Source organism: Pinus tabuliformis, chromosome 7, assembly GCF_031772625.1.
Source record: "Pinus tabuliformis cultivar Carrire ecotype Pingquan chromosome 7, CPIR1, whole genome shotgun sequence".
In the NCBI taxonomy this organism is placed as follows: Eukaryota; Viridiplantae; Streptophyta; class Pinopsida; order Pinales; family Pinaceae; genus Pinus; species Pinus tabuliformis.
In genome coordinates this window covers 1,910,559,176-1,910,703,217 of record NC_142293.1, presented here as the reverse complement: position 1 = coordinate 1,910,703,217, position 144,042 = coordinate 1,910,559,176, and the positions used below count along the sequence as shown (strand labels likewise).

The following is a 144,042-nucleotide window of genomic DNA, read 5'->3' as shown; positions in this document are numbered from 1 at the left end:
ATACTCAATCGTAATTTCAATCATTCTGAACACCTGTCCCTAATGGTCAGAAATCCTCAAGCTTGTGGAGGTAATTTGAATGCAATATATCTCTACATGAATAACACATAAAACCACATGTAACCAACTACGCCGCAAGGACAGTCACAACATAATCCAAATACCATGATTATTCTTAAAGCTCAAACAAATTATATATCATTAGACCACTTTTTGTAGTTTTGACCAATCACGATCAACTCCAGTACCACTCCATTTTATTCTTCAAAAGAATTACCCAATCCTAATATAAAAAGACAACTAAATAATAAAAACACTCCTCTTAACAAAAAACTGCAATGTCAATCGTACCTGTAGCAGTACAGTATAGAAGACTCAACATCGTGGACAAAATAGCATTACAGTAAAAAAATAGTTTCATTGCAAACAGCAAATTACAAATAATGCATGACATGTCAAATTCGCAAATAGTGGAAGAATGTCTCTCCCAACTCTAAAGTCAACATTTGTCTTGACCCACTGTCAGAAAGTTTGGTCTTCAAATTTCAATCTAATTTTAGATGGCACTGTTACCCCTTCTTCTATCGGGGGTACACCTATAGCAAATCTTTTGCACTTTCATTTGATGAACAAACATGGACATGAACAGCTCAGAATTTCGACAAGAAGATCATATAGCAGAACTAGAGCTTGATTTGAAAATCACAGAAGGTCAACACCCTAGATAAATAAAAAGATCTTTCTTGGCAGAAAGAATGTGTATGGCAGCTTTTAGAACAAACAGTGAAGACACAGAAGCTCCACAGGATGAGTCCGATGAGTGTCCAAGAATAATTTATTATTTTCCTACTCCCTGTTATATTCCTGAATACCAGATCTAATTTAAATCCCAAGCAGTTTTTATAGCCAGAAAAGTTATTTACACCAGTAAATTGTATTCTGAATTGCTAAATAGAAATACACTGGTATTTAACAATAAAAATTTGCAACCTAAGCACAAGTAGAAAATCAATCACACAGCTAAAATTATAGAACCCTCCAATTTATCCTTCACCTTATTTCTCAGAATAAATAAGAACTCCATTATGGAAAATAGCCCACACATAATTTTATAGAGCAATGGAACCTGAAAATCACGGCCCACTGAAGAATCCCAACCTGCAAACTTGGTTTTCTTCTCTCCTAGCTGCCGCTCATATAGCCCAAGTGCTGAACAACTCAATTGAACCAAGCCAAGCCGTAAATGGTACAGCCTCCCTGCACAAGCCCTCAATTCATGCAAGCAAGATTTCAGCATTTTGCAAACTTGGTGCTCAATAACTCCGCCTCCACAACCTTCCTTCTCTGGAATTTCCTGCTACAACACTTCTTTCTCCTTAGCCTTGAGTCTCTCACTCTTCACTTGAAAAATGCACTCTATCAATGATAATGATGTGTCTTCCTCCTCTCCTTAGGCTTTCTTTTATAATTTTTCATTGAGTGATGGATAACTAGGATTAAATCGATTAAATACTAACCCACTTAAGATCAATAGTAGAAACTAAATCTAATTCACTTTCTGTTAGAAAAGCTTATAGCCCAATAGACAACATTAATTAATTAATTAATCAATGTGATTTTTGTAAGTCAGACTTAGGAAAGAATCATAAAAGTCACTTAATAAATAGAGCAAGTACATAGAAAGGTTTGGACGACTCCTGCATGCTTGACACTTAACCTATGTAGAAGTACTTGTCCACTACTATAATCAACACTCCCTCGTTGGGAGGAAGGCACTCTACACCACTCCCAACTTATCTCTGTATAAAAGAAACTTTCCCTGAAATAGAGGTTTGGTGAGAATATCTGCAACCTGGTCATATGTGGAGATGTACTAAGGCTTCACAAACCCCCTTTCGACCATGTATCTAATGAAGTGATATCTGAGTTGTATGTGCTTGGACTTGTCATGAAACACTGGATTTTTCAAGAGTTTGATACAACTCTGATCATCACAACATATCACGATGGAATCCAACTCAAGACCAAGTAATACTGTGAGCATCTTGTGAAGCCAAATGGCCTCACAACTTGCCAAACTCGCTATGATATACTCTGCCTCTGTTGAACTAAGTGCCACAGAAACCTATTTCCTGCTGAACTGAAAAATCACTATTGATCCCAAGCTAAAGCAACACCCTGAGGTGCTTTTCTTATCCACTACACTCTTAGCCCAATCTGAGTCTATATAGGCTTGCAACTACACTCCACCACTCCTAACTTATCTCATCCCATACTTCGTTGTTCATTGCAAGTACCTGAGTACATGCTTCACCACAACCCAATTTACCCTCCTTCGCTCCACCTTAAACTAGCTCAAGGTATTCACAGCAAAGCATATATCTAGCCTAGTGTTGACCAGATACATTAAAGAACCAATTATGTGTATGTGCAAGGTGGGATCCACCAACTTTGACTCTGAAGCATTTCACTTTTTCCAATTGACAATCATGGGTGTAGGCATGGGCCTACAATCCACCATCTCAAATCTCCTCTAGATATCAATTGCATATTTTCCATGTCACAAGAAAATTTCACCTATCTGCAACAATACCTCCAATCCCATAAAGTAAGGCATCATGCTAATGCCCTTCATCTCGAACTCCAAAGCGAAATCTCACTTGCACAACTTGATAAGGTTCTTTGACCCCATCAGAAATAGGATATTCACATGAAGTACCAATATGCGTCAATCATAGCCAACTAGCATCGGTGTTTCACGACTCATACTCATATACGACTTGTCTGGCTATTGACTCAGTGACTCGTATAAGAATCGGGAGCAACCCATATAAAACTTGTATAAGACGGCAAAATACATTTTCCCTTTCCCTCCACCTGATCTCAAACAAAAATTGAAATTTGCTACCAAGGACAAGTCTTATATGAGTTCGTACAAGTTTTATACGAGTCGTATGTGAGTCAACGGGTCAACGCAAGTCTTATGCAAGTCAGCACAGGAAAGGGTCTTATGCGCAGGTTCTATGAGAGTGACTCATTTCGGCATATGATCATCAAGACCTGCGAGTCTAGAAGGGTCTTAATAAGGGTCGTGCCTCACTAAGTAGCATAAAGTACAAGTTGGTATCCAGTTCACTCTTGGTGAAGCCCATTATTAAATAATACCCATTACTCCTCAACTAGCATGCCATCAATGCTTGCTTGAGCCCATATAATGCTTTCTTCAATCTACACAAATGAGAATCTCACCCACGCAGCTCAAAGCTCGCAAGCTACTCAATGTACATCTCCTCAATACCTTTGTCGACAAAGGTTGTCTTCACATCCATCTGATGTATCCTCCACTCCATATTTGAAGCAATAGATATCATGTCACTGATAGAAGTACACCTAGCAATTGGAGCAAATGTCTCCTCATAGCCCAAAACCTCCTTTTAGGAGAACCCTATCGCAACAAACCTCGCCTCATACTTTTCAATACTGCCATCTGCAACATGTTTGATCTTAAAGATCCATCTGGAGCTCACCAATGGTTTCCCCTCTAGCCTCAGCACAATGTCCCAGAGATCATTCTTTGTGATGGAAGCATACTCTTCCATCATGGCATCCCTCCAAATATATTGGCTTATTTCTGCCTTAAAACATTTAGGCATGAAATCCTAATGTCGCTCAATAGCACCATATAACTAGGAAACTTCCTCGTTGGTTTTCTCTCCTTGAAAGTATTGCTAGGAGCCTCCACATGCTCCTGAGCATCTCTCAATATCTACTCTAACCATCTCAACCTCCTGCTAACAGAACTAGAAGGAGCCTCTAACTTCTCTTGAGAGAAAGGTGAAGTCCCTATTGTTGGTGGTGTTGGTCTCTCCTCAACCTTTGAAGCCTCCTGGTCCTTATCCTCTACCACTGCTAGAAGGGGTTCATGTGACTTCCTAACGACTTGGCTCTCCTCAATTCTGACATCCAACTCACCATAGACTTCCCCTACAAGGAAATGTACACCATGTACGCCTTTAATGCCTCACTATACCCCACAAAGATGCCCTAGATGTTGAGAGCTCCAAATTCGTCCTCTTCTCTAAAGGTACATGAATATATATTGGACACTAAACGATGTGAAAATGACCAACCTCCAATTCCACCCTGTAAATGCCACCTTCAGAATCTTGTCCTCCAAGACCTTAAGAGGACTTATCCTAATCATGAATCATTACCTTGGCAACTCCAACGATGGTCCTATTCTTCCCCTCTACAACCCCATTTTTCCATGGGTTGTATGGTACCGTCAAGTACTCCTTAATTCATGCCTCCTTGCAAAAATTCTTGAAGTCATTGGAGGTACTTTCACCCCCACTGTCTAACCTCAAAACTTTGACCTTCCACCCTATATATTTATCCATGAGAATGTTAAACTCTCAAAACCCACTAAAGACCTCATCCTTGGTCTTCATGAAGTAAATCCCCGTTGTCCTAGAGAAATTATTAATGAAGGTCACACAGTAACTATAAAGACTCAATGATGCCACTAACATAGGACCACACACGTTTGAATGCACCAATTCCAATATCCCCTTAGACCTACTATAACTACTAAGAAAGGTAGTCTTGGCATATTTGGCAAGTGCACATCCCTTACACACACCCTGCTACTCTATATTGTACTCTAGAACAGTGACAATCTCCCTCAATATCAATGAAGCTCTGTAATGCAAGTGGTGTGTCCTCCTCTACCATAACTCACACAAGTTGCCATAGTCATGATCCAATACATGTACAGGTTGAGCCTTCAACATGTACAAGTTAACCTTCCTGCTCCCAATTACTTGTCCTGAGCTTGGATTGGAAGCTCCTAACCTGTCTAGCACCTATACGTCCCAAAATAAAACCCATACACTTTCTCCCCCATGGCTGAGACTACGAGTAGGTTCTTGATTAGCACTAGAACATATAACACATATATCACCTCCAAAGGACCTCCAGGCTCAAATTGAAAATCAATAGGCCCAACACCCTCTACAACACACCTTGCGTCGTTACCAACATCCACACGTAGTTATGAGTTTCCCTCTAAAATATTGGTGAATCACTGAATAACTATCATGATATGTGACAAGAAGCACCACTATCCACGAACAATGCACCCTTCGCTATAGTCCCAGAAAGACAGGACATCAACGATAACTATTTCTTGAACTTGGTGGTAAACTCACTAACCTTTATGTCTACTAATATTGCTACCTATTGTGCCTTTCCCTTGCCTTTCTTATTGTATGAACAATAACATGCATGGCCAATCTTGTGGCACACAAAGCATTTCACTTTGCTCATGTCTTTCTTCTTTTCATTTTGAGAGTCGGCCTCCACAATAGTATTCTTCTTGGTCCTCCCCTTGCCTTTCTTGGCCTCCATCGAGAGATTCCTCTCAAGTCTCCCCTTGGATAAAATCATCCCACAATCTCTCTGAGTCAGGAAGTTTTTCTCATGCCACAATGCCTTTGACAAAGGGATCCCATGACTTAATGAATCCATTCAGTGTTGTCCTCACCAATACTTGATATTTCACAACCTTCCCAACTACAACCAACTCATCACAAACTTGTCAAATCTCGGAGAGATAAAATGCTCGAATATCTGATCTGGTCATATTGGTGCCCCTGTGTTTCTCCTTTAGCACCATCTTATTGTTTTGGTTATAGCTTTGTTATAGTTTCGTTGGAGCCTTCGACATCTCTATAGTAGTATTCTCTTTGTATATATGAGGGATCACATAACCATTCACCACATCCAAAATAATACCCCTCTTAGCTTTCACATCCTTTCAATTATGGATGGCCAATTGCGCAATATCGATAAGAGGGACGACTCTATGTTCAACAAACTCCCAAATGTCATTCTCCATCAATACCAATGCTATCCTCTCCTTCTAAGGGGTACAGTTGGATGCACCCTCCAACCTGTTTTCAAATCTCAACTCACTTGCACCCATCCTCCCAAATAAAATACTCAACCAAGGAAAAAAAGTTGTTGTTAGACATTTAATTGTTTTACACCTGCCATAGATCGATTTCCCACTCCTTTAGAGTTTATTACTCTTGGTATCATGTTAAATTCCTAGATACTAGATCTAATTTCCAAGCAATTCTTATACCCAAAGTAAATTAATTTCTGAGATGTTGAATAAAAATACGCTAGTATTTAATGATATAACCTTGTAGCATAAGCACAAATAGAAAATCTATCATACAGCTAAAATTATATAACCCTCAAGTTTATCCTTCACTTTATTTCTCAAAATAAATAAGGGCTCCCTTGTAGGGAAAATGGCCCACAAAGAATTACAAAATTTTATACAACAATAGAACTTGATATCTTACCCCACTAAAGAGTCCCAATCTGTGAACTCATCTTTCTCCTCTCCTAGCCGCCCCACATACAACCCGCCCAGCAGACAACTCATTCGAGCCAAGCCAAGACGTAAATTGTATGGCCTCCCTGCACAAGCCCTCAAACCATGCGAGCTAGATCTCAACCCTCTACAAACTCAATGCTCAGTAACTCGGCCTCCACAAGTTTCTTTCTCCATAATTTCCTATTGCAACACTTCTTTCTCCTTAGCCCCCATTGTCTCACTCTACACTTGAGAAAACCACTCTCTCAATGATTATGAGGTGTCTTCACCCTCTCCTTAGGCCTTCTTTTATAATTTTGCATTAAACTAAATCGCTAACCCTAATCTCCAAAGTGATGGATAGCTAGGATTAAATCCTAACCCACTTGAGATCAACGGTATAGATCAAACCTAATTCATTCAAGTGAATAATTCATTATTTTTAGAAAGACTTAGCCCAATAGTCAACATTAATTAATTAATCAATGACATTTAACTCATTTACTTCATATATTAGGCAAGTATCTAGAGAAGTTTTGGATGACCCAAGCATGCTTGACACTTAGCCTATGCATAAATACTTGCATGCTACTACAACCATCAACAATCTTGCAATGAAAATGAACTGATTAAGGACCAGGAGAGTCTAAGGTTTTCAAAGACTTTGAATCACTGTGAAGATAATGCCAATGCTTCTTCAAGAGAAACACTTGATGTTAGATGTGAAGGCTCAAATTTATATTCTCTTTTAACAGAGTTTAAACATTGGGATAATTTGTAAATTGGAAGGAAACAAGGCCTCAACTCCAACATAACAACAAAGAAGTATATGAACAACATTGTGCCATCCCAGTGCTAACAAAGGTCTTTCGTCGTAGGTGTTGATAGTCTCAGCTCCATATCAACAAAACAAATCCTTTATGTTCTAGATGACTAACAAACCTCAAAAGCAAATGGCATTACTTTCAAGATCAATAACTATGCCAACATGTTTGGTCCTGGAAATTCCAATCTAATAAGAAACATGTATGATGATGTTCTCATAGATTCAAATGATGGCTTTGAAGAAAGAAGGAATAGGTTTTTATAGTTGCGTTTTTATGACTATCTTACGATAAGCCCTTGTAATAATTGTGTTAGATATGAGGACACCTTTGTTTTGCAAGGAAGTAAAATGCAAATTAACGAATAAATTCCCTTGGTTGCCAATAGTTTACGCCCCGGCTTTATAGGTGAACCTAGTAGTTTGCACCTGGATAATGAAACTGTTGAAATTCAAACAAAGTAATTGTCCACTTCCAAGAATCGTAGGAGTGATAGAATTCTCGAGTACAGTTTTGATGGTTCCTTCATGTTCAAAGTTGAAAGTCACATTAATGGTGATGAAGAAAGGTTACGCTATAATATAAGATAAAATAAATGTATTAATGTCCAGCAAATAACCACAAAAGTAAGTCGATGGAACTATGTTAAGTAAAATGATGTCGTTACAAAGCAAAAGCACTAAAGTGGCTCCTATATAAGGTGGAAATCGGGAAGTAAAAGAGCATACTAATCTAAAACCCTAGATGGCCAACTCCAAAGAATGAAGAGGCAATCCAAGAGAAGGATGTAAAGATGAGTGGTTCATTGGCCTATGGTACCAGCCATAAGAGGTGATCCTGGATCACTAAAACTCTCTTCCCTAACATTTGAAGCCAAATGGAGAAAAATCAACATAGGTGTTTGTCCGAGAGAATAAAGGAGTGAGGGGGCTCAAAGGAATATTGTGCAACTATCTACAAGGAAGGGCGTGTCTCTAGGGTGTAGAATATCTCAACAAGCAACTATATTATATGTTGGAATGAGGTATGGTCTAAAGGATGACTCTGGGATCTCACTAAGACGGAAATAGAGCCTTGTGTCTTCACTAATCTAGAATCATTTATGTACATCCATTGCTTAGTTCCCTAAATTAAGAGTAGTATAAAAAGGGAATTAGTTTGTCGAGTAGAGGTTGCTCTCTGGAGTGGATATGGCTAAAGGATGAAAGCATAGAGACAAAAAGCCTTCTGCATATATAGGGCCAAGCATCTCCAGTCGAGATACCTAAGAATCAACCAAGTGTCTATATCCAACAAAATAGATAGTGTTATCATCCTCGAATCTCATAATAATTTGGACAAGAGAAAATGAAGTGCTCCTTAGCCTCTACCTCCTAGAGATGGCATAATTAGCAGATCCTATCCAAGTGGCTAATATAGTGTCAAGTCTCAATCCATAATTAACGAGACCCAACTCAAAATTGGGCCTAGGTTATCCGAAGAGCATGCATCTAGTTGTGAGATGTATAAGGAGGTCGAATAATAAGTCCAACATAGAATACCACATTTGGGCGTAACCCCACAATGTGGCCCTCACAAACTGCTTGTACATGTCCTTTATCATGATCATGTGCAGCTCTTGTCATATAGGTATATTGTGGCTAGGTCTATCTAAGGGGTGCCCAAAACTGGGGAGGCAATCAATCATAATGCCAACTGGTGCTAGGAGATCTAAGACACCAACATAGTTGCATCAAGAATGATGCCAAAGAACTTATGGAATCGGTCATGTCCCTTTGCTACTTGAGTTAAACTCCAACTATGATGCAAGAGAGACAAGGCCAAACATTGTCTCACGCTAAAAGGGATAAGCTCCAAACTCTACAAGTGTGATGGAGTAAGGAACTAATTACTTGCACATCATGATGCAATGAAGAAAGGTGATTTGTACTCTCAATTGAAGACCAATCTAACTCTAGTAACCCAGTACCCCACACCTCAAAACCATATAGGACAACGGGCCAATCAATAACATTCAAGAGTGAAAGAGAACCATATATTTCCTTGACTCCTGACTGGAGTGCATGGTATAGCCTGAAACAAGGGCCTATGAAGTCTAACCCCCAAGTAGGTATATGTACAAGTGATCCCAATCTCCTCTCCTATGAAATAGAACAACGGATCAAAGAGTGTCTTCTTCGATCCGTTGGAGATCATGACCTTGGTTTTATCCAGTTTGACAGTTAGTTGTAAAAGTCACAAAAGAGGGTCAGGGCATTCAACCAACTCATAAACCCCCCAAGCGACGAGGCATAAGGAACACATCATCAATAAAAAAGATAGATATCAATATTGTAACTCTAGTTAAGGGTTGAAGGACTCAAACATAACCACTACTAAGATATCGAGTTATGTTATAGATGGGCTACTAGGAGGAAAAGGGGTTCCATTCTATTCAAGTGCATTTTGTTCCACAGATGAGTACTGTAGCAAAGAGTATATAGAGAGAGAGAGCAAACAAACAGGGTTTGTGTATTGTAAGCAGCCCATAGGCCACACAGGTCACAATACATTGTACTTGCACGAATTTCCATTCAGGGAAAGAGAGAGCAAAGTTGTATCACCTGCCAATTGGTTTTTCTCCCATAAGGGTTTCCCAAATCATATATTGTGTTCATTGTGGTTTGTGGGCTTTATTTCATGGATATCTAGTTTTCATATTTTATCTATTGCATGCATAAGTATGACACAGTAATTACAAATCTAGAAATCTAAGGAAAAATTAATTCCTTGGTGTAGATTGTGAATTTTCAATATATTTTGGTAGATATGTTGTGACGAACTGTCCAGTGGAATATCTACAACAATTTATAGATCAGTGTCCATCTCCCTCCTGAATGTGTTCATGCAAAAAGGACTCTAGCTCATCTATGTAGATCACAGATTCACAAACAATGTCGGAACAAGGTACATCCCTATTTAACCCCAATGGTACTCCTAATAAAATCTAATAATCCATAAATTGTGCAAAGACGACCCAAAACTAATATAGAAAGGTGCATAATAGTTATCAACAAGGAATCATGTATGCCAATATCTCTAAGTCTCTAGATCTAAGCATCACAAAGGAGTCGGGACAAAGTCAAAAGCATTTTGAAAGTCAACAAAGCAGCAATAGACTTCTGAAGAGCAATGTTGTGCCTCCTCAATAATGGCTCGAAGTGTAAGGATGTGGCCAATTGTCTAGTACTTAGGTCAAAATCCAACATGTGCTCTAGCTCTAAGATGCTTGCTCTCAAGCTCTCATAGAATCATCATGTGGAGGGTCATAGCATAAATTTTAGAGAACGTGTAACCTACCATGATTATCTTGTAGTCGTTGGCATCCATAGTGCAGCACAATTGTGAATCAAGTGGATAATGACCAAGAATGTGGAAAACTCCCACAAACTACATGGTTGAAGAAGTCAGCTAAGTGACTATCCATGGCACAAAGTCCCTATTTGAAAAGATTTACTTAGAATCCTTCTTCATCAATTTCACTTGTATTCAACATCCAAACAACCTCTCAAATACCCTAGTAAGAGAATAAATGGCAAGAAGGTTGAGGGGAGATACACTGGACGATGGGTTGTCCAAGAACATCATACAGGAAAGTTGAAACAATAACGCTTAGTAATTGACAGAAGACATAATTTTATTAATACTTCAATGAATGAATGAATAATGTCTACAATTGTAGGAAGCCCTGGCTTAAATACAGCCTAGGGTGCCTCTTTGCCTAATTACTTACTAATTACACACTTGTTTAACTTAAAATGACATTGCCTTCCTCTTTAAAAGATGTATTGTCCTCAAAGCATACGTAGCGACGAGTGTTGTTGACAAAACACGTTTGTCTCCCAAGAAGCTTCTTCTTCTGGAAAGTCCTTCCACTTCATCAAATATTCTTTGATTACTCGTGATCGCAACTTTTTTCTTTGATGGAGATAATACCTTTTGTTTCTAGAATGACCCTTCCTTCATCATCTAAAGTTGAAGGTGTTGTTTGTGCTAATCGATGTTCGCCAAATGCCTTTTTAAGGCAAGATACATGGAAAATGTTGTGAATATGACTTTTATCAAGAAGGCTTAAACTGTATGCTACTTGGTTGATCTTCTTGTTGATCTCATATGGCCCATAAAATTTTGGTGCCAATTTATTTTTTCCCTTCTTTTTAAAGGACAACTGCTTGTAAGGCTGAAGTTTAACAAATACCCATTCTCCAACTTCAAATTCTCTCTCTATTATGTTTCGGTCAACTTGTTGCTTCATACAATTCCTTGCATTATTTAGATTTTCTTTTAGAGTTTGGACGAATTTTTGGGTTTCTTCTAGCTGGTCTTTAACAGCTAGAAATTTCATCTCGGTGATAGCAAAGTCCTTCCATTTCGGAGGTTCGTAATTGTACAACGCTTTAAATGGAATCATTTTTGCTGACGTGTGGTAAGTAGAATTGTACCACCATTCAACAAGATGTTACCACTGAGCCCACTTATTTTGTTTGTATGTGGCATATCAAAGTACGTAGAGTTCTAAACATTTATTGACAACCTCTGTTTGATCATCTGTTTGAGGAAGGTCGGTTGAACTCATGTTGAGGTAGGTTCCTATATGTTCGAAAAATTTCTTCCAAAAAATACCCTTGAATTTTGCATCTCTCACTCACAATGGCATGTTAAAATCCAAGTAATTTCTAAACATTTTTGCAACATAGCTCAACGATTTATTTTGTTGAGTCTGATTTGCTCATTCCAATGAAGTGAGCATATTTGGTGAGTTTGTCGACTACTACAAGAATTTTATCCTTACCATCAGACACAAGAAACCTTCGGTAAAGTTCGTTGATATTTCCTCCCATTTCTGATTTGGGATATTTAAAGGATGAAGTAGTCTAGGAGTCATCATATTTTCATTTTTATTCCTTTGGCATTTATCGCATTCTGCTACATATTTTTGAATATCACTATACATTCCCTTCCAAAAGAATGACTCGCATGCATTCTAGTAGGTTTTAAAGAAACCTCCATGTCCGGCTGACAATGAATCATGCAACTCTTTGAGAATCTTGGCTTTTATTCGGAATTTCAACTCAGGTAAATTTTTCCCTTGTACCATAAAATATCGTTTTTCCATTCAAATTTTGAATCCTAAAGAAGGTTATTGATCATAGCACTTGTTTCTAGATCTTTTGCATATTCACTTTGAATCTCATTAAGCCATTCGAGAACAACAACTGAAAGTAATGATGGTTCTTCGTCTTTCCAAGACAAATCATCAGCTACTACATTATCTTTTCCTTTCTTATGTAATATATCCATGTCGAAGGCAATAATTTTTTCGATCCATTTTTGTTGTTTTGTAGATAGCGTTTTCTGTTGGAGGAAATGTTGAAGACTATTATGATATGCTCGTATTAAGAACTTACTTCCCAAGAGATATTGTCTCCATTTGGCTAATGCATGCATAATAGCAAAAGCATTTCCTATGTTCTTGCTTATTCAGCTTCCTGCTTTAAAACGCGATTCGGAGACCATCCTGCATTAGTACTGCTCCTATACCAAAACGTGAGGCACTACACTCAATTACAAATGGCTTTGAGAAGTCTGGAGTTGCTAATACAGGGACATTAGACATAACTTCCTTCAAATCTTCAAAACACTTTTACCCTTTCAACATTCCATCGAAATGAGTTCTTCTTTAGAAGGTTCATTAGGGGAGCAGTTATATGGGCTAAGTTTTCTATAAATCTTCGATAATACCCAATCAATCTTAAGAATCCTCTTAGCTTGGAGATATTAACTGGTTTGGTCCATTCCCTTATAGCCTTGATCTTATTAGGAACTAAGTTTACCCCTTCCTTGGATATTATATGTCTGAGATACTCTACTTCTTCTTTCCCAAAAGTGTATTTGGACTTCTTGGCAAAGAACTTATGCTCTTCTAATACAGTAAGAACTTGCTCCAAATGTTGTAGGTGCTCCTTCCATGTTTTACTATAAATTAGAATGTCATCAAAGAATAGCTCATTCATAGTAGCTTGGAATGTTGTCGATCCACTGGTTAAACCAAAAGGCATTACTTTAAACTCATAATGACCTTCATGTGTTCGGAACACAATTTTTGCTATGTCTTCCAACCTAATTCAGATTTGGTAATACCCCAACCTTAAGTCCAATTTTGAGAAGTATTTAGTTCCATGTAGTTCATCCAACATTTCATCGATAAAAGGGATTGGAAACTTGCTTTTAATTGTTATTTTTTTTAGTCCTCAATAATCGACACATAATCTGAACAATCCATCTTTCTTTTGAACTAATACAACTAGGGCAGCGTACGGACTTCTACTTTTTGTCATAATGCCACATTTAAAAAATATTGGACTAATCTTTCAATTTCGATTTTTTGATGATGCGGATATCGATACGGTTTGATGTTGATGGGATTTGATCCTGATTTGACTTCAATTGTATGCTCGATTTCTCTTTGAGGAGGCAACTTCACTCGAAGACCTTGGAGTACTTTTTCGTGCTTTTGAATTAGCTTTTGGACTTCTGATGCTTCTTCTTTGACCAAATTTGAAGTTAACATTTCTAACTGATGACATTGTACTAAATAAGTTGGTGCTCCCTTCTGAATCAATTTCATCATATGGGATGATGATACAATTTGATTCTCAAGGGGTTGGAACCCATATAACTTGTATTTATGCCCTTCCCATTTAAATTTTATAAATTGCTTATGATAGTTGGCAAAGTAAGTACCTAGAGTTTGAAGCCATTGGATACCTAGGACCACATACACTCCCAATGACACATAGTAGAACGAATATTTTAGATTATAGTCTTGAATCTGTAATCTTAGTTTATGGCATTTCCCTAATTTTTCACTTTTCTTACCATAAGCTACCATAACCTTCACCATAGTTGAGTCCAAAAAGTTGTGGGTGCTACAGGTATCGATCAGAACCATTACATTGCTCTTCTTGATATGTCCTTTTAATTTTAATGTCTGGGCTGCTATATACATGTCACGGTCGATAATGACACTTTCGGAATATTCTCGTTACCTTGTTCTGTCGAAAATTCTGGACAATCTTCGATTTCTTCTACGTCTAATTCTTCACTGTTTTAATCATTAGTTGCTTCACATTTATACAGATTCTTGGTCTCTTTTCCTTTAACACACCCATGTTTAGGGTCCCAATTTTCACCACAACGTTTGCACTTGCCCTCTTTCATTCTTTGCATGTCCAAGTTAGTTTTTTCTCCTTCACAAAATGTGGTGGAACATATGTTCGCAACTTGGGAAATCTTCGTCTCAAATATACTCTTTAAACTTTTGGCTGCTGCATCTTTTCGTGCATCTTTTTAGCAGCTTTTGCCTTCTGTCTTGCTACTTCTATAGAAGTGATGTCATGAAGCTCAAGCTCAGCCTGCATATGGGGTTTAAGCCCCCTGATATATGATTGAATGAGACGAGTTTCTGATAATCCAAGTACTCGTATAGCTAAAGTTTCCCATTCTCGAGTGTATTCGTCCACATCGCCTTTTTGTTGCAGTCTGGTGAGTGTCGAGAAAAACTCTTCTTCCTTGAAGCCTTTGAACCTTTTAAAGAATGCATTTTTGAATTTCCTCCAACTAGTAGCAAGTGTCGTATTTTTCACCACATATACCAATTATATGCTTTGCCTTCCATTTGCATTGATGCATGTCTGATATTTTCATCATCATTGTCAATACCGTTAATCTCGAAATATTCTTCTGCTTTATTGAACCATGCAACATTACACTTCTCGCTACCGTCAAATTTGGAGAGTTCATGTTTTGCTCTTCATTGATATGTCGCGATTGTTGGAGTAAAGAGAGGGTATTGATTCGAAAGCTTCATATTTGAGAATTGATTCCAGAGCTACATATTTTGAAAATTTGTGTTCAGAGGACGACGCTTTTTGGAGACTCGGGTTTCTCATGTGAATCTGACGAGTTTGACAAATCCGGAGAATTGAGATGTTGAGTAGCATCATTATTTTGAGGTATATGATTGGGTGTAATCTTCAACTTGTCACAAATACAGGTCAACATCACCATTGCCTGACTATGAATTAAATCCACCTTATTTGAAAGGATTGCATGATCATTTTTAAATTCGTTATGGTTGTGCTTGAGTTGACTTTCTATTCTCTTTTGATGTATTCTGGAGCTCCTCAATTTTCCTATCATGTCTAGTGACCTTAGTTTCAAGGTCTATTAACTTTTTATTAAAATAAATTGTCGTCATGGATGAAGACATTGATCGGGTATGAGGTGGAGTATACTTATCCAGTGTAACATTTTTTTTCTTAGCTTGACCCTAATTTTTTTTAAACTAAATTTTTTGTTTTTTTTTGAACTAATATATTTATTTTTATTTTTTTAATTAAATATAATATTTTTCCTATTTATAATAATTTGACTATATAATAATCTATTATAACTTTATAATAAATTTTGTGTAATTGTATAACAAAGAAACTATGGAACCATACGACTATATAAATATAGGTGAACGGTTTAGGTTATGAGCGGACAAGATAGAGATGTGGTCGGGAATAACGAGGAATGTGGTCGAGTCAGCGGAAGGGGAAATGGTGAACAGAGAGCGTATGTTTCACCGAAAAACTTATTGAAAAGACGAGGAATCGACACTGCTTGACAGCAGAAGGGAAAACAGTGAACAGATATGGTGGACAAAATTGGTGACAGCGAGGGGCAATGGAACGACAAGGGATTGCAGGTTGAGAGGTAGCATAACAGCGAGCGACAACGGAACAACAATGGATTGCAGGTCGAAGGTAGCGGAACAGCGAGGGGTAGCAAAACAACGAGGGATTGCAGGTCGAGGGGTAGTAGAACAACAAGGGGCAATGGAACAGCGAGGAATTGAAGGTCGAGGGTGGTAGGCTCTCATACCACCTAGAGCAAACAAGCTCAGTAATTGGCAGAAGACATAAATTTATTAATACTTGAATGAATGAATGATGTTTACAAGTGTAGGAGGCCCTGGCTTAAATATAGCCTAAGGTGCCTCTTGGTGAATGGGCATTTTGCCTAATTACTTACTAATTACACACTTGTTTAATTTAATATAACAAAAGTATTATGGGTAAACATGGATTGAGGGTCAAGAAGGAAAGGGAGTGGTGAGGGAAGAAGGTACGCCAAAAGCTTTTTGACGAACGAATAAGCCCAACCCTCAACTCACACCTTCGTTGGGAGATGATGATGCGTTTCTTATGTCTAAACAGACGAATGTAGGAAAATTTGAGATGAGGTTAGGATGGGTGGTTATGGGAAAAGGCAAAACGAAGTTGGCTATAAAGGAGTTTGCAATCATTGGCATACTATTTGTTTATAGGAAAAGATCTAGTTTTCCAGGGGCGAGTTGGATTCGTTGTGATGTGGATAACAATGAACAGAAGCTTCCTAAATGATGAACGAAAGACAGGGGTACCTAGCATCAACTGAATCAAGGTGTGAGAAAGTGGATTTAAGTGGGAGCTTCTATTGGATCAGAGAAGCAAAGATGTCCCGTTGGGCCAATGGAGGGTGAGGTTCCAGGGAGGATGTCAACATGAAGGGAGAAGGATAAAAGAGCATTGTCGGAGATGGCGGATGGAATTGGTGACGGCGAGGGACAACAAAACAACTTGGGATTGCAAGTCGAGGGGTAGCATAATAGCGAGGGGCAGCGAAACAGAGATGGGTTGCAAGTCGAAGGTAGCGGAAAAGCAAGAAGTAGCAGAACAATGAGGGATCGCAGGTAGAGGTGCAACAGAAAAACGAGGGGCAGTGGAACAGCGAGGGATTGTAGATCAAGGGTCGTATGCTCTCATACCACCTAGAGCAAACATGCTCAGTAATTGACAGAAGACATTAATTTTATTAATACTTAATGAATGAAGGAAAGATGTTTACAATTGTGGGAGGCCCTTGCTTAAATACAACCTAGGGTGCCGCTTGGTGAATGGGCTTGATCTTTGATCATGCCCTTTACCTAATTACTTACTAATTACATACTTGTTTAATTTAATATAACAATAGTAGTATGAGTAAACATGTATCGAGGGTCAAGAGGGAAAGGAGAGTTGTGAGGGAAGAAGGTACGCCAAAAGCTTTTTGGCGAGCAAATAAGTGCAGCCCTCAACTCACACCTCCGCTGGGAGATGATGAGGATAGGGAAAATTGTGAGCAGAGGGGTGATGCGAAGGGGAGGAGGGGAGGGAGAAGTAGAGGGAGGAGTAGAAGATGAGAAAGAGGCAATGGAAGATGGGAGGGTCATGGATAAGGCAGGACCTTCCAAGCATTGGCGCAAGCAACTTAGACAGTGAACCACTGAGGTTTCAAACAGTGTGATGGCACGACAATAGCAACAGAGATGGTAATAGCTTCAAGCAAGAGACGCGAGCCAACACAAGTCTTGTGGATAGGGAGGCAACAACTTACACACAGAAGTGTGGGTAGCAGCATCAATAGAACTAGGCAACATAGAGCTAGTAAAAGCGCCCTTCCTCTCCTTGTGTATAAAGGATGGACAAAAGGGCTCACGACCAAGAGGGCTCGTGGGATCGACGATGAACAAGACTCACGATTTCATGGATGGACGTAAAGATACGAGGAGCTAACTCTTGAAATGGAATGGGAGTAAAGTAAAATTGTACTGGACTGGTTCAATGAAGCCGCAAACGAAGGCTGAATGGTAAGCAAACGAGTCGTCGGAAAAAATGCATAGGAAAAGCCCTACCCAATCGCTCAAGTGGTCAACGGGGGACAAAGGAGCCACGAACGAGAGAGCTCGTGGGCTTGATGATGAATAAGAGCATTCATGTGCTCAACCACAAACAAGAGGGAGATCCTCATATCGTATCATGGCACTTTTGAGAGGTGGTTGTCATGACCCTAAGCCTCTTGACAATGCAAATGAAGGATATGACAAAAAGAATATAGCTTTGAAGGCCACATATTTTCAATTATAAAACTTCACCAAGCCAGAGAAAATTGCATAATGATGTGAGTAGTGCATATTATGTTGCACCAAAATTTTTGAACCATCAGCCTTGGCCCAAGTCTAATGTCTGGAGTATAGGTGTCATGACTTATATCTTTCTATGTGGGAAGCGTCCATTCTAGAACAAGATAGAGGATGGAATCTTTAGAGAGCACATGTCATATCACACCAACGGGTTAAAGGAGAAGAAATCCTCCTTTGAGAGGTCGCTCAAATTTGTAACCCTATTGCATCCCCAAGCTCGTGATCGAGCTCTAACTCAACACAATGCACAATGTCCTTCACAGCGAGTGCTCTCATCAATGTTAGAGGTCGAGTGATGGAGGCCCAATTCAAGCCTGCTTAAATCCCTTTTTTAGAAAACCCACAGTGCGCAAACCTCTATCAAAATAGTCACTTCCTTCAACCCAGTTCACAATCAGCTTATGGGGTATAAAATCCCTTTTATATCCCTTTTATAAATAATATAGAGGGAGGAGCCATACGGATTGCCCAAAACCACCAGATTCAAGATCATGTTCACACAACCTTCGAAGCCTAAATTGTATAATATCTACCAAGCCAAAATTGTATGAACATATATAGTGCACGAACATAGAATTTTAATTAAGAACCATCGGGGCTTCGTCCTTCTAATAAAACAAGTGCACAGGAGGAATTCCACTTTAAATCCCCTTTCCTTTATGAGCAACTCCTTCCAATAGCCACCATGCAATTGCAACATATGACTAAACCCTAGATTTCGCAGCCTTTATTAACATGCGCAATTTCTAATCACCTGGGACACCTCATCATTTACTCGACACATGCCATGGCCCACTCTCTGGGCTTTGATTGGTTGTTGGTCCCCACCTTTACACGTAATCCTGTAATTTTGGTATTTCCTTTCAGTGTGCTCATAGTTTCCTCCATGAATTCTATTCCGGGATGACATAAACGAATCTGCAAACCCCGACTCTGCTTGCTTTGCCATTATCGCCGCACTTATGCACTCGAATGGCCCACTCACCAAGTTTTCCCACTCTATAGAATGCCTAACTCCTTTTCTTTATTGAAGTTAAATGGTTCGTCCAACTAGAACCCTTCCGGGTTGTCCCACACATGCTCCATTTCCGCTACTTATCCCCTTTTATGTATTGATACGTTCTCAGCCCCACTACGACTTGGAGTCCATTGTTTATTGTGCTTGGTTCATTCGAGCTCGACCCTTTCCAAAACACAATTCCAAATGCATTCGAGCTTATAGTCTTCCAGGTAGTGCCCACAGTGCCACGAGATCCCGGCCTTCTTTTGGATTGGTTGGTCTTGCACATCAATCAGTCCCAGTCATCCCCTTTATTCTCATTAAGTGCTCCTCTTATCTTTTTGGGCTAAAGCATTCGACCCGACACCCGTCGGTTATTGTTTTCAGTCCTTTACCAAATGTGCACAAACCTTATAAAGCCTTCAGAATGAACTCAACATGTCCTTGTGGTCCCACTTACACTCCACACAATCCCTGCTCTTTTGATTGGTTGGCTTCCTTTATATGTAAGCCTGGTGTCCATTCATCCTAACTGCTCGTTATGGCCTCCTCTTTTGTATTTTAAGAGAGAGACTACGTCCACACTATTGAATAAGAACTTCATCACATTCTTTGCGCTCTCGTGAAGGGGGCATTCTTTCATTTTACTCTGTCTCACAGTTTAGCATTATTGTCAGATTTGGAATTTGTCAAGGAAGTATCCCTCTGTCTGGTTGGTAATCAGCATCTCACTGAGACAAGAGTACGTGAAGGTATAAAACTTTCTAATCAGTTGATAGTTGAGTGACATAAGGAGGTTGATCATTTAGAGAGACAATGTATCTAGTTGTCACAGCCAAGGCTGAGAACACATGACTTCAATATGATCAAGTGACACCAAATATGGTCATAGAACAATGAAATTAATCTGGTAATAACAATGATTTCTTCACTTTTCATTTTCATTTCTCAATTGGATTTCTTCATATTTTATTCATGATATAGGAAAATGTCTCAACAAGAGGCATGACAACATTTTTCATGAACCACACCACCTAAACGGTAGTCACAACCCTTAACTGCTAAAGACAAAGTTGCACTAGAGAATGTAAATAATGTTGCACAAGACCTTGTCCCCACTTCTAGGAGATCAGCGCCTGATTATTTTTGCCCCTAAGGAATTAGGGACTGCAAGGGAGTCCTAATTAGAAAGGGGACGACCTAAGTTTCAATTTTGTCCCCAATTCTTCAAAAAAGGTACTCTAAAACATAGACATAAACTTGGTTTCTCAAGTGGATATTGCTGCTCTGGTGACCACAAAACTTTACCTAGACATTTCCCACCAAAAACAGGGACATCTAGTAGATGTCCATCGAAGGTTTTGAGGATGATATATAGATGCCCTCTATGTGAACACTTCCCCATGTGGGTCTAGTTGTCCAAGAAAAATACTCACTCAATAGCATTAAGACCATGACAAATATTATATGTGCAGCAAAATTTGGAATACTAAGAAATGTGTTTTTTGTAAAAGGCAGTGTTCCACGGGGTCACATCCCCCTGCCTAAGGGTCGAGTTTCCGAGCTCCCCCGCACTCCGGGGACTTGGCGACGACAGGGGGTCGTTTCCTGAAAAAGGGGGACGAATCCACAAATCAGGGTCGTACGGGGATGGTTAGGGTCATTACCACTCCAAAAAATCAACTTTTTAATTAAATCATAAATCATAAAATTAAAATATTAGTTATCTCAATATGATTTGGGTTCCGTCGTCCAGTTTTGGTTTATATTAACAATGTTTCATTATTGTTGGACGTCAAACCATTGAGCTGTTGTATTTACCATCGTTGTTGGGCGTCAAACCATTGAGCCACTGTCCGTATAACATCGAACGAATCGCTTAGTTCAGTGACCAGTCACACTTGGAAGTTCCATTCAGTTCAGTGATATGTGAAGTTTGTTGTTCCATTGTGCCTGCACCGTGCCGCCATCTCTGTTGGAGTTCGAAGCACGCACCTTGCCGATGTTCATAACTTCATTCCAGAATCCACCCATCGCAACTCGGATCTCTGGAGTGGGGGTCCGCCCCCTAACCAGTCACCAGAATCACCACAGTGAGTGCGGCTAACAACCTCAGTGTATTTTATTTTATTTTATTTTATTTTTATTTGTAAATTTAAAAGAAATTATCACCTGTTATAGCTCAGGCTGTAGGCTGTCAACTGAGTCTGCCACAGTATTTTTAATTTTTTTTATTTAAAAAAAAAATTGCAAAACAATGAAACAGTAAATGTTAAAATTTTATTATTTTCATTTTATTTTTTAATTTTCGAATGTCAGTGTTGTTGACACTGTAAAATGCTAAAATCATTTTAGTATTATACACAGTCAACAACACTGAAAGTCTGAAATTCGAAAATTAAAAAAATTAGCATTTATTGTTTTACAAACAAGAAAAATACAGTGACATTGGACAGCCTTTTAAGTTTACTGGTTTTTGTAAATTTATGCAGTCAATAGTAAATTAAAAATTTGTATTTTAATTTTTTTCATTGTGTATCAATATGCATATGCAATAATTTTATTAAAAATAAAATTTAAATTTAAACAATAAATCGGAACCCTTGTTGCAGGCTGCAGCCTAAAAGTTACATTGAACTTACAGCCATGAGTTATTCTGGGAACAGTGAGGACACCGATAGTGACAAAATCTACAATGGTAGTGAGTCACATGATGCCCAAAAAGAAATAGAAATTGAAAGCAGTCACAGGAGGGCAGGAACTCGAAATCAGAATAGGCCTTTGCAGGGTGTAGATTCTGGAGGCCCACCAAGAGATCTGGAAAAATTTGCAAAAGGGGTATTTAATCCTCTAAAACCACTGCTAATCTATGTAACCAGATTGTCGAAAAAAATTCAAAAGTTGGTGGTGGCTTACATGATTGGGTCTACAATATTTGTGGGCATCACTTTGTTGGAACCTATACCAGGGTGAAGCAACACATTTTAGCTATTACAGAACCTGAATTTAGCTCAAAGAGAGCAACTTTGGAGGCTAGAAAGGGAAGCCACTGGAAAATGATTGTTTTCTAGCCGACATGTTGATCCATCCACAAATATTCCACCATCCAGTGCTTCATAAAAAAAGACAAAGGTTTCTACTGGTGCATCTCGTTCTTATGCAATGGGTGCTACAGTGTCTGGAATGTACAATGTTCTAAATCGAGATGACACAGATGATGCAATTGGCAAATTTCTTTTTGCCAATGGAATTCCCTTCCATGTTGTTCGTTCTCCTTATTACAAGGAAATGGTCCAAGCAATTGCAAGAATAGGGCCTTCATATGTACCACCCAGAGAACATAAGCTACGAACAACAATTTTAGATAGACAAGTGTCCAAAATTAATGTGCAAAAAGAGAGAATGGGACAAACATGGTTGAGGTTTGGTTGCTCTATTGTTATGGATGAATGCACTGACATCCAAAAACGCCCACTAATCAACATCATAGTGACATCTTCAGAAGGTCCATTCTTTCTTAAAGTTGTTGACTATTCTGGAAAGTGCAAGGATGCATCTTTCCAATTGGAGCTTCTTCGAGAAGCTATAAAGGATGTTGAGCCTGATAGTGTGGTGTTGGTTGTGATAGATGCAGGAGCAATTTGTAGATCAGCAGGGTTATTGATTCAAAGCAGGTATCAACATATTTTTTGAACTCCTTGTTGTGTGCATGCACTCAATAATGCACTGAAGGACATTGGCAAGATTCAATGGACATCAAACTTGGTGACAGTTGCAAGAGATGTGCAGATGTTTATCTGCAACCACCACACCTCCTTGGCCATGTACAGGGCTCACACGAGGAAGGAGTTCCTCAAGCCCATTGATACTATATATTCTAGCTCTTTTCTCTTATTAGAGACGATGCTAGAGGTGCAACCACCTCTACAATCCTTGGTTGTGAGTTAAGACTAGAGAAGGTGGTCAGGATCAAAGACAGACACAGGGAAGAATGACAGGCTTCAGTTGTTGGACAATGATTGGTGGGCAAATTGTTCTTATTTGGTGTCATTCTTGGGCCCTATTGTGGAAGTCATTCGTTACACTGATTCAGATGCTCCTAGTCTTAGAGAAATCTATGAGACCTTTAATAGCATGTTGGGACATGTGAAGGCAGCCATTCAGCAGAGGGAGCCCTCATTAGAGTTCTATACACCCCAGATTCGACCCATCATTCAACGTAGGTGGAATCGCATGAACACACCTTTGCACATGGCAGCGTATGCATTAAACCCAAAATGGTATGTTGAAATCTCTGGGAGGGTGCCTCCTATTGATGATCTTGAGGTAAAGAATGGCTTCCTAGATGCAATTGCAAAGATGTACAATGAGGCAGAGAGGGAAAGATTTCGAAGACAAATTGTTCAGTTTGCATTTCTTAGTGGCCCCTTCAACACATGTTGTTCTCGGGCAGATCGCATAGATCTAGCCCAAGATGACCCAATTGGTTGGTGGAGGATGCATGGGGATGGTGCTCCAGAGCTCAAACATCTAGCTATGTGTTTGTTGTCTCAAATTGCTAGTTCCTCTGCAGCAAAGAGGAATTGGTCCACATATAGCTTCATCCACTCTATCAAGAGGAACAAGCTTACCTGTAAAAGAGCTGGGAAGTTAGTTGTTGTGCACAATGCCCTACGTCTTTAGCATACGAAGACACCTGAGTATTTGAAGGGACCAGCGACACGATAGGATGTTGATCCAAAGCATTGTTTTAAAAAACGGTCGTTTCGATACCGAAACGGCCAAGTTGATCCGAGCTGATACCCTCAGCCATGACTCGGCCTTTGAAACGGTACGTTTGGCCGAGTCATGGCTGACTCGGCCAACTTGGCCGTTTCTGTTATGACTCGGCCGAGTCACAAAAAGTCGGCCCAGAACACGTTAAACAGCAATTTAATATTTTTTAATGGATTTTTAAGGTGATTTCTGATTGGTTTGGACTCCAATGTGTTATATGAATTTGCTAAATGTCATTTGGGGTCCATTCCCCCTCCCAAACCCCTATTTAACACACTCAAATGCTCTCTACTATTGATACGCTATTCAAATTTCATGGTAATGTTAAATTCTTAAAGCAAAAGTGACATTCTCCTTAATCTTCATTTTCATCCTTTTACTTAAATTTTTAACATTACCATGAAATGACTCAGGATGTTTGAGAGTGGTTTCGGCCTCATTGGATTTCATATGGAAAAAGTAGAATTTTAGATTTCATTCAAAATCCAGCAAACTTATCAGTTTTTCAGGATTTCAGGATTGGAGGATTGCAATGTTTCCATTGAATTTTGTCATGTATTAGGGTATGGAACTCTTATTTAATCAAGAGCACCAATCCCTCTATGTACCTTGATGTTAGTGACATTGGTTGTCGAACTCCTCTAGGATTCGCTCCCAAACCAGGAGCTTCTGAAAATGTCGCTCCCACTCCCATTTTCGCTCTTGCTCCCAAGTAACACAAAGAAGAGAAACCGTTTGGATCCAAAACGGTTAAATGATCTAGTTTATGTCCAATACAACCTCCGGCTCAGACGAAACCATTTGCTGAACAAAAGACCTGATTCAGATCCCATTGTGTTGGAAGACATTGATCCAACATGAGATTGGGTAGTGGAAAGTCGTCCAGCAGAGTTTGATCTTGATGAGGATCTTGATTTAGATTTAGATATCGAGACATCAATTGAACTTGAACATGCTGATCAGTTGAATGCAGATCCCAATCCACCATCCTCAGTCTCACAACCAGCAAGGACTCCAGTTGTAGGTGTGTTTGGAAACATGAATGAAAATCTCTAAAATTATGTTTAAAATCTTTAAAATTATGTTTTTTTATAAAAAAAATAAATATTTAATGTAATTTTTACAACGACCGAGTCATTGAAATCGAGCCGGCCGAGTCATTACCGTTTCGGAGTCGGAGTTGGAGTCGATCCTCGGCCGAGTCGGAGTCGGAGTCGGAGTCTTAAAACATTGATCCAAAGGATGATGCACAGGTAGATATGGAGGAGTGACTTGATGAGAGACAGATGGGGTTGGTTGGTGTGTCACTTAGCATGTTTGAGAATGCAAGTGATTCAGATTCAGATGGTGATATGGTTGATCTTGATTTATTCATGTAGCAACTGGATGTGGAGATTAGCAGGGCATTACCTCGAGGCTTGAGCAAAATTATGCTTGTTTATCTTTCGATATGTTGATGTTCTTATGTTATTCTGACTCTATAAAATTTAGACTCTTGATGTATCAGACTTGACTTTTATAATTTTATGTCAATATTCAGTATTCAATGTTCATAGTAGGAAGTGAAACATCAATATGGTTTAATAAATTAACCATAATGTATGATGTATGATTATAAATTACAATTTTAAATTTAAATGATAATGATATTCATATCAATGATCATGCTTTGCAGCGTTTAAGTTTTCCTTTAAATTTGTTTCAGTTATATGACTCATCGATTTATACATTATATTTTATATTTATAAGTTTTTAAGACCTTGACGTCCCCCCACATTTCCAAAAAATTGGTGGGGAGCTTTTGCATAGGCCGCTCCCGCGTCTCCTCCCTCCCTTGCCTCCTCGCCTCAGACCCTTGGTGGAACATTGGTTAAAGGGGGTTAATCACAAAACTAGCTTTGACACTCATTATTGTTAGGCACATTAATGTGAAAATAAGATAAAATTTCAACATAGAAACAATGAACACCTGTTCAAATCATGATTGTCATTTGATACGAATACCACAAGCATCATGTCCAATAGCCATCAAGTGAAGGACGGGACAGTCAAACATGTGTAGAGGGATTAAGTATCTCAGTTTTTGAATTCCAAAACCAATAATATTAAGGGACAACACGGGGTTGTGAACCTACATGGTTAAATAATATTAAAATAATCCTTACTCGAAATCCAAATCAAATTTAAAAGGCTGACTTATAAAGTGCATTCCGTACACATTTACGTTCCCAAAAGTTGCCAAATCAATTTAACAAGAAGAAGAAATTGCCAAGCCATTAAAACATTCTGTTTGAACGCAGCTTTTAGAAAATAGAATGAAGCTCAAAGATGAAATGGAAATGAAGACTTCCTAACACTTGTCAAAAACTTGGGATTGTCCTATTAAAACTCGAAGAGACTAATAAAAAAAAATTATATCAGCATCGCTAATTGTCCAAGTGATAAGGACAATTTACAGTAGTCCCTGATCCATGTGAAAGCAAAAAAAATAGGTGTAAGGGACAAAAAAACAAACAACGTGAAATAAACAATCTAACTTTGAGAATTTATGATTATAGTTTCATACCCGAACTCAATGTTACATCTATGTCTAATAATTATACTGGCATAAATCAAGGTCCGCCCTTGATGAAAAAGTTGGGAACCTTCATCTTAAACAGGACGGGAAATTTTTAACAATCTCCTATATGATGAAAAAGGTAACTTTGCAAGACTTTAAAGTGAAATCTTCCTCAGAAGCTCACTTATCAGAAGACTTAAAGAAAGAATCAGATGTGGTCCTTCACAAAAATCAGAAGCTGTTATGAAAGATGCAGAAAAAACTTGACAAGATTGTAGCTAATAAAGATGAAGAAAATTCTCATCTCAAAGAACATAGTCAACACTCAATCGCATAAAATAAGAGGTTAAAAAATGAAAAGAAGTAGAAGAACTTACCAGCAAGGAGGTGACCAATCCAATTGAATTAAAGAAGTTGTTAGATGTAAAAATCAAAACCATGGAGAAAAAATCCAATTCAAATCAGAAAGATTTTTATATTAAGATGTTATCAATCAACAAATCACGAAAAGTATGTCGAAAATGATAGCGAGAAAGGGTTCCTTGATTTGTGCCTTAATCAAAGGGACCTCAAAGAGTTCTTCCTTGGCATGCTCGAATTTCTACGAGTTAGGAATCAATTCCTATAAGTTAGGAGCTAATTCCTAAGAATTAGGATGAATTCCTAAGGATTAGGATAAATCTCTACAAAGTAGGATGAGTTCCTATAATTTAGGATGAGTTCCTAAGAGTTAGGACGAGTTATGAAGCAGTTAACTAATGTGCAAAAGTGGAAGCCTGAGTTCATTGTCTTCTAGTGCGAGTTAAACTAGGAAAAGGACGAATGATTGAATCTCAAGTTCTAGAATTGAGATGAGACGAGTTGCATAAGTTAGTTATCTCAGTTAACTCATCAATTCCTAAAATATAATTTTCCAGATTTAATCATTTGAATTGCTTATAAGGAAGAGTGAAGGAACAATTGTATTCATTCTTCTTGAGAACAAGTATTGTGTGTGAGCTTGTGATAGAGAGGAACAAGAAGGAGCTTGTATGAGAGTTCATAGAGAGCAATTTTCCTTTGGAATTGCGCTAGGAAATAGGAGGAAATTCCTATTAAATAGGAGCAGCCTATATGCTAGGATTTAGGAGGATTGGAGCTAGGAAATAGGCCTCCAGGATCGCACAAAGGAGGAGGAAAGGAGATCAGGATCTTGCAGGCATTTCAGCTTAGTACTAGCAGAGGAAATCGGATTGGTTTCCATTGAAACAAAGTTGTATTGTAAGAGATCTATTGCTCAGTATTCTATCAACTAAATTCTCATACAAGCAGAGGGTTTTCCCAGTTGGGTTCCCTAGAAAAATTATGTTGTTGAATCATGTGATTGTGTATTTAGTTCTGTTCCTATTCCACTGCAAAATTAGTAGAGAATTTGTGTGTCTATATGAAAAGACATTACCAGTTGCAAAATTTCGTGAAAATTCTACGAAGTATTAAGTGAAAAATATTGATGAATGTTCAAAAGCAAGGCCCAAAATACAAGGATGCCTTATCAACATCCTAATCATAAGAGATGAAACTTGAACCATTCAATGTATCACCATCACTCTGGACAAAGGCAAAATTTGAACTATATTCTGAAGACGATCAATTTCAGTGACATTTGGTCTCAAAATAGCAAACATTTTTGGAATCACAATACAAAAAATACACACAGAGTTCCATGGAAGAACAATGAACCAGGGTGCACTAAACTTCGAAAATGCAACAATTCTATTCAATACTTGAAAAGAGTGTACTTCCTCATTTCTTTGACTATGACAAAATCAAGAACAGAGTATCAAATGAAAGCATGGCAAGAAAGAACAAAAACAGCCCCTTTATACTTCAAGAACAAACCATCATTGAAGAGGAAGGCAAAATAATAAATATAGAGCACATATTATAATAAGAATAAAAGTAATTAATAAACTGACACAACCCTTCACCTTTGCGACTGGTTGATACATATAAGAATACTGTCAAATGGCTCACCATATCATCTCGTTCATTCATTATAAATAATATAATTATTTATCCTATATGTATTTCAATTGTTTGTCCTCCTTGTGTTGAAATTTTTTCCGTATATGAACTATTGTTCATTACAATGTCCCAATTAACCCAAATTCAGTTAACTTCAATGTGCATAATTTCTTTGCAATGAGAACACAGAGAAATAAAAGGTCTGCCTCACAAATTTGCAAATATTTCCAACCAAAAAAGTTGTACTTTCATTCATGCTGCTGAAGCATGACAGCAACATGTCATTGTAAGAACGAAAAAACATTGACAATGATTTTAAGCAACCGAAGATCTATCACATATACCTCACAACTATCAAGAATTAGAGTGTTGAGCATTGGGCAGCCTCCCCCCTCACTGAAGACTTTGCAAATTGAATTGGTCAATGACTCGCACTCTGTTAGGTCAACTTCACGAAGTCGAAGACACTGCAGAGCCATTGTTGTCAAGCTTGGCTGCTTCTGAAGTACCAACTTCTGAAATAAGCATCAACACAAGAATTCATTGATTGTTAGCATATCATATCTCTGTAAGTACATGTATTATAGCTACAGAAGGCAACACAAACTGCAACTTCAGGCATTGAACACTAAAAAAATGGAAGAAGCTCATTCATGACCTGTAGTGCATTTGAAGTAATATCAATCCTGTTAAGTATAGCACAGTTTGAGACATTAATTGAAGACAGAACTGGACAACGCAAGTTTAACTCCACAAATCTGCAGAACAATAATATATTTTGATATCAATAGCCCACAGCTAAACTTTTAACATCCTACTTTTGTTATTTCTTCAATGTGTACATATAAAAACACAAAAGCATACTTTTTGCAATGGACAAGACTTATATTTTGGAGGCGGGGCAGCTCCAAATTAACCGATGTCAGGAGCCAGCAACAATCAAGCTGTAGTGCCTGCAAAAAATTCAAGCCATCTTTAGCTATTACAATCCACATGCTTCTTGGCAATAACTTTACAATGGATTCAATATGCCGTAATACTTGAAAGCTAACCAGATTTTACCTCAAGCATATAACAGTGCGACAAGGCAGCCATTGATGAAGCATTGATCCCCTCACAGCTATGGAGTTTCATATCCGTCAACATAGGCATTCGAACAGCCTTAAAATGCACACCATGCTTCTTTAATTAGAAACTAATTATGTACTCAAGGGATAACAAAGGAAAGTCTGGATATTATACAGTACATCATGTTAGAACACATCAAGGATAAGAAATACAAAATTAAATAAAATCAGGACAGCACCATTAATAATCAAGCAAGATTGCCATGCACAAGTCAAAAGCTAGAACCATGGAGAAATGTCTCTTCGTTGAATGTTGGCATGCCTCGTTAAAACTTAAAAACCCACCCAAAAGGAAAACCCAAATTAGAGAAGTCTTCGATAACCCCATGTCATTCCATGAAATCTCAAGTCATCGATTACAAGGAACGTAGATGGAGGATAGTGTGTCTAGTAGATAAGATATGATAATATTATTGATGTCCAACAAATGTCCAAAAGTAGGTCAATCGGACTATTCAGTAAATAACTGACAATACATAGTGGGAGTGCAAAGGACACTCCTATAAAAGAAAAGTGCAAAGCTCGTCTATGAAACCTATACTCTAAAGCACTAAAGCCAAGAGATAAAGAAAAATACAATGCTCTCTGAAAAAGGGTACAAGTTAGAGAGACTCAGGGCTTCATGTGCCTGTCACCAGGGAAACGGAAGGGGAGACTATACTCCTTTGAAGCCGAATATACTACCCTCCTACCATCTGAGGCCAAAGAAAATTCTCTTGGAAGTAAAAATATCTCTGGATAGATGACTCACTAAAAGAGTTGAATCTTGGTAGAGGTATGTCTCTCCATCTAGACGAGTAGACCCGCCCTAGGGAACTGGAGAGGCAATCCTTCTAGCTCTTCTGGCCTAAATTGTCCCCAGATCTAAGTAAACAACTCCCCAGGAGTCTAGCATCCAAGGGCCAAGCCACGTCCTCAGTAATGTCCCCTTCAAATTAAACATTAAGAAGGGACAAAATAGACTATATAAAGGGGTAAAAACCCATTTTCTCCCAATTTGGGGCAAAAGTTGGGTCGGATGGGGCAAAAGTATCGGCAATCAATCGCGAGTACTCACAATTCCAAATCGGCTCGACAGCGAAAAGATCCGCTCAGAGTCTCACAAGTCAAATTCCCGTTGACTAAGTTTGACTCGTGGTCAACGCGAGCTTGACTCGTGAGTCAAGATTTAGGAGATTTATAGTCGGCTCGACAATCACTTAGAAAAGTTAGGTTGCGACTTTTTTAAACCTTCTTGTCGTCGGCTTATTGTCGAGGAAGGCATGCTGCATAACCTGCAAGCTCAGTAAAAACAAAAAACCTGCTCAGTCACTTAGTGCTTCGACCGTCAATGATTGTTTACACACTCAATCACCCAGTGCACCAACATCAGGAAGAAACACTGGAGTTGGAGCTCGGCTTGTTGCTGATTCGTCATACCTGTTACGATTATCGCTGCCTGCATAGTAAGTGAATATTCAATAAATTATTATTGTGGCACCTATTAGTGTGTTACTTGTTTATGTTTATTCATTATTGCCCGCCTAGTAATTGAAGAGAATCGGGAACCACGAATATTGTTGTTAGTCTTGCACCTGCACCAGTGCCAACAGTTCCAGGGAAGCATGTCACTGTTGCGAGTTCTGGCTAAAAGGAAATGCCCATATTCACACCCAACAAAGAAACATAGATACTAAGAGCCCAATTTTGCTTTAATGGGATATCTGATAAACACAGTGTAGGATTAATTAGAGGTTGTATTACAGCCTTATTTTATAGTAGCACAGGGATCTTCAATCATATATATATTATAAAGTTATGATGCTTATATCACATCCAAAATTAATGAAAAGTTATAAATAAGGGCACTGAGAGAACTTAATGTGGAAACCATTTGGAAGGGAGCCACAAATTAATCACAAGACCAAACAGCGATAATGTCGAGGGAGAAGGAATTTTCTAGGGCTTATTGTGAGAAGATTCTCGCAAAATCAAGGCTCCTTTGTAAATTTTGCACAGCGAAATGTAGTGGAGGCATTTATAGATTCAAGTACCACCTTGCAAGATACTCGGCCATGATATAGGTCTCAGAGAGAATGTTGACAAAAATGTCAAACACCAAGCAATCTTGGCCCTTAATATGTTGAGTCAACATAATGCCAAGAGAGCAAAGCAAAATAAGGAAATAGGGACTCTTGGAGCTGACCGTTCTTCTTTCAATACCCCCTTGTCATCTCCCTCTATTGAATCCTCAATGTCGTTCCCAAGTTTCCCACACATGCCTCCAAGTCCAAGTCAAATTCAAGGCCAAATGAATCCTCCTACATTCAACACTGGAGGTGGAAACATAAACATGTTTTTTTCTCCCCGCACAAAAACCTGTTCCCAGCCTACCTTGGATGGCACTGGATGGAAAAAAAATATCCATAGCCAAGCAAGGAAGGCCATTGCTAACTTTTGGTACTACTGACATACTTTTCCACTGTGTCAAAAGTCCTTATTGGCAAACTATGATTGATGCAATTGTTGTTGCAGGTCCAGGGTTCAAAGCCCCTTCATCAAAGAGCCTTAGGACAGATTTGTTGTTAGAGAGTGTTGAAGGCGTCATGCTTGTGCTATCTGAGTTTCATTCATCATGGGTAGAAACAAGGTGCACCATACGGTGTGATGGATGGATGGACAGATCAAAGGAATAGAACTTCAATAAATTTCTTTGTATCTTGTCCAGCAAGCACAATGTTTCTCAAATCAGTGGATGCCTCAGACAAGGTTAAGACTACCCAACTTATTCGTGAAATGGAGGAAGTCGTTCAAGAAGTGGGAGAAGAACATGTTGTACAAATTGTCACCGACAATGCAGCTAATTATATGGTTGTTGGTAGAGTTTTTGAGATTAGGCACCCCAATATTTTTTGGACCTCTTGTGCTACCCATTGCATAGATTTAATGTAAATTTCCTTGTATCTTGTCCAGCAGGCACAATGTTTCTCAAATCAGTGGATGCCTCAAACAAGGTTAAGACTGCCCAACTTATTTGTGAAATGGAGGAAGTCATTCAAGAAGTGGGAGAAGACCATGTTGTTCAAATTGTCACCGACAATGCAGCTAATTCTGTGGTTGTTGGCAGACTTTTCGAGATTAAGCACCCCACTATTTTTTGGACCTCTTGTGCTGCCCATTTCATAGCATAGATTTAATGCTTGAAGGCATCGGTAAGATTCTGGAGAAGGCAAAATCCATAACCAAATACCCGTACAACCACAGTATTGTCCTAAACACCATGAGAAAATACACTAAAGGTAAAGCAATTGTTCGACCTGTAGTGACTAGATTTGCAACAAATTTCATATCTTTGCAATATCTGATTGAGCAAAAGATAAATCTGAAGAGGATGTTCGTGGGACCTGAGTGGATGGCATCTAAACATTTCAAGGCCCTTGAAGGCATTGAAATTGTTGCACTTGTGTTTAATGACGGTGTCTAGAAAGATGCAGAAGAGATTATTATTGTGACAGAGTCCCTTGTGAGAGTTCCCACGTACTTCACGTCTTTTAACTTTTTCATTTTTAAAATTTCATTTGAAGCTTCTTTTTATTTTCAAAGTTTCATGTTTCATTAAATTTGAGAGCTTGAAGTTTCAAGATGGCTGATGGTGACAAACCCGCTCTAGGTTACATTTATGAGGCGATGGATCTCACAAAGGAGGCCATCAAAAGAAGATATGGGGATGAGGAGGCAAAGTATCTGCCTCTTTGTTGGGATAGGCAATTGCATTCCCCTTCCATGTTGTTGGGTACTTCTTAAACCCACAATATTTTTATGATAAGAGCAAATTTAATGAGCATGGGGAGGTTGGTAGAGGACTTATGACATGCATTGAAAAGTGCTTCCCTGATCTAGAATTTCAAAGTCGCGTCTTTTCCCAACTACAATATTATAGGATGTAATCTAGATTATTTCCTATACCAATGCTATACAAGAAAGGACTAAGATGTTGTCAGGTGCCCTTTGAGCCTTCAAGGCTTCATCAATTCATTAAATTTGTTTAAACTTGATTTTGTAAGTTCAATGTTTTATTAAATTTTGGTCTTCTTTTTAAGTTTCAACTATTTAATATTTAGTACTTACTACTCACAAACACTTGCCACTTGCTAGGTCTTTGGTGGCAAAACTTTGGTAGTGATACACCAGATTTGAAGAGATTTGCAATTCAAATCTTAAACCAATCATGCAGTGCTTCAAGTTGTGAGTGCAACTGGAGCATGTTTGAGAAAATACATTCTAAGAAGCACAATCGATTGACACAAAAGCGCTTAAATGGCCTTGTATTTGTCCATTACAATCTACGACTTCGCAACAAGTAAATACCAAGTGAGAGCCTAAAATACAAGGAGATTTGTCGACTTGCTAAATCACAAATGCCAATAGAGCCCTTGATCTCTTTGTGGCTTGTATACATTCTTATACTTGCATCTGCAAGTCTAAACTTTCTTTGATGATATTCTTTTGTGGTTCTAGTGCATCAGGGTTTTGGAACCCTAGACTCTACAACAAATATCAATAACCAGAAGTGTAACGGGAACAACACGAATGCCACCAACTGTAACCAGAAAACAAAAACCAAATCAATTGAAGTTCTGCCACATTCTGCAACAAACCAAATGAGTCATTAGCAGAATCACACCTTTGCTCCGCTATGATCAAACGCCTCAATTTCTCGGAATTGAATTAGAACCAAGTCATAATTTGTTGTCCTTCTAGTGTGCTTGTATTTATATGCATATAACAACCTACGCTCATGGAGCAACGACCAGAACAACAGAGTCACAACAGAGGTGGCAGCTAAGAGTGCAACCATAGAACCGACTTTCCCCATGAACATGACTTGTGCAAGTTACCACTCTTAGATCAACTTGACTTCTACAACATATTGACTGCAATTCAAGGACACACGAGGCTTACGGGTTAACTTACTTCACAATTAATTACTCATTTACGCTAGATCTCAATCGATCATTAAAAGGAATGTGACTATATCATATTGGAACCACGCAATCATCATACACCAGCACTTGCTACAAATTCATCACATCACCTGTACAAGTCCTCCGAACAAGATTCTAACAATTTGCCTCCAAGAATTTCAAATTAAAAACAAATGATATCGAATTGATGTTATATGAGAGCATACACACTAACAATCTTGCACTGGAGCGCGCAAGACAAAGAATTACTTCAGATCAATCCACATTTGTGCCGCACCAGATTAGATTATATAAAAAGAAACGCCCACAATCATTCATTTGTGCCAAATTGCATCAGATTGGGTAATAAACCTGTACCAAAACAAAAAGAAAAGAAAAAAAGCGTTGTTATGCCCGCAGCTTTAGATCGCGTGTTGTGTCTCTAAGTAATCAAATCATGTCACAAATGGACAGAAAACTGTCACTTTTTATAGCCATTCAAATGGTACAAGGGAGCAAGCTGACTTTATTTGAATTTTAATTTCCACTGAAATACCCCCAAAAAATGAGGGTGGCCTAAACATTCAAAAAATAATTTGACTTTTTAAAACATTCACAAACATTCAACTTCCTCTTCTTTGAGGGTTGACTTGATCAACAATCAGAACTGTCAAGATCCATAAACTTTATCCAAAACCCATCATATTTTCATCAAATTTTTATGCCAAAACCTTGGACCAACATATCATCTATTTCGAGCACTATGACCAGACTTCAAGACTTTATCTTTGTTGTGAATAACACTGAGAGGGGGGGTGAATCAGTATTATCAGATCAATAATTTAATTTCCAAAACAGATTTATATACGCTACTTCAGCTAAGTGAACTAGCATGTACACGCGACTGTACTTAAAGCAACCAGCGTATATGCAAAGAACTTTTGATTTAGACAATTTATTATGTATTGAACTTTAACCAGTATATCAGAGATTTATTGGACAGTGCAGTAAAAGCAGAATAAAGCATCACACATAAGCAACACACATGAACACCAAGATATAAGGTGGAAACCCAATGTGGGTAAAAACCACCTACCGTTGTCGTCTCTGTCTTCTTTTAATAATAAGAAAATCTATTTACAATCCTGTACTGGTGCATACTCATACCAGTACGCAAGCACCCACCTGTAGAAGGCTACAACCTTCTCTCGTTCTCCAGCGACTACTGGAAGGGAGCTACAACCCCCTAGCTCTTGTACTAGCCAATATGTTTATTAGTACGTAGGTGCCAGCCTACAGAAAACTCCACTCTTCTACCAAGGACCACGTTTCATGAATTTTCAGAGTGGATACTCCTGGAACACAACACCACAATCTAAAGGCCACGTTTCATTCAATTTTCATACTGGACCTATCAACAACATCATAACTGCAATACAATCATCAAGTACATCTGCATCAACCAATCACTGAAACTCAATCACCATAACCTAAATCTGATCATTCAAAACACAGTCACCAGAACCCAAAGCAGAACCCGGAACTCTGCAACAGCAAACAAAAACAATTGAAACATACTTCATAAGGTACGCTACTTCCATGTGTCAAACCAACGTGTATACGCGCTTTTATCAAAGCCAACCAACATACACCTCTGTAAATATTAATTCATAATTTTGCAGCTATTCCAGATTTCAGTTATACCCAAATCATAAGATTTACAGAATAACACATGCATCAGTATTCAAATCAAGATTATACATGATCAAACCATATAATGATAATTCATTTCAAGCCTTAAGATCCCGATCCATCATTACATCTTATCCCTCATCAACCGCTAAACATTCATCTTTGGTTCAGATCAAGCAATGCACCATAAGCCAATAACCTGCATACTAGATCTCACACTTCATCAGATATTCGATACTTGCACAACTTGGCCTAATGATCTTCTCCTCTTTATATAGTTTTAAGCCTTTCTCAATACCATGGATCAAAACCAATTAGGACCAATACCTTGGACCAAATACCTAGGGTCAATACCTCGGACCAATACCATGGATCAAAATACTTTGGACCAAATACCTCAGACCAAAAACTTAGTTTTCCAACATATATGCGCTTTTACCTCTATGAAAGTGCGTCTGTACATATACGCTACTTGTGTTCAGTGAACCTAGGCCTTTCTCAATACCATGGATCAAAACCACTTAGGACCAATACCTTGAACCAAATACCTAGGGTCAATACCTCGGACCAATACCATGGATCAAAATACCTTGGACCAAATACCTCGAACCAAAAACATAGTTTTCCAACATATATGCGCTTTTCCTTTCGTGAAAGTGTGTATGTACGTATACGCTACTTGTGTTCAGTGAACCTATGTGTATCCGCAGTTTGGTCAAGGTGAACCTGCGTATACCTCTCTTTCTTCATTCTCTGTAGTCTGACCTGTAATTCTTTGTTGTTGACATGTTGCACCGTGATCTTTCATCTGAGTGAGTTGCCATCAAGGACAACACCTGTATCATAATACCAACAATCTTCATCTGAGGGAACCCTTGTGGCGTACAACCTACTAATGGAAATGGCGTGACAAACTCTATCATCTAATGATGGACTCACTTCCAATTTCTTTGATCTTCTTATTCAACCTCTTCATCAAAAGCAAGGCATCTTGACCACACCACAAGAGCTTCTCATCCTTCCAGGGCTTCTTAACCATTAGAGCTTCCAATCAACGCAATCCATAGACGAATATTAAGAGCATTCAAAGATTGACGTTGACATCAATAGCAACACCATTCAACAATATGTTCCTTTAAAACGTGGCTTGCAGACTCCAAAAAGGTGATATGTTTCTGATGTATGAGTTTGGACAATAGTATTGAGTTGAGATTATAGCCAACTTGGGGTGTGTGCCCTGATGGTATGGGTTCGGACAACAATCTTGAGTTGACATTCTCCAACTTGCATATTAATGAATATGTGCTAGAGCCAACTACTTTTCATGATGGTGATCCTCTTGAGGGTCATCCTCCACACCAACAAATGCACTGGTTGGATTGGATATAGAGGAGGAGAGGGAGGATGGAGGAGAGAGCAGTGGAAATGATGTTGGTCTTGATGATTCTAAGATGAAGGGCCACTGACAATCATAAGCTATAATATTCTTCCATCTACAGTTCTAGTGTCTGGCCTATCTTGAATTTGCCATCATCATTCCCAACTATAGTAGCAATGACTCAGTATCAATATAAATACATTTTGATTTTGATGACTTAATGAGAAAACCGCAGTTAATGGTTGTGTGTTTTCCATTTGATGATCATTGTTGTAGTATTAGTGAGTGTTAAGCACTAACTAGTTATATGATCGAATTTGAGTCATCATCATGTAAATGTTCTAGTTTTTAAATTCTAACAAAATTTGAATCTGTCTATATTTCTTTTTTGTGTGTGTAATTTGTTATTTTTTAATATATATTTATATGTGTGTGTGTATTTCTCAGTGTTATCAGAACCGGACCGAAACAAGTGAAACCAGTTTGGGGGCCAAATCGATCCGGTTCGAGGTTTGGAACGAGAAATGGTTTATTAGGTGTCGAACCGGCATTTTTACACCGAACCGGCTAGTTCCATACAATTCCACCAAAGATGTTCCAAACGCAATTATTTTAAGAAAAAATAAGAATTTTTTAGTTGGGCAACCTAATATTCAAACCTATGGCCTTGGTATTGTTATGCAATTCACAGTAATGTTAAATTCTTAAAGTAAAAGTAACATTCTCCTTTATCTTTCATTTAATTTTCTAACATAACCATGAAATGACTCAGAATCTTTGAGAGTGGTTCCGACCTCATTGGATTTTGTTAATTTTAGACAACAATGGTATGTTCTATGCTTTACAGCGATTTTACTTCAATTTCTTTATTAGCCCAGTATCAATATTCAAATTAGCAATCACATCAACATGACAGTGAAATTCAGATAGAACATAAACATAATCAATAGAAGACAAGTCAAGACAAGAGGACACAAGATGTGGCACCAGCCAGGGACAAACCCCAATGTGGGGAAACCCTTGATCAAATCTTCTTTTAGTCTTCAATAATTCAAGAGAGAGAGTACAATTTACAAATCTGATAATTTATAACAGCAGCAAAAGACTAACCAAAAAAGTCAACGATAGTCAACAAGGCAGATTTGACCCTCAACAAATCGGTCAACTTTGGCCTCCAAACAGCAAGATAAAACAGGCAACTTTAGCCCAATCAAAGTCTGGTCAAATAGCCCACCTGCAGTCATCCCGAGATGCAGTCAACATTTAGCGTCGATTTATGTACCCAGAAATGTGACCTGCCCAAACAGAGATAGCTCTCACAAAAACACAACCAAAGGAGGTCAACACATGCTAGTCAATGCTTGGTCAAACTGTCCAGAAATTCAGTCTCCTGAAATTTCGACCTCCTGAAATTTCAGCCTCCTTAAATTTCGAACGTGTGGAGAGAGAGAGCGCCAGAAATCCGTACCCAATAAATTAGGGGAGAGAGAGAGAAGTGTGAAGATGAGTGTGTCCAAATGAGGCTGAGTCACCTTCTATTTATGTGTGTGTGTTTGGCCGACCTTAACAATTTGAACATAATCAAAATAAAATCATAACTTTATTCATACATGTCAGCGTCGGATGATCTTTAGATCAATCCTACACCTCTCGAAGAGAGGAATCCAAGAAAAATATCAGTTGTCATAAATAAGATGACCCATGTGAATTTTGGCCCTAGTTGCCAATTTTAACACTCCCTCTCAACTAGGGAGAACTCCATCTGCCAATATGTACTATCACTGCCATCAATTCACCTCTTTGCTCTGCTCTGTTGAACTATGAAGAAGAAGAAGTGATTGAGAATGTATCATACCATTCTCTACTGACCCGAAGTCCATCATGTTGCAACCATCACCATGTTGCATCCTTGTTAGCTGACTAATCTTCAACATAATAATATTAACCCATGAGAGTAGCTCTTGTTCATCTTATAGGCAATCCTGAGAATAGCCTTGTTGTTGGCTATGGCATGTGGCCTAACCTAGCAACAAGATAGGCCTCCAATACTTTATCAACTAGCATCCAAGCATCATAAGAACTTGACTACGCTGTCAGCCCTTTCAAACACCCAATTGTTTACATAAGCTGATCTAGAGCAGATGCATTCCTTCACTATGTAACAATGACTTATCACTATGTTGTCACCTACAACAATCCGAGATTATATGTGTCCTTTCAAACCTCCTCATACGGTGAATAAGTGCCATCTTATGTTGCAGATAAGTAGTCTATTTCCTTGATGTATAAGGTTTCTTTGTTGCTAAATGAGGGTTGCACTAACAGCAACAGGGCATCATTCTTAACTGTGTCAAAGGCCTTTCCTTGACAGCGTTAAGAGGGAACTTCTTTAGGCAGTGAATTGGTCCTCCTTGACTCTGATTTAGTCTCCTATAGGATTGCGGATTAGGGCACTTCAGAAATGTATAGATCAGGTCTCCTTTACTAACGTTTAGACCTCTTTTATGCAGCACATAGGAGTCTCCTTCAGCTGTGGGATAGAGCTGCATCTAGACCTTCTTTTTGCTGAGGAGTAAGACCAGTAGTTAAGGCACAAGGGTCTGCGTATTAGGATCTTTCTTTCAGTTGTGAAGAGACCTCATTTACTATGGCTAGATTTGCCTCTTAGGACAGCATATAGGGGCTTCTTAAAGTTGCATATAAGTCTCCTCTTTTCTGCGTGTAGATCTCCTCATAAGCCTGCAGCTAGGGCATATTATGATAGCAAGTTTAGGGCCTCATAGATCTGTGTCATAGGGTCTCTTGTAGACCAATGTTTATCCTCTCCTTGTTGTAATTCCAAGACTGAATTAAAATCTTTATAACAGCGTTAAGGATTCTCCATCATGATGGTGATTAGAACCTATTTCATTGACTGTAAATTGGGGCAGCGTAGGATCTTCAAGAAGACCCTTTTTCTTTCACATCTAGGGCACTTCATGGCAGCGTTAAGGCATCATTAGGTTCTTCCCTTTACTGCAGATTAGGGCATCATTAGGCCAGCGTATCTCCTGGGGCACTCCCTCTAGATCTCTTCTTCATCAAACCCAAAACAAAATGAAGAGAGATCACAAGAGTGTGTGAGTGTCTCAAATGACTTCAAGCCCTCTTCTATTTATACTAAAACGTTGAGGTTGAATAGACATGACTGTTGGGCTTCTGAGCCTACATAAGTTTGTTGGCCGACCTTGATAATTTGTCCATAATCAAAATAAATTCATATCTTCATAAATACTTATTGAAATCGGATGATCTTTAGATCAATCCTACACCTCTCGACGAGAGGAATCTAGAAAAAATATCAACAACCATAAATAAGGTGACCCACATGGAGTTTGACCCTAGTTGACAATTTTAACACTCCCTCTCAACTAGGGAAAACATCTGTTGATCCATATGTCCGACTGTACTGTCTCTGCCATCAATGCCCTGCACTGCTCTACTCTGCTCTGTTCTCCTAAACCATAAAGAAGAAGAATTGATCGAGAATGCCTCATATCATTCTCTACTGACCCGAAGTCAGTTTCATCTGAAGAGAGTATGTCACATCACTCTTATTGACCCGAAGTCAGTTTCATTTATCCCAAATCAATGGAGGTCATCCTAGCATAAGGAGTACGGTAAATACAACGAAGCATCTATCGATAGAACTATTATGGTCCCTATCCTCATTTCCCTGCACACTAATCAAATGAGAGGTACTTCCCATGAGTCCCAGACTGCATGGGTAGGATGCCTCGACAAGAGAATGAATCATCCTGGCCCACAGGAGAACGAATCATCCTGTTCCACAGTCGCCACGGAGAATAAATCATCCTGGCCCACGGGAGAACGAATCATCATGTTCCACAGTCGCCACGGAGAATGACAAATCATCCTATTCCACAGTTGCCACGGAGAACGAATCATCCTGGCCCACGGGAGAACGAATCATCATGTTCCACAGTCGCCATGGAGAATGAATCATCATGGCCCACAGGAGAACGAATCATCCTATTCCACAGTCACCGCGGAGAACGAAACATCCTGGTCATAGCGCACCACCAGAGAAGGGTGAGTCGCCCTCTGCTCGTATGTTGCTCTCGTAAGTACCCCAAGCCCCCCCCCCCAAGAGTTCCCAAAACTCAATGCATGCAACATGCAGGACCCTTATAAGAAGGTCTCTCAACGACTCCAAGTCGTTCGGGAAAGTCACAGATTTGCCCTTTCCCCGGCGCTTTGACAAAATGTCAGCGACATGTACATCAGTCTCAATGCGATGGAACCTTCTTGCTCATCGACTTACCATATCCCAGATAAGGCAGTATCTAATGTCTATCTGCTAGAGCAATTATCGAATACGGGATTCCTCAATAATCAAGTCTTGTCTCTGGTTGTCACAGAGAATCACAGTGGTATTCATCACGTGTACAAACAGCTCACTTAAGAGCTTTTACAACCATGCAGCTTCACACGAGATCATATTTGTAGCTGTGTATTCTGTCTCGGCGGTGCTTATAGCAACCGACTTCTGCTTCCTGCTCATCCATGATATCGAAGCAAAATCCAAAGAGAACCAGCAGTGAGAAGTGCTCTAGTGATCCTCCACACTGTCTGCCCTCTCAGCATTCGAATAATCATGCAGTTTCATATTTCCGGCAGTGTATCTCAATCCATGAGAGATTGTGCCCTGAAGATATCTCAGAAGATTCTTGTCACCAATCCAGTGAGGCTCAACCAAATATGAGCTCACCATGCTAACTGCAAAACATATGTCCAGACAGAAGTTCATCAAGAACATCAACGTGAATGAGTTTATGAAACTTAAGAGGCATTTCCCAAATCTGGTCCGACATCACTACCATATAACTTCTGAAAGTTAAGATCCTCAAGGTAGTCACAAGCTTGCAGTTTATCATTCCACATTCGAAATCCAATTCCCTCTTTCTTGTACAAATGAGAGGGTCTGCACCTGTCAAAAATAGGTCGTCCTCATAAGGTGTCGGTATGAGAGGTCTATTATCCACAACCTTCAGGTAATGGTTTGGATCGGTTTCACTCCTAGTGAATCTCAGCTTCATCTCGCAGCTATCAATCATCTCATACTACGCCCGAGGAGTTTTGCTTCAAGCCATAGAGGACTTGCTTCCACCTGCATACATGGGATTCCTGATCCTCAATCTCAAATCCCTCGGGTTGTTCCAAACCTGTGGACCTGCTACATGAGGGGAATGGTCCCCTTGTAAGATTTTCCTTCAGTACATCTCAGACATGTACTTTCATGCTCTTTTTGAATTCAAGCATTCCTGTCACCGTCTAACTCACAGACATTCGGTGTTGTGTGTCAATGGACATGGTCCCCAGTGAACTTCCTGTAACTTGATACAACCCTGAACTCAAAAACATCTTTGAAAATTCTATTTTCAAACACGTAGCTTTCCATCGATGAGTGCCACCCATCTATCTGATGAAGTGCTTTGAAGCACTACAATCAATAAGCTAAATTCCCAAAGAATCTGAAGGAGAGGGCCAATAAAAGATCATGCTTCTTTATCTTATATCATAAACAACATTTGATCTTCATACATGGGGTTCCTTGCTTTCTTTGAAGAGTCGACCATTTCCTTGATGACGTACATTACCTGTCATTCCTTTAATAATTGAAGATGTCCTAGGAATGATTGTTATCTTCATCAAGAGATGTGTCTCTGCCATTCGGACACTCCTTCACATAATGGCCGAACTTATTGCAACCAAGGCATCCGTCTTTCCTTCCACCTTTAGATCCGAACTTCCCAATGAAGTGATCTTTAGGTAGGCCATCAGAAACTTTTGCTACGCCATTCTGATAATATTCTCTGCTTCGACTTCACCCTCGATGAATTTGAAGAGGGATGAGGAACCCATTGATCCTACTCTTGCTTGGGCTTTGTCTTCACCTCAACTCTGATACCATGTTAATTTTAGGTATGTTCTATGCTAAGAGCAATTTATTTCAATTTTCACAGTTAGCTCAATATTTTTTCCAAATTAGCAATCACATCAGCATTAAAGTAAACTGCAGATAGAACATAAACATAAATCGTAGAAGACAAGACACAAGATGTGGCGCTAGCCAGGGACAAACCCCAAAGTGGGGAAACCCTTGATCACTTCTTCTTTTATGTTCTTCAATAGTTCAGCAAAGAAAGAGAGAGATAGTACATTTAGAGCAGAATTCAACACTTTGACTTTCTATATTTACATGAGATTAGTTGAAGACATGTTGCTTCAACTGATTCTCCAAGGTGACTCCTTCACCTATCATAGTGTTGCATCTCGTCCACTTGCTGCACCTCACCATGCTAAAAATCATCACAGTGTTGGATCTTAATGACCATGTTATGCACTTCATGTTGCTGTTGTTGTTACTGTGTTGCTTCAATAATTGAGCTGCTCTTATCACGGATCTGCACCCAATGTTGTACTCATCGTTGATCCATCATCACTTTGTTGCACCCATCATGCTGCAACCATCACCATGTTGCATCCTTGTTAGCTGACTAATCCTCAACATAATAATATTAACCCATGACAGTAGCTCTTGTTCATCTGATAGGCAATCCAGAGAATAGCCTTGTTGTTGGCTATGGCCTATGGCCTAGCCTAGCAACAAGATAGGCCTCCAATACTTTATCAACTAGCATCCAAGCATCATAAGAACTTGATTGTGTTGTCAGAGCTTTCAAACACCCAGTTGTTTACATAAGTTGATCTAGAGCAGATGCATTCCTTCACTATGTAACAATGACTTATCACTATGCTCTCACCTAGAGCAATCTGAGTTTATTAGCAGGGCATCATTCTTAACTGTGTCAAAGGCCTTTCCTTGACAACTTTAAGAGGGAACTTCTTCAAGCAGCGAATTGGTCCTCCTTGACTGTGATTTAGTCTCCTATAGGATTGCGGATTAGGGCACTTCAATAGTGTATACATCAGGTCTCCTTTACTAACACTTGGACCTCTTTTATGCAGCACATAGGAGCCTCCTTCAGCTATGGGATAGAGCTGCATCTAGACCTTATTTTTGCTGAGGAGTAAGACTAGTAGTTAGGGCACAAGGGTCTGCGTATTAGGATCTTTCTTTCAGCTGTGAAGAGACCTCATTTACTGTGGCTAGATCTCCCTCTTAGGACAGCGTATAGGGGCTTCTTATAGCTGCATATAAGTCTCCTCTTTTCTGAATGTAGATCTCCTCATAACCCTGTGGCTAAGGCATATTATGACAGCAAGTTTAGGGCCTCACAAATCTGTGTCATAGGGTCTCTTCTAGACCAACGTTTATCCTCTCCTTGCTGCAATTCCAAGACTGCATTAAAGTCTTTATAACAGCATTAAGGATTCTCCATCATGACAGTGATTAGAGCTTATTTCATTGATTGTATATTAGGGCAACATAGGATCTTCAAGAAGACCTTTTTCTTTCACATCTAGGGCACTTCATGGCAGCGTTAGGGCATCATTAGGTTCTTCCCTTTACTGCGGATTAGGGCATCATTAGGCCAGCGTATCTCCTAGGGCACTCCCTCTAGATCTCTTCTTCATCAATCCCAAAATAGAATGAAGAGAGATCACAAGAGTGTGTGAGTGTCTCAAATGACTACAAGTCCTCTTCTATTTATACTAAAACGTTGAGGTTGAATAGACATGACTGTTGGGCTTCTGAGCCTACATAAGTTTGTTGGTTGACCTTGACAATTTGTCCATAATCAAAATAAATTCATATCTTCATAAATACTTATCGAAATCGGATGATATTTAGATCAATCCTACACCTCTCAACAAGAGGAACCTAGGAAAAATATCAGCAGCCATAAATAAGGTGACCCACATGGAGTTTGGCCCTAGTTGCCAATTTTAATAAAATTTCACCTGGCTTTTGCTAGACCTCCAACCCTAGGAAATAGTGCATCGGTCCTAGGTCCTTCATCTCAAATTCAGAAGACAACTCCCTCTTACATTTGTGAATTCATGCTCCATGCTTGATTTTGTAGAACCACTTAGAGGTGACAACCGATTTGTCTTGGGGTCTAGGGACCACATCCCAGACATCATTCTTCATAATTGACTGGTTTTTTTCATTCATAGCATCCTTCCATACTTGATGCTTCACGGCTTCTTTGACTGATGAAGGCTCATTTTGAATGATAGATCTCATGGCAGTCAAATATTCTTAATGCATGTTCAGCTTCTTGCTTTCACGGAAAGTCCCCCTCAGTGCATTGTGTCTCTCGGCATCTTCGAGAGTCTCCCTAAGCCATGAGGGTCTCCTTTTGGAGGAGGAGGATCAATAAGATCCATAGGTTTATCAACATCAGGCATCGTTTCGTCTTCTTTTGCACCCTGATTTCTAGTGTAAGCTTTTTTGTCCTTCCTTGGGATAGAAAAGTTGTTGATCTTCCTGAGGACCATATCTTCGTCGAAGGTGACATCATGACTTATCTCAACTTCCTTTTGACCAGCCACATAAATTCTATATCCCTTAGAATTTTCACTATAGCCCAGAAAGATTCCTTTCTTCCCAAAGGCACCCAATTTGCTTATTTTCTCTTTCAACACATGAAAATATACGGGACTTCCAAAAATTCTAAAATGAGAGACAACGGGTTTCTTACCAATGAACATTTCTTTAGGAATCTTGGAGTACAGTGCTTGATGAGGGCATCAGTTTTGAACATACACTGTGATATTTGCAGCTTTAGCCCATAGGAACTTCGGAAGGCCTTGATCATGAAGCATGGCACAAACTGCTTCTACAATAGAGTGATTCTTCCTTTCACCCATACCATTCTGCTCAAGAGTGTATGGCGTTGTAGTCCCCCTCTTAATGCCAGCTTCTCTGCAATAATCTTGGAATTCATTGGATTTGTACTTGGTCCCATTATCAGTCCTCAATATCTTGATTTTCTTCTCGAATTGGTTTTCTATCAAGGCTTTGAAGTGTTGTAACCAATTGAGCACTTCATCCTTCTTCCTCAAGAAGTAGATCCAGGTCTTGTGAGAATAACCATTCGTAAAGGTGAGATAATATAAGTATCCTCCCAAAGAGTTTATGGGCATCATACCAAATATGTCGGAGTGGATCAATTGCAATATATAGGTGGTCTTGCTATTACTTGAGGGGAATGGTCCCCTTGTAAGTTTTCCTTCGGCACATCCCGGACATGCACCTTCATGCTCTACTTTGAACTCAGGCATACCTCTCATCATCTGTCTCACATTGAGTAAGGCCTTATAATGAAGATGGGCAAACCTTTGGTGCCATAGTTCAGATTGTAGAGATGTGTTGCAAAACATGGCTCCCAATGGACTTCCTCCAACTTGATACGAAGTGTCAACCCTGAAACCAAGAGTAAAAGCATCTTTAAAATTTCTTTTCCAAACACATACCTTTCCATCGATGAATGCCACCTTGAACGCTTTGTCCTCCATGGCTAAAATGGGCACCAGGTTCTTCTTGATATCATGTACATATAGTACTTCTTGCAAATGAATAGTGTTAACTTGATTCAATTGCAGGCTAACACAGGATAGGTGGCATCGTCTCCAAGGATGATCTCCAGGTTTGTCTCCCTTTCTATCAAATTAGAGAGGGCTTCCTTATATCTGGTAAAGTGCCTTGAGACACCACTATCAAGTAGCCAATTTCCCAGTTTCCGGAGGAGAGGCAGTGGAGAGGGCCGATATAAGATAGTACTCTTTTTGCTTACTGTTAACAACATTTGATTCTTCATACCTGGAGTTTCTTGATTTCTTGGAGGGTCGACCATTTTCTTGATGTCCCCCGCATTCCTTTTTCCTTTTCCATTGGACTTGCCATTCCTTTGATCGTTATTGTTGAAATTGCCCCTGGAATGATTGTCATCATCATCATGCAATGTGTCCCTTCTATTTGGACACTCCCTTGCATAGTGGCCAAACTTATTGCAAACAAAGCACCTGCCCTTTCCTTCATCCCTTAGATCTACGCTTTCCATGGAAATGACCTTTAGACCCTGCATTATTTCTCCTTTTGGCATGAGCGGAGAATGCAGTGGGGTTGCTTCTATTAGAAGGCATTTCTTGCTCCATCATTCTTGTTTCTTAAATGCATCTCAACATCAATTCTTCAAATCCTAGAATTCGATCATTCTTGAGGACGATGGTTCTAAATACATACCACTCAAGTGGGAGTCCTCCAATGTTGGTGAGAATAAGTTCCCTGTCAGGAATGACTTCTCCAATCGAGAGTAGATCATTCTTGATCTCAGTAATCCTCAAGAAATAGGATTGAATATCCTCGTCGTTGCCATTCTTAATATCTTTCAACTTATTCTTGAGAAATAGAATTTGATTAGAATAACTAACCTTGAACATGCCAACCAACCTGACGTAGATCTCCTTGGAGGTCTTCAATTCGGAGATGTAGGCTACCATATGCTTGTCAATGGAATCCCTAATAATCTTCTTTGCTTTGACTTCAGCCCTATTGTAGTTAGTCTTCGCAACAGCCGATGCATTTGAAGGAGGTTTAGGAATTTTACCCTGCACATAGTCCATCAATTTTTTTTCTTCCAAGGTCAAATCAAGAGACATCTTCCATCCATGATAGTTAGATTTATCATGGAAGTCAGATTTATCATGGAGCTTGTCTTCAGCCGTGAAGCAAGATGAGGAACCCATTAAACCTTTGTTCCTTGTCCAATTGCCTTTGGTGATTGCGCTTTCCCTCTTGCTTGGGCTTTGTCTTCACCTCAACACTGATACCATGTTAATTTTAGACAACAATGGTATGTTCTATGCTTTAGAGCAATTTTACTTCAATTTCTATATGAGCCCAGCATCAATATTCAGATTAGCAATCACATAAACATGATAGTAAAATGGAGATAGAACATAAACATAAATAGTAGAAGACAAGCCAAAACAAGAGGACACAAGATGTGGCACCAGCGAGGGACAAACCCCAAGTGGGGAAACCCTTATCAAATCTTCTTTTAGTCTTCAATAGTTCAACAAAGAGAGATAGTACAATTTACAAATTTGATAATTTATAACAGTAGCAAAAAGAGCCCTAACCAGAAAAGTCAACATTGCTCAACAAGGCAGATTTGACCCTCAGCAAATCGGTCAACTTCAGCCTCCAAACAACAAGACAAAACAACCCTCAAAACAATCAAATCTAACCCAGTCAAAGTCTGGTCAAACAACCCTAGGTGTAATCAACTTTTAGCCTTCGATTTTTGTGCCCATAAATGCGGCCTGCCCAAACAGAGATAGCCCTCACAAAAATGCAGTCAAAGGAGGTCAATGCTTGGTCAAACTACCCTGAAATTCGATCTCCTGAAATTTTGGCCTCCTGAAATTTCGGCCTCCTTAAATTTCGACCTCTTGAAATTTTGCTCTCTTGAAATTTCAAACGTGTGGAGAGAGAGGCCTAGAAAATCCATACCCAATCAATGAGAGAGAGAGAGAAGTGTGAAGATGAGTGTCCAAATGAAGGTAAGTCAACTTCTATAGATTTGTAACAACAGCAAAAGAGCCCTAACCAGAAAAGTAAACGTTGGTAAACAGGGCAGATTTGACCCTCAGCAAATCGGCCAACTTTGGCCTCCAAACAACAAGATAAAACAACCCTCAAAACAATGAAATTCATCGCAGTCAAAATCTGCTCAAGCAGCACACCTACAGTCAGCCCTAGCTGTAGTCAATGCTAGTCAACAGTCAACGTTTAGCCTCGATTTTTGTGCCCATAAATGCATCCTACCAAACAGAGATAGCCCTCCCAAAAACACAGTCAAAGTCAGTCAACACATGCTGGTCAATGCTTGGTCAAATTGTCCAAAAATTTGGTCTCCTGAAATTTTGGCCTCCCTGAAATTTCGCTCTCCTGAAATTTTGGACGTGTGGAAAAAGAGAGTCCCAGAAATCCATAACCAATCAATGAGGAGAGAGAGAGAAGTGTGAAGATGAGTGTGTCCAAATGAGGCTAAGTCACCTTCTATTTACATGCAACGTTGAGGATGAATAGATTTCACTGTTCGGCTTCTGAGACTACATAAGTTTGTTGGCCGACCTTGACAATTTGACCATAATCAAAATAAATTCATAACTTCATTTGTACATGTCAGAATCAGATGATCCTTAGATCAATCCTACACTTCTCGAAGAGAGGAGTCTAAGAAAAATATCAGTTGTCATAAATAAGATGACCCATGTGGAGTTTGGCCCTAGTTGCCAATTTTAATAGATTTCATATGAAAAATCCAGAAGACTAAACAATTTTCAAGATTTCAAGGTTGAGGGGATTGCAATGTTTCCATCAGATTCTGTCATGTATGACAATATGGAACTAGTATTTAATCAAGAGTACCAAACCCTCTATGTAACTTGATGTTGGTGGCATTGGTTGTTGAACAACTTTATCATGGCCCTACTAAAAATGTACCCATCAGTGAAACAAAATCTTGAATTCGCATGCTACGTTTTTTCTATCTTATTTAAATGCTTAGAGGGAGATATTAATGACGAAGATACCAATATAGGCAATGATTTTTATGATAGGTAGGTATTTGTTGTAGCATGATTTGTTTTGGATACTAGAGACCATTTAGAGCCTGTTTGTCACTGTATTTTCAATTCAGAGATGGATTGTAATTGATCTTATTTTGGTTATATGTACCCTTACATGCTCTATAAATGAAAATTTTTGCATATTTATGCATAAATGGTTTGGATTCATATGGATGCACATGAATATATATGTTCTTTAATTTTGAATATTTTATGTGTTTCTGGTTGACCAGTTCCAGTCTGGTTCTGACTGGTTCCCGGTTCAAAGGGTTTTCTAGTTCGATCACCAGTTTAGTTCTGATAACAATGGTGGGTAAACCATGTCCTGTTTCTGAGGTCGTGTCTCATGTCAAATACACGTATTTATGTGTCCTCCTTATCCCATGTCATCATGTGACATGCGTATGTAAAATGTACAACTCCATAAACCAAGTCGTAAGATCGTTGTATGACAGAGTTCCCTTATTCAATAAACCAGTGGGTATCATATGTCAATATCTGGCCTTTTTCCTAAGCTGTGACATTAAATTAGATCAATAGCCATAATAGAAGTAGGCACCGTACTGATTTATTTGAGATGCTTCACAGCAGGTTGTTACTATGCACCACTTCTTTCACCAGTGGTTTCACCAAAAATAGAATTATGCACCGACAGTCAACTAGACTTACCTTCGATTCTTATCTGTTATATCCTCAAATTAATTTGCCATCCCTCTCAACCTAGCACGTTCCACCAATGAATTTTTCAAACTTGCATTTTTCTTTCCAAAGTCAGTGGAAACAGGTCACCAGCAGGTTTGACATTGTGACTGTGCCCTGCTTCAAATAGTCAAATGTTAATCCAGGTAGTCAAATATTCCGATGTTTTCCTATTCATTTTTATGTCCGGTATTGTTCTAACTTCTACTTGGTGTGAATTTGTTGATGCTGATTATTTCCTTTCACATTCAAGACCATCATACATTTGTTATTTCCTTTCACATTCAAGACCATCATACATTTGAAATCACCAATTCATTATTTTTTCCACGGCAATACCTTCTAGCAGTAGATTTTATTTTACACTTTTTCTTTGAAGTAACGCTCAAGGTAGCTTCCAGCAGCATTTGATGGTAGCCGTACTTGTATGAGATGAGGAGATTTTTTAAATTGTGATTTCCTTAATTGTTTCTCTTCTTTTTGTTCTCTCTTTTCTTATTTGTAATTTGGAAAACATCCTGTTAATGTTATAATTTGCCACCAGAAAAATAAATTGGCCACAGGCCAGTGGGAACAAAACCTAATCTGATACCAATTGTTATGAACCAACCCGTTCATAAAGAAGGTAAGCATCACAAAAGAGTACAAAAACCCATAAATATATGTCAAAAGGCAGACTAATTATAAAATGATTAATGAATGTTATGTTACATCTGAACAATGTGATTCCTTATATTAAATATAGAGTGAACGACAGGTCAGGACAAATAGTTTTGACCTTTAGGGCTTTAACATATTTTATATTAGATAAATAACAAATACTAACCAAAGAAATGACAACCACAAATATCCTGGAGAAGAATGTTTATGCGGAGTATGTAAACAAAGCTTAGTCCAAAACCAATTCACATATATTATTATAATTCTCCTTTTATAATTTCAGAGCATATGTTGATCCAATACTCTTATTCTAAGTTTCACAAGCCCACAAAAAAAAAATGCAAGGAAGAGAGATAACAACCTCCAGAGAGATATTTGGGCAGAAAGATGCATCAAGAAGACGAAGATTTGGACAAGCAGCAGCAATTTCCCGAAGTGTTTCGTCACTAACATAAGAGCAATTGGACATGTCCAAAGATGTTAATAATGGGCATGAAGTTGCCACAACACGAACGCCTGCATCTGAAAGCTTGTGGCAAGATGCCACATCAAGTTCATGGAGTTGAGGGCATTGCAAAGTGGCAGAAGCCATGCATGAGCGTCTAAGGGACAAAGTTTCCAGCTGTGGACACCTGCACATTATTTTTAGATTTGTAAAATAATTGGTAAAATACAGGTATCATATTTGCTCTCAGCTAGCTAACAAAATTGTTTCAATATTCAGGATATCTCAAAAGAATTACAGATATAGGTTTGATGCTCATCATACCTGACAGAGATCCGAATTACACGACAGCGTGTAATCTGGAGGTGGCGCAACGAATCATGTTTGACCTGAATCTCTTGCGAGCCACTTCCTAGAGATGCTTCAGCAATGCTTAAACGATCTAGTACAGGGAAATCTACTAATCCGTTGAAAAAACTTTCACTTAAAGGCCCTCGGCCTAAGATCAACACCTCAAGATTCCTGGATACCAGGGAAAACTCAAGATTATAGAAACAAACATAAACATGTTACACAGTACACTATACAAGCGAACGTGGAATGTAGCAAACTATGCATAGACAACACAATTCTTACCTGAGAGAGTGCACTGCTTCACGTACAAGTTCATCCCCACGGGGAGTACCACGAACATTTAACTCCACAGCCTTTGGATATTTCCGACACAGTTGAGCAACTGTCCAAAGTTCAAACAGTTGATTCATGAATTATCAAGTTTGTTTCATTTTATTTCTATGATTTAAAGTAATAAAGTATATACCTTGTTGCCGGGTAATTTTGCGATTCTCAAAATTTAAAGATTTCCAAAAGTCTTCATGGGCACTAGCAGCCCGCCACTGTCTACAAACCATGGCTGCTCGACACAAATCTGAATGGTCTAGGAAGGAAAATACCTGCAAGCATACAACCAAATAATAGAAATTCATATGAGGGAACCTCCAAGCTAACTCTCACCTATCGAAATATGAACAATAACAAGTGCAAGCATACCATATGCAGTAAGTCATCTGTGAGGTCCATTTTAACTTCATGATCTTCCTTGTTTTCCAAGTTACCTTCATCTCCATCTTCATCATCATCATCATCATCATCACCACTGCTAGAGTCATTAGTTTCTCCACCATTATTGTCACCAGCTGATGAATTTGAAGGTGTCATTTGACTGTTTCCTCTGTTTGAAAATTTTTGACATGAAAGTGGCTCTGTACCAGAAGTAGAACTAGAACCAGCAGTATCTGAAGGAGCAGTTGCAGCAACATGACCTGACCTGTATATAATGTTTGATCATCAATGCACCATCAACTCAACTTCAAAAAGTAGAAATAGAACATCTACAGATTGTGCTCACTGTAAGAAAAGTAATTGACAAACAAATACATGAATAAATATAGAAACAACTGCTTCAAAACCTAAATTACAGAAAGAACCAGAACCTCATGAAATCCACTCTTTTTACGTTGACCTTCAAGCTGAGGAGGAATCACTTGGATTCATCTATCAAAACCATAGTTTGAAAACTCGGACTGTTTTGACTCAGAACCCATCAAACCAGCCAAGTTGATAGGCTACCGAGTCAACTTGGTCTTCAAATTGGCTTGGGGGTCAGTTTGGTAACAAACTGGCCCAGATGATCCGAGTTGATCCAAATCAAAGTCCAAGTCAAAGTCTTAAAACTATGATCAAAACATCACCAAAAACAACATACTACTGCACAAGGTTCTTACATAGGTAATAAAAATAAAATAAATTATGATTTGTGTTCACTATAAAATACTAACAGATTAACATTTACATACATAAGGGATAGCATAAAAACATATCCATCACAAACTGTTACATGATATCAATTAACAAAAAAAACCAGAACCTCATAGTGATAAAAGCCACTGTAGCAAAGTTGATCTTGAGCAGATTTCTGCCACGTGTTTGAGCAGACAAGGATTCACAAAGGTTCATCCAGCAAAACATCAACAAAAACAACATAAAAAGTATTGCACAAGGCTCATACATACGAAATTCCTTTAAATTTATGCATGCCCTAAAATGGCATTTAGCCAACATGCTGCAAAAGAAGTCTACACATAACAAATTCCTTTAGATTTATGCATGCACTAAAATGGCATTTAGCCAACATGCTGCAAAAGAAGTCTACACCTTAAAATTTAAGCACCAGAAGCAATATTCTTGGAAATAAGAGGAATGTGTTTGCAAATCCTTTAACCTATGACAACATTCCTTTATGAGGTCACTGCGGAATAAGTGATAAACTGAAAGGAGCACCATGTTTGTAGGCTTAAAAAGGCCTTATATTGACTCGAGCAGGCACCGAGAGCATGGTATTCCAGGATAAATAGATATTTGCACAGCGAAAATCTTACACAATAGTTGCAAAATAGTAAATAGCAGAAGCATAAATTAATACACACATGCACAGATGATTTCTCCTCCTAAATCAGCCTTTCGTTCCTTAACCAAAGCTTACAAGTAAAACTCCAGAGACTGCTTAAAACTAGCAATTGTATGGCCTGGTCAACTATCCCAAGAACTGAACTATATGGCTTTCATAGAGGTTACAGCCTGCATAGAAAGCAAGGAACTGTAGCTGTACAACCTGTACTGGCTGATGTATGATACTGTACAGATCAGCTAAACAACCATTCTTGCTTGGCTGCCGATCGATCCTCTGCTGTTTGGTGATTGTACCTACAAAGAAGCTCTCGAGTACAAAGAAACACTTGATTTGTATTGTTTTGCAATTGGCATTGAAATAAATACTCCAAAAAAATTCCTCTCTAAACAAAGTGCACCAAGGTCAAGAGGAGGCAATTTACAACTTTTTTTTCATACTCTATAATACATTTCAACACTAGCCTAAAGCAACTACGTTTTATGTTAAAACCCAACAATTATGGCTTCCAAGATTGTATTTGGTTATATCAAAAAAAATGTGATACGTGAAGGCTATAGAGTGGAGACACAAGGAGATTTTCAAAGAGTATGCCTTAACAAAACAAGGTTGTTGTAGTAAATAAAATGGCAAAATGATGGGTGTGAGAAGCAAAGATGAAAGTGGAAAACCCTAAGACCAAGAGCCTAATCACACCTTGCGAAAATGGAGTAAAGAATTGTTAAATTATGCCATGGAGAATATACAAGAGAAAAGCGCAAGAGGTGTATTATAATTGTTCATCAATTACTTTTAGGCACTCCTCACCTAATTTCATAGTTACATTTAACATAAATGTCACTTATTACATTTGCCTTATTCCCACTTTACCATATTACATTATTATTTTCATACATTTATTACTAATGAAATAAGCATTACAATATGTAACAAGAACCACCGATCAGAGAGGGTGAATGCATGAAGATGCAAGGCAATAAAGGCTTCCATGGATGCCACAAATCCGCCTTAACTTTTCAAGTCTATTGCAGAAAATTGTCCTCAGAAAATTTAGATGTGCTATTCAAAATGTTGCTATGAAGGTGATGCCATATTCTGCTAGCAGCAACTAGGTTTATTAGGTGTTACCTAGATATAACAACAACAATATTAAATCCTCACATTACATTACTGAAATGAAATATGGTTCATTACAAAGCCTTCACATCAAAAATACAAGGGTTTCCTAAAATAGGGATCAACATATGAAAACATTACAATCATAAAGCCTCACAATAAAAGATGTTATAATTGCAATCTTCCAAGTGAAGTCCAAGGGGAGAGATCCTCAATCCCCAATGTTCAAACAACCATTAAAATCGAAAGAAATCTCCTCTCTGTAGAGTGACGTTTTTATCTCATACAAGAATTATTATCTACTAGCAAAACTCCACGATAAGTCAAAGAAATAATATAAAAAAATGGAGTAAGATCCCTCCACAATCCATGGTTGACCATGTTACAATATGTGGACATGACCCTTTCAAGAAGAACTCGCCCTCATCCAAAAGTAGGAAAGAGATTACATCAAAAGTCTCCAAGAAAGGGCATACAACTAAAAACAGGCATGATAACTCGAAGAATGGATATATACAAAATTTAATTAAATAATATTGAACCTAGGTAAGATTGGCTCAAGGATCCACCTAGGAAAGCACACAAAGTGCACCCTCCAAGATGCATGAGAGAAAACAATAATATAGTCCTTTTAGGAGAATGCTACAAAACCAACCTCAAAAAACAGCAAGTGGTCCACAAGATGCATGTAATCAATCGACATAAGTGAATCCCATGGCAACCAACTCCATGGATGAATGTGAAAGGTGCCAAGTATATGGAGTGCTCCATAGGAAAGGGCGTGGTCAAACCCCAAAAAAACAAGTGGACCGTCTCCACAGCACATCCTCCAAAATAATGTTCCAAGAATAAAAATAAGCCTGGCATGAGCATGCAATGTGTGATGTGTAGCCCTCTAAGTATGCCACATGCCTCTCAATAAAATCCTCCATCAATTGCGTGTATCTTGTGTAGTTGGGAGGAATGATAGTTATCCTCTCCACTTAGGTTCAATTCCCTTAAGTGACATTATGAGCTTTGTTGCAATGGTTTCAAGTCACCTTGATGAGTTCAGTGTTATCGAAACCAGTGGGACTAGTCAATCCAATCATTTTGCTACCTAACCAGTTCAACCAGCGGCACAGAAAAGGAAAAGTTTGCGTGGTACAAAACCGCCTTTTTTCACTAAACTTAGTTCTTGTAAGAAACCGACCACTTCAATTTTCACTGAACAGGTTGAATTTGTACAAAGCAACCAAGGATTCTGTGTATCGAACCTACATTTTTTCAATGAACTCAGTTCTTGTACAAAGCCCTCTAGTTTGGTTTTCACCAAATCGATTGGTTATGTACGATGTAACCAAGGACCCTCCAATGGCAATTAAAGAAAAACCAAAAATTTATAATAGGGCAACCTAATATTCAACCCTAACGCCCTAATAATGCATTGTAAATGCATTCTTAAAGTAAAAGAACAAAAAGGAAATATTTTACTTAAATTTTTAGCGTTACCATTAATTGTTTCAAGATGTTTGAAAGTGGTTCCAACCTCATTGGATTTCCTATAAGAAATTTTAGATTCCACACAAAATCCAACATACTTGACAATTTTCAGGATTTCAAAATTGGCAGGATTGCAGTGTTTTTAATGGATTTTGTCAAGTACAAGGGTTTGAAGCTAGCATTTAATCAAGAGCACCAACCCTTCTATGCACCTTGATGTTAGTGGCATTGTTTGTTGAACTCCTCTATCATGACCCTAATAAGAATGTACCCATCACTCAAACAAAGTCTTGATTTGATATGTTAAGCTTCTTCTATCTTATTTTATTGCTTAAAAAGTGATATTGATGATGAGGATCCCAATATAGGATGATTTTGATGATATGTAGGTATTTGTTGTAGCATAATTTTTTTTCTGATGATAGAGGTTATCTAGAGCCTCTTTGTTGATGTATTTTTAGTTTAGAGATGTATTGTAGTAAGTATTATTTTGATCATGTGCACTCTTGCTATATAAATGAGAACTTTTGAAAATGTGTATAAATGGTTTGGATTCATATGGATGCATATGGCAATATATGTTTTATTTAGAGTTTGAATATTTTATGTATTTTTTGGTCGACTAGTTTTTTGTTTGGTTTTTACTAAATCCGCACTTGTTCCCAGTTCAGGGGGGTCAACCGGTTTGATAACAGGTTCAGTTCTAATAAACATTGGTCAAGTCTGAGTCATCCTTTGAGGACATGGCTGCTTGGGAGCGGGAGCAGGAGAAAGGAAAGACATTTTAAAAGCTCCCAGGTCTTGAGCAATTTTGGGAGGGAATTTTATATAACATATAGTTTTATATTTTGATGCATATATGTCAACAAAAGCATGTAGAATGATGAATTAATGATTAAAAAAACATAAAAACATGGATTAAACGATATAACAACATTCATCTAGTAGTTATAATCTTCATCAACCACAGATCCACAAATTACAAGTTCTCATTTATATAGCATGTAAGGGTGCACATAACCAAAATAGCATCGAGTGCAATCCATCTCTGAACCGAAAATACTTCAACAAATAAGCTCTAGATGGCCTCTAGCATCCAAAAAAAATCATAATACAACAAATACCTACATATCATCAAAATCATTGCCTATATTGGGATCTTTTCCATTAATATCACTCTCTAAGCATTAACATAAGATAGAAAAAGCATAGCATGTCAAGTCGAGATTTTGTTTGAGTGATGGGTACATTTTTAGTAGGGTCATGATAGGAGTTCGACAACCAATGCCACTAACATCAATGTACATAGAGGGTTTGGTGCTCTTGATTAAATACGAGTTCTATACCCTAGTACACGACAAAATCCAATGGAAACATTGCAATCCCTCCAATCCTGAAATCTTGAAAAATTGATAAGTTTGTTGGATTATGAGTGAGAACTAAAATTTTACTTTCTCCATAAGAAATCCAACGAGGTCAGAACCACTCTCAAACATCCTAAGTCATTTCATGGTAATGTTAAAAATTCGAGTAAAATGATGAAAAAGAAATATAAAGGAGAATGTCACTTTTACTTTAAGAATTTCACATTACCATGAATTGCATATCAATATTAAGGCCATATGCTTGAATATTAGCTTGCCCCACTCAAAAACTCTTGTTTGTTTGAAAAAAAATGTTTGGAATATCTTTACAGACAATTAAAAAAAATGTGAAGCCAAGGAGTGATTTCTTTTTTGCGAGAGTGCACTTCCACTCAAAGCATGCTTCGGGAGCGCGGATTCAATTGGGGAGGGGGGAGCCCCTCCCTCGACCCTATTTGAGGATCAAAACCTATATATTTTTCACATAAAGATATTTCTCATGAAAGAAAAAAGAAATCCATCAAAATCTCCTTAAATAAAATAATATATTTGACAAGTCAAAGAGGTGAGGGCACTCTCCAATGAAACTTGAAAGATGACAATTATAAATAAAATATGCACTAAAGAGTATGCCTTAGAAAACTATGCCATGTAACTAACTTAACCACCTTAAAATAATAAAATATCTCCATGTGAATTATATCCTAGAAAAGAGTGCCAATGCGGTAAAAAATACCTCATCAATGTTCATGCCAAGACCATGTATTTTTTCCCCATACCAAAATTGATCCTTGAAACCATGTTCACAAGCAATACATAACACTAGTGAAGTGTGCCAACCTCTCTATTCATAAAATAATAACCATGTAAATCTTGAAAATTATGCCCATAGGAGGAGCCTTCCATAATAAATCCTCAAATAACCTCCAAATAACTCCTCCATTTGTGAACCACTGCCAAGTGAAGTAGGGATCTCAAGCAATTAACTTCCACAGTAATCAAGTCGATCAATTCAACCACTAAATATTTAAATCAACATCAACATGTGTGCACAAAGATTAATGCTCAAATGAATTAATTTAACCACTTGATAGTTAAATCAACCTCAACATATATGCCCAAAAGTTAATGCTCAAATAAAACTATAGTCCCACCACCCACAAGTCACCAACTAATTGAATCAATGTCAACATGTGTTTCAATGAAGGGGGTTGTGCTCCAAAAGGTGTTGTACCACAAGAACATGTTATATCACCTATCAAAGACCATCACGCTAACAACACAAACAAAATAGAAGATTCAACCAAGTTTGAACCTAAGGCACACCACAAAAGGACTATAATATGATAAAACCTCATCGAACCGTAGAAAAGGTTTGATTTTCAAAGAGGTATGGCATACCCTCACACCCACACTTGAACTCAAACTTGGGAAAAAGTAGATTCATGAAGGTACTAACATCGTCAACACATTCCATCTAATGTTATCCAACAAACGTTACAATGACGAGTCATATCACCTAAAGAAATCCACCAATGCAAAGTGCAAAACCACACCACGTCCCACAACCCCGTCGACATCATAAGAGAGGGAAGCAATAGAAATGTTAACCCATCCAATCATGAAATATGTGCCTACCACACATCAACACAAAAAGACCATTTAAAACACCCTGCGTAATGCCACTGTTAAAATTGGCAACTAGGGCCAAATTTCACTTTGGGACAGTTCATTTGATGGAGATGATGATTGCATTGGATTCCTCTTTTCGAGAGCTCCAAGATTGATATAAAGATCATCCCATTCGGACAAGCAGAAGTGTGATTTTGAATTTATGACCACACATGTGCAAATTGTTCAGGTCAACCTCAGCTTAATGTAGGCTCAAGAAGCCCAATGGATGTGTCTCTTCACCCACAACGAAGCGTATAAATAGAAGAGGCCTCTCACCTCATTTGAAAACATTCACTCACACATTCTTCTCTCTTTATCAAATTGGTTCATACAGCTTGGGGCTGCTTCTCTCTTTCTCACACGTGTGGCAAGGAGGATGATTTTCTGGGCAGAAAATTACAGGCCGAAATTTTAGACTTCGGGACCAGCATTGACCAAGGTTGTTTTGATCAAATTTGACTGCAGTTTTGAGGGCAGAATTTCAATTTCTCTAGGCCGCATTGACTGACACAAAAATCGAGGATTTTGGAGTTCATTGACATGCGTTGATCGCAGGCCTATTTGACCACAAAGTTGACCACAACTTGACCGAGTTTGACCAAAGTTTTTGTGGTTGTTTTGGGTTGACTTTGTCCACCGCTGGAGACCAAACTGGACCTTTGACCGAGCTTCAAAATAGGTGTTTTACTGTTGTTTTGACTAAAGTTGACTTTTGCTTGGGGCTGAAGTTTGACTGTAGTTGACTACAAAACTTGACAGGGATGATTTGACTTTGTATTGACTTTTGTACTCTCTCTCTGTGTGTTGAACTATTGAATAATAATAAAAAGATTTGATCAAAGGGTTTTCCCCACATTGGGGTTTTTCCCTCGCATCTACAAAATCTAGTGTCCTCTTGTCTTGGCTTGTCTTCTACATTTGTTTTATGTTCTATCTACATTTACTGTCAATGTGATTAATGGTTAATGTGATTGCTACTAGAAATTATTGGAAATTGTTATTGGGATGCTAAAGGAACATTGAAGTAAATTGTGCTAAAAGCATAGAACATATCACTGCTATCTAAAATTAACAGCCACAAATAATACAATATCATCATATATAGTCACTAGGAAGCTTCAACAACATCATGAAAAATCTAACTCCTAACACCAACATCTAACCCCTTAGGGGGGGCTAAAACCATCATCAAAGAACAAGATGCCACATATCAAAGATACACCAATATACCAAAACCACACCATATGAGATAGCATGCTCCATAACCATCGAATGCGTAACCAAGAGGTGACCACAAATGCAAGCACAAGGGAGAATGTTCAGATTATAGCTTGGAAGGTGATTCTGCATGGATCAAGTGCCATGACATGCAGCAAGTCACCTTAATTATCTCCTATGTCAATTTATTAATGAATTTCCTAAGTCAAAGCTTTAGACAACAATTTAATTTAATTGTTGGGTTCCTTTTTATAAAAGAGAAAATAAGTCAACAACAGATTAAGTCGTAGTCATTGATCTCAGTAAAGAGAGATCTAATCTCAATCGTTGAGATTAGGGATTTCACTTGAGATTAGGATTTGATCTTTTTAATAGGAGGTTTGAGCCAAAAGAGACGCACATTTTGATTTAGCACATGTTGGGATTCAGTGGAGCGCAAAATTTGGCAGTGAGAGCAAGAAAAAGATAAATCGAGCTAGCTAGAGCAAGCTCGGGACAAAGCGAGATTAGCAGAGAGGCCCAGTTTTCCTTTTGGCCAAGAGGTCGAGTTTCTTTGTACACAGAAGTTTTTGGTTGGGTCGTGCATGTGGGTCGTACAATAACCAAGTGAGAGAAAGAGGGTTGAGATCTTTTGTTGGGTATATGCCGAAGCAAATTCTTGTGTAACTATTGTAAGAGAATATTTCACCTGAAGCTGAATAAGAAGCCCTAAGTTTGCTAGTTTTCCCCACACTAGGGTTTCTAAGGTATATCTCTGTTATTTTTTGTTGCATGTGATTGTGTGTGCTTAGTTTCGAGTATTTTTGCTTACGTTGCTTATTTGGTTAAAAACCTAGAATATTTATTATTACAAATCAGATTAGAAGGCTTTATTTACTTCAAATCTGTGATTATTTGTTGAGATCTATGTTGAAGGAAACAACCCCCAAGGTGGTATCCTTGTACCTAAAGCCTCGTCGAAACGTGATCTAAATACAGTTGAGACATCTAGGTGGCATTTCTTGATTTGGAAACGCAGCGAAAATGTTTCTATGGTGTTTCAGCCCAATTCTCCCCCGTTTCCGGCCAATTTTGACCCATTTCGATAACTCTTTTGCTTCTGCGGGCTCACTCAAACACCCAAGAAGGTTGTGGGGCCCTTTTATAGCCAAAGTATATTAAATATAACACTAAATTTTATGTCTAATCACTCCACAAACTAATTTATCTCTAATCAATCCACGCTCTAGTTCTGCTAAAAAACAACTTGTTCTATTTTTGTTAATGAAGATGAAGATTAGAATTATAAGATATGTAATTGTACTTGTCATTAGCGTATGTTATGTTTCATTTTCAACACATATAGCCATGTATAAAGGTTGATTTTGGATGTAAAGCCTCATGTATAAAGGTTGATTTTCGAATCTTGGATGTACAACCTCATTTATAAATGATAATTTTGGATTTTGAATCATTTAATCATCTATGAGAGTTAACATAGACTGGGTTTTCCTTCTAAAATGTCATTTATGTGTCTCATTCTTTTTTTTCTTGCAAGATGCGTTATTAACTTATTTATAAGAAAAATTACATACATATATAAACATATACATATTATCTATGACGTCTCAACCAACGTTTCCATTTTTGGGAGGTCGTGCTTCCAGCCATACCCGTTTTTGAAACTTCCAAACGTTTCAGTGTTTCGTGCAACTTAGGTTAAGACAGTAAATTTGAAACTAGGTTTCAAGAAATTAATGTTGAGAAACAAAGTGTAATGAAGTCTAACACCTAATTTCTCTTTCCTGATAATTACTTGTGAATATTAGATGTCTTCTTATTACTTCTTATGTCTTCTTCATTAAGCAATTATACAAATGTTCAATCTTTTAAAATATATAGAGATCACAAAGGGACACCAAAGTTAGGTTGTTATCCAAGGGGAAACCCCAACAATCCTTCCCTTATAGAATCATATCAAAATGAAAGATATTCAAGACCAAGACCAAAAGGCCAAACTGCCACCAAGATACCAAGTCCAGTCCTCCTCCAAATCACCTCCAAAGTAAAAGTCAACATTGGTCAAACCTACTCCAATCTGGTTGAACTTCAAGATTTTTGGACTTGAAACTAGGGCCAAATTTCGACTTGCAACCACTTCACAAAAATCAGCCTCTTTCACAAAAATTTCAATCCACACATGCAAGTTGTTGCATGGTCAATTATAGTCAATTAGGAGTATCCTTCTTGTCTTGATCTTTGTCTTTCTCTCTCCTTTGACTAGTCTTTCTCTCTTTTTTCTGCTAGGTTTAGTTGTGCTTCTTGTTGTGTGTTTTAATGAACTTCCAAATGAGTTGAATTTGTCCCTTGTATATAGTAGTCTAGGATGGTAGAATAGGTGTCTATTGGAGGTCTAGGCCAACTTGTCCAAGGAGGGTCGGCTTGGTCATCTTATGGACTTTTGACTCGACATAAAATTCAAATTCCTTTCTCTTACAAATGTCCAAATGGGACATGACTCAAATACATTTTCTTTTGCCTCATAATAATTAAAATTAAATAATAATATTAGATATCATTTTTGGGATTCAACTGCGTTAAGTAAGTCATTCAAAGTATGACCATTTCCATGAGAGGTAGTCGTAAAGTGACTAATATCTCATGATTTTTGAATAGTTCACTTAGCACTCATTGCATCGAGTGATGCTCACAGGGGTGAAGAAGTGGGATTGAAACTAGTGAAATGTGGAGAACGAATCACATAGCATCAATCATCACTTCCGGGGCTTGCACCCGGTAACCAGGACTTCCCGGGAGGTCACCCATCCCAGAACTCCTCTGGCTCAAGCGCGCTTAACTGTGGAGTTTTTCCCCACAATCAAGCCCACTTAGCTTGCTACCCCATTTGCAAAACCTTAGCAAGTATTGTGCCTCATGAACCATTCAGGTAGATATCCCTTGACTCTTTTTGAATTTAAGTATGGGGGATTTACGCAGTGCATTATATTAGATATCATTTTTGGGATTCAACTGCGTTAAGTAAGTCATTCAAAGTATGACCATTTCCATGAGAGGTAGTCGTAAAGTGACTAATATCTCATGATTTTTGAATAGTTCACTTAGCACTCATTGCATCGGGTGATGCTCACAGGGGTGAAGAAGTGGGATTGAAACTAGTGAAATGTGGAGAACGAATCACATAGCATCAATCATCACTTCCGGGGCTTGCACCCGGTAACCAGGACTTCCCGGGAGGTCACCCATCCCAGAACTCCTCTGGCTCAAGCACGCTTAACTGTGGAGTTTTTCCCCACAATCAAGCCCACTTAGCTTGCTACCCCATTTGCAAAACCTTAGCAAGTATTGTGCCTCATGAACCATTCAGGTAGAGATCCCTTGACTCTTTTTGAATTTAAGTATGGGGGATTTACGCAGTGCATTATATTAGATATCATTTTTGGGATTCAACTGCGTTAAGTAAGTCATTCAAAGTATGACCATTTCCATGAGAGGTAGTCGTAAAGTGACTAATATCTCATGATTTTTGAATAGTTCACTTAGCACTCATTGCATCGGGTGATGCTCACAGGGGTGAAGAAGTGGGATTGAAACTAGTGAAATGTGGAGAACGAATCACATAGCATCAATCATCACTTCCGGGGCTTGCACCCGGTAACCAAGACTTCCCGGGAGGTCACCCATCCCAGAACTCCTCTGGCTCAAGCGCGCTTAACTGACAAAATATAATAAATACATCATTGATATTTATATTATAAAGATATAATCTACTTACAACTTCAACACTCCCTCTTAACTAGGGAGGTATTCATAATGACACAACAGGATAATTTCAAGTTGAAATATTCATATAAGAAAGGATCCAAATTGATAAGCATAATGATGATAACATCATCAAAACCAGCATTGTCAAACTGCCAAAGCCTTGGCAAGTAAGCTCTATCTCTCTACTAGAACAGAGCTCAATGATGGGAGGCATTCAATAGGACACCACCGCCTCTCAAGGCACATACTCCGCCTAGGTTCACCAAGGTATGTCCTCACAAGACCATTTCCTAATCCATTGTCACAATACTTGACATAAGGGAATGTCGATCCTTCGAACCATTCTTATATTAGATCAATGTACTTAACTTAACGCAGTTATCCCTAATGACAATACAGACCTCAAAAATGTCAATCCCCAATGCTTATCCAATCCACCATTCTCCCTATTTGTGTTCATATAGTTGACTTACGGTTGTTAATCTCGGCCATAGTACATGACACATGGATATCTAAGAGATATAATTGATACTTTTCAAGAGTGTTCCTTGATCTTAGCCTATGGAAAAGTATCAATTATATCTCTATGGAAACACAAGCTATACCGAGCTCATCTCTATGGCTATATGGCACAAGTCTGTGAAATAGCCTTGATATCGAGACCCCCTTCCTATGCACAAAAGGAGGATGAACCACATTTAAAAAGCCAACCTGTTTGATATTACCCTATTACAAAGAAATCTGAAAGGTATAATTAAAAGGGTTTGAAGATTATAGACAATGTATGTGCGAATTCTGTGAACGAAGACAAAGAGCATTACAAGCATCCCAAAGAAATCCTTATGGTTCGTATTCTAGTTCGATGGCTAAAGGTCTGAGGTACCTTTGTTAGAGGAATACGATATATATCAACTGAAGAAAAGCCAAATACTATCCCTTTGATCTCCATGTGTCATGTACTATTATCCCTGGGATACCTTCTTACAACGAGGTATAACATTGTTTCTTAATTTGTATAGTTATTTACAAATAAATCCTTTTACTTGTCTATTCGTGAAATTTGGATGCCTTGTATAGTTCAGACCTTAGAGATCACTTTGCTTTGAGGTAACTCGAACCTCTCCACATGGTTCTAAAGGGATAAAACTTGCTTCTTACAATAGTTCAACTGTTAAGAAGTTTAGATGCCTGCCTTGAATCTATCACAGAGATATTACAACTTTAGACTTATTACCTTTATTCCAGAAGGATGCTTCAATTAGTTCAGTCCTCAGAGATGAGGAGGCTTGGTCTTCCATAGGGATATAATTGACTTTTCAAGAGTGCTCCTTGATCTTAGCCCCTTAGGTCTTCTTGCACACAAGACTTTTCATTCCATATGCATTTTCTTTCAGACTTAGGTCTATCTTAGGGCTTCTTCGTAAGTGCACTTGCCTTCACCATAGCTTTGACACCATGTTAATAAACCAAGCATAATGAAGTCTAACACCTAATTTCTCTTTCCTAATAATTACTTGTGCGCATCAAATGTCTTCTTATCACTTCCCACGTCTTCTTTATCAAGCAATTATACAAATGTTCAATCTTTCAAAAATATAGAGATTACAAAGAGAGAAGAGACATCAAAATTAGGTTGTTAACCAGGGCAAAACCCAACAATCTTTCTCTTCTAGAATCAAATCAAAATGAGAGATATCCAAGACCAAGACTAAGACCAAATTGCCACCAAGATACCAAGTCCAACCCTCCTCCAAGTTACCTCCAAAGTCAAAGTCAACGTTGGTCAAACATGCTCCAATATAGTCAAACTTCAGGATTTTCAGACCTACAACTGATGAGCCTCATCATTGGGTAATTATATGGGCCTTAAATCACCTCCTAGCTTAGTCAAACGAACTATTCTCATAACTTATTGCATACTTTTGATTATTTTTTGTTTATGAGATGAGTTAGAGTTAGATATTTTGCTTTGTGGTCTAATGTGCATTTAATGCAAGATTAAAGGATAAAAGCAAGGAATTTTGGCAAAGACCATGCTTAAAACTCGAATGGGACAAGAGAGAGGAATTATAGGGAGGTAAATCCTCCTCATTTACTACCCCTCCATTCGAATATTCCTCCATCAGCTCGGAGTGCAATCAACCAAATCATGAGGACTAGAAGGCAGTCGAGCAAGTGAAAGACAAAGCACTAGTTTATCTTGAGTTTGGGAGCCGAGCCTCCCTAATTTTAAGCATCGTATTCAGAATCTGCCCAACTAACCAGTCGGGGTTGAATATTTTGAACAACCCTCAGAAAAATGGGGTTGTAGAGCAGAAAAACAAGGCTATAATTGAAGCAGCCAAGGCCATGCTCCAGGAACAAGATCTACCTTTGTTTTTGTGGGAGAAGGCTTGCAACATTGTTGTATACTTGTAGAATAGAAGCCCACAGGCAGATTGACATCAGAGGAGGCATTTACAAGGAGTAAACCAAATTTGGGACACATTTGCATCTTTGGGTGCTTTGTATACTGCCATGTTCCTAAGGAGAAAAGGACCAAGTTGGAGGCTACTGCAGAGAAAGGTATCCTTGTGGAGTACATTGAGACTTCAAAAGCATATCGTGTTTACATTCATGCTCTCAGGAAGGCAATAGTGCGCAGGGATGTAAAGTTCGAAGAAGAGAGGGCTCTTCGAATGTCTGGCAACATGAGTTCTTCTACTGTCAAGGTTCAGGAAGAATAAGCACCAAAGGTTGAGTTAATGTTGATTCCTCAAAGTACAATCACACAAGTTGGTGAGTAGAGCAAGCAAGTCGATAAAAAATATCAAGATGAGGAACAGGGAATTCCTCACACCCAGCAGAAGACTCCAGGCATAGGGAGGAAGCAGGCCAAGTTGGCAAAGCAAACATTAAGAGAGGCCCAAACGCAATGTTGCAAGATCCTCCCCCCTCCCCTCAAGGATCCAAGGCCGAAACGATGTCTCGTGCAGATTCAAAAATTATATTCGCGGGTCCACCGTTTTGATGTAATACCTGAAAATTTGGAACTGTGCAAGCCCGCTCCGCAGTTCCAAATTCCCGATCCGAGAATCCGTGGACGTTCTGCACAGATCCACGCAGATCGCCAGTGCATCCATAAGGAGATGGGCGGTTCCACGGGGTTCTAATTTTTTTTTTCTTAAACTTAAGTTGGGTTGGGGCTTCCTAGACACTCCCAAGGTGCTCCCTTGATGCTCCTTAGATGCTTCCTAGATGCTCCCTCATGGTAATGTTAAATTCTCATTTATATTTCATTTTCATTCTTTTACTTAAATTTTTAACATTACCATGAAATGACTCATGATGTTTGAGAGTGGCTTCAGCCTCATCAGACTTCATATGGAGAAACTAGAATTTCATATCCTCTTCAAAATTCAGTAGACTTAACAATTTTCAAGAATTCAAGATCAATGAGATTGTGGCATTTCATTAGATTATATCATGTATGAGGGTGTGTGATTGGCATTTAATCAAGAGCACCAAGCCCTATATGTGCTCATGTACCCTAGTGTTGGTGATGCTAATTGTTGAACTCCTTTTTCGTGGCCTTAGCAAAAATTTACCTTTCAATCAAGTCAAAATCATTGATCAAGCATGTTAAGCTTTTTCCACCATGTTTTAAGGCTTGGATTAGGTAGTTTGATCAAAATTGGGCAATGTTGACTAATATCCCTAGACAATCGAGGTAGAGGCAATGGCAAGACAAGAGGTGATGGTTGATGCTCGAATAATTAATCATTGATGTACAATGGATGCCATATCTATCTCGATTTATGTACAAATATGCATTTTTCATCTCTTCTACAACTAATTTGGTATTTTGGATTTTTTTTAATATAAATTCAAATATATATATATATATATAGTAAACGCTTCGCTTCCTAGATTTTTGGGAAATGACGCTTCCCATATTCACTTCCAAAAAACATCCCCGCCTTGTGCAACATTTTCCAAAAGCACATTAGTGTTCTGAGATATTCAGTCAGACAAAGCAAGGCTCCTCAGTGCTATTTCAAGTATAGTGCATTGATGAGTGAATTGATTGAGTCCAAACCTGCCTAATTTCAGGAGGCATCCAAGCATCAGGTGTGGATGGATGACATGGTGGAAGAATATTCTTCCATCGTGAAGAACAGCATATGGGAGCTTGTGCCACAGCCACTAAGCAAGTTAGTGATTGACTCCATATGGATGGTACAAGATCAAGCATGCTACGGATGGCAAGGTGATGAAGTTTAAAGCATTTTTTATGTCTAAGGGCATTTCACAGAAGGAATGGATCGATTATGATGAGACCTCCACTCTAGTAGCCTAATACTCGTCCATCAGGGCTATCATTTCTATAACAGTGCGGATGGGTTGGAGGATTCACCAATTGGATGTGAAGTCGACCTTCCTTAACGGTATTATCGAGGAAGAGATCTACATAGAGCAGTCAGAGGGTTTTGAAGTGCATGGGAGGGATTCCCATGTCTACAAGTTGAAGAGAGCACTATATGGGGGCTCAAGCAAGCTCCAAGCGTGGTATACGTGAAATGACAATTATTTGTAGAGCATGGGCTTCACCAAGAGTGCGTCAGACCCAAACTCATATTACATTTAGGTAAAGGGTGAGCCTTTCATAGTGGTTTTGTATGTTGATGACTTGTTTCTCACAGGGTCTAAGGAGCTCCTAATGCACTGCACGCAGAATCTTGTAGAAGACTTGGAGATGAAGGATTTGGGGTTGATGCACTAATTTTTGGTGTTGGCAGTGTGGCAAAGCGAGAGAGATTTTCCTTGGACAAAGGAAATATATAATTGGGATCTTGAAGGATTTCATTAGGGAGGACTACAGACCCATGGCTACGGCACTTGTGACCAGCTAGAAGTAGATCGATACTTCCAAATCAAAGGAAGTGGACCCTGCCTTGTATCGTCAATTGATTAGCTCTCTCATGAATCTAGTAAACACTACACCAAACATTTGTTTTGCAATGAACACACTTAGTCAGTTTATGGTAGAGCCTAAGCGAGTTCACTGGATGGTTGCAAAGCATGTTCTAAAATATTTCCAAGGCAGATACACTCAACAAGATGGAGAGAAGCTGGAAGGGTACATTGATGTGGTTTGCGCTAGTACAAATAACAGGAAGAGCACTTCTAGGTGTAGTTTTAGTTTCAAATTAGGAGCAATCTCTTGGTACAACGGAAAACACAGGTCAATTGCATTGAGGTCAGCAAAGGCCAAGTACATTGTTGTTAGTTTGGTGGCATGCGAGGCTATTGGCTTCCGAAACTCCTTGTTTAGCTTTTGATTAGGATCTAGATCCTGCTGCCATTCACTATGATAACAAGAGTTGTATTAAACTCTCTAAGAATCCAATATTTCATGACAACTACCACTTCATCAAAGATTGTGTGCAGAAGGGGGCAGTAAAGCTACAGTACATTCCCACAAATGAGCAGGTAGCAGATATCTTGATGGAAGCCATGATGAAGTTACAATTTATATTCTTTAAGGATAAGTTGGATGTTGTGCAAAACACTTTCCTCAATAAGAGGGAGTCTTGCAATTGTAACTTGGAAGGTTATTCTGCATGGATGAGGTGCCATGACATGCATCGAGTCACCTTAATTATCTCCTACCGCAGTTTATTGATGAATTTCCTATGTCAAGACTTTAGACAGCAATTTAATTTCACTGTTGGGAACTTTTTTATAAAAGGAAAAATAAGTCAATGATAGACTAAGTCATAGTCGTTGATCTCAGTAAAGTGAGATCTAATCTCAACTGTTGAGATTAGGGATTTCATTTGAGATGAGGGCTTGATCTTTTTAATAGGAGGTGTGAGCCAAAGGAGATGCACATTTTGATTTGGCACAAGTTGGGATTTAGTAGAGCGCACTATTTGGCAGTAAGATCAAGAAAAGGCTAGATCGAGCTAGCTAGAGTGAGGATCAGGGCAAAGTGAGATCAGCAAAGAGGCCCAGTTTTCTCTTTGGCCAAGAAGCAGAGTTTCTTTGGCCGCAAAAGTTCTGTTGGGCCTTGTATGTGTCGTACAAAAACTAATTGTTGTAAGAAAATATTATGTAACTGATGTAAGAAGATATTTCTCCTGAAGCTGAATAAGAAGCCCATTGTTTGCTAGTTTTCCCCACACTGGGGTTTCCAGGGTTTAATTGTGTTATTCTGTTGCAAGTGATTGCATGTGATTAGTTTAGAGTATTTACTATTTTTGTTTATGTTGTTTATTTGGTTAAAAATCAGAATATTTATTGTTACAAATCGGATTAGAGAGCTTTATTTATTTCAGGTTTGCAATTATTTGTTGAGACAGTAAATTTGTAACTGTGTTTAAGGAAATTAACAGAGAAGACCACCAAACCAGCAAGCACAATCATCCAACCAAGGAGAAATGAAAATCTTACAACCAAAAACATCCATCAAATAATTTGATGCCAGCTGCAAATCTCCATCAATGTGACGAAAATTACAATGTGTTGGCCCCAACTCATCTCCTCTTCGGGGATGATGAGTTGCTGTTTGCTAATTGTACCTACAAGGAAGTTCTCAAGTAGAAAGAAACACTAGATTTGTATTGTTTTGCAGCTGGCATGGAAATACATACTCTAAAATCTTTTCTCTCTAAACAAAGTGCACCAAGGTCAAGAGGACGCGATTTTCAGATTTTTTTCATACTCTATAATACCTTTCAACCATGGCCTAAAGAACCTGTGTTTTATGTTAATATGACTTCCAGGACTGTACTTAGTTATATCAGAAAATTGAGAGAAGGGTTACAAATTGGTGCACTAGGTGGTTTTTTCATAGGAGAAAGGCTTAGTTTTGTTAAATCGATAATGGAAACAGGTCCTGTTTACCAGCATTCATTAGCTTACATTCATGTGGAGATGTTGGAAAAGATTAGAATGACCTGCTTCCATTTCTCATGGAGAGCTAAAAAGGAAAGAGATAGCATTGCCTTAGTATAGTGGAAAAGAATAGCTAAACCCAAGGGTGCTGGTGGGTGAGGTTTGTAAGATAACAAGCAATTGGCAAGGCACTAGCAGTGAAAACTTAACAGAGGCTTCTTTCTGAGGGGTGGCTGTGGTAGGCTGTTATACAACATAAATATCTGGATCTGGAATGAATGAGATTACCAGTAAGGTATATTTCTAATGTTTCTCCGGTTTTGAAAGCACTTGTTTTAACTTTTATCATTTCCCTTGATGGGTAAATTAGCTGGCCTAGAGAAGATGGGATGGCAAAAGAGTTAGATTGTGAACAGACCCTTGGGTGGGCTGTGGAAAACATCAAACTCAACAACAGATGGTTCAAAATATACTTCAAGAGCAAAGCTTTACTCTTCACTGCTGATAATGCAGAGCTATTAACCACTAATATTTTGGAGCAAGGCTGGAAGAAAACTGAGCATGTAAATCTGGTGGGACCAGATGCAGTTTCATGGAAGCTATACACTCACCAGCTGATTTTATCCTTTGTTAGACTGGGGGATAGATATGATTCCTTTAAATGGTCTAAAAATATTGCTACAAATTATTTCACTGCCAGACCAGGTTATAGAGAAACATTTGGTGATGAAATTGGTGAGAAATGTTTAGTGGTGAAAGCCCATTTGGAAGGTCAGATGAAAACACATGTTTACATGTGGCTTGCTTTAGCCAACAAAGTGTTTCTGGGAGGTACTGCAGAAATGAGCATGGCAAGGTCCTAGCCTCTTTTCACTTTGCAAGTGTAATAGAGAAATCTCCTACTCATACACTGTGCATATATAAGGAGGTATGGAGATACTGTGGCGGGAAAATATTTTAATCAACTGTATGAACTGGTTCACTAACAAAGCTTTGAAGAAGTTTAAAATGGTTCCCCTGTTTGTCTCCTGGGCCATTTCGATTGCCAGGAACATTTTCTATTTCAAGGTCAGGAAGCTCCCCCTTCTCAGGTAAAGCACCAAATCATGTATGTTTATGATGGCATCAAGCGTACTCCTTTGGTTAAAGTTCCTAGGAAGCTTGGTACTGGAAGTGGACAAAGCTTCTCCATGGGCTGTTTTCAAAGGACATACCAGGGTAATCATGCATCTAGTTGAGCTGGAGGTGTAATTTACTTTGGTGATTCTTGGAAAGAAATATTACTAGCTTGCAGGGCCTGATTCAAAACTGGTTACAAATGGCATTTCTAGGCATTTTGGTAATATGCAATCTGGTTCTTAGACCCCACTGTCAGCAGGCTAAACTTCTGGTCAGCACTTTCATGGTCTGCACTGTTGCTCACATCTATAGGGAGTTGAAAACAGAAGCAGAAGACTTACCAAGGAAAGCTTTGGACCAGAATGATGGTGTTTGGGAAATGTCTGAATTAGAAGGAGAAGCTGCACAGCCTCCTTGCATTAAAGCCATATCTGACTAGTTTATCTTGCAGCGCTAGGTGGACTATCCAGAATAGACTTTATGCATTTCTAGGAAGTTCTTCAGTTCTATTTTTGAACTTTTGAAGCTCAGTTTGAGCTCGCCTCTGAATTTGATTTGAGACTGTTATGTATACACCATATGGACAGATCTGTGGATACTTGGGGCTTAGTTTCTGAATATATTTTGTGGTCTTTTCAAGCATCTAAACCATTTTAATGGTTTCCCTTTGTAGCCGCTAATAGAGAGTGGGTTATACTGAGGGATGTACCCAAGTCAGAATGTAAACTTTTTTCCTCCTGAATATAAATTACAATTTTTTTCTTTAGATTAATAATAAAAAAAAGATAAGTACACACACATAAAAGAGAGAGTATATTAATTAGGGTAAAGGATATTGACAAATTATCCAATGGCTTTGTCACCAATATAGATCATACTGAACCATAAACTACATATACTCAACTATACATATTACAGACCATAGTCAAGCATTTAGAAAAGAATATAACACATCATAAGTTGAGAAGATCATCATCCATATGACCACAGCGAACCATAAAAACGATAGAGTAAACAATAGAGATCATATAATGATCAACTGGTCTAGTTCTTCGTGTACCAGGGTTGGGTAGGAATTTGTTTTCCATAGAACAAATTGCAATTGCAAATCACCACGTTATACAATTCAAAGATGGCAAATGTCTTGTGAAAAATAAGAATAATGATATCCTTTCAATAAAAGATCTATAAAAAAACCCATGGAAAGTTTGTGTAAAACTCTGATTCTGCAAATGAATCTCAGATATCTCGTAAACTAAAGATATGTCATGAATGTATTGGAAATTTGGGTTATGACTTATGAGGTCTCAAAAGTTGAGTGGATTCTGTTGGTTTACCTGTTTTTACTTCAAACAACTTCTTCTGTGAAGCGTGTGTCTATGGTAAAAAAACATAAACAGAAACTTGACAAAATTCTAGCACATAGAGCACAAGCATCATTACACAACATTCATTCAAACATATGTGGCACAATGTAATTTATCACATAATCTCTCGGGGGGCAAAGTAATTTATCACATAATCTCTGTTGATTATACAAGGAAGGTTTGGGTGTACTTCCTCAAGGAGAAGTCTTGGGACTTCAAGACTTTCACAGAATTCGAGAATAGAATAGAGAAACAAGACTTCCACATAATTCAGCTCTGGAATAGAGAAAAAATGTGGTAATGAAAGAAAGGTGTGAGTACAGACACTGGAGGTGAATACACTTCCAATGAGATTACAACCTTATGCAAGCAAAATGGGATCTAGAGAGCAGTGTTTGCACCATGTACTCTGTAACAAAACAGCACTGTGGAAAGAAAAAACACAACGTTATCAAGAGGGCTGAGTCAATGACGAAGGAAAAGAACGAACTTAATTTTTTAAGGGTTGGAGCAATGCACACAACTGCTTTCCTTGTCAACGGGAGTCTCGTTAAGGCAATGGAATAAAAGACATCAACGAGGCCCGGACATTTTAGAAATCACATAGCACAAATTGAAGTGTTTGATTCGACTTGCTACAGCTCAGTCCCAAGTAGAAGAGAATGTTTGATGATAGACGTGAGAAGAGAAGCTTTATTCCTTATTATCTGCAAAGAAAGACTTGCAGTATATAACTATTAACATCCAGCCACCAAGAAAGTGGAGGTTACTGAGAAGCTAATCTTCAATATAGGAAACACGATTATGAACTTACTAAGGGTAAGCAAGTTGTTATCTACTTTGTTGTAAATAAGGAAAAATTTCGAACCTCTTCCCCATAAAGCCGTATTATTCATCCTGTGTCTATTGATTATGATTCTAATGGTTTTTCAACTACTGAGCTTGCAAGTGACCCAGGTGCATCCACTTCTGTCCAAGATTCTTGTTTATTTAAAAAGGAGGACAAAACATTGTCCAAGCAGAACAATAAGATTATTGAAGAGATGCTGAGACACTTGCCTGCTACAAAGAGCAAAGGCCCCTCAAAATACAATAACGAGACTTCTCAGGACAATTTGGCTTGCTTGGCAGAGATTGATAACATCATTGAACCTTCATCAATTGGGGAGCTACGAGGGACCATCATTGGACAAAGGCCAAGAGAAAGCAGTCAGATGCAGTGGAAAGCAATCCTAATTGGGAATTTGTGGACTTGCCTAGGGTAAATTGCTATTGGGAAAAGATAGGTCTTTAATACTAAGTTGAGAGCTGATCATACAGTGGACATGTACAAGACTAGGCTTGTAGCCAAAGGTATGCACAGGCTGCAGCAGAATGGGATAGAATATAAGGGGACCTTTCCAGTGTTCACCTATTGCAAAAATGAATTCTATATGGGTGGTGCTTGCAATGGCTACTCATATGATTGGGACATTCATCACCTGAATGTCAAATCTACATTTCTAAATGGTGCATTGGCAAGAGAATTCTATATAATGTAGCAACCTAGTTTTACGAGCAAGTGTAAGGAGCACTTGGTATGTAGGCTAAGGAGGACCCTGTAAAGATTCAAAGCAGGCTTCTACAACTTGGTACACCAGGTCAGATGATCAATTTGTGCAATATGGCTTTGTGAGGTTGTGACAACCAAATCTGACTCACCAATTAAATATCTGTTAAAATAGGCAACTAGGGCCAAACTCCATGTGGATCAGCTTATTTATGGCAGATGATATTTTTATTGGATACCTCTCATCAACAGGTGTAGGATTGATCTAAAGATCATCCGATTCCGATAAGTATTTATGGAGATATGAATTTATTTTGATTATGAAATTATTATCAAGCTGACCAGCAACTTGAGTAGGCTCAGAAGCCCAAAAGACATGCCTATTCATCATCTATGTTTTAGTATAAATAGAAGAGGATTTGAAGTCATTCACATCCTCTACATGTGTGATCTTCTCTCCACATCTTGGGTTTTTGGAGAAGGAAAAACACAGAGGATACGCTGGCCCAAGGGTGATGCCCTAACCGCAGGAAGCCGCCGGCATATGAGGATGAGCTACTCAGCACACAGGCCCTAATATGCTGTCCAGAATACACAGCCCCTAATCTACGCAGTCAAAGGGGCTCCCATATACGCTGTACATGATGAGGAACACAGACATCGAGACAAAACACTCTTACGCTGTTCATAGATCTATACACAGTTCACACATGGATTACACGCTGTACTTGATGAGGAACGCAAACATGGAGACAAGACATTCTTACGCTGTTCATAGATCTATACACAGTTCACACATGGATTACACGCTGTACATGATGAGGAACGCAGACATGGAGACAACGCAGACATTGAGACATTTAAACACTGTCATGTATACGCAGATCTCTATACATGATGTATCTGAGATCTATACACCTGATATACGCATCATGGTATACACACAGCATCATGGTAAACGCAGATCTCTATACACCATGGCAAATGCTGTCATGAAGACAATGTACGCACAGTTATAGAAACCCTATACGCTGTGCAGGCAATGAAGACATCCACGCAGGCCTAATATGCTGGTCATTAAGACAATTATACGCAGAGCACAGGACGACAAAGCCGCAGTCATAATAATGGAGCTGCAGTAAGGATAATGAAGCTGCAGTCAAGGTAAAGGAACCGCAGTCAAGGTTGTTTCAATAAGAAGATGAATCCGCATTTTATGTGGGATAGATCTAGGGTTTGGCTGCGTCCTCGGATAGGTTAAGGAACTGCTGAACTAAAGATTATCCATTCTTGGCATAAACAATTATGGTATAACAAGTAGCAGTCTTGATCTTGGTGGCAGTTCTGTAGCAGACTAGTCATCGGATAACAGTGAATGAGCTATTCTCTTGGATCAATGATTGTTATGACAAATGCAGCCCAGCTAGGACTCGATGATGAGATAAGGGTTCAATGAAGAGATCCGTAGCATACCGCAGTCTCAACATGTTTCAAAGAACAGAAACAAGTATCATATATATGTATATGAGCATGATCACAATGATCCAAAGGGCAGCATGATTAGACAATGAGACTGCATGCTGATATATGAGGCGGCATCAATGAGACTGCATGATGATGTATGATGCAGCATAATGGGCATGAGCAGCATGATGATGAATAGGGCTGCATAATGATGGAAGATGCAGAATAATGAACAGCATGATGATGAAGAGGGCTGCATAATAATGGAAGATGCAGAATAATGGGCAGCATGATGATGAAAGCAGATGAGATGGTGCAACACGGTAAGGTGTAAATGGACGAAATGGATAGGTGAAGCCGTTACCTTGGAGAATCAGTTGAAGCAGAATGTCTTCAACTGATCTCATGTATCATTGTTATAGGAGACGATCTATGCTCAGATCTAGATAAGTCAAAGTGTTGACTTCTGTTGTAAATGTACTATCTCTCTCACTTTCTCTGCTGAACTTTGAAGAACACAAAAGAAGAATTGATCAAGGGTTTCCCCACATTGTGGGGTTTGTCCCTGGCTGGCGCCACATCTTGTGTCCTCTTGTCTTGGCTTGTCTTCTGCGATTTATATTTATGTTCTATCTGAAGTTTACTTTAATGCTGATGTGATTGCTAATCTGGAAAAGATATTGGAAAATTAAAATAAATTGCTCTAGCATATAACACACCTAAATTAACAATATCCAAAACACTAGTAATATAAATATATCCGTAAGGACAGTAAATATATAACAAGTAAAATGATACAAATGAGGGCCCTGTATATAATAATATATAGCTAGGTGGGAGTTCCCTTTCATTGAGAGTCCTGTTTTTTCGTTGGGACATGTCTTTCATATGTCTCTTCATTAATTATAAATTATTTAATTATGAGTTATTATTTATTTTATTTTATATATTTATGTTCATAACATTGCCTTCCCTTATAAATGCTTGGTCCTCCAAGCATATTGATGAAAAGGCTGTCTTTTACTTTCACTTGTAATATATTTACTTGATTCTTTGTTTTTTCAATGTTGTCACGGTTGATGCTATGGGATGGTACGAACTTCTATGCGCTGAGCAAAATTTGTAGCATGATTTTTTTGGATGCTAGAGGACATCTGGAGCCTGTCTGTTGATGTATTTTCAGTACAAAGATAGATTGCAATCAGTGTTATCTTGGTTATGTGCACCCTTAGTAATTACATGCTATATAAATGATAACTTCTGCTTAAATGTGTATAAATGGTATGTATTCATATGCATGCACATGAATATATATGTTTTCTTTAAAATTTGAATATTTTATGTGTTTTTGGTCAACCGTTTTTTACCAGTTCCCAGTTTGGGGGGGTCTACCGGTTTAGTTCTGATAACACTGATGAGGACATGAATGTCACTGGGAGCTGTTTATAGCATGTGGACAACTTGAAGTTGGGCATGATGAAGACATTTGAGATCTCTGATATGGGGCCTCTTCATTGCTTTCTTGGTGTTGGGTCCAAGAGACCAAGCAGTAGTCTATTTATTCCCAAAGAAAGAACAGAAGGGGAATTTTGTTGCAGTTCCGATGCAGGCCTGCACAAGTGCAAACCATCCCCCACTCCTATGGATGCAGGAGTCAAGTTATGAACCAATAATGATGAGAATCCTGTTGATCCTACCTTATACAGGCAGTTAATAAGTAGTCTCATTTTCCTTTGTTGTTAGGCTATGTTCTAGATTCATGTCTGATCCACAACAGTCATGCTGGAAGAGTGTTCATGGGATTCTGAGGTACCTAAAGTGCAGTGTTGATTACAAAATGGAGTTCACTCACAAATCAGATTTCAGGTTGACTAGACATTCTGATTCTGACTGTGTTGAATCTCAGAAGCTAGCTGGTGACTATTGTTTTAGACTGTTAGCCTTGCTTCAGCAATGATACCTTTCTGCAACAAGAAGTGTCTTCTGCAAATTAAGAGTACAAAGAAACATTGAAAGCCATTTTACGATGCTATGTTTGACAAAGTGTCCTTATTGGAGCTTGTCAGAGGGTCCCAATACAATCTTCTGCAACAACCAAAAGTACCCTACAGATAGAAAGACATGTATTTACTATTTAATGAGTGCCCCAAGAACATAGAGATGCATCTACATTCCCCTGGGGATTCAATCCAGCAGCCGGCTTGATGTGATGGACTTAATTTTTGAGCCCACAGAGTAGTAGTTGGCTCACATAGTCTCCAACCCACTTGGTCAAGACAACTTTAAGAAATTCATAGCAGATCTTTTGAGTCAGAGATTCAATGAGGCTCACAATACCAGGGGTGTGCTGAAAAGTAATGACTTGCCACCTAAAATTTTGTTTTTATTGTACCTTAGTTGCACTTTCCATTAGTTCGTATGACTCGGGTCAAATTTTATCAGCATTCAAGCGCACCTTAATTAGTGGCAAATGTTTTTTGGGGAAACTAACATAGAATAATGCACCTATACAAATCGGTGGTGTATAGCAAAAGTTTCTGAAATGGGTACAAATTTCAAAAAGAGCAATTTCATAATCTTGGCAAATGGGAAAACATGGATGTATTGTTTGTGTGTGTCGTGCACATGTGAGTTGTGACAGAATGAAAAAAAAAAAGATAAGTTACAAAATTTTGTGTTGGCTATGCATCTATAGTCTTCCTCATTATGCTATCAAGTTTGGACTTTAATTAAGTAAAGCAGCTTTATTGGTTCAGTACAATCTTCACTTTGTTAATACAAAACATCTAAATGTTTCTGTGAAAAAAATAATAAGGCATGTCATCATTTAAACACCATTAAAAATCCATACATGGAAACAAAATGTCTCCATATAGAAAATAAGAAAAGCGGATTAGGACCTAGCCCATAAATAAGAAAAGACAGTATATATCAAGAGCATCACTGAGCCCTACACTTACTGGTAAGAAATAAATTATGCCCGCAATCTATTTGTTCATTAGAAATTGTTTGGAAAACCCTAGTGACAGAAATAAATTGATTTTTATAACATGTCAAGATCTAAATTGATTTTTATAAAGTCGAGATCCAATTGACATTTTTAATGCATTTACAACACTTTTGGGTACGGGTGCAGCACGATCCATTGCCATTGGAAAAAGGGAAAAAACAAAAAGTGTTTTCTGGAGCTTCCCTGGTCAAAAACGCCAGTAGATAAAATAAAGGCTTTAAACAGGAAATGTTTCTAGGCCATACCCATTTTCAAATCAAAAAACAGAAAGTCAACGTTTCTTGCCATTATCGGGGTGCTTCCTAGGTCATACCCATCATCAAGAAACTACACTCCAGCAGAAGAGTTCTTGCAACATATCCTAGCTCTTTTGTTTCCCCTGGTTACAAATCTCAATAATGGTCTCCTTGGATCATAATATTAGTGCTGAACTTGGAGCTAAAGGTGACGCATTTAATCCTCCAACACAATTGAGATCACTGAGCCATTTTCTCCCCGCCTGTTATGAAAAACTACCCAGGATAGTACTGCTAATGTCCTTTTATCCTTGCTGCTCCACTGTTCTGTTTTAAAAAATCAAGTCTTTCATCCCTTGGGTTTCCGTCGTAGTTTTGTTTTAACTTTTAACTTTCAAGGGTTCTGCTTTCCCATGTTTGGGTTAGTCGAAAATTTTAAGTTTTGTGTGAGCTTTCTTTCTTTTGAAAAGAAATCCAAAACCACAAAATAAGGCCAAAAACTACTGGCGATATCCAGAAGCACCCAAGGAACTAATAGGGCAGTATATCCAGAAATGGCTGGAAATGGCAAGACATATTCAGCATCTTGGATACATCTCGAAGGGCCTGAAATGTGTTACGCACTCGCGGAAACCATTTCTAGGACACACCGTAAATAAGTCAGAGTAGATGAGGTAGGAATGATGGAATCTTGATGAAGTCGAATTTCATTTGATAAGGTAGTTTAGCTAAGGTTGGGCTTCACATTCAAAGATACCTAAATAATCAACAGGAATTAGGGTACAAGCTGCAACATATAACAACAATACAAAAAGTGGCAATGCACTACAATAACAATATGGATATCGAACATAACGGGTACTCACCAGTGCACCTTAGCTCGCTTGTGTTGTATCATATCGGGAACATTGACATGTGGCATTGCCATCCTAGATGAAGTGGATGATGATTCTTCAGGCCGGATCTGTGTGTTATAAGCAAAACTACCTATTTCAGCCTCCGTTAAAGGTTCTGCGCACTCATATGCATCCCCCATTCGCGAATGTACAGGCGGAGTATCCAGTTCCATTTCATCGTCCTCGTCCTCGGAACCTGCTTCCCATCTAGTGTGAGACAAAAACTGAAACTGCAATGGAGTATGCCAATAGTCCATTGTCGATATCCCTTGAAGCAAACCGTCAGAATACCCTGCAGGATCGAATCTCCCAGAACTGCCAGCCCCAGAAGGCATACTTCGAAATTCATTCTCGGGTTCACCGATGCGATCCAAACTGCTACTCCCTTCGACACTACTTTCAATGTTAAAGCCATCACGGGTCGCAAAATCAAAATCAGAAGCGCTGTCGGACAAACGAGTGGCTGCCTCAACACAATTCGACGCACCATCCGAGCTCTGCCGTTCCTGACTGGGCCCGACAAGCCGCCCATCAAATTCCGCAAAACCGCCATTCAAAGAATCGGGTACCGCAACTGGCCCGGCAGCAAAACCATCATTTTCGTATAACTTAGAATAATTCAAAACCCCGGAATCGATATTAGGGTTCCACTGCCTGCATTCAGGCTCTCTGGCTGATCTGAACATGAAACGCGACATTTGCGCGGGATCATCGCTCCGAACCCTAACCTCCTCTGCAACCATACACGCGTTCATACCCCACCCCGTCCGCTGAGAATTCTTATCCGCCATTGCAAGAATTACAAGCCCTCGAACCTCTTCTCAACCGTTACACGGCCATAAATGCCCCGACAAAGAAATTCTCAGGGTTTCCAAGAAATAATGTATGATGAGTTTGCCGTGAATCGAAATCGTACACATAGATACAAGCACCATTCACAACCTTTTTACAGTAAACCTCAGTGAGCCAGAATAGGCAATAAAATTGGGGAATTGTGCAAAATGTAGGATAAATACCTCTCCAAAACCGGCAGAGGTTTTGACTCCGTGCTCCAGCCGCGATCCGACCGCCAAATTCGTGAGCTGCTCCTGCTGAATCGAGGAGGGGGAACGAAAAGTGAGGGAACTCACAGTAAAATAAATGAAAACGAAAATGCTATGAATTCAATTGAAGGGTTTCTGTTCCGGACCTATCTCTTAGGTCTGGTTAAACCAGTACGTGTAAAGTTAAAAGTAAATCTCATTTACAGCTTGCTGACGTGTTATTACCCTGTTTAGTTGACCTAGGCTTGTTACCGAGCCTAAAAATTTAGATATAATTAATTACAAAAGAAACGTGTAGCTTAAATAATAATAATAAAATTCGAGATCCCACATTGTGTTTGGTGGAGAAATATAAGAAGGCATTTTTCAAATTTAACTGGAATGAAGCCTTGTGAAATTACAACATTGGTCGATATTTTTCCTGGAAAGCGGAGTAAGTGTTTAGTCACTTGGGGTTGTGATTTAGTGTTGGAGATGGTAATGAGTAGTTGTCGTTAGGTGCAAGTTTTAGGTGATTTTAGTGGAAGAGGAATGTTATATTGTGCTAGTGTTAATTAATTTTTAGGTATTAATGTTTATTAAAAAGGGTAAAAGTATTGATGAAGTTAAAAGAGAATATTATTATATAATGTTTATTAAGGTTTAAGGTTTTCATATAATTTTGATTAAGTAATTTGTGGTTAAGTGTAAAATTTATAACACGCACTAAGATTTAGTGTTTTTAGAGGTATGAATAAATAGTTGAGGTGAGGTGTAAAATATGTTTAATTTTAATGAAAGAGTTTTTATTTATCTATACAATTAAATACATGAAAGAGTTTTTATTTATCTATATAATGAGAGCGTTACATTAATTAACTAGTTAAATTAGTCATATTTTTAATAACTTTTTATTGATTTTTATTATTTCATATATTATTAATATTATAAGTTTTTATTTATCTATATAATTAAATACAATAAATTATTTTTATTTAATTATTGTAATTAATATAACGTAACTAACTTATAAATTAATCAACTAATTTCTTCTTATCTCTATCTCTTGGTTTAGTCCACTTAAATATAGTCATTTCCTAGTTAAATATAGTCGTTGGATGATTTGCTCTCTCTATTTAGCATACAACCATGATCTGGTTGTTCAAGACAATTTAGCATACAACCATGATCTGGTTGTTCAACTTGTCTTGACGATGAACTAGTCAAATTAAATATAGTTGTTTCCTAGTCTAATATAGTCGTTTCCAAGTCAAATATAGCTATTGGATTATTTGCTCTCTCTATTTAGTATACAACCATGATCTGGTTGTTCAATTTGTCCTGACAATGAACCACACTTGTTGGTTCTCACTTCCACAAAAGAATTATAATGTGATTTCCACCCAAAACTCTTCTCAAAATATATAAATTTTGATCAATTAAAGTGATTATATGTTTTTATTGGTTATTTTTGAATTCAAAATAGTGTTAATGAGATTATAGTTGAGTAATAAAGAGGATTAATGAGATAATAGTTGAGTAATAATGATGTTAGTTAATTTTTACATATGAGTGTATCATATTATACTTTTATTATTATTATTATTATTATTATTATTATTATTAGATATTAAATTTAACAAAATTAATTAATTTTTTAAGCAAAGTTTTTTTAGTAGAAATCAATAATAAAAAAATTGGCTGTCCATCATCACACCAGATGAAGAGGCAGACCATGGCAACGGTTTAAATAGAGAACAATGTAGAGACATAATTTCAAGTAACGGCTATATTTGAACAATAATATTTAAATTATGGTATTAATTTATTAATATATTAAACGGTTATACATAAATTAATTAATTTTATGTTTATTAAGATTTAATTTTTGGTTATCAAAGAGATTTAGAGCATTCGGTAAAGGATCGCGCTGTTAAGGCACCGCGTAAGCAAAGGTCATCAGTTCTAGTCTTGCCGATACCAAAAAATCTAGCATGGTTTCCGCTCGTGCGGCTCAAGCTGGTTGCAATCCCCGGGTGACTTTGGTTGCGATCCCCGAGGGACTTTGATGGCATCCCCCGGTGACTTTGACAGCTTAGACGCCCCTAAGTTGTGGCCTCTCAGCCACAAGGTAAGAGTGATTTTTAGGGTTCACCCACTTATCAACCAAAAAAAAAAAATTGATTATTAACATAACAAGGTTTTATCTTAACTCATGGATAATAATTCAACAAATTATCATAACTTTTTTATCTAATGAAAATATTTATGATTAAAAATTCACCTCTTAAGCATTTTTGCATAAACAAACAAGATGAAAATGAAAATATTTATGATTAAAAATTCACCTCTTAAACATTTTTTCATAAACAAACAATTTGTGATGCTTTAATATTCTGTAAATTGTAATTTCAATCTCTCTCTTCAAATTTAAAAAAGAAAGCACTTTGAAACAGTATAAGGTAGTCAAATAAAAACCCTTGTGCACAATTGTGATCTTTTTTAACATTAAAAATAATGTTTAAATCGCAATCCCTCTTCACGTTTAAAAAAGAAAGTAGTCAAATAAAAACCCTTATGTGGTGTTGTGAGATTAAAAGTAACAAGGTTGTTCATAAATATGATTTTTTAACATTAAAACTAATGTTTAAGTTGTAATCTCTCTTTTCAAATTTAAAAAAGGAAAACACTTTCAAACAATATAAGATAGTCAAATAAAAACCCTTGTGTAGTGTTATGAGATTAAAAGGAACAAGGTTGTCCACAATTGTGATCTTTTTTAACATTAAAAATAACAATAAAATTATAATTAATGGTTCTTAGTAATTTTAATGGAAGAGTCTCTTTGTTACACCTTGGATAATAAAAGAGTTTACGTAAGTATTCACTTCCAAAGGGTCACTTTTGGGCCAATAAAACAATTGTGGGATAGTTTAGTCAAATTAAAGTGTTTAACATAATACTAAGAGTGACAACGATGTTAATAAAATTGGGTTCAACAACGAAGAAAGTGATTTAAACGTATTAATAATATATTATATCAAAATATCTTTGGAGATGTATATTTATATTTGATCGGTTATCTTATAAGGATTGTGTTTTCTTTTTAAATCAATAATCTATTTCATTAGCAATCCTTTCCATTGTTATTGACAAATTCTCTACTGAGGTGTCATATAAAAAGAACAATAGAACTTCCAACCCTTGGTATGATAAGGACTGTAAAATTGCCAACAAAGTGATTAGAGATGGTCTTAATCAAGTTGTAAAGCTCGAAAACATAGGTATATACAGAACTATTATCAAAAGGAAGAAAATGTCTTATATTAATTAGAGACAATAATGTCTTCTTCACCTTTCTAAAGTGGAGCCTATAAAGTTGTGGTGGAATATACTTGTTCGTGAAACAAAAGAAAATCATTCGATACCCTTAAAGAATTGGGATATCTATCGTATGACACTTTATGACTCCCCGGACACCATGGGCATCATCCCAAACACTCCTATAAAGGAGGATATCTTCTCTTTGGAAGATGTGGAGTTCGGGATTAAGAAACTCACTAATTGGAAAGCTAGGGATATTGAAGGGTACCAAGCTAGAATCTTCAAAATGGGAAGGTTTGTCCTCACCCCTCATATCCACAAACTTCTCAATTTGGAAGTAAAACATGGTTTCCCCAAGCTTTGGACACAAAGTCTTATTGTGCCTATCTTTAAAAGTGAGGACAAAAGTGTTCCCTCTAACTACAGGACCATTATGATTAGGCACATTTTAGCCAAACTGTATGGGCTCATTTTGGAAAAGAATATTAGCATCTAGCTTAAAAGTCATGGTAAAAGAGCTAAAGGGCAAGTTGGTTTTAGAAGACATCACTCAACTATCGATCATCTTGTCACTCTTAGGATCATTGTCGAGGAGTGTCACAATAGTAAGTATGATCTCTTTTGTTGTTTTGTTGACTTTAGAAAAGCTTTCGACACTGTTCATTGAGATAAGCTATGGAAAAGACTTGAAAATATAATGGTTCCTCCCGAGTTAAGGATTGTTGTGATTCAGATTTACGAGAATGTTGTTGCCAGGCTTAAGACCATAAAGGGGTGGTCTAATGAAATTAATTGCAATATTGGAGTTAAGAAAAGGTATCCCCTATCCCCTACCCTTTTTGGCATTTACATTGATAAGCTAGAAGAGTGTTTGGAAATTGTGGGATGCAATGGCCCTAAGCTCGTTGGTATGGTCATTACTCTTTATTTTATACTGACGATATTGTTCTTCTAGCCATAAGCCATGACAATATCGACAAGTAGCTTAAGATCCTCCATGATGACTGCTCCAAGATGGGTATGACGTTTAATACGAACAAGAGTAAAGTCATGATAATTAAATCCAAAAATATCAACCATGGTAATTTCATCTATGATATTTATTACTTAGAGCAGGTTTCTTCATACAAATATTTACGTATGACATTCATCATCATCTCAATTGGAATTATAGTATTGAGAAAAGGATTATTAAAGGTTGGAAAGCTTATTATGAGCTTGAAGATAATTATAAGTCAGCTAATCTCTGGATTTGGAGTAAAAAAAGGATCCTCTTTGAGACTCTCGTCACCCCTGTTATTTTATATGGATGTGAGGTTTGGGGTTGCAATATATCCATAGAGTCTTGGAGGAAGATTGAGATGATCCAAAAGTAATTTATAACCCACAACCTCAAGATTAAAGGAAATATTCCCTATCTTGTCCTCTTGATCGAAGTTAGCTTTTCCCCGATTAAAAGCATGGCTATGTTTAGGTATTTGATGTATATGTTAGAAATTGTAGCAAGAAAGGCTCAATCTATCTTGTCCCTTAGTCAAGTTGAGTAATTTGATTTTCCACATCCATATAATGACTTGGATTGCAGTTAACTTGTGTGACATGGCCTTGTCTCCTAGTTAGATAATAAATTCGAGTTATAGGCTTGGAGTAGAGTTGAACATGGAGTGATTGCTAAAAATTAACAATCTAGTTTAGTTATTTTCAGTTGAACTCAATTAATTGAGCTCAAGTCATTAGTTGAGTTAGTTGAAGGTCAATTTAGTAATAAAATTGTTGTTAACTGAGTGATCTCTTAGTTAAACTAGTCAATCGGCTAAAAATAGCCCAGACATGCATGGAATTCAAATTGCCTAGCTGGAGTGGAGGAAAAGGCACATTCCAATTATCAATTGTATATTAGTTGAGTGTAGAGGCTTGACAATTAAGCATTTGATCAATTCCTTGGGAATTGCGCAAGGAAATGGTGAATTCCCCTATTATTTAAGAGCTAAATTTCTCTTGAATTACGCAAGGAAATAAGAGGAAGCTGGAGGCTTGAATTCGCTAAGTGTTGGCCAGAGAATGATGGTTAGCAAGAGAACAGGTTTACAGTGCAGGGTGTGCTTCAAAATTGAAGCAAGAAATTGTAACAATTTCTCATTCTCACCTGATTAAAGAAAAGCAATGGAGGGGTTTTTCCCAGGTGGGTTCCCATGTAAATCATTGTGTTCTTGTGGTTTTGATGGTTGCATGTGTTTCTAAATTGTGATTTCCAGTCCACAAAATTGTAGAGGGAATTTGTAATCTCTTATTTTCAGTTCAAATTCATTAACAGTAGCAATTTTTTATTAATCTCTACATGGTCTCGTAGCTTGAAATCAAACTAGAAACTAGTCAGTAGATCTTCTCCTTTAGAAATTTCAATTTGCAGATTCAATGAAGCAATTTTTCTTCCGCGCAGGAAAATGTCTTTTGACGGGTTGAGATTGGAGTAACTTGGAGGGAAGCTCGAATTTCATAGCTTAGAATGACAGGATGGAATCTATACTCGATGATAATGGAGTGTTGGAGTACACCAAAATTGACATTCCAAAACCAACAATATCGAATGCACAAAAGTTAGCCCAGTGGAAGAAGGATACCACAAAAGCTAGGAGGATCATCCTGGAGGGTGTGAGAGACCACATAATCTCAAATTTACATGGAAAAGAAACTCCATTTTCTATGTGGAAGACCCTCATTGAGTTATTGAAAAATGGTAGTGATGTCGGGAAATTGGCATTGAGGGACAAGAAAAATGAAAAATGAAACTATTCCATATTATCTCTCCATATTCACTCAAGTTCGATATGAACGTGGAGGAGTAGGAGAAAATGTGCCATCCTCTAAGCTAGCGAGCCTATCTCTCCTTGGCCTTCCAGAATATTGGCACAACTACCACGACTTTATAAATGGAAGGGACAAATTACCAAATTGGGAGAGACTTTGGTCTGATTTGGTGCAGGAATAAATTTGAAGGAACACTAGAGATGGAGTAACATCCAAAGTTTAGGAGGAAGATAATTTTGCCTTGGTTTGGAAGGGAAATAAAGCTAAGGGAAAGAAGGCCCAAAGTAAGCCAGAGTCTAGCCAGAACAATGGCAAGAAGAAGGATCTAAGCAAGATAAAATGTTTTCATTGCCACAAATATGGGCATTATGCAACAAAGTGTTCACATAAGAAGTCTAACAAGAAGCCTTCAGGAGGAGTAGGAGGTGAAGCACTTGCCTCATAATTTGAATTAGACTTCACCCTAATTGCATGCATGGCCAACACTGTAATGGGGAGTGTGTGGTATCTAGATTTAGGTGTCTCGTTCCATATGACAAGATGTAAAGAATTCTTCAGTAGCCTAGAGGAGTGGGATCTCCAGATGCACATAGAAGTTGGGGATAATGGTAGGTACAATACCACAGGAATTGGAACTGTAACCTTTAAGAGGGAGTCGGGATCCCATCTTCATCTAAAATATGTTATGTATGTACCTAGGATGAAGAAGAACTTGATCTATATAGTTGTGATGGAGGATAGATGCTATGATGTTGTTTTCAGTAAGGAGAAAGCATTTATGAGACACATATATATCTGGAAAGTGAAACAGATTGGAGATAGAGTGAAAAATCTCTACAAACTTGAGGTGGAAGCTTGCTTTGCACTAAGTAGCAAGGCAAAAAAAGGTGTAGAGTCGAGTTGTTGGAGAACTCTGGCATAGGCACATTGGACAATTGCACCATGGGGCCTTAAAAATCATGCAACAAATTACCATCAGCCTCCCAAAATGCACCCTTGACCAACATGATGTCTACAAGGGATGCACATTGGGGAAGTATGTCCAATCCACCTTTCAAGGTTGAGACAGCAAAGCTGGAACAATCTTGGGGCGTGTCCACTCTGATGTATGTGGACCCTATTGAAAATAGTGTAACTAGGTTCGGTCTTCATTATTTTTGCATTAATGTATTTTTGTATTTAAATAATTATTTTTTGCTCTAATTAAAGAGCTCAAGACAAATCATGTAAAAATGAAGACATTCATGTATTATTTATGTAAATGTAATGAATGTAAGTCCTTCTAGATCATCAAAGAAATACTCAAATGTGTACCCACAGTTTTACTCTAGAAACCACTCAAAGGAAGGCTATGAAACCACGTCAGCTCAGCTAAATGATCAAAGGAAACGTTGGCCTAATCGAAGTTCACGTCGGCTCAATGAATGGGAAGGCAAGCCTATATATAGGCTACGTATGGATCCTCCGAAAGACAATTCAATACACTTCTCTCATGAAGAAGCAAGGTAGCGAAGTAGTCGCAACTTATGAGGAAGTATGTCCCCTCATTGAGCCTGCACCTCATCTCAGCATCCGAATCTGAGTTAGCATATTGTATTTCATGTTTGCGTGAAAGGTTTGAAGGGTAGTCTTAACCTCAATAGGAAAGAGGAGACTGTGGATGACAGTGCGAGTGTATTGTAAGGCTAGAAGAGCCCTAACTCCATCCATGTATGCATAAACACTCTGAAATCTAGGGCTGATCCAGGTGGATATTGGTGGCCACCTGCCAAGTCCACCTGGACCCCCACCATTGTCCTTCTCAGCATTTTCAGTTTCCTTAATTGTAGCACAACTTACTATTTTTAGCAGTTTTTCGGGTCCTGAACTTCCGGAGCCGTTTTGAGGCCCTAAACGACGTTTTTTGGGGAATCCAGGGGCAACACGGGTCCATGGAATGGATCGATGTTGCCCGTTCCAACAATGATAGTGCTCGGATAGATATTTCTAACGAGCTATTGTACGCGTCAAACGGAGATCATATGCCAAAGTTACGACCCCGGGAAGTTGATGTACCAATTGACCCCAAACGGGGCCCACATTTTGGCGTTTCATCTCCAAGGGTTAGGTTTTGGAATGTGAAGGGTTTTTCCATTGTTTCTCAACAATAAATAGGCCTTCAAGCCTCATTGTAACACAGTTCAAAGGCATGTAGCCATCACATCTCTTCTCAGAGATAAGCTACCATCGCCCTAGCTGATTTATTTCCATTTCCAATTGTAAGCATATTTCAGTATTTTTCCATTAATGAAATGAAGTATTATTTCCGCTGCATCTTTGTGTATATGGTTATCTCTGTGATTTGTTGCGTTCCTGTTTAAATCTGGATTAGTGGTATCAGAGCAGTCTGCTTTTTCTCTGTTTTTCTTTGCATGTCCCCAACAAGGTCGGGATATAAGGAGTTAGGGCTTGAACTGGTTGAACCTTTGCAAGACCAGCCTCGCAAATTCCGACGGCCTCCCATGGCGGATGAGAAGAAAGACGAGGGGGCAGGAGATCCCATCAAAATCTTGCTCGAAGAAGCCCTCGAGCGACAACAGAACGCGATGATGGACAGCTTTGCCCAGATCCTTCAGCGGCTACCCATAAGCGGCGCATCGGCTTCCAGCAGCTACTCTGGAAACGCCACACCCTTTAAGGTACAAGTTAATTTTGAAATCCCCATATTCGAGGGTCAGATAGACGCAGATGCCGTAGATAAATGGTTAAATCTGCTAGAGGGTTATTTTTCTGTTCATGAATTTTCGAATCGGGAAAAGATTGTTTTTTCTCTTCTCAAAGCAGCCCCCCACGTCAAGGACTGGTGGGAAACCTACTGCGAGCAGAAGGATGAAAGTATTGGCTCACTATTTTCAGCCGCACCCACCTGGGATTCGTTCCGGGATGCCATCAAGGAGCAATACTACCCTGTCGGAAGCTATGACGATGAATACATAAAGTGGACCACGCTGCGGCAGGGAAGGGACCAAGACGTGCCGGAGTTCACAAATCTTTTCCATACCCTTTGCACAAAGTTGGGTATCAAGGATTCGGAGCAACATTTGATACTCAAATATCGTGGCTGCCTGCATAAGTACATCCAGGAAGAAATACAATTCCTAAACATCCCCTCACTCGGCGTAGCATACCGATATGCCGTCAAGGTCGAGCAGAAGTTTAAATAAAAGAAGCGAGACTTTGGATCTACGAATCCAAAACAGGGGAAAGGTGCCCCTAAACCACAGAACAAAGGACAAAGCCAAGGCGGGACAGCCCAAGACAACCAGCCGAAGCTGCAAGCAAAGAACAGCGCCGCGAAGTCGAGAAAGGACACTGGAAAATGGTGCGAGTTCCATAAGAGCTCCACTCACAACACAAGTGAGTGTCGGGCCAAGCAGTCACTGGTGGCTGAGTTAAAGGTTTCAGAATCAGATGCATGTTCTGACTCTGAGTCAGAACCCGATAAGGGGTATGAAAAAGGGAAGCAGATCATTGATGCGGATCCCAGCGCCACTGTTGCTACCGTAAAGATCCAGAAAAATGAACCCGAAGATCCAGAGGAGGAGGAGCGTCTCTTCCACTCCCAGATGTGGGTAAAGGGCTCCCCAATACAGTTCATTGTTGATAGCGGGAGTCAAAAGAACCTCATTTCGGCAGAGGTCGTGAAGCGGTTGGGCTTACCGACCACAGCACATCCACAACCATACACCATTGGGTGGCTTCACCAAGGACGAGATCTTCGCGTGAGCCAGCAGTGTCGCCTTCCATACAACATCAAGCCCTTCACGGATGAGGTATTGTGTGACATTGCTCCCCTTGAAGTTTGTGATGTATTACTAGGACAACCATACTTGTGGAAGCGACATGCTGTGTATGAATCAAGGCCCCATGATGTTATTATTACATTGGCGAATAAGTTGTTCAGGATACCAGAGGTAGCACCACCTGCCGCCCTCTCTTTGATTACTGCGAAACAATGCAGTAAGATCATTTCCAAAACCAGGAAATTTGTTTTCCTGATGATACGCCCTCAAGGAAAGAAGAAGACAGTGGCCGCGGCCTCCAAACGGGGTCCCTCTGCACAACAACTACAGATGGACAAGGTTGTGGAGGAGTACGAGGACATCTTCACCTCCCCGGCAGGGGTTCCTCTGCACTGTCAAGTCAAGCACTCCATCGATCTGACCCCAGGTGCGCCGCTACCCAATGGACCAATTTATCGGCTCTCCGTTCTGGAGTACGATGAAATCAAGAGGCAGATTCAGGAGCTCCTGCAGAAAGGTCACATCCGTCCGAGTTCATCACCCTGTGGGAGCCCGATCGCGTTGGTACAGAAGAAGGATGGGACGTGGAGACTCTGTATTGACTATCGGGCACTGAACAAGATCACTGTCCGTAATAGGTACCCGATCCCGCGGATTGATGACCTCCTAGACCAACTAAAGGGGGCGAAATATTTCAGCAAGATCGATCTGAAGTCAAGATATCACCAGGTACCGATCGAACCCTCCGATGTGTGGAAGACTGCCTTCAAATCCAAGGAGGGCCTCTTCGAATGGTTGGTCATGCCGTTCGGATTGACGAATGCTCCTGCAACCTTTATGAGGCTAATGGATGACATCTTGCGGCCATTCACCAACTCCTTTGTAGTAGTATACTTGGATGACATTCTGATCTTCAGCCAGAGTTGGGAAGAGCACCTCCACCACATCCAACAGGTTCTCCAAACACTGCGGCAACACAAGCTATGTGCCAATTTGGAGAAATGCACTTTTGGCATGACCCAGGTTCAGTATCTAGGATACATCATTGATGAACAGGGGGTGCATGTCGATCCAGCCAAGATCCAAGTCATTCGGGATTGGCCCTCTCCAACCACTCTAACAGAGCTCCGCAGCTTTCTAGGTCTTGCCAACTTCTACCGCAGGTTTGTGTTGGGGTTTTCTCATATTTCTTGGCCCTTGAGTCAAGTCACCAAGGGCGGGGCGAAAGAAAAATTCTTTTGGTCTGAATCTCAACAGAAGGCATTCAGGGAGTTGAAGGATCGCCTCTACACGGCACCAGTGCTCGCGTTACCAGATTTACAACAACCATTTGAGGTCAAGACAGATGCCTCTGACTATGCTATTGGGGCAGTCCTTACTCAACATGGACATCCAGTGGCATATCACAGTGAAACACTTTCAGACATAGTCCGGAAGTACCCCACTTATGATAAAGAGATGTATTCCATTGTACAAGCCTGCCGACAATGGAAGCATTACATTTTGGGGAAGGAAACGGTCATCCACACAGACCATCGACCTCTGCAGTTCATACAGACCCAAGGGAAATTGCAGAATGATCGCCATCAGAAGTGGTCTACATACCTGCAACAGTTTCACTTGAATATCAAGTATAAAAAGGGCAGCACCAATAATGTTGCAGATTGCCTCAGTCGACCACCGATCATGGCGCTAACCACCGTGCTCAACTCTTGTGGGCACGAGACTTCTGATTGGCCACTTCTCTACAAAAGCGACCCAGAATTCGGCCACACATACCAGACACTCTTGGAGGGTCGGCATGTTGCAGATTTTCACCTCCAGGATTCCTTATTATGCCACCTCGGTCACCTTTGTGTTCCTTCAAGCGAGCGTGCCAAGATGATTTGGGAAGCACACTACAGTCGGGCTGTTGGGCATTTCGGGGTCGAGAAAACAGTGGCAGTACTGCAAAATTATTTCTATTGGCCGAATCTTCGACAGGATGTTGGGAAGTACATCTGATCATGTACTGCCTCTGCCATTGCCAAACCGGCCATTAAGAAGCACGACCTCTATACCCCGTTGCCTACCCCTAGTCGACCGTGGGAATCCATCTCCATGGATTACATGTCAGGCCTTCCTTCCACTAATCATGGAAATGACTGTGTTTTTGTGGTCGTCGACAGGTTCTCGAAGATGGCCATTATGATGGCCTGCAAGAAGAATATCACAGCAGAAGCCACTGCTAAACTCTTCTTTGAACGAGTGTGGGTGCACTTTGGGATCCCACAGTCTATCATCTCAGATCGGGACAATCGGTTTCTCAACACATTTTGGTCTAGTCTCTGGTCAATGCTGGACACCAAACTCACGAAGTCCACAGCCTTCCATCCTCAAACTGATGGCCAGACAGAGGTTGTCAATAGGATGATTGTGCACATTCTGCGCATGTATAACTCCAAGCATCCACGCACATGGGACGAGAGCCTCCCCTATGTTCAGCACAGCTACAACCGAGCTCTTCACAGCTCCACTGGCCATATCCCTTTTCAGGTGGGTTTGGGATTCCAGCCACTATGCCCCATAGATGTGGCCATGCCACTTGCAGCTACTCACATGAATTCAGCTCATGTCCAGTCCGAAACAGATAAGGCCACCAGCTTCATTGAGCGCATCCAACATATTCGCCAGCAGGTCCATGACATTCTTGAGAAATCAAATGCCAAGTACAAGCAGCGACATGATCAACATCGGGTGCCACACAAGTTTCAGGTGGGCGACAAAGTCTGGTTACATTTGCAAAAGGAACGTCTTACTGGAGCCTATCGGAAATTGAGACCACTCCGATATGGTCCTTACACCATTACTAAAGCTATGGGAGACAATGCATTTGAGCTCAGCATCCCCCCATTCCTTGGCCTGCACCCAGTGTTCAATGTGGACCGCCTTCGGCCATACTTTCCACCATTGCTAGACACATCCGACATTGCAGAACAGCTCAAACCAACAGAATTAAATCCAGATTGCATGGAACAAGCTGCAACTGATCGGATCATGGACACACAGATCAAGAACACTCGCCAACAGAATATCCAACTGTATCGAGTTGTCAAAGCAGGCCAACTCCTTCAGCAAGGCAAGTGGCTCACCAGAGAACAAGTTCAGCAGAAGTTTCCTCATATCATGGAGGAGCTCAACGCAATGGGGACCATTGCTTCCTAAGGGGGGAGGAATGATCCAGGTGGAAATTGGTGGCCACCTGCCAAGTCCACCTGGACCCCCACCATTGTCCTTCTCAGCATTTTCAGTTTCCTTAATTGTAGCACAACTTACTATTTTTAGCAGTTTTTCGGGTCCTGAACTTCCAGAGCCGTTTTGAGGCCCTAAACGACGTTTTTTGGGGAATCCAGGGGCAACATGTCCATGGAATGGACTAATGTTTCCCGTTCCAACAATGATAGTGCTCGGATAGATCTTTCTAACGAGCTATTGTACGCGTCAAACGGAGATCATATGCCAAAGTTACAACCCCGGGAAGTTGATGTACCAATTTACCCCAAACGGGGCCCACATTTTGGCGTTTCATCTCCAAGGGTTAGGTTTTGGAATGTGAAGGGTTTTTCCATTGTTTCTCAACAATAAATAGGCCTTCGAGCCTCATTGTAACACAGTTCAGAGGCATATAGCCATCACATCTCTTCTCAGAGATAAGCTACCATCGCCCTAGCTGATTTATTTCCATTTCCGATTGTAAGCATATTTCAGTATTTTTCCATTAATGAAATGAAGTATTATTTCTGCTGCATCTTTGTGTATATGGTTATCTCTGTGATTTGTTGCGTTCCTGTTTAAATCCGGATCAAGGGCATCCTCCTTCGTTGTGGTGACAGTCAACCGGATCATCTTGTGGAAGCCTTGTACATCAGCAATATTCATATATATGACAATGTATAATAATCATAAATGGAGAAAGAGTAGATTGAGGCTAAGAGAGCCTATCTAAACTGTTTTGGTGCAGACTGATGTAATTCTTCAATTGTATAACTGAACAGTGTTATTGGGTACATATTCTGAGGTATTGTCATTTGATGTTGAAGGCATTTCAAGGTCAAGTTTGGGTCATGTAATTTCTCAATAAAGATTCTATAAGAAAGAGTTCAAGGGTTTTTCCTCTCAAGTTTTGGAGAGGTTTTTGCCCTGGCATGGTGCCAATATTTTGTGTACTTGTGCATGATTGATTTTCTTGTTTTGATAGTTGGTTGATGATAATGATACATAGTAATAATATCGATCAAATCTGAAGAAAATAATATCTCAAGCAGTTATCTAAGAAAGAGAAATATAACAATTGCATTGCCCTTAAATTTCGCAACATGGTATCAGAGGGAGGGTTCAACAAAGGGCGTAAAGAAGGTTAGCTCCCTCATGCAACAATTATCAAGTATGGGTTAGCGCAAAAAAGGCAAAAGGAAGATCTCGGTTAACACATATCTTAGAAGGCCTTAACAAATGCAGTAAGTATCACAATGATAATTCTCTCCTCATCGGTGGTACTCATTTCTGTGAAAGGGGTCAGAGTCAGTATTCCTGTGGTAAAGAGGATCTATGAGCTCCTACATCGGGGCTAAACATCTCGGAATACCTGAAGGAGAATATATATTTGATGACACAGTGATCTCACATGAATAGATCTCAGATGGACAAAGAGGACTGTGTATCTATTGCAGTCTCGGCTTCACGAAGACCATGTCTGATCTCAACATACTTATATATATATATATATATATATATATATATATATATATATATATATGTATGTATGTATGTATGTATGTATGTATGTATGTATGTATGTATGTATGTATGTATGTATGTATATGTATATTACATCCTCGACATTCTCTCCAAGCATAACTTCAGTCTTGGCATATCATTGATGGAGTGGATCTTGGTGATATTCTTGTAACAGTCTCAGCATGATGAACAACAATGAAGTAGGGCTACATTCTTAGCATTACTATATAGATCTTTTCATATACCATCTTGGCATCCAGATCTATAATAATATTATTGTTTAAGTTAGACGCAACATATGATATCTTTGTCGCATACATGATGATCACTGTATCATTGAAAATAACCTCAGTCTTAATGAAAAGACGCAGAAACAACTAGTGACAAAGATGATCAGTCTCAAAATTATAACAATATTAGAAGCAACAATAACTACTATAGTCTCATTGGAAGGTAAGTATCTCAATCTCGGTGGACTTATTTCATAACGATCAATGTATACCTATGATGAAGAAGGGCTCGGAACCCTCACTGTATTTATATAGTCTCACTGTCTCGGAATGAGATATCACAGTCTAGAAATATACTCTTGGCATAATCGGCATTACCATAAAATGAATCTCAGTGATTCTCAACATATCCATGATCTGAAGGTGCAAATCTCGAATGGATGGAGCAGAGATCTCATTCTCGGCATACCTAGTAAATCTCGGATGGATGAAGCAGAGAGGATTGTGAATGAGGACACAACATTGGCATGAAGTCTTGGCTGATAGTCTCGGCATATTCATAAGTGTATCTGTGCATACCCTTAGTAGATCCTAGTGCAACGTTATACGTGGTTAAAGTATCGGTGAAAAACAAAGACGTAGTCCTAATCATAGTAGTCTGAGTGCACAATATCCATTATTGCCTCAACACCAATAAAAGGGTAAGGATATAGAACATTATCACTATCTTGATGGCTGTATTTATATGATGATAAAAGACTAACTGTCTCGGCATAAGGAGAATCACAGTGATCCCTCAGTTATGCTTACAATCTCGACATATTCTCTTGGCATACGATCTTAAGGTATAGTGATGATCCTAGTGCTTATGGAAACATGATGAATCAATCATCATCATGATTGTCACAATGAAAATCTCAACAGACCTTGTTGATATAATGAAGAAGTAGTAGTAAAGATCTTGGTGCAATAAAGGTACAACAATGATGATCAGGGTGAAGGAGCAACAGGGATGATTACAGTCATGGTGCAACAGTGACCTAATTTAAATGTTGGAAAATGTACTCTCTAAAATGCAGTAAAGAAGGTCATCTTCATCAAATCTCAATTGGGAGATCTCAGAAAGATGGATAAGTTATGGAAAAAAGTGTTGAAGGTTAAAAGACTAAAGCATGAGAAGGGAAGTGTGGTCTTCAAACCAGATAGTTTTTAGTGCTATGGGAAGATTATGGAAAGGATCTCATATTGTCGGAAGGAAAGAGGAAGTAATAGACCTCTACTATGAGTGAGATGGTGTCCCTCATAAAAGGGTCATATCACAAGCTCCAAATCTCCTACATATATGTTCATGATGATAAGATGCATCGTGGCATCATGAAAACAAGAGCTTGTAATCATGAAGGACAAAATCCATGGCAGTCGAGCATGAAGGACATAACTCTTGGGAATCTCATTGGACACTAAAGGAAAGGACAAGAAGTCAAAGGAAAAATTTGCCAAATGGGGATCTACAAGACCTTGGAGATTCTCTGATGAAAACCTCAGCGGAGGATCCCCTAATCAGGAAAGGCAGCAAGTGTTTCATCAAGAAATCCAACCTTTGGAATTCATGAGACGATGGTCCAATAACATGAGAAATGAAGCAGACCAAGGGATTGAAGATCCTTTCAATCAAGAAAGTTGTTGGAAGAGGCGAAGGTAAAACAAGGAGTATGCTTATGTTTATATTTAATATTGTAAGGTCATGATGTATGGTTGTAGGTGAAATAGATCAAGCATGACCAAAAGGAAATAGATCTCCTCCTCTGAAAGGATGCGGAAAGACATAAGTTTAACTAGATGAAATCAACATAATATGTCCTCATATGAAGTATGAGGTAGTTGAATACAATTGAAGAACTCTAAGAGCTCATGGGAATGAAAGACATGAGGATGAAAGAGATTGTGAAACATGCAACCATGACGAAGGTAGTCAACATCCAGAGGATTAGGAAGACTTGACCAAGAAACCTCCCAAAATGATGAGTAGACTTTGATGGAAGTCTGAAAAGATGAGGACCCTTGACAAAAGATATCATTGGGAGATGTGTCAACATAGACGCAGGATGATTGATGCCGACAAGAAGATGTCACCGAAAGAAGGCCATCACCAAAAGGTAATATGTGATTTGTTTTTGGTGCCTGACCTCTTGGAAAAGTCTAGGTATGTGTGCAAGATCATGGAAAGGAGAGTTGTGAAGGATGTCATGACTATGTACCTTGTGATCCAGAGCAATCACTGTTAAAAAATGAAGACAAATGAACTTATGAAGGAAGCCCTAGATGTAAAGCCAAGGAGGACACTTTCTGGGAAAGAAGGAATGACATGATGAAGGAAAGTGATGGATGGTTGAACCCTATATGTGAAGAAATTGATGACATCGAGATCTTGAATCACCAGTCAACTAGAAGACCCTATAAAGCACTGATGATAGAGTCCCTGGGTAAGAGGGAGCTCTGGGAAGTTCTTATGAGTAAAGGAGCTCGAGCAAGTTTCTGAGTGAACAGAAACTTGGAACTCGTCCCTGGATAAGAGGGAGAGTTAGACATGACATTATTATCTTCAGTTTGAAAGAAAAAATGGAGGATTGAGTTATCATCTGGAATCCGTCACTCTTTGAGGATGATGTGGGGCATCCAAGACAAGAGTGGGCAAGAGGAAAACTATTATTGAGGGTTGGGAACCCAAGATGAGAATAATCCTAGTAGGGCATACTTGGAGAACAACCAGGTGGGTATGACCCTAAGAGAGACAATGACGAGTGTGTCTATAAGTCAATGGTCTCACCAACATTGTGCTCTGATCTATGATTGAAAGATAGAGCGATTAGTCAAGGCCTTGTTATATGGAAACAATGTTGGTTGAAATGATGCTATAAGAGATGGATAACTAATCCGACTCTTTTCTTATGAGAACCCTTGTATTGAGAATGTCCATGTACCATGTATGAATGAATACCTCCCTAGTTAAGAGGGAGTGTTGAAAATAGTGTAACTAGGTTCGGTCTTCATTATTTTTGCGTTAATGTATTTTTGTATTTAAAGATTTTTTGAGCTCTAATTAAAGAGCTCAAGACAAGTCATGTAAAAATGACAATCATGTATTATTTGTGTAAATGTAATGAATGTAATTCCTTCTAGATCATCAAAGAAATACTCAAATGTGTATCCACAATTTTACTCTAGAAACTGCTCAAAGGAAGGCTATGAAACCACATCGGCTCAACTAAATGATCAAAGGAAACGTCGGCCTAATCGAAGTTCATGTCGCTCAATGAATGGGAAGGTAAGCCTATATACAGGCTACGTATGGATCCTTTGAAAGGCAATTCAATACACTTCTCTCACAAAGAAGTAAGGTAGCGAAGTAGCCATAGCACATGAGGAAGTATGTCCCCTCATCGAGCCTGCACCTCATCTTGACATCCGGATCTGGGTTAGCATATTGCATTTCATGTTCGTGTGAAGGGTTTGAAGGGCAGTCGTAACCTCAATAGGAAGGAGGAGACTGCGGATGAAAGTGCGAGGGTACCGTAAGGCTATAAGAGCCCTAACTCCATCCATGTATGCATATACACTCTAAAATCCAAGGCATCCTCCTTCGCTGTGGTGACAATCAACCAGATCATCTTATGGAAGCCTTGTACATCAACTATATTCATGATTGTGACAACGTATAATAATTATATATGGAGCAAGAGTAGATTGAGGCCAGGAGAGCCTATTCGAACTGTTTTGGTGTAGACTGATGTAATTCTTCAATTGCAGAACTGAACAGTGTTATTGGGTACATATTCTGAGGTATTGTCATTTGATGTTGAAGGCATTTCAAGGTCAAGTTTGGGTCATGTAATTTCTCAATAAAGATTCTATAAGAAAGAGTTCAAGGGTTTGTCCTCTCAAGTTTTAGAGAGGTTTTCGCCCTGGCATGCTGCCAATATTTTGTGTACTTATGCATGATTGATTTTCTTGTTCTGATAGTTGGTTGATGATAATGGTAAATAGTAATATATCGATCAAATTTGAAGAAAATAATATCTCAAGCAGTTATCTAAGAAAGAGAAATATAACAATTGCATTTCCCTTAAATTTCTCAACATACCCTTTTCTACGGCCTCTACAACAAAACATAGGTATTATGTAATTTTTGTTGATGGATTTTCCAGAAAATGCTGGATTTTCTTCATGAGTAAAAAGGATGAAGTGTTTTCCAAATTTCTTGAATTCAAAGCGTTGGTTGAAAAGGAGATTGGTCATAAATTTAGATCTCTAAGAAGTGATAATGGAGGAGAATTTGTTTCTAACACCTTTAAGGACTTTTGTGCTAGAGAGAGTATTAGAAGAGAACTGATAGCACCCCATAACCCACAGCAAAATGGGGTGGTTGAAAGGAAGAACAAATGCATAGTGGGAACAACAAGAGTCATGTTGCATGATCAAGGGTTTCCATTACATCTATGGGAAAAAGCATGCAACATTGTAGCTTATTTGTAGAACAGGAGCCCTTATAGAATACTTGGCATGACCACACCTGGAGAAGCTTTTTCTAGGAGAAAGCTAGATGTATCTCATTTTCAAATTTTTGGAGCTATTGTGTATTGTCATGTCTCCAAGGATAGCGAAAATAAATTAGATCCTACAATTGAGATGGGGGTCTTTGTAGGAGACACAGAGACTCCACATAACTATAAGGTGTATATTCCTCACTCGGGGTGACAATAGTGAAGAGAGATGTCTAATTGGATGAGGAGAAGGTTATGAGAAGCTTTCTAGAGTGAGATATGAGTATCCCACTAGAGGAGGAGCATCTAGCTCCAAAGGAGGAGCCTCAAATAGAGCTTCAGTATGTTTTGGAGTAGCCACAATTGGAGGAGTGGACAGAAGGCCGAGTGGAGGCACCCACTCAACCAAAATCTTCCAGAGAGGTGAGGAAGAGAACCAAAGAAGTTGACAGTTTGGTGTAGGATACATGAGAGGATGTGGGAGATCCTACATCTTTGCACAAGTAGAGGAGGTCACAAAACAGATGCACTGGTTATTTGGCACTCATGACATAACTAATTAATCATAGCCTTCTTCATTTGAGGAAACAAATTCTCAACCAGTGTGGGTTGATTCCATGGTGGAGGAGTATAACTCCATCATGAAGAACAGTGTATGGAAAGTGGTGTTGAGACCAAAGAACAAGTCAGTGATTGGTTCCAAAGGGATTTACAAAGTGAAGCATGTAACTTATGGGAGCATCAAGAATTACAAGGCCAAATTTGTGGCCAAAGGCTTCTCTTAAGTAGAAGGAGTGGACTATGAGGAATCATTTGACCCAGTGGCAAGATATTTCTCAATCAGAACCGTCATAGCATTAGCTGCACAGATGGGGTGGAAGATCCATCAGATGGATGTGAAGACTGCCTTCCTCAATGGTGTTGTTGATGAAGAAATTTACATAGAGCATTTAGAGGGATTTGATACATATGACAGAGAGACACGTGTGTAGACTTAGGAAATCCCTTTATGGTCTTAAACAGGTGCCCCAAGCATGGTACACTCAGATTGATACATATATTAGTGGATTGGAGTTTACAAAAAGTGAAGCAGATGCCAATCTCTATCACATTGTGGTAGATGGAAAGTTGCTTATCTTGGTTTTATACGTTGAAGGCTTATAGGGGATGAGCATTTGATCCAATCTTGCAAGGAGGACCTTGCAAGAGAATTTGAGATGAAATACAAAAGCTTGATAAATTACTTCCTTAGGTTGAAAGTATGGCAAGGTGATGGTGAGTTGTTTGTGAGTCAAGGGAAGTATTTCTTTGAATTACTCTAGAGATTTCACATGGAGAACTAAAAGCCTATGGACACTCCCCTAGCTACAAACTGGAGGAAGGAGGATACCACTACAGATAACTTGTGGGATCCTTGATGTATCTGGTGAACACAAGGCCCGACAAATGCTATGCAGTTAATCAGCAAAGTCAAGCCATGGTGATGCCTACCAAGTTGTATTGGAAGTGTAACACCCTCTTCCCACATTTACCGAAGTAACTGGCCAACAAGGTAAATATGTGAAGAGAGGCCACTATAATGGGATTCAACCTCTTACTTGAACTTAAGGAAGTGGAATCGAAGGAAACCCACAACACAGACCTTTTATACCTGCTACAGGACTCCCCCATGCCTTCCCAGTCATCCCCATGACCAGTCCTTCAGTCCCACTGAGTTTTTAGACCATTAAACTCCTGCTCCCTTTATATAGATAAGGATGTGTCTGGTAAGCTCCAGTCGCTCCCACAACAAGGCATGCATGCATATGGGGAATTTTCTCCTCGGTCCTATTCTTGCGACTATGAGATCTGTGCCACCTTTTTAGGGCTAGAGACCAGCTCACAGACCAGAACTCCATGATAGGTTCAAAAATGAAATTTCAGAGTGGAACAAAGATACATTTGTAACAACATCAACAAGGACTATACTAGACCCCTTCTAGCCATGACAGGAATTTCATCAACCATGTCACCATTATGTAATCTATGGGTTCAACATATATGAGCATAGGGGTCTCATACTTATCTGAGAATCACTAAGAAGCATTGTTCCCTTATATAATTAGTTGCATTATCATCTATTAGGTCATAGATACAATGTTCATTCATTTACAAATCAAAACATGAGGAGAGCCATACATCATCATTGTCATAATACATGCTTATAACCAACATAATAACAACAGAAATATCAAGGATGCATCAACCATAGGATCCACATATAAACCGTTACATTTACACAAAAGATACCAGGGAAAGAACCTCTTATTAATGAATGCAAAAGACAACCTAGTATGGAACTACCACGTTCCACCTGACCATAGATTGGCTTAGAAAAATCTCTCTTCAGCCAATCACCCATGTGCCATATTCCAAGCATGAATGTGGGACTCAACCAAAAGAACAAACTAGGGCATCCCAAGGCTAAACCACCTCACCCTCATCAATGGAAACCAGGCTTTACCAAAATCCACACCGAATCACTGGGCCAAAACAATAAACATGTAATAACAGGATTTACCATGATCTCCACCAGCTCACTAGGCCAAAATTAGAATGGATGCCACCTAATTTATCCGCCTACACCATGAGGAATTTTCCTGTCTCCTAGTCTCTAGGCTTTACCGCAATCCATAGTCTGACCCATGGATCATTAGGCCATAACTGAGACACCAGTATATGGAATTTACAACAATCCACACTGGATCACTAGGCCCTAATCGAGACTCCACTCCCCAAGCTTTACCGTATATCCCATCCTGGGATTACTAGGCCTGATGGAGAGCACCCACCTCCAGGCTTTGCCGTATATCCCTCCATTCACTGTTTGATGATTCCTAGGCCCACCGAGGCAACACAAAATCTGGCTTTACCGCAACCCACAATCTGGTTTAGGGGTTACTAGGCCATGTGTTCCTCTATTTAGAGATCCACCTCACTCAACTTCGAATCCATTCGGCAATCCAACTCAACCAAAACATGAGAACCCCATCACACCATGGCTATCTAGAAATGGAAAGGCTAGGCTGAAAAACACACATAGAAAAACCCATGCCAATTATAGAAAGAGAACCAAGAACACACATTCAACACCATGCATGTCAAATATAGCATGGAAACCACACATGCAAATCAATACCTACAAAGAATCCTACTGTATTTGCTTGATGTCTGCTCTTCCTTGCTTGCTCCTTCCTTCTTCTTGCCTTCTTTTCTTTTCTTGATCCAATGCCAAAGTGCTCCAAGAAAACTCTAAGTGTCCAAGAGTAAGAGAGAGAGAATAATGAAAGAGCTCCAAAAATGAGTGACAAAAGTCTATGAAATGATCCTCAAAGGCCTTTTTATTAATGAGGTCTCTATTTTCTTCATTTTCCATTATTTTCCTCCTCACATGCAATCTATGACCTTTCACCTTCCTTTTCTCCTAATTTCCATTATTTTTATAAATAAAATGCCAATTAATGCCTCTTGCCTTTCCAAATCCTTTGTCATTGCCTTTTCCAATTTCCTTGGTCACAATAATCGAAATGAACACCCACTCTAAGATGTTTTGCCCAACATCCGTCTTATTATATGTGTCTCGTGACCATGGTCTTATATATTTTTACATGGATTTTTAACCAAGGCTATTACAAAATCCTCCCCCTTAAGGGAAGACCGTCCTCAGTGTTCAATGACACATATAACCAACAAGACCGATGAAAACAAAACATGCTGCTCATGGAGCTTTATAACATAGCTCATTACAATATTTACAATGACCATTTGCTAAAACATGACAAACATATCATTTACTGGAGCTTTATAACACAACTCATTACGGTATTTACAATAACCACACATACGCATATGCACATTTGCTAAACCATTAAATAAAAGGATACGATGCTTGCATCAAGAACAAGGAAATCCAGAGGCTTACACCTCCACCCTCAAAAGTAATGTCAGGATTCACTTGCTTCCAAGGAAGTCCATAATCCACTCCCAAAGTCAAAGTTTCATCCAATGTCCAACACTACAATCTTCGCCACTTGTCCTCTCAACGAGCATTTACTGGCTCATTGTTCCAGGGCACACTCCTAATGTGCATATGATTCCATCTGGCAGTGCTAATAACCAAACCAAGTATATCCCCAACCTTCCCTTCTCTGCTACACAGTCCCTCAAGCAATTCGGTCACCCCCTTTCATGAAGTCACACACCTTCCAAGTTACGCTAGCACCCCCATCCTAGGCAGTCCATCCCTTGGCAAGGTTTCCTCTCATCGGAAGGTCTAAAAACCAAGGCATATCCCTACCTCAAAACCATCATACTAGTCATAGCATGCTCATGGCAACCAGTGGACACTATTGGGTACCAATGTCCCACAATGGCCTTGCTCCTGAAGTACTTTACCAACATATTGTTGCATGTTCCAATTCCTTTCACTGACACTGCTAATTCTTGCTATCGATTTCAACCACCCATCCCGGGCATTTATGTGCTTCCTGCACCATGCACATAACTGCCATTAGATTTAAAATAAATTGAAATAACTTAAAAGCATACCTCATTGGTGGCTCGTCAATAAGGTACACTTGCAATTATGTTCACTTCCTGTCACAACAAGTCAAACTAGCATCTTTGACCAAATCATCATGTATAAACATATCACATCAGGTTAGCTCAAAACATAACCATCATAGATCAAAATCATAAATCACATGCATAATAAAACTAAAATAAAATATTGATACTTATCCTTTAATCAATCCTTAGCTTCTACCTTTGTCTTTATTTCGTACACACACCGGATCGGTTTCCACACCCGACAAACACCCAGTGCCTTCTCCTCAACCATGTGCACATACACATAGTGTGCATCACACACATACAACCACACACGACATACAACACCATGCAATACATGCACCTACACCTGACATACCACACATACACCTACACCTAGTGTACAACACAACACAATACATACTCCTACATCTGGTGTACACCACAACACAATACATACACCTACACCCAATGTACAACACAACACAAATACGTACACAAAGTACAACACAATGAATACATATGTCACGATACCACGACTACATAATGCACATACATAGTATCGCATGCCCGCAACACAACATGTACATAATACCACATGTACATTAGTACGATATCTACAACATGTACATAGTACCACCTATACATAGCACCATCTGCACAACAACACATGTACATGGCACCACCTGCACAATGCATACACAGTGCCACATGTACACCACACCACCTGTACAACGTGTACACAATACCACATGTACACTATACCACATGCACGACATGTACACAACATCACATGCACGACATGTACATAGCCCCCCCTGCACATAACACCACATGTACAAAGCATCACATGCACACAACACCACATGTACAATCATGCACACAACACCATATGTACATAGTACCACTTGTATAGCATGCACACAACACCATAAGTACATAGCATTGCATATACAACATGTACATAGCACCATATGCACACAACACTGCATGTCCATCGTGTGCATAGTACAATATGTACACATTACTGCATATCCAATATGTACATAGCACCATCTATACCCAACACTCCATATGCAATATGCACATAACACCATATATACAATAGGCACTCAACACCATAGGTACAATCACTGAATATACAATATGCACAACATATACACAACAGTAGCACTGCACATCCAAAACCACATTGTCTCTACCAAGCAACCTTTCCTCCATTATCTCTCTGCCATCCATGCTTATCCTAGCATGTCGCAGATCATACTGCTTTCATTCTGTTGATGTATCCCTCAATATAGCTTGTCCATAACATAGACATAATATAATCACATAATATCAACTCATAACCACATGATACTGACCTCATAGATTTGTCAAGACTACTCTTCCCACTTGATTCCTCATAAACCAGGAACCTCTTCATGTCATTCACTTGCATAAGCAATCATTCCTCCACGAGAATGATTCCTAATGACCCTGTCAGACAACAACATACATACATACATATATACATATAAATATTAGCATTAAATAATCATGATCATGTCAGACAATGACATACATACATGTATACATATATAGACGTTAACACAATCATGATCACAACATAATTACCAAATACCATAACGTCAAGGTTAAGAGAACTACCTTTATATGTTCACAACATGCACAACATCGAGAGAAATAGTTCCCAACATAGCTAAGGCATGTAACGCCTCAAATATGTTTACTTTACCTTTCCTGTTACCTTTCTCATGATTGTTCTGTCATTATTCATTTATGCCAATGTACCCAACCAACTCAATCGACTATCTTACTCTTGCCTTTAGTTTCCCTTATACATGCACCGACTTCATCTGAGTCTTACATTGCTTGTTGGATTTCATTAAGCTCTCCCAAAGCTTCACTAACTTTCCTATTTTCCCAACCAATTCCCAAGACTCAAAATTTAAAAGGCAAGCAAAAGAAACAAACAAGAAGAAGACCATGAAAACAAATAAGAACACGACACCACAACAAAGTGGCATGATCATGCAATAGACGTAACAAAACTGCAAATCAAGCACAAGAAAATGACAAGGTACGAAAGCACAAGACTCTCAATAGACACCATGACTCAATCCCCATGGGTTCCCAATGCTTCCAAGGGAAAGCTCAACCTGAGCCTTCTTCAAGGTTCCATGATAATTTCTTTGCCATGCAATTCTATGTATCATATTGCCATAACACATAATTGTTAGTGCATAAATAAATGTAACAGTATACCAATTATCTTACCTTGTCATGCCAATCACGCTTCCTTGTAACTAAACACACATGTCAACTACATGTCCAAATCTCAAGACAACATATCTACTAATTTGAAATCAACCTTTACCGAGAATAACAATCATGTCATAATCCATAGTCATTAGACATAATGCTACAACTATCACCTACTTACCCACAAGTACATATCAATTGTCTCAACACATATGTGTTAGTGCAATCATCTTAAAACAAGATCATTTGAACACATACTCATATTATGCAATTCATCAAACATTCAACCATCTCGCAAACATGCCATGTTAAATAAATCAAATAGATGACATAATAGACACCAAACACTCAAACACCAAATAGACAACATAAGTCAACTGTGAAGCACCAAATATATTACATAAGCAAACTAATGTCTTAATGTATCTAAGGGGAAGCTATCTTGTATGCATAATCAATATATATTAGCCCGATATAGCTTCACAACGCATCAACGCAAACATAAGATCCTGATATCCATGATAGTAACTAGCTAATATGTTCACCTCATGATTTGAATATGTAAACTTGAAGATTTTTAACAATTTGCATGATAAAATTATATTTGTTTTGGGTAGAGGATCAATTTAATAAACACATAAAACAAGTGAATTTAACCACAATTTACAACCAAACAAAGACAAAATAAGCATATTTGAAACACGTAATAGAAAACATGATAAAGGAGTTCACCCCTCTTCTGGGATACATCTCCTGGTCCAACTTTCAATGCAGGGCCTCTTTCATTAAGTTCTCAATAGTGTGTTTACATGCTTTTACATAGCTCAAACAACAAAACTGATGTCTCCAATGGATCCAGCATTGTCAAAAACCCCCATTTTGGTTCTTTTTGTACCTCATTTGGCAAAAAACTGAGTAAGTTATTTGTCTTTTTAGTTTTTGCTCAATTCCATAGTTAATCATCCTCCAATTCGGCCCAAACCTTGCTTGTGCGCCCCAAACCCAGAACCAGGGTGCAATTCTGACCTATAATCTTACCTGACACACAAAATTATAGGATGGTTAGTCCGCCCATTAGGCCCCCTGTCCCTAAAATTTCGGTCATGTGGTGCATATACGATCGCATAGGGGGCCAAGATTATAGGGCCTAATTTCGAGCCCTTTGGTTTTGCCGCGCCCCTGGTTTTATGATCCACCATGTGGCCTTGAGGTTGAACCCCTTCGAATTTTCCATGCCCATAGTTTTATGGATGTCATATGTCTTGGGGTTGGCCCCCTTTATATTGCCACCTCTGATTAGTGCTATGTTCCGATGTGTGAAGTGATAGGTACTATGGCTGTGGGCCAAGTTAATGCCTAACCCCTTGGCCCCTCTGCCTGTGGTTCCGTGGGCGCTAGGGTGGCCAGGGCCTAGGGCTTAGCCCGACCCCCTCCCCTAATGGTGCACTTTGCAAATTTTAAATAAATGTTGCGACCTATAGCTTGCAAACATCACCACATAGTGCAATGGTAAAGCACTGCCCTACCACTTAGTCGGTCCATGGTTCAATTCCTACTAGGCCCGTTTGACCTTCCACTAAATTTTTTCATTGCCAACAAGAGGCCACATGGCTGCCAGGGATTAGCCCACGTGGCTCTCCCTAATTGGTCCACTTCATGAACCATAAAGCAATAGAAACCACATGATTATGACCAATCTGAAGATGCCACTTGTCAACAAACCACTGGCACACAAAAATGTAGTCAACTGCCCAGTCAGCATACAGACTGCTGACTGGGTGTACTTGCAATTTCAACTTTTAAAATTTTAGTTGTTTAGCAAATCAATCAGAACACAATATCGAGAGCATACGATATCGGTTTTGAGTGAAATGAGTTGTGTTGGATTTAGATCATCGAGATCTATCCAATTGTACAAGTTTTAAGCATTTTTTAACACTTTTAATTTTGAGCACTAAACTGATCCCTTGGATCACTCCTCCCCATTGGAAGCTTTTGGACCTCCAAAAGACTACTTTCAGTCAACAAATAGATGAGGGTACAGTTCCCTCACGCTTCCAACCTCAATCCATTTAGCTTTGCTTGGATTTGTGCCTTTGAGACTAACACAAAGGTACTCCACATTTCCTCGTTTTGAAGTTCTTGTCCTTCTGTCAAGGATGGTATCCTATTGCAATTCTTCAAGAAATTATGCCGATAAATTTTCTATTGAAGGAATCTGAACATGCTCTCCTTGATCATCAATCAAAGGAGGCTCATATAGTCTTAGATTTTCGACATTAACAACTACATACATTTGCATATAAGGAGGCAAATCCAAATGGAAGGCATTGTTACCAATCTTTTCTAGAATCTTAAAAGGCCCATACCTTATGGATTTCAACTTTTTACCTTCTCCTTTAAGCCCCTCTTTGCTAATGTAAAGTCAAACTTCATCTCCAACTTGGAAATTGTGGTCAACATGATGCTTATCATGCCTTGTCTTATACTTGGCTTGACTCTTTTCCAACTGTTCTTGAACCATTTGATGCACTAATTGAACTTTCTCAATGAACCGCTTGGCCTTATCAATGTCACCATGACCATAAATAGCGACATCCTTCCCAAAGATAAAATCTAAAGGAGATTTTAGCAAGTAACCAAAGCATGCCTCAAATGGAGATGTTTGAGTTGATGAATGCTTTGCCCAGTTATAAGCATGTTGAATGTAGTGTAAGTGTTCATCCCAAAGCTTGGGATGTTTACTGCAATAACCTTGAAGAAGATGTACTACCATTATGTTCACCACTTATGCCTAACCATCAGTTTGTGGATGTAATGTTGTGCTATTTTTGAACTTGGTGTCCATGAGTGCCCATAAGATTGACCAAAAGTTCCTGAGCAAACACCGCCTAGTGCTTGCCTTACCTTATGAGCTTGCTTGAAAACGACGCTACATCGTGGTGGATCTTGCCGGAGAGCGAACCATGTGACGTGTACGGCGGGGGGTACCTTTACCCACCTGACTTACCCTCCTTCCTAGCGTCATCTCTACCTTCAAGCAACTCTAGCATCATCAAGATAGAAATACATCTAAATATTGGCATTCTCACAACGCTAGCTAATCAATAATCTCGATTAGAAATAATGGATTTGGGCAACCCAAAATGTACCCATACATGTTGAAAGAACGTTTTTGCAGTATGTTCAGATGTAACTTGCGTCTTATAAGGTATCAAAATACACATCTTGATGAAACTATCCACCACAACATAAAGATAATCATGATTTTTTTTAGACATAGGCAGTCCTCCTACAAGTCTATAGAGACACTTTCCCAAGGATGGGAAGGAACTGGAAGTGGAGTATACAATCCTAACTTTCTATTGCTATGCTTAATTGTAGCACACAAAGAACATCCTCTTACATATCGTGGTACACTTTCATTCATTCTAGGCCAATAACAATACCTTTGTAATTGTGCCACTATCTTACCTACATCGAAATGGCCAACAATAAGAGAAGTATGCACTTACCTTATGATGTTGACCCTTTCACCCTATGGAATGCGTAGCTTGCTAAGATGATACAAAAGTTTATCATGCACATGGTAATCCAATTCCTCTACTTGGTTGCCTTGACACAAAGTTGCATATACATCTTTAAAGTCTTCATCTAAAGCATATTGTTCAACACAACTCTCATGCATGATATAATTATGCTTAAGAATAACTAAAGCACCAACAATTGGTCTAGAAAGCATGCCAACAACCTTATTGTAGATACCTTTCTTATACCTTATCACCAAGTGGAATTGCTGCAAGAAACCCATCCATATGAAATTCCTCGTTTGCTGTAGCTTAGTTTGTGATTGTGAAGTATTGCAATGGTCGATGATCAGTGTGGATGATAGTTTCCTTTCCCATAAAATATTGTTTCCACTTTTTCACACTTTGCACTAATGCGTACAGTTCCTTGTCATAAGTAGGATATTTAACTACCGCACCATTAAAAGTTTCAGAATGGTAACATATGGGCTTACCATGTTGCATCAAGACTGCTCCCATGGCATAGTCACTTGCATCTGTTTGTATCTCAAATGGTTGTCTTAAATCAGGAAGTGCAAGAACTGGAGTTGTACTGATTCTCTCCTTCAATGCATCAAAAGCTTTTTGTTGCTTGCCTCCCCATTGAAAAACCTACTTAATGCTTGTCAAGGCATGTAATGGAGCTACAATTGAAGAAAAGTTAGAAATAAACTTTCTCCAATATTGGGCTGCTCCCAAAAAGCTTCTCACCTCAGTTACATTAGTGGGCTTAGGCCAATCAACAATGACTTTGACCTTTGAGGGATCTATCTTCAATTCACCCCCTCCAACAATATGTCCCAAATAAACTAATGAGGTCTTTCCAAACTCACATTTAGACATCTTTAAAAACAAATTTTCTTTCTTCAAGACATCTAAGACTTGTTTCACATGCCTGACATGTTCTTCATGAGACTTGCTAAATATCAATATGTCATCTAAGTAGACAATTACAAAATCATCAAGAAAAGGCCTTAAGACATCATTCATAACTCACATGAATGTTGTAGGAGCATTACAAAGCCCAAATGGAATAACCAACCATTCAAACAAACCTTGTTTTGTTTTGAAAGTTGTCTTCCATGTGTCTCCTTCAACAATCCTAATATGATGATAACCACTTCTCAAGTCCAACTTAGTGAAATACACAACGTCTTTCAATTCGAGGAAGAGGGTAATGATTCTTTATTGTTATCTTGTTCAAGGCTTTGAAATCTACACACATGTGCCATGTACCATCTTTCTTTGGTCCTAACACAATTGGTGACTCGCATGGCGATGTGCTTGGTTTGATGACCCCTTTGTCAAGAAAATCTTGTATTTGTCTTTTAATCTTTGCATTCTCCATAATTGACATCCTGTACATGCTAATGTTTAGAAGAGGACAGTCTCGCTACAATTGAAATTCATGTTGGATACCTCTTTTAGGAGGTAATCCTTTGGGCTCCTGAAACATCTCATCATATGTGTTAAAAACCTCATACAAATCAGATTTTAACTTTGCATCACATCCTTGTAAAGCTTCATTTTCAACATTCTCTTTGGGTTTGATCATCATGAGTAAAAATTTCTTACTGGCATTGACTAACCTCTTCATTTGTCGAACATTTACAAGTGACAAATTCAACTTCTTGTTATGTGCTCTAACAATGTACTCAACTCGATATTTAAACAAGTGGTATTTGTTCTCATGGTGATGAAAGATGGCTCTCTTATCATATAGATACGAGCTTCCCAAAATAATACCATAAATATCCAGTAGAATGACATCAAGTTCTACCTCATCTGTAAAGTTTGCAGTGATGGCAAATCTTAATTTACATCTTTTTGTCACATGCAATTTTTCATTGTCACATATCCAACCTAAAGGATATGGTTTAGGATGAGGAGTTGTTTCCAAATTCAATTTCTTGATAGTATCTTCAGAAATGAGGTTTGTTTGTGAACCACTATCAAACATTGTATCTATCTTGGTATGTTTTGAAATGAATCTAATGTGGAAAAGCTCTATTCTTTCTTTTCATGTTGAGTTTCATTGAGGCTACTACTTGAAGAACTAGTACTTGCAATAGAGTCCTTACCTTTGAATCCCATGGTTATGATCTTTGTTTCATCCCCAGAGTCAGATCCTAAATCATGTTGTGTAGTTGCAACAATATTTTGTTTCCCTTTGTTGTTAAACTTTTTGGGTTTCATTTCAGGATGAAGTTTCCAACAATGGTCTTCATCATGTCCTTCTTTTGAACAATGTTTACAGGTGAGATTTTCTCCCTCTTTCTTGACTGAAGCATTTTTCTTGCCTTTGCCTTTGAATTTCCCCTTTCCTTTGTCACCATTATTGAATGGCTTTTTTTTGCCCTCTTGAGGAACATTCTTCCCTCTTGCTTCTAAATGAGTTTCCTGTACACAAACTTCATCTAGTTTTGTAGGGTTAAACATGAGAATTGTGTGTCTCAAATAACTATGCAATCCTCCAATGTATTTGAGAAAAGTATCTTGAGAAGACAAATCTATGCCCAAAATCAAAGCCATTTTTCTAAATTATTGAGTATAGCTTTTAACATTTTGCTCTTAGTTTGTCTAAAGTTTTTCCAATCCATAATATCTTTCTGCATGTATGCTAATGGATAAAATTGCCTTCTTATTGCAACAACAAAATCATTCCAAGAGGATAAAACCTTACCATGTTTCTTCATGTCCTCTTAAGTTTTGGCTTCCCACCAAATTAGTGTTGCACCTTCCAATCTAAGAGAAGCAATTTGAATCTTGGTTTCATCATCTTTGATTCCTTGTATCCTGCAATACACTTCAATTTGATGAACCCAATTATCCAATCTCTCTGCATTTACCTCTCGATTGTACATAAGAAATTCAAACTTAATATCAAGCTTAAGCAAAGGATTTTTACCATGACGCTTTAGGGAATTTGGAGGTGTTTGTGAAAGGGTATAAGAAGTCGAAGACGAGGATGAGGATGGAGATGAGGGTGGTGGTTTGTCACTATTCCCTCCATTCCCTTTTGGGGGTTTGTATCCTTTTCCTCCGTATCCTTTTGGAGGCTTTGAGCTCTCTCCATACAATTTGGAATTCCTCTCCTCGTAAAGAACCTTAACCATCTTAGACATCTCAAATAATGTTTTTTTTTTTTTAAGTTTTCTCCTCTTCAGACATCCCTTTAGGACCTTCTTCATATTCCATGAATATTGAAGCTTGAGGTGTGTTTTTCTCCTTGAAACAAATTGAGATCTTGTCTCCACAAGTTCTCCTTCTCATCTTTTAAGCGTCAACCTTGTAAGCATTAGATAAACACTTGCAAACAAATCAAACCTTCACAATAACTTGGCTTTGATACCAAAATGATCTAAATATGTAAACTTTAAGATTTTTAACAATTTGAAAGTTAAATTATATGTGTTTTCGGTAGAGGATCAATTTACTAAACACATAAAACAAGTGAATTTAACCACAATTTACAACCAACACAAAGACAAAATAAGCATATCTAAAACACATAACACAAAACATGATAAAGGAGTTCACCCCTCTTCTGGGCTACATCTCATGGTCTAGCTTCAAATGCATGGCCTCTTTCATTGAGTGCTCAAAGGTGTGTTTACATGATTTTACATAGCTCAAACAACAAAATTGATGTCTCCAATGGATCGAGCACGGTCAAAAACCCCCATTTTGGTTCTTTTTATACCTCATTTGGCCAAAAATTAAGTAAGTTATGCCCTTTTTTTTGCTAAATTCCATAGCTAATCATCCTCCAATTCGGCCCAAACCTAGTTTGTGGGCCCCAAACCCGTAACCGACGTGTAATTCTGACCTAAAATCCTGCTCGACGGGCGAAATAGTAGGACAATTAGTCTGCTTATTAAGCCCCCAGTCCCGAAAATTTCGGTCATGTGGTGCATATACGACTACATCGGGGGTCGAGATTCTAGGGCCTAATTTCGAGCCCTTTGGTTTTGTCGTGCCCCCGTTTTTGTGGTCCACTATGTATACTAGGGCTGGACCCCTCTGAGTTTTTTGTGCCCATAATCGTATAAATGTCATATGTCTTGGTGTTGTCCTAATATGTATTGTTGCCTCTAATTAATGCTGGATGCTGATGTGTGAGGTGTTGTGGCCATGGGCCAGGCTAAGGCCGGGCCCCTTGGCCACTCCACCTACGACATTGTGGGTGCTGGGGTAGCCAGGGGCTAAGGCTTAGCCTGCCCCCTCCCCTAATGGTGCACTTTGCAAATTTTAAATAGATGTTGTGACCTATATCTTGTAAGCACCACCACACAATGCAATGGTAAAGAACTACCCTACCACTCAGTCGGTCCATGGTTTGATTCTTGCCATGCCCGTTCGGCCTTCCACCAAAATTTTTCATTGCCAATAGGAGGCCACGTGGATGCCAGGGATTTGCCCACGCAGCTCTCCCTAATTTCTCCACTTCACGAACCATAAACCAATAGAAACCACATGATTTTGACCACTCTAAAGATTCCACTTCTCAACAAACCACTGGCCCACAAAAATATAGTCAACTTCCTAGTTAGCGTATGGACTATTGACTGGGTGTACCTACAACTTCAACTTTTAAAATTTTAGTTGTTTAGCAAATTGATCGGAACATGATATCGAGAGCATATGATATCAGTTTTGAGTGAAACAAGTTGCATTGGATTCATATCGCTGAGATATATCCAATCATACAAGTTTCGAGCATTTTTTTAGTACTTTGAATTTTGAGCACTAAATTGATCCCTTGGATCACATCATAAGCAATTGTCATTCATGCATAACAATCACATATGCACAGTCAGTCTAGAATAGTAAAACACAATGTCACAAATAATTTGACTCATACCTGAATGTCATAACCCTAACCATCTGCATAGGCCAATCCAATTTAGCAGGGTACATATAACATCAAAATCTTACTGTAATAACCCTAATAATCAAGTTAACTAACATATAACATGCCCATCAATTAACACATAACACAATCATCAAGCTAACTATCATATAACAACAACAAGAATGTATATAACAACAAGTTACTATCATTCATGACTATTCTACACTTGTGCATATGACCACACTGATTCACTAACATCTACCATGCATGTAACCATAACAACAATAAATGACAAACATGTATATAACCCTAATGCTTATAACAAACATTAACCAACATACCTACATTCCCACCATACAAACTTGTATGATGATCTGCTCTTATCCCAAAGTTCATTGTTGCAACTTCACTTTAATGATCTACATCTTCTGCTCTATTTCATCCAACACAATAGCATCATAAAAAACATAGCATTAGGATGACACAAGACCCCAACAATGACCATCACAATGCATCTCTGACCTACTATACATGCAAAACCATAACCATTGCAATACATGCATAACAACATATAGACACCGACATGCATAACAAATGCATATAAAACCATACAATCATGACGACACATCCCACAACAACAACATCAACCTTCACATGGTGACATCACTACAACTATGTTCAACACCATGCAAATGCAATAAGCACATGGACTATAAGCACAAGGAACACATATGCAACCAACATGAATGCATGACCAACACATCGCCCATCCAATCCAAGGGGTGAGCCATGCTCTAATACCACTCTGTAGTATTAGATATCACCCAAAGAGAGTGCAACCCACTCTGATACCACTCTGTAACACCCTTATCCCACATTTACCCAAGTAACCAACCTACTAGGGTAAATATGCGACAAGAGGCCGCTATAATGGGATTCAAACTCGTAGGTGACCTTAAGGAAGTGGAATTGACGAAAATCCACAACACAAACCTTCTATACCTGCTACATGACTCCCATAAGCCTTCCCAATCATCCTCATGACCAGTCCCTGCGTCCCATTGTATTTTTGGACCATTAAACTCCTGGACACTCCCTTGATATGGACAAGGGTGCATTTGGGAGGTTCCAGTTTCTCCCACAAAAGGCATGCGTGCATATGGGGACTTTTCTCCTCAGTCCTGTGCTCGCGACTTCGGGATTTGTGCCACTTTTTCAGGCCTAGAGCCCAGGTCACCGCCCAAAACTCCATCACAGGTTCAGAAACGAAATTTCACAGTTGAACAAAGATACATTTGCAAAAACATCAACAAGGACTAAACTGGACCCCTGCTAGCCATGACAGGCATTTCGTCAAACATGTCACCAATATGTAATATATAAGTTTAAACAACATATCTGAGCATAGGGTTCTTATATTTATCTGAGAATCGGTAAGAAGCATTGTTCTCTTATATCATTAGTTGCATTATCATCTATTAGGTCATAGATACATTATTCGTTCATTTACAAATCAAAACATGAGGAGAGACATGCATCATCACTTTCATAATACATGCTTTTAACCAACATAATAACAACATAAATATAAAGGATACATCATCCATAGGATCCACATATAAACCAATACATTCACACATAAGATACCAAGGAAAGAACCTCTTATTAATGAATCCAAAAGCCAACCCAATATGGGACTACCACGTTCCACCTGACCTTAGATTGGCTTAGAGAAATCTCTCTTTAGCCAATCATTCCTGTGCCATATTCCAAGCATGAATGTGAGATTCAACCAAAAGAACCAACCAGGGAATCCTGAGGCTAAACCACCTCACCCTCATCAATAGAAACCAGGCTTTACCACAATCTACACCGGATCACTAGGCTAAGACAATAAACATGTAATAACAGGCTTTACCATGATCTCCACCAGATCACTAGGCCAAGACAATAAACAAGTAATAACAGGCTTTACCATGATCTCCACCAGATCACTAGGCCAAGACAATAAACATGTAATAATAGGCTTTACCATGATCTCCACCAGATCACTAGGCCAAAAAAAGCATGGATGCCACCAAATTTCTCAACCTACACCGTGAGAAATTTTCCTGTATCCTAGTATCTAGGCTTTATCACAATCCATAGTCTCATCTAGGGATCACTAGGCCATGACTGAGACACCCGTCTCTGGGCTTTACCGCAATCCACACTGGATCACTAGGCCCTAATTGACACTCCACTCTCCAGGCTTTACCGTATATCCCATCTCGAGGTTACTAGCCCTGATGGAGAGCACCCACCTCAAGGTTTTACCATATATCCCGCCATTCACCGGTCGAGGATTCCTAGGCCTGCCGAGGCAACACAAAATATGGCTTTACCGAAACCCACAGTCCAGTTCAGGGGTTACTAGGCCATGTGTTCTTTTATTTAGAGATCCACCTCACTCAGCTCCAAATCTATCCAGTAATCCAACTCAACCAAAACATGAGAACCCCATCACACCATGGCTATCCGGAAATGGCAAGGCTAGGCTGAAAAACACTGTCACACCTGGAAAAACCCATGCCAATGAAGAAAGACAACCAAGAACATGCATGCAACACCATGCATGCCAAATATAGCAAGGAAACCACACATGCAATCGATACCCACAAAGAATCCTGTTATAGTTGCTTGATCTCTGCGATTCCTTGCTTGCTCATTCCTTCCTCTTGCCTTCTTTTCCTTTCTTGATCTAATGTCAAAGTGCTCCAAGAAAAGTCTAAGTGTCCAAGAGTGAGAGAGAGAGAGAGAATATTGAGAGAGCTCCAAAATGAACTAACAAAAGTCTATGAAATGATCCTCAGAAGCCTTTTTATTAATGAGACCTCTATTTTCTTCATTTTCCATTATTTTCCTTCATATTCATCCTCACATGCAACTTGTTACCTTTCACCTTCTTTTTATCCTAATTTCCATTATTTTCATAAATAAAATCTCAATTAATGCCTTTTGTCTTTCCAAAGCCTTTGTCATTGCCTTTGTCAATTTCCTTAGCCATAATAACCAAAATGAACACCCACTCTAGGATATCTTGCCCAACATTCAACTTGGAATACGTGTCCCATGACCATGGTCTTATATACTTTTACATGGATTTTTAACCAAGGTTGTTACAGGAAGGCAACAAAACATGTGTTAAGATACCTCGAAGGCATAACTGAGTATGGGTTATGGAATAGGAGGACAGAGGGAGTGAAGCTCCAAGGCTTCACTAATGCAGATTAGGCAGAGAGTCCATTAGTCAAGAAAAATACTTCAGGTGTTATCTTTAGTGTTGGGTCTGCAACTATTTCCTGATATAGCAAGAAACAAAGGTCTATGACACTCAACTCAACAGGGGTTGAATACATGGTTGCAAGTCAAGTAGCATGTGCGACCATTTGTATGAGGAAAATACTTGTGGGTCTTTTCAATCAGGAGATGGATTCGACAATGACTTATTGTGATAACAGAGTTGTATTAAGCTCCCTGATAATCCAATATTTCATGACAAGTCCAAACACATTGATATTAGGTACCATCACTTGCGGGATTGTGTGCAGAGGAGAATTATGATGTTATAATACATTCCAACTGAGGAGAAAAATACATATATCTTGATGATGATATTGTCAAGAGGCGTATTCTACAAGTGTAGGATAAGGGAGGTGCAAAATCCCTTTCTTACTAAGAGGGATTGTTAGAAATTGTGGCAAGAAAGGCTCAATTTGACTTGTACCTTAGTCAAATTGAGTAATTCGATTTTCCACATCAGTAGGATGACTTGGATTGTTGTTAACTTGTGTGACATGGTCTTGTCTCCTAGTTAAATTAATAAATTTGAGTTATAGGCTTGGAGTAGAGTTGTGCATGTAGTGATTGCTTGAATTGACTAAGTGTTGGCCAGAGTAGGACAATCAACAAGAGAACATGTTTACAATGCAGGTGTGCTTCAAAATTGGAGCAAGACATTGCAATAGTTTCTCATTCTCATCTTATTAATGAAAAGCAACGAAAGGGTTTTTCCCCAGTTGGGTTACCCTGTAGATCACTGTGTTCTTGTGGTTTTGATGGTTGCATGTCATTGCATATGTTTCTAAATTGTGATTTCCATTTCGCAAAATTGTAGAAGAAATTTGTAATCTCTTATTTTCAGTTCGAATTCATGAGTAATAGCAAATTCTATTAATTTCTACATAATAAGAAGAAGCTTTACAACATGGAACCTAAACGATTCCCCAAAATCACTTCTAACTCTAACCAAAATCCCCACTCAATCTTATTTAAATTAATTTGTTATATTTTTACACTTTTAAAATTTTATTTATTTTTCTATATTATATAATTATTTTAATAATAAATAAATATTATATTAAAATGTTAAAATTTTCTCATTTCACTCTAATATATTTGAAAACTTTTAATAACTGTTATTTCATAAATTTAAATTTTAATATAATGAAAAAATAATTTTCATTATAAAGAAATTTCACATATCGTGACATCTTAACTAAATGAAAATACTTATAAATTCAATGAAATAAAAAAAAAGCGGTAGTGTAGTCCCCACCAATCAAATTTTAATGAAGAGCAGCACCATGAAAACACGTTGTGTATAGTGATTTCCCTGAAAAGCCATTTTTCCCGGGCAAACAACCCACTTTGTGATGCTTGACCTTTTGTGGATAATAATAATGTCTCCTCTCTATGTGCTCAAAAGAGAGCACTTTCGGGAAAAAACAGAAAAGAAAAGATGGATCAGTCTAAGATACATTGTATACATTTGCAGGCTTTTATACACATTACATGATTGGGTGAGCTTCATCCAAGATTTGGCTTAAAAACCTTTGATATGGTGTGCCATTGCTGTCAGGTCCATAGTTTATGAATGTATCACTGCATGTTTATTTTTTTATGAATGTATCACTGTAAAGCATGCATCCCTAAAAAGACCTTTAAAAGTCAATTATGCAGTGTATCTGGTCAATTCGAATTTTAAATGTAATGTTATATATGTCTTCCACCCAGAGAACTTTTAATAATAGGGCATCATGAAGATCAAAAAGGGACTCATACATATATGACAACCTACATATGTATTCAGTTAGCTTTCTCTACTTTTCTAGGTTGTATTGGATTTCTTAATCTTCTCATAATTATTATTATTACATGGCCACCTAATTCCAATTCCTCACATACAAAGCGTTTTGGTTTTTGATATTAGAGCTTACTGTTTAGTATAAAAATTAAGAACGAAAAGGTTGAATTATTTTGTATTAAACTGTTTTGGTTTTTGAGATTTGAGCCTATTGTTTAGTATAAAAATTAAGAATGAAAAGGTTAAATTATTATGTATTTAACCGTTTTGGTTTTTGAGATTTGAGCTTATTGTTTAGTATAAAAATTAAGAATGAAAAGGTTAAATTATTATGAATTTAACCATTATGGGAATGGGAGAAAAGTTAGATGGGAAGAGTTAGTATATATAAATGAAGTTATTTATTTTATTTTTAAGTTGTAAGTATACTTATCAAGCATAATTTTTGGATAACCATGTTGTACCACAAATACATTTGGTCGTTACAGATCATGGATTGGATTCGGATGCTAGGCTGGAACAGAATAGGCATTTCCTCGGTTTGGAAGGCTTTATTATGTTCACTTCCCCTTATTCGGAGCCATCTTATGTGGAGAATTAATGATGGCACCAGGGCATGCATCAGACTGGACCCTTGGGCTGGTGGAGGAGGGAGATGTTATCTTCCTCGGGAACTTATTCGAATTCTAGAGCAGCAGAACATTAAGGTAATTGCTCACATCGCAGACCATGGAAATTCAACCTTTCTCTATAAAGCATGGAAATCAACTGTGTAGTTAAATCTGCCACCTTTCTGGCATCATAGATGGGAGGACTTCACAAGTGCTTTAAGCGAATCCCACATCCGCATCAAGGATGGACCAGATGAGCTAATGTGGAGCAAAGCCGAATCTGGTTTATATACCCCCAAAGAAGGCTACTTGAGCCTGATTTCAAACACAAAACCAGAAAACATACAGAGCTGGTGGAAGCACATTTGGCACTTAAAGACACCTCCCCGGACCAGACTATTTTTCTGGTGCATCCTTCGACAAAAGGTCCCTACTGGGGATGCGCTTATGCGTAGATCTATGTATGGACCCACCTGGTGCATATTATGCAAACAACAATCTGAATCATTGGATCACCTTTTTCTCTTCTGCAATATCACTAAACAGATATGGAATGGCATGGCCAATGTTATTAGTTTCACGGGAACATGGGATGGAGATAACATAACATTAGCTTGGGAATCCTGGAATTGAACCCATGCTGGATCTAACCTCCCTTGCCTTCCCCTCATCATTTGCTGGGCGGTTTGGTTGGCTAGGAATAAAATGATTTTTGAAAATGGATTGATCTGTTGGCAATCAATTATATCCAAAATCATTGCTTCTTACCGTGAGCTGCCTGAATTTTCTCCCCCGCGTGCCCGCAGACCGTCTGCCCCTGATCCCATAGATCATTCCATTCCTTGGGCATTCTTTGACGGAGCTGCCCAACAACACGGTTGTGGGGGAGGTTTCATTCTATATATTTCAGATCAACACTATTACAAAGTCAAGATGGGTCTAGGAGAAGGAACGAACAATTATGCTAAACTCATTACTCTTCGCCATCTTATGCATTTTGCTTTTTATCATGGATGCAGAAAGTTACAGATTTATGGGGATTCAAATATTATTATAAATTGGATCAATAAGAATTATAGATGTCACGCACACACACTCATTATGTTGCTGGACGAAGTATTTCATCTCAAAAATCAATTTGACTCCATACTTGTTCGTCATATTTACAGGGAGCATAATCACAGTGCCGACGGATTATCCAAGGAAGCCACGCACCTGCCAAGAGGACAGTGGATAATACAAGAACAGAGGGGCTCATCTCATTATCAATACTACCACAGGCCCTACATAGATCAAAATTACCATCAGGTGGATGGTCACTAAATTTTTGAAGGATTACTGTTTTTACTCAGTGTGGATGTAGATACTACAGATTATATTTCATGACCAACACCCTGCGAGGTGTACATATGTATAGAACACTTTTACAGCATCATCCTGTGTGGTGATTTTTTTACTATTGACACAACATCATCCTGTGAGATGACATTTTGGTACTGACATGGCCATATGTAGGAAGGGTTTGTAGATACAGAACATAAACTGCATATGCGGAACAACATATACTACATGTAATTTTTCACTATATTAATGAAAGATTACGATTTTTCCGGTGGGAATTTTTTTTTTTTTAAGTTGTAAGTAAGAGAAAGATATTTTTTAGGATTTAAAATCGTGAATCATAAGATTTAAAGTTATTGCAATATTATATATAAGAATAATTATTAATTGAATATTTGTGCTAAGGGGCATTTTCTAGTTTAGTATGCAAAAGACGTTGTAATGTTATACTTTGTAAACATTTTGACTCGATCAAAATAAAATAAAATAAAAATAAACCTATGTTAAAATAAAAAAATGTACGTTATTATTTTTTTATTAACTTTTTGCTGGGTAGTTAAGGTAAATTTGACTTGGTAAAGTTATCGCTAAGGTTTATGAGAATCCATGGTATTGGCCATGGTATTCATGTGGATCTCTTAAGATACAAATATCTTAAGATGCAAAAAGATTCAATCCCTCTTGGTGCTTAGTAGATTTAGAGTTAAGATTGATCTAGGTTGGTTTTATTTTGTTTATGAGTTTTAAATAATTAACATCTATGTTAGCATAAATTTAAAATTTATAAGATTTAACAATATGTGATAGACAAAAATGTTTGATATAAAAAATATAGAGTCCTTTAAAATTACGCATTCATTCTTTGGGTTTAACTAGGAGGACAAATTTTCTTTACTTATCTTAATGTTCATTTGAAGCAAAATATTGGAAGGTCAAATCTTCTATTCACTAGATGGCTAATTAGGAGATTTGCCCATAAAGGTAACTAGCAATTGCATAGAAAGGTGCAAAGGAACGTTAATAGGAGGAGTAGGGGGAATGTGGAAGGAAACTATCTCCTTGTACGACATGTCAGACTGCATCATTGATGTCACCTTATGGGGTGTGCAATGCCACATTGAAGGGAAAGAACTATCTAACCTCCACACCTCAGGAACCTCTCCAGTACTTGCAATCAAAGGGGGTCGTGTCAAGGGAGATGTTTTATTATGTGGAAGGTGAGCAAGTGATGGTAATAGTGATGTGGTTTGGGTGGTGCAAGTGTTTGACTTGCATTTAAGTGCTTACCATCGAGAGTGATTAGAGGAATTGAAGAAATTGTTAGCCCAAAGATGAAGCACATAGATAAACAATAATGAGGTAAGCAAACACACACAAGGACTTACACAGGGGTTCTTGATTCTTGCTTTTATGCATCATTGTGAAATGTGTTGTATGAAATACTTGTAAGTGGTGCAACCATGAATTTGTATATATATTTTTCTTTTCATGGGTGGAACTATGAAAAAGATCACAAAATGCTTCTCCATCGATGGTCCATCATCATAACACACAAACATTCCATGCAATCCACTACTGTGAGTTAGTCACTACACGTTGTCATATAAACACATGATAGTGTTTCAAAGCTCCTTTTATAAATAATTCCAAGCCTTCTGTTTGATAAGGTGATCAAATTTTAGCTCTAAAATAGAAGTGCCCATAAAATCTTGAAACCAACGTCAAGTTGAATTTCTCATCGTTTTGAATCCAATGCCTTTCGTTTCACCTAAATCTGACACCATATGCTCAAGTTATTGTGTTCTGATCGTTCAACCCAATAACTAAAAAATGAGCAGGTTTGCTGATTGTGCTACCGCATTGGTGACATCATCCAGGGTGATTGGGCAAGTATGAGCCAATGAGAACATGCCAAGTGGCAACCTCGTATTGGTTAAAGTGGCTCATTTTGATTGGCTGGGTTTTGATGTGATGGACCAATTAGGGAATAACACATGGCCCAACCAGAGGCCGCCACATGGCACCCCATGTTTGGCCAAAATTTGTTGAGGGTTCAAATGGCCTAGGTAGGGCTAGAACCTATGACTTCCCTCGTGCAACTATGATGCTCTACCAACTCCTTTGCATGGTGGTTCTTAACTACTATGGGCGCAAAGATTATTTAAAGTTTCATTGACATCGTTTTGGGAGGAGGGGTCGGGTGGTTAGCGCTTGTCCCCGGTCACCTGTAGCAGCACACGACCAAGACGCAGATGGTATGGGGCTCAGAGCCTAGCTTGACCCCTGGTCACTTGTTCTGCACAAGACCATAAGTGAAAGGTTTGAGCATTGGTGGAGGACAGGGCTTGGGGCCAGCCCAACCCTTGGTCACTTGTTACTCAACAAAACTGTGGTGAAAGTGCTCGACGGAGGGAGCTTCGTAAGAGGACCAACCCCAGGCCATATGGCCTTCAGCGTGACCACGACGGATCATTGCTAGGGGTTCCAATGGAAAGGGAGGATCGTTGGCTCGACCCTCAGCCCCATGGGCGCCAACATGACCGCTAACCTGAGATATAAGTGGCTAGGACGACGGGGGCAGGTGGTTAGCCCTGACCCCCAACTACATGGCCCATGTAGCCAAAATTTCCGCCTTCAAGGGTTATTGGGAAATTTAAGTATGCAACGAATTGCACATTCGGTGGGCAAACTTGTCGCCTCCGCAGCGGAAAACATGGCGGATTTGTAGGATAATTAGGTTGTTGGTTCGATTTATAGGACATATAACAACAAAACTATACGGAGAGCTTGTAGAGTCATATCTTTGTGTGTTTTTGGCCTTTTGGAGCTCAAGAAGAGTCTACCTAGGGTTTTTGGACATTTTGGATCTAATGATGACCTCTATTTGCTGATTTGAGCACATCTAAAGGAACTTTTTGCAGGTTCAAGTCCATGGGTGTATGGATCAATCAGTGTTTTGGAGCAGTTCTTGAAGGTGTTTGAGCATGGAGAAGGCCTTGTAGGGGTTTTCTTACCTTCAAAAGTTTACTGCAACAACTGTTACTTGCAGGGTTCATCTCATCTATACTTTTCTCACTATGTCTTGTTGAGGAAAGTTTTCTATTTTTTCTTCATTATGGAATTGAAGTGCTTATATGCTCATTTTCAGATGGAGTATAGGGTGTTTGTAGGAGACACATTGTGTTGTTGATGGTTTCATGACTCACTGTAGGTTTTCATGATGTTTATGTGATAGTTCTTTGTGTTATCACATTAACTTTGTTTTTAAAAGTTTTCAAAAATTGCTAACAGTTTCAGTGTTAGCATTTTAGTTGTAATAAACAGGGAAATCATCGACAGCGGGGCTATCAACACTTTAATGTTTCGATAATGTTTTCTGAAGAAATTCGCTGACAACAGGATTATCAACATTTTCGATATAATTGACAGGCCGATTGGTAGTGCCAAAAACAAATTTCAAATTTAAATTTTGGAATTACGTTGCCCACGTAAGCGTCAATGATGAGGTTTGCAAGCGTGCTACGGGTAAGTGTAATGTTAAATCATTGATTTCTCTGCTGCCATCGATGTATTGTTTATCAATTAATCATGTTTTAAAAGGTGATTTCCCTGAATTGTAATGATTCCCCCTCTCCACCGTTAAAATTATTTCACTTTTTAAATCGGTGATTTCGTTTGTAAGTTTGGTTACTTTGCTATTAATTTGGTGCGATTGGAAAGATTCAATCTACTTCTCCCACAAATATCCAAGATTAAATCCTGGTGTTTTGATTTCCAATTAAAGTTTGTGATGGGGAAAGGTGGCCAGGCTAACCGGGTCGAGCCCAAAGCACCGTATCTGTTGGAGATTTATCCCAATATCTAGCAGTGGTTTCAACAGGGCGGTTGGAGTGATTTCTTCCACCATTGCACCGAATACCACGACGTCATGGCTCGTTCGCTCAAAATTTCGATGGAAACTAGGTGGAATTCATTGGGCTTTCCTTCTCTGTTACAGAACAAATAATCTCAAAGGCCACAACCTTGCCAGCAGACGAGGAACGAGTTTTTAGAAGCCATATGTTAGCAGGAGTTGATGTGCCCTTATTTTTGAAGGAATAATTCAAGACTCGTAATTGGAGAACCGGGGTTTAGAGGGACTGGCTACAAGATAAATGACATGACTTGATTTTCATTACTCAATAATATTTCACATTCGAAGGAAGATTCAACTGGGTAAACCTTTATCACTTCCATTTTCTTGCATATTTAGCTAGTCAGGTTAGGATGAACGCTTGTTTCTATTTGTTGGAGAGTCTCAGGCATATGGTAGCTCGTTTTAGAGCTAGAACCGACCCTTCTCCCCATTTATTTTACTATAAAGGCCTAATTAAACTGCTGATTGAAAATCAGTTGGCCAAAGTAGGAAGAACCTGGAGCCACTTCCTATTTTGGGCAGTTTTTCAACCTCAACCCCCTAAAAATCAAAGAGGAAGGCAAAAATTTGTTAAATATGGGAAAAAGACTCAAGAAACAGTTCCCATTGAGCCAAGTCCTAGCCAAAAAGATATAGAGGCCCCTTCTACATCCTCTGGCCCTAAAATCCCCAAAGTTTAACAAAGAAAGAGTGTCAGAGTTAATAAACTAGACCCTGCATCCCCTGTAAGATTACCTTCTGCTATTAGTTCTCCCTAGGTCATGAGTTCACTTATTGAAGCCTCCCCTACATATGCAACTACACCGTAGATCATTAAAGGAAAAGAGGTCGAAGTTGAGACCCAAGCTGAGGAAACATTGTTTGAAACTTTTAAAGGAGGAAAAATACCCCATACAAGGCCAACAAACAAATAAAGGTTTAAAATTAAACTGAGAAACAACCTAGATTTGGCCAAGGAGGTAATTGATGTATATAATCTTGTTGGAAATAATACTGAGAGGGGGGGGTGAATCAGTATTATCAGATCAATCAAACTTTTTCAATTTCATGCTCAGAAACATATACGCTACTTCAATTAAGTAAACCCGCGTGTACACGCTACTGTGTCTAATGAAACTCGCGTATATCCAGAGATCTTATAATTCAGTTAGCTTAATCTTCAGTAAATGCATCAGATCATTATTAAGCATATTAACAGTAAACAGGTGCAGAATAACAGAACAGAACATCACACAAGAGCCAAAACCATAGTAACACAATACCATCAACCTCGAAACTAGGGATCGACGCGTCCGTCGAGACACCATGGTCCAAAACCATAGGCACAACTTCCAAGGACTAACTGCCACTGACCAAAGGTACGTTTTCACATGTACGCTCTTTTACTGAAGCCAACCTGCGTGTACACGCTGATTCTCCTTGCTGAACCTGCGTATATCTCTTTCTTGTCCTGCTGTACTGAGATCTGTCCACTAGTTAAGTTGCCATCACCTGTACCAGTCTCTGAGCACCTGTACCAACCTCTGAGTGAGTTGCCATCAAGGACAACACTTGAATCATAATGCCAACAATCTCCCCCTTTGGACTTGATGGCAACCACCACACCAAGTCACTCTCCCCCTTTGACATCAAGGGCAAAGGGTGGACCAAGATATTCTCTTCTTTGGTATACCCTCTCCTGTCCATACTGCTGTCCATACTCCCCCTGAGTACATGCTGAAATCTCCAAATGTGCTCCCCCTTTGTGTATGCCAAAGTGTACCAATCTATCCATCCTGCTCTTGCTGAATTGCTGTTCATGCTCCCCTTGACTGTAGGCAAGATCTGCAAAAGATGTTCTTCAAGAAGAACAAAGACTTATACATCATAGAAGACCTTCCTATCACCAAAAGACTCAACATACATTCATCACCCAACCTAGTGGGGATATACCAATATTGACTCATCCACCTAACCATGTGAAGATACATGATAATACATGAACATTTCATCATTCATCCCAGGCATAGTGGGGAAACCAACATAGGCCGTTACATGACCTTGACATCATAAAAGAGATACATGACATAGTGATGAAATATCTAGACCAAGACTTATGAAAGCCACCAACAGCATCATGATCTGTACCATAAGCATCAGCCTGCAATACCATTCCTAAACAGTAAGATGTATCATTTAGCTTCATAGAATTTATCAACACCTTCTAACCATAATGCCAACAATGCATTATTTGAAGAATATTCTCCCCCTGAGTGTAAGCCAACCATGTCTGAACCATTTCCTGAGTCTGTTCTGCTCCCCCTGAGCCTGAGCCAACCATGACTGAACCTGGGTCTGTTCTGCTGCCCTTTCTCCATATACGCGACTTTGCAGCCTGTAACTCGCGTATATACGCGGCTTTCCTTCATGAAACTTGCGTATGAGAATTAGAACACTGAAGTTTTACACCTTCAGCTCCCCCTGAGTTTGTTATGTCTGTGCTGTGCTGAGTACCCTGTGCTGTGCCATATTTTTCTGACTGAACTTCCTTTTTCTTCCATATCTTCAAGCATGTTGATGATTTCTTCTTATCATGAGCTTTGTTCCTGCAATCTCTTGCTTTATGTCCAAACTTGTTACATGCATAGCATCTTACATGTTTCATATTCCTCCTGTAGCAATCAGCAGCTTTGTGGCCAAGCATATTGCAAGAAAAACAATATCCATTAAAGTACCTCGAATGTGATGATCTTTCTGCATGATGGTCTTGAAACCTTCTTCTTCTACATATGGCTGCAACATGTCCAAGATTATGACATACATAACATTCAACATTATTCAGTGGAGGAAATAATCGTTTATCACGTCCATAGTTAGGAGTAAAGAATCTTCCTTGAGGAATTTCTTTCCTTGGTTGTTCCTTGTTGGGCATTTCAGATTTCTCATTAGAGTTTCTTGCCTCACCTTGTGAACTAGATTCACCTTCAACATATCCACGAAAACCAAGACCAGTCTTGATAGCAGGAGATCTTTGACTATGAAGAATATCATCCAAGACTTTAGTACTATCTTGAAATCGTAAAAGCTTATCCTTTTCTTCTATTTTACCTTTCAGGATATTTACCTCAACTTGATGTTGTTCTTCCTTTTCAAGACATTGCTTCTCCAAGGTCTCTTCAGCTTTCCTTCCTTCATCCAACTGATGCCTTAGTTTGAGGATCTCCTTTTCTTGCTCTTTATTCAGTGCTAGCAGCATTTCTCGAATTCTGGAGGCACATTCTAACTGATCTTCTAATCTGATGATTTCTTCCTTGAGGGCATTCTCCCTTTTGCTAGGTAGATCTTGTTGATCTATGATTTGATCTGATGCTTCATTTGCTTGTCCATCTTCAATCTGAGATGCTTCAGGATCTGAACACTTGCTTCCACTCAACGGCAGGTTGTCATTTTTCCTTTGAGCTGTCTTCTTCTTCTGACGTGCTTTCTTCCCCATTGTTCTACGAATCTCCTTCAAGCGATCAAGCTTCTCTGAAGGACCTGCTCCGATACCAATTGTTGGAAATAATACTGAGAGGGGGGGGGGTGAATCAGTATTATCAGATCAATCAAACTTTTTCAATTTCATGCTCAGAAACATATACGCTACTTCAATTAAGTAAACCCGCGTGTACACGCTACTGTGTCTAATGAAACTCGCGTATATCCAGAGATCTTATAATTCAGTTAGCTTAATCTTCAGTAAATGCATCAGATCATTATTAAGCATATTAACAGTAAACAGGTGCAGAATAACAGAACAGAACATCACACAAGAGCCAAAACCATAGTAACACAATACCATCAACCTCGAAACTAGGGATCGACACGTCCGTCGAGACACCATGGTCCAAAACCATAGGCACAACTTCCAAGGACTAACTGCCACTGACCAAAGGTACGTTTTCACATGTACGCTCTTTTACTGAAGCCAACCTGCGTGTACACGCTGATTCTCCTTGCTGAACCTGCGTATATCTCTTTCTTGTCCTGCTGTACTGAGATCTGTCCACTAGTTAAGTTGCCATCACCTGTACCAGTCTCTGAGCACCTGTACCAACCTCTGAGTGAGTTGCCATCAAGGACAACACTTGAATCATAATGCCAACAAATCTGCCATTGAAGGACCTCATCATCAACAGAAAGAAGACTGTTGGCTCTAAAAATAGAAGAGGCAAAGAAACTAAAGGAAAAGGTCCTATGGAGACAAGGAAAAGCAAGACACAGAGGTAGGAGAAGGTGGATGTGCTTCTAAGAGCAGCCAACACCCTCAACTAGGAAGCTTGGGGTAATTTTGAAAAATTTGGATTTATCACTAACAGTGTGCTTAACATCGTTTTTACATACAATAGAGTAGGGAGGAGCTAACATTCCCACTATCAACGATTTTGAAAGAAGCAGGTGCTGACATTCCCACTGTCAGGGATTTTCAAGAACATAAGTTGACATCTCCGTTGTCAGCAATTTTGAAGGGGAGCGCTGACATCTCCGTTGTCAGTGAATTTTGGCAAGAGAAATGCTGACATTCCCACTGTCAACGAATTCTAAAAAATAGGTAGAAAGGAAATGCTAACAGACAGTCTGTTAGCGAAATCTTCATCTCAGGAAACTAAACTAGTTGATAGCGGAAACATCAACAAATTTTACCAGGAAGCCCGAGGGAAAATGAACTCTAATAGAAAAGCAATTTTCATGAAGGATTGAGCCTATTTGCAGAGGGACTTGTTTTCCAGCAAGGATTCAATTTTATCAGTCATGGACCCATTTCTATTTTCGAGTAAGATATTTTGAAGATACTTTTCTTAGCCTATATGTTAGCATATTTTCCAACAAATATTTTTGATTTTAATAAAAAATTATTGTAATTAAAGATATTTTCCACATGCATGACCTTTGAATATTTTGATATTTTTGGATTATTGTAATTAAGTTTGAAAATATAATCTTGTGATCAGTTGATGTAATGTATATCAAGGCAATTTCTGAAGAAGGGAAAAAGGTTGGTTTTTATTGTAAAAACATTACCATTTTGGTGTATTTGAGCATATCTTAAATACATTGCAGTTTTGATGAGCATTTGTAGAAAAATCATGTGTTGTAGTTCCCTATCTGTTATTTATCTGTTTATGAAAAATCTTCTTCATGTCTGGAAACTTTAGTATCTGAGATTGGGATTATTTCATGCTCCTTTCTCATATTTCTCAGTCATTAGTACCTGTTTTTTCTACCAACGATAATTTTGTTTTCTTTTCAGTTTCTCTTCTTTCAAATTTATGAAATTGTCAAAGGAGTTATTGCTACCCTGCTTTTTGTGTCCTGCTCATTAGATCTGTAGCATCATTTGATAAAACTGGACTCCATGCCCAATGGTGTGTTTTATATACAACCCAACCAAATTTCATCCCACAAACTAAATCTCACTATAGAGCTTAAATTGTGAAGCCTACTACTACAATGACATAGAGTAATTATGTTCTAGGGAGAGATCCCTCTCCAGGTTGAAGGGTCAGCTTTCAACCTCAAAGAGGTTCGAGGTTACCTTAGAGGTTTTCCCGCAGCCGAGTTTCCTCTAAGAGATAACACTTTGTAGGAGAATATTTACTTGAAGGGGAAATAGCCACATGTTTTATCAACAAATTTTTATGTAATCCTTTTCCATTGAATATGTGGAGCAATCTAGCTATGTTGGAAGGCCCAAAGATGTAGCCCAGGAGGGGTGAACTCCGTCACCAAATAATTTGTTCTATTCTTTATAAATGCTTGTATGATTTATGTGATGTTCTGTTGCTTATGCTTAAGCTTACATGTGAAAACTAACTCATAACTGGAAGAGACATTTTGGAAAACCTGTTTTGTGTTAAGACCCATTTTTCCTTGCAAAGCGTCAGAGAACGATCCCTATTTTTAGGAAGAAGAAATTGACCTCCTCCTCCATTTTCAGATCAATTGGTATCAGAGCCTCATCTGACCAAGTTGCAAGAATGGGCAAGAAGAGTCTCCAAGAGCTAGAGGAGATGAATTTGGCTCTTTGTATGGAGAACATTGAGTTGAGAAGAATGCTAGAAATGGTTGAAGAGGAGAAGAGGCATATGTGCCTTCAGTTGCAACATGTGCTTGAGGAACAAGTTGTTGAAAGTTCCACTCCTGTGACAACAAAAGACACCTCCAAAATGAAACCAATATGTGGGCATGGTTCACACAGTAGTTATGGACCATATGAGGAAAATGATTTTTTGCAAGCATATCCAAGATTCTCACCATATGCCAGTTGGTAAAAGTGGGTGGCTAGAGTCATCTGCAATATCGTCATCATCATCAGAAGCTAAAAAGATGAATGGCAAGTTCAAGGAGGTAATAAGAATTTCAAGTACAATTCCTTATGTTTATGTTCATAACACCTCTTTTGCAACATTTGAGCAACATACCAAAGGTGTTGGTATGAAGTTGCTTTCTAAAATGGGTTATGAAGGAGGAGGCCTTGGCATAAATGGCCAAGGGATCACCAATCCAATCATGGTACAAGAGAGACCAAAGTATCAAGGATTGGGATATGGTCAAAGGGAGTTTGGAGAATGCTCTAAACGGTTTGAAGCACAACAATCATCTAAGGATGAGATGTCACACCAAGATGGTGGTGACAATGTTCATTTATCTCTCAAGCGAGATGAATGCTTGAAGGGACCTTGCATGTCATCGTCCACCCCACATCGTCAAAGCTGCAGCCCAAGGGACAGGGATAGATCTTATGGGTGTATTCCAAATGCTAGTAATTTTGCCTATTTGTGGAATATGTATCCTTATACTTTCTGTGATGCGTTAGACCATTGTGTGGTTGTCTGTGAGCAACGCATGACAATGGTTAAAAGGATGGATCATATTCTAGGCATCAAGCATGATGAATCTCCTTCGAATAAGAGGACTTCCTTATTTGTAAGCAAGAGGAAGTTCTTTTGTACCCATTACAAGATGCATGGGCATGGAAATGAACGATGTTAGAAATTACATCCAGAGCTTCATTCGAAGAAGGGAAAATAGATTATGCAACCTAATGCAAGGGAATCAAGATGTGGCAAAGAGGACTCACAACAATCCTAAAGTAACCTTCAAGGCAAAGTTGATGCAAAAAGTGTTAGAAAATTATATATTACAGAGCAATGGAACACATAGAATATTGCATAAATATAAACACAGAAAACACATAAAACCAGAGAGACACAGATATACGTGGTTCACCCAGTTTGGGCTACGTCCACCCCGAAAAACCAGTCCTTCCTTTCTAATATCCAACAAAATGAAGAGACACAACCTACAACAGATCTGCTGTAATATCCTCTGTTTTCTTTCACAGTCTCACCTCTCTATTTCTTGCTCAGAGAATACACATCTATATCACAGGCTCACTACAATGCCCTCACACATAGAGAGGGGTTGCCTTCTAGGAAAAAAAAAACCCTAAAGTAAACATAAGTTCTACCGTCAGATCATCCGCCTAATGAATGGCAAAGATTGACTAGAAATTACTATACTTTTACAAGGCAATTTTACATATGTTTTTAGCTTCGGGGACACTGCCCCCAAAACCCCCGTTGGGGGACCGCTGGCCCCCGGACCCCCCAGCCAAGGGGGATTAGCCCCCCCAGACCCCCGGGGGGGGAGGGAGGACAAGTCCCCCACGCACCCCCCCGCGTGGAGGGGTGTACAAACTTCTTGGGGTATACATCCGGTTGAAACAAAGACCTCTAAATAATCATGCTCCACACCCAACAAAAAGAGAACCCATAAGCCTAAGAGAGGAAGAGATTAGATAGATTGTTTGTAAAGTTGGTTTATAAATTTGTAATTACTTGTTGTTGTTTACTTGTTTGGGTACTTTTGTAAAGTGAACAATAATAGTCACTATGTGCAACAAGTATGTTTCATTAACATTATGTGTAACGACTTTTGGAATGTACAAGTTGTCATCGAAGTTTGTCATGTACTCATCGATGCAAGTATTCAAGATGAATATTGTTGTGAATAAAATAATTGTTTAAGATTGTACAAGATGATTATGTTTTTATAGCCAAAGATAATTTTGTCATTGAATTTTTGTAGCAGTGTACTTTTGTGTATAAGCTCAGTTTGAGGATGATAAAACAAGTTTATATTGCTTATGATTTCCAAGATGGAGTCAAGTTTGTCTTCAACAATTGAACTTCAAGATGAAGTAGTTTTGAGCCGTGCAAAGATGAGATTAAAGAGAATGTTCAGATTCCACTCATGAGTGTTTTTGTTCCTGCATCAACAATACAATTTTTTTGGCTCGATTCTTAACAGAACAGTAGGTATGCACGAAGAAGATAGGTGAAGTGCTTTGATTGGAGCTTGAAGGGCACCAATTGAAAAGATAGCATATGGATTGAATTTTTTGGTAATTTTGAGTTTCAACCTCATTTTATTTACTAATAGAAGTAAATTTTTGGAGTCCAAAAGTTCCTAGTGGGGAGGTATGATCAGGTGATCAAATTTTAGCTCAAAAATTAAAATGCCTAGAAAGTATTGAAACTAGTGTCAAGTCGAAGTGCTCGTCCTTCTGAATCCAACGATGTTCATTTCACCTCAATTCGACACCGTATGCTCAAGTTATTGTGTTCTGATCATTTGACCCAACAATTAAAAAATGAGCAGGTTTGATGACTGGGCTACTATATTGCTGACATCACCCAAGGTGACTGGGAAGGTACGAGCCAATGAGAGCATGCCAAGTGGCAACCTTGTGTTGTAGGGAAAAGTATCCGACTCGGATGACCCTATCCCACTCTAAGGGTGATAGTACCTCAGCAACAACTGTAAAGAAAACTACTTAAGGTTTACTTCTTTACGAAAGCAAGAGAGAATGAAGAAATGCACTAACCGTTGCCTTGCGCTTAATGTCGAATCCAAACTCTTCTCTTTGCTGCTTGCTCCCAGCTCCTTGCTCTTTTGCTGGCCCAGCTACAATGAGATCCTGCAAAATAACAAAGAAGGAAACTACAAGAAGCATGCAATCATAACTGATTCAAGGATTAGCATAAATCAAATATACAATTATCACAATACATCATTGAAACAAGTGCATATAGAAGAACCTCAATAGCTTTTATTAATGGAAGAAGTAAAGTTCTGAGAGTGTTACAACCATTGAAGGCCCCAATCCAGCAACACCTCCCAGCAGAAAGAATTTCTCCTCTTCACCTCCTTCAAGCAATCACCCAATAGTTCTATAGTGAAACCAACAGCATATCATTACTTTGCACAAAATTCCAGCCTCCTGAGCTCATAGGAGAGAGCTCAATATATAGATGAATTGAGAAAGGATGAGTCAGCTTGCAACTGATGTGTAGCTGCCTTGTGTCCTCTCTCTCTTCAGTTGATCTTTAGTTCTTGAGTCCACTTGGAGAACCTTGCTTCCACTTGGAGAAACAGAGCCTCTGACTCATCACAAGGCGAAATCCCTGATCCAAGTGTCATTTTTGGAAGATTCCAGAGTAATGAGTCAGTGTGCCACTTGTCCCATCTCGCTCAGCGCAGGTGGCCTTTGTTCTACCTGCTTTGCAACGCAGGTACACCATGGAGGAGTTGAGTTTCAGCGCAGAAGCCTAGTGGAGCACCTGCTTTGATTTCAGGATTGCTTGTTTTTGAGTGTTTTCAGGTGGAGAACTGATCTGAGAGCTGTTGGTTTGCTGACCTTGTTCCTCTAGGGGTAGGAACATCATGTTTAGGGACTTTGGATCCCTTGGATTATTGACAATTCTGCCTGATGCTGCAAGGCACAAAATTGTCTATAACAGATGCCCCCTAAAGTATGAGGTCGTTTATCGGGTGAAATGCTTTATTAGGAGGATCCGAAGTTCATTCAATCTGCCGAGAAGTGTCCTGTAATACAATACATTATTTTTCATACTTTTTCATGATCTAGCTGAGGCGGGCATTCCCATGCTCAGCTTTATAAATTCATTTTGGTACATAGAACAGACGATCGTCTGATGGTAGACTGATAATTCTCTGCTGAAATTATCATCCTTTGAGAAGGATGATCATCTGCTGCAATGATGTACACATCAAATGTCTTTATATCCTGAATACATATCGCAGCCCGGATGGATGAAACTAGATCCGGGGTCTTCAATCTCTTCCGATCTTCACTCGATGTACAAGTCGATCCATGTGAGAATTTCTTGAAGTCGAACATGGAAAGACATCGCTTGATTACCGGTCAATGATGTAAACCGTTAACAAGCGCGAGAGGAATCACCGATAAGGATGATGACCCTCAAGGTACGGCAGTACAATTCACATGGTGGGAATAAAGGACTTGGCGTCGACCACCATGCAAAATCTTCTGGTCGAAGGTCATTGATGTATACCTGTCGCCGGAAGTGAGAAACTTGCCCTTGAGGCATGCAAGTTTCAAAGTACTGAAGGGGTTGTTCCTAGATCAACTCCTTGGATAATGAGCTGATGTCGACAAGGAGCGATCCGTCAAAGGAGGGCCTTAATGAATCCCACATCAGTGACACGGAACGGAGCTAGTGATTGTGATGAGGTGAAAACAAACTGTGATGTATGATTCAGGGTGGTGGTCATGAAATGGATGAAGGACAATGTATGGCAGTGGATGGGACACGGTTGACTCTTTGCAGAACAACATCTCTTGAACATATAACGACACTGATGTGATGGATTGGTAGCATTACCCCAAATGTGGATGGTGTGGCGAGGACCATGGTGATGAGACCGGTGAATGAAACAACCCAACCCGATGTGATACGGAGGACAAAGTGTCATGTTCAAGAGCGACTTGCTACCATTAAAGCTGTGAGGTTCTCCCAATTTTTCCCCAGTCATTGCTGACCAATACCTCTTTATTTTTATCAAGCTTGAGGAGGATAACATATGCTTGTTCTATAACCTGCCCTTCGGGCAAGCCCATCGCTATGTTTTAACGAGCCTAGCGATAGGGAAACTCGTTCTCGTCTAAAGACAAGTTTGTCGCTATTTAATGAATTTAACGAGTCTAACGACAAGGATAACTCGGTCCTTTTCATTTTTAGAGAGTCTGAAAAGGTACATAAAGTCAACTCCAGAATTCCTTTTTCGTCATCTAATCCCTTAAGTCCGAAAAAGTATAAAACAATACAGAAGGGATGAATTTTCGATTGCTTTAACGAGCCGAACAAAACAAGCGCTCGATCTTTTTGTGCAATAATCCCTCAGGTCCAAAAAGATTAAAATCTAGAGGAGGGATAGCTTTTCCGGTCGTTTAACAAGCTGGAAGGCCAAAACTCGGCAAACTTTTCATATTTTACGAGTCAGGAGAAAAGAGCTCAAAGAAGACTCGTCTTTTGAGGAACGAGTGATAAACAGGGATAGCAGCAGATTCCAGGTACAGGTTGGAATTTTCCAATCACGGCAGTGTCACAAGGATGGCTAAGTGAAATCACTCTTCGCAGCTGTTCCTCAAAATGGGTAAACAAACATATGGAGATGAACGATTGGCCAAATGAACGGATGGAGGTGAGACTGCAAGAACACGACCAAGGGCTTTAATATGGCTGTCAAAGGTTACATTTACCAAGGTTATTTACCGGTTCATTTTTTCCGGGTGAGCTTGAACTCTAGGGGAAGATTGCTCACAACTTATGTTTATTTTTTAACGAGCATGAACTATGTGCTAAAACTGCTCGGAGATAAGTTTGCATGCCCCCAGCATAATAATGCAAATCGAGGTGCATGCCCCCCAAGCTTCATTGCATCCAACTCGGTGGTTGGAATGAAGGTTTACCTCGGGGATTTGTTTCATTTTTTAATGAGGTTGACACAAGATAGGAACTATCCTCGAAGCCCACTGTATTTACAGTATTAGGGCGATGATCCATGCCGACAAAATATTTAGGAATCTTCCGAATCCAACCAGAAGATTGGATTAGATTTCATTTTGTAGGTTTCCACCGTGGCCACTCCCGCCAGATTACTTGGAGGCGGTAGGGCGAAAGTACCCATTAAGGCAGGGTCTTTTAGGAGACCTACTCCGATATTTTGGAGCAAATGATTCCTTCCATGGATCATTGGAATGCTTCCTGTAACTTGTGAACTGTTGGGGAGAAAAGTTTGTTGGTCGACGATTGTAATTCCTTCTTGGAAGGGAAATGCAATCTTCCTGAAGTAGGTCGACACAACCGCGGCCATGGCATAGATCCAGGGCCTTCCTAGTAGGATGTTGTAATCGAGGTTTCCATCAATTACTTCAACATCAATTCCTACTGTTTTGCCCCCCAGTTCAACTTGCAAGTTACTTAAAATCCCGAATGGAGTGTATGATCGTCCATCAAATGCTTTTAACGTCATTGACGATTTCGACAAGGGTGGTGAGCCTAAATCTTTCCAGCAACTCATCGACATAAGACATGTAGATGCCCCCTCATCAATAATTGTTCGATGAACAGTTTTGTTGAGGGCTTTTAAAAAGTATGAAAAATAATGTATTGTATTACAGGACACTTCTCGGTAGATTGAATGAACTTCGGATCCTCCTAATAAAGCATTTCACCCGATAAACGACCTCATACTTTAGGGGGCATCTGTTATAGACAATTTTGTGCCTTGCAACATCAGGCATGAATTGTCAATAATCCAAGGGATCCAAAGTCCCTAAACATGATGTTCCTACCCCTAGAGGAACAAGGTCAGCAAACCAACAGCTCTCAGATCAGTTCTCCACCTGAAAACACTCAAAAAAAAGCAATCCTGAAATCAAAGCAGGTGCTCCACTAGGCTTCTGCGCTGAAACTCAACTCCTCCATGGTGTACCTGCGTTGCAAAGCAGGTAGAACAAAGGCCACCTGCGCTGAGCGAGATGGGACAAGTGGCACACTGACTCATTACTCTGGAATCTTCCAAAAATGACACTTGGATCAGGGATTTCGCCTTGTGATGAGTCAGAGGCTCTGTTTCTCCAAGTGGAAGCAAGGTTCTCCAAGTGGACTCAAGAACTAAAGATCAACTGAAGAGAGAGAGGACACAAGGCAGCTACACATCAGTTGCAAGCTGACTCATCCTTTCTCAATTCATCTATATATTGAGCTCTCTCCTATGAGCTCAGGAGGCTGGAATTTAACGAGCCGAACAAAACAAGCGCTCGATCTTTTTGTGCAATAATCCCTCAGGTCCAAAAAGATTAAAATCTAGAGGAGGGATAGCTTTTCCGGTCGTTTAACGAGCTGGAAGGCCAAAACTCGGCAAACTTTTCATATTTTACGAGTCAGGAGAAAAAAGCTCAAAGAAGACTCGTCTTTTGAGGAACGAGTGATAAACAGGGATAGCAGCAGATTCCAGGTACAGGTTGGAATTTTCCAATCACGGCAGTGTCACAAGGATGGCTAAGTGAAATCACTCTTCGCAGCTGTTCCTCAAAATGGGTAAACAAACATATGGAGATGAACGATTGGCCAAATGAACGGATGGAGGTGAGACTGCAAGAACACGACCAAGGGCTTTAATATGGCTGTCAAAGGTTACATTTACCAAGGTTAATTACCGGTTCATTTTTTCTGGGTGAGCTTGAACTCTAGGGGAAGATTGCTCACAACTTATGTTTATTTTTTAACGAGCATGAACTATGTGCTAAAACTGCTCGGAGATAAGTTTGCATGCCCCCAGCATAATAATGCAAATCGAGGTGCATGCCCCCCAAGCTTCATTGCATCCAACTCGGTGGTTGGAATGAAGGTTTACCTCGGGGATTTGTTTCATTTTTTAATGAGGTTGACACAAGATAGGAACTATCCTCGAAGCCCACTGTATTTACAGTATTAGGGCGATGATCCATGCCGACAAAATATTTAGGAATCTTCCGAATCCAACCAGAAGATTGGATTAGATTTCATTTTGTAGGTTTCCACCGTGGCCACTCCCGCCAGATTACTTGGAGGCGGTAGGGCGAAAGTACCCATTAAGGCAGGGTCTTTTAGGAGACCTACTCCGATATTTTGGAGCAAATGATTCCTTCCATGGATCATTGGAATGCTTCCTGTAACTTGTGAACTGTTGGGGAGAAAAGTTTGTTGGTCGACGATTGTAATTCCTTCTTGGAAGGGAAATGCAATCTTCCTGAAGTAGGTCGACACAACCGTGGCCATGGCATAGATCCAGGGCCTTCCTAGTAGGATGTTGTAATCGAGGTTTCCATCAATTACTTCAACATCAATTCCTACTGTTTTGCCCCCCAGTTCAACTTGCAAGTTACTTAAAATCCCGAATGGAGTGTATGATCGTCCATCAAATGCTTTTAACGTCGTTGACGATTTCGACAAGGGTGGTGAGCCTAAATCTTTCCAGCAACTCATCGACATAAGACATGTAGATGCCCCCTCATCAATAATTGTTCGATGAACAGTTTTGTTGAGGGCTTTCACTTGAATAAGGAAAGCTAGTTGAGCTGGTAACTGAGGGTCATATCCTTTATGATCAAAAGCCACAAGATTGGAATCCATTGGGCCAATCCCACCTATTGCTGATAATAAAGCTTGCTCTTGGGAGGGGCAATCTGGTGGTACCTCAAGTGTCGACATAGTGGACGGCGATTGGGCCAGGTCCTTTACTATATTATAATTCTGTGCTCCTTTGGCACGAGGATTAAATGTCGATTTGTGTACTACTCCCTTTGGCGACTTTATCATTGGCTCAGGAACGATGGGTGGCACAACTTCGGTCAAAGTTGTTGTTGAACTACTAGGTCGTTCATTAACCTTGTTGTTCGACAGCTTTGGATTCCCGTAATCTTTACTCCTTGTCAAAGCATTATTTTGTTGCTTTGAGGTAGACAACATAAGCACTTGGGATCCGGAAGCATTTTGATTAGCAACCAGATTTTGACTTGGATTAGGAAACGGATCAGTCAATACTGCTGGGGTTTTTGAACTCTTGAAGAGTTTCTTAACTTCAGCTATATGTGGACAATATTTCGTCCAATGATCCTCATCGCATATATGACACCCTGCCGGGGGTTTCCTTTTTCTCCCTGTATTTTTCTTCTTGCCCCCTGGTTGTTTCAGTTTTTTGCCCTTGTCGGTCGACATGGCATTTACTTCCGAGGCAAGAAGTTCTTCATTTGCATTTTGACTAGAAATTTTGTGCTTTCCAATCACGCCATCACCGGCGCGAGTGTCATTGTTTGATTTAGGAGGAGGAGGAATTGAGAATTCCGGTCTAGGGGCGTCAGGTATTTTGTCGTAGAGCGTGCCAGACTGAGTATAGACCAAGTCTAGATATTGCGCACGAGCGATAACTTGCTCTTCTGTTACGACTCCTCCCTTTGCCACATCTTCCGTTATAGCGGGAAGTAACGACTTGATAAACCATTCAGCTAATAGCTGATCAGGAACGTACGTTTTTACCATCCTACGACGACGTCGCCACTCATGTATATGATCAGATATGTGGGTGGCAGTCGTCTGTTTGAAAT

The 144,042-nt window shown here is 39.0% G+C and overlaps 1 protein-coding gene across 1 annotated transcript; it reads right to left on the bottom strand.

Annotated features, from left to right (window-relative positions):
• Positions 1-28,907: 28,907 nt before the first annotated feature.
• LOC149256131 (F-box/LRR-repeat protein 15-like) lies at positions 28,908-82,967 on the bottom strand. Its single transcript, XM_089460668.1, has 10 exons — positions 81,768-82,967; positions 53,245-53,521; positions 53,015-53,147; positions 52,831-52,930; positions 52,519-52,716; positions 52,111-52,381; positions 29,704-29,802; positions 29,506-29,594; positions 29,300-29,399; positions 28,908-29,156 (listed from the first exon to the last, which is right to left on the bottom strand). The coding sequence occupies exons 1-10, from the start codon at positions 82,586-82,588 to the stop codon at positions 28,923-28,925; spliced, it is 2,322 nt and encodes a 773-aa protein (XP_089316794.1). The 5' UTR covers positions 82,589-82,967; the 3' UTR covers positions 28,908-28,922.
• Positions 82,968-144,042: the final 61,075 nt, after the last annotated feature.

Excerpts from the sequence above, each read along its gene's own strand:
- LOC149256131 (XM_089460668.1), bottom strand. The coding sequence starts at position 82,588 with ATGGCGGATAAGAATTCTCAGCGGACGGGGTGGGGTATGAACGCGTGT. Across the intron at positions 52,382-52,518 it reads GTAATTCGGATCTCTGTCAG|GTGTCCACAGCTGGAAACTT; the intron begins GTATGATGAGCA and ends AATAATGTGCAG. Across the intron at positions 29,803-52,110 it reads GCCCAAATATCTCTCTGGAG|GCTGTTCGAATGCCTATGTT; the intron begins GTTGTTATCTCT and ends GTGCATTTTAAG.